This window comes from Crinia signifera, chromosome 1 (genome assembly GCF_055691185.1).
Source record: "Crinia signifera chromosome 1, ASM5569118v1, whole genome shotgun sequence".
NCBI classification, from domain to species: domain Eukaryota; kingdom Metazoa; phylum Chordata; class Amphibia; order Anura; family Myobatrachidae; genus Crinia; species Crinia signifera.
The window spans coordinates 92,774,757-92,916,568 of record NC_139217.1 but is presented as its reverse complement, the minus strand read 5'-3'; the positions used below and the strand labels follow the sequence as shown (position 1 = coordinate 92,916,568).

Genomic DNA, 141,812 nt, shown 5'->3' with positions numbered 1-141,812 from the left:
ACCTTACCCATGTTGACCTAATGACCCTATCAACCTAAAGTCATGTCGACCTTCCTGCATGTCGACCTTAACTCATTGTGACCTAAATGCATGTTGACCTAATGCTTGTCGACCATAATGCTGGTGACCTAATGATCCACACCCTTTTTTTATACACTGCTACATACAGTAATCACGTAACCAGTATATTATCATTTATAGCCCTATGTGAGTAACTCAAGCCCCCTCTTCACCATGCTCCTCTACTCCACATGCTACCATCTCAGCTCACTGTGCCACCATGCACTCTTCCTCACACCTCAGTATCTTTCCTCATCAGTATTTCCTCACTATAGATGGTTTGCCTCCAAAATTCAATAGCTTGGTCATTGATGGTAACAATAGTTTACCCCCCCAACTGGTGACTCCGTAAGCCCCACCTTTTGGTACGCTGCCTGCCATTCCCCACAAATGAAACTTATCAAAGGTCCTCTCGTGCCATTAATTTTAATAATTGCTGGTGCCATTGGTAGTTGATTCACCAGTGGCCATCCCTATATGTTGTCACATGATATGGTGATGTCACAGTGTTATCAAGATACTGTATACATATGGCAAACAGGAACTAGCCATAAAAATAGTGGTGATTGATTGACAGAAGAATGTGATATGATGAATTTAGATCTTGCTCCCCAGCCACACCTTGTCATACCTGCGGTGCTATCCTAAGCAATGTTCACCATCCGTTGTCCCTTCTGGCGTCTCCCTGCCATTGTGGCATTCTGACTCAGCAATCCAGCAGGACACTGCGTGACCCTGTAGGCCAGACCATGCCGGCATTCCCCAACAGTTCTCTCCATGGACAGCGCCATGACACTTCCTGGTCAGCTCCATTGCAAGAACCAGTCAGGAGACAGTTTCCAGTCTGTGAACCATTCTAGCCAATCAGCACAGAGCAGGAGGTATAAAGTCCAACTCCAGGCACTGGTAGTTTTCAGTGCTTTATTTTCCATCAGCGTGTAGAGAGATCCTGCTATCCTCTGCTTCTTGAGAAACAGGGGTTCATTCTGGTTTGCTCGCTGAGCAGTGTTTGTTCGCTGCTCGCTGGGCAAGCGAATGCCTGCCGCACAGCGAATGTACCCGCCACATTGCAAATGTCTGTTGCGCTTTACAATAGTAGAAAGTGATAAAACAAACTGGGTAATGACAGACAGACTTGGAGGTAGGAGGGCCCTGCTGCAAGCTTACAATCTATAGGGATATAGGAGGGAAATACAAGGACAGGTACCAGTAATAGCATAGCACAAGTCCAGAAGGGAAGCTATATAATACATAAGTACCTCAGAGGGTTATGCGTGTAGAACTTAATTATGAGGCTAGTGGAGAGTCTTATTGTGCATGGAAGGGCATTCCATAGGATGGGAGCAGCCTGATGAAAGTCCTGTAATAGTGAATCGGAGCTGGTGATCCGTGCAGAAGAGAGACGCAGATCTTGTGCAGAGTGGAGTGGTCGAGATGGGAGATTTTTTGTGATAAGTAAAGAGATATATGCTGGTGCAGTATGGTTAATAGCTTTATATGCGAGTAGAAGTGTTTTATATTGAATACGGTAAGATACAGGCAACCAACAGAGGGACTGACAGAGTGGATCAGCAGACAATGAGCGTCTTGCTAGGAAGATCATCCTAGCAGCAGCATTTAAAATGGATCGCAGTGGCGAGAGTCTGTTCTTGGGAAGACCAGTTAGAAGACTTGCAATAATCAATGCGGGATATAATGAGTGCATGGATAAGAGATTTGGTAGTGTCTTGTGTGAGATAGGGTGGTATTTTGGATATGTTTTTGGATATGTTTTTAGATGCATGTAACATGATTTGGAGACAGATTGAATGTGGGGAAGAAAGGACAGTTCAGAGTCGAGGATGACCCCTAAGCAACGAGTTTGTGGGGTAGGGTGGATTGTCAAGTTTTCAACAGCGATATAGATGTCAGGATGGTAACTGTTCTTAGTTGGTGGGAATATAAGTAATTCTGTTTTGGAAATATTAAGTTTGAGTTGGCGAGAAGACATCCAAGATGAGATGGCAGATAGACATTCAGAGACTCGGCCCAAAACCACTGGTGACAACTCTGGGGTTGATAGATAGATTTGAGTATCATTCGCATATAAGTGATATTGAAATCCGAAAGAGCTGATTAGTTTGCCAAGAGAGGAAGTATAGATGGAGAAAAGCAGAGGACCTAAGACTGAGCCTTGCGGAACTCCGACTGACAGAGGTAGCGAAGAGGAAGTAGAGTCAGAGAAGCAAGCACTGAAAGAGCGTTCAGATAGGTAAGATGTGAACCAGGAAAGGGCTGTATCATTAAGACCTAGGGAGTGTAGTGTTTGTAAGAGAAGAGTGTGATCCACAGTGTCAAACGCAGCAAAAAGATCTAGAAGAATAAGTAGTGAGTAATGGCCTATAGCATGGGTCTTCAAACTGTGGCCCTCCAGATGTTGTGAAACTACAAATCCCAGCATGCCTTGCCACAGTTTTGCTATAAGGGAGTGTTAAAACTGTGGCAAGGCATGCTGGGATTCACAACATCTGGAGGGCCACAGTTTGAAGACCCATGGCCTCTAGACTTAGCAGTTACCAGATCATTCACCACTTTAGTCAGTGCTGTCTCAGTGGAGTGTTGAGAGCGAAAGCCTGACTGAAGCGGGTCTAATAGGGTGTGATACTTAAGAAAGTCTGTGAGGCGAGAGTAGACAAGTGTCTCCGGTAGCTTGGAGAGGCATGGGAGCTGAGAGATAGGATGATAGTTAGAGAGATAGTTAGGGTCAGAATTGTGTTTTGAATGGGAGTAATCACTGCATGTTTGAGCAGAGAAGGAAAAGTACCAGCAGCAAGAGAGAGATTGCAGATTTTAGTTAAGCAAATGCAAATATGTGCATGCAAAGTGCTAAAACATCAGTCCCCTGTGCAAACTCGCCGGGGACCAAGCAGATCACAATAAGATCCACAGTGCAGTTTCCAACTTCAGCACTTCCTGAATCCCAGGTGATCGTTAAGGACTGCTCCTGTTTCTACCTGGTTCACTGTCATTCCAAACCCAGTGATCATGAGGTTCTGTTCCATTCCCCCGGGCTAACCTGCCCTGCTAGCACCCCCAGCTTGAGGCTATTCAGCTAACCTGTATTGCTGGCATCCTCTGCTTCAAGCTATGCAGCTAATCTGCACTGCTGGCATCCCCAGCTTCATGCTATCCAGCTAATATGCACTGCTAGCATCCCCAGCTTCAAGCTATTCAGCTACAGCAGTGATTTTCAACCTTTTTACCTTGCGGCACACTAAATAAGATTTTGAAATTGCCAAGGCACACCATGAGATCCCCACAGGGCGAAACACATTGGCCCCCACAGGAAAAAACTAATCCTATTGGACCACATATAAAAAACAATCACACTGGTCCCCACAGGTAACAAAAATAAAATACATTGGCCCTTTACATGACAAGAAGAGACCAGTAAATAACAGTTGAACTGGTGGTGGCTGTAAAATGGTTTGGGCATCTCTAGATCTGGGGGCACACTTGAGAACAGCTCAAGGCACACTAGTGTGCCACGGCACAGTGGTTGAAAAACACTGAGCTACAGTAACCTGCATTGCTAGCATCCCCAGCTTCAAGCTATTCAGCTAACCTGCATTGCTTGCATCCCTAGCTTCAAGCAATCCAGCTATCCTGCACTGCAGGTGTCCCGAGCATCCAGCTATCCTGTACTTCTGGTATCCCCATCATCCAGCTATCCTGCACTGCTGGTATCCCTAGCATCAAGCTAATCAGCTAATCTGCATTGGCAGCATCCCCAGCTTCCGGCTATCCAGCTATCCTGCACTGCTAGTATCCCAAGCCTCTAGCTATCCTGCACTTCTGGCATCCCCAGTTTCCATCTTTTCAGCACTTCTGGTATCCCCAGCTTACATCTATCCAGCACTGCTGGTAACCCCAGCATCTAGCACTGCTGGTATCACCAGCATCCATTTATCCAGCACTGCTGGTATTCCCAGCATCCAGCTATCCTGCACTGCTGGTATTCCCAGCATCGAGCTATCCTGCACTGCTGGTATCCCCAGCATCCAGCTATCCAGCATTGCTGGTATCCCCAGCATCCAGCTATCCTGCACTGCTGGTATCCCCAGCATCCAGCTATCCTGCACTGCTGGTATCCCCAGCATCCAGCTATCCTGCACTGCTGGTATCCCCAGCATCCAGCTATCCTGCACTGCTGGTATCCCCAGCTTCCATCTATCCAGCACTGCTGGTTTTCCCAGCATTCAGCTATCCTGCACTGCTGGTATTCCCAGCTTCCATCTATCCAGCACTGCTGGTATTCCTAGCATTCCGGCTATCCTGCACTGCTGGTATCCCCAGCTTCCATCTATCCAGCACTGCTGGTATCCCCAGCATCCAACTATCCTGCACTGCTGGTATCCCCAGCATCCAGATATCCAGCACCGCTGGTATCCCCAGCATCCAGCTATCCTGCCCTGCTGGTATCCCTAGCATCCAGCTATCCAGCACTGCTGGTATCCCCAGCATCCAGCTATCCAGCACTGCTGTTATCCCCAGCATCCAGCTATCCAGCACTGCTGGTATCCCTAGCATCCAGCTATCCAGCACTGCTGGTATCCCCAGTATCCAGCTATCCTGCACTTCTGACGTCCCCAGCATCCAGCCATTCTGCACTTCTGGCATCCCCAGCACTGCTGGTATCCCCAGCTTCCATCTATCCAGCACTGCTGGTATCCCCAGCATCCAGCTATCCTGCACTGCTGGTATCCTCAGCATCCAGCTATCCTGCACTGCTCATATCCCCAGCATCCAGCTATCCTGCACTGCTGGTATCCCTAGCATCCAGCTATCCAGCACTGCTCATATCCCCAGCATCCAGCTATCCTGCACTTCTGGCATCCCCTGCATCCAGCTCTGCTGGTATCCCCAGCATCCAGCTATCCTGCACTTCTGACATCCCCAGCATCCAGCTATCCTGCACTTCTGGCATCCCCAGCATCCTGCACTGCTGGTATCTCCAGCTTCCATCTATCCAGCACTGCTGGTATTCCCAGCATCGAGCTATCCTGCACTGCTGGTATCCCCAGCATCCAGCTATCCAGCACTGCTGGTATTCCCAGCATCCAGCTATCCAGCACTGCTGGTATTCCCAGCATCCAGCTATCCAGCACTGCTGGTATCCCCAGCATCCAGCTATCCTGCACTGCTGGTATCCCCAGCATCCAGCTATCCTGCACTGCTGGTATCCCCAGCATCCAGCTATCCTGCACTGCTGGTATCCCCAGCATCCAGCTATCCTGCACTGCTGGTATCCCCAGCTTCCATCTATCCAGCACTGCTGGTATTCCTAGCATCCAGCTATCCTGCACTGCTGGTATCCCCAGCTTCCATCTATCCAGCACTGCTGCTATCCCCAGCATCCAGCTATCCTGCACTGCTGGTATCCCCAGCATCCAGATATCCAGCACTGCTGGTATCCCCAGCATCCAGCTATCCTGCACTGCTGGTATCCCCAGCATCCAGCTATCCAGCACTGCTGGTATCCCCAGCATCCAGCTATCCAACACTGCTGGTATCCCCAGCATCCAGCTATCCTGCACTGCTGGTATCCCCAGCATCCAGCTATCCTGCACTGCTGGTATCCCCAGCATCCAGCTATCCTGCACTGCTGGTATCCCCAGCTTCCATCTATCCAGCACTGCTGGTATCCCCAGCATCCAGCTATCCTGCACTGCTGGTATCCCCAGCTTCCATCTATCCAGCACTGCTGGTATCCCCAGCATCCAGCTATCCTGCACTGCTGGTATCCCCAGCATCCAGATATCCAGCACTGCTGGTATCCCCAGCATCCAGCTATCCTGCACTGCTGGTATCCCTAGCATCCAGCTATCCAGCACTGCTGGTATCCCCAGCATCCAGCTATCCAGCACTGCTGGTATCCCCAGCATCCAGCTATCCAGCACTGCTGGTATCCCTAGCATTCAGCTATCCAGCACTGCTGGTATCCCCAGTATCCAGCTATCCTGCACTTCTGACGTCCCCAGCATCCAGCCATTCTGCACTTCTGGCATCCCCAGCACTGCTGGTATCCCCAGCTTCCATCTATCCAGCACTGCTGGTATCCCCAGCATCCAGCTATCCTGCACTGCTGGTATCCCCAGCATCCAGCTATGCTGCACTGCTCATATTCCCAGCATCCAGCTATCCTGCACTGCTGGTATCCCTAGCATCCAGCTATCCAGCACTGCTCATATCCCCAGCATCCAGCTATCCTGCACTGCTGGTATCCCCAGCATCCAGCTATCCTGCACTTCTGGCATCCCCAGCATCCAGCTATCCTGCACTTCTGACGTCCCCAGCATCCAGCCATTCTGCACTTCTGGCATCCCCAGCACTGCTGGTATCCCCAGCTTCCATCTATCCAGCACTGCTGGTATCCCCAGCATCCAGCTATCCTGCACTGCTGGTATCCCCAGCATCCAGCTATCCTGCACTGCTCATATTCCCAGCATCCAGCTATCCTGCACTGCTGGTATCCCTAGCATCCAGCTATCCAGCACTGCTCATATCCCCAGCATCCAGCTATCCTGCACTGCTGGTATCCCTAGCATCCAGCTATCCAGCACTGCTCATATCCCCAGCATCCAGCTATCCTGCACTGCTGGTATCCCCAGCATCCAGCTATCCTGCACTTCTGGCATCCCCAGCATCCAGCTATCCTGCACTTCTGGCATCCCCAGCATCCTGCACTGCTGGTATCCCCAGCTTCCATCTATCCAGCACTGCTGGTATTCCCAGCATCGAGCTATCCTGCACTGCTGGTATCCCCAGCATCCAGCTATCCAGCACTGCTGGTATTACCAGCATCCAGCTATCCAGCACTGCTGGTATCCCCAGCATCCAGCTATCCTGCACTGCTGGTATCCCCAGCATCCAGCTATCCAACACTGCTGGTATCCCCAGCATCCAGCTATCCTGCACTGCTGGTATCCCCAGCATCCAGCTATCCTGCACTGCTGGTATCCCCAGCATCCAGCTATCCTGCACTGCTGGTATCCCCAGCTTCCATCTATCCAGCACTGCTGGTATTCCTAGCATCCAGATATCCTGCACTGCTGGTATCCCCAGCATCCAGATATCCAGCACTGCTGGTATCCCCAGCATCCAGCTATCCTGCACTGCTGGTATCCCCAGCATCCAGATATCCAGCACTGCTGGTATCCCCAGCATCCAGCTATCCAGCACTGCTGGTATCCCAGCATCCAGCTATCCAGCACTGCTGGTATCCCTAGCATCCAGCTATCCAGCACTGCTGGTATCCCCAGTATCCAGCTATCCTGCACTTCTGACGTCCCCAGCATCCAGCCATTCTGCACTTCTGGCATCCCCAGCACTGCTGGTATCCCCAGCTTCCATCTATCCAGCACTGCTGGTATCCCCAGCATCCAGCACTGCTGGTATCCCCAGCATCCAGGTTTCCTGCACTGCTCATATCCCCAGCATCCAGCTATCCTGCACTGCTGGTATCCCTAGCATCCAGCTATCCAGCACTGCTCATATCCCTAGCATCCAGCTATCCTGCACTGCTGGTATCCCCAGCTTCCATCTATCCAGCACTGCTGGTATCCCCAGCATCCAGCTATCCTGCACTGCTGGTATCCCCAGCATCCAGCTATCCTGCACTGCTCATATCCCCAGCATCCAGCTATCCTGCACTGCTGGTATCCCCAGCATCCAGCTATCCTGCACTGCTGGTATCCCTAGCATCCAGCTATCCAGCACTGCTCATATCCCCAGCATCCAGCTATCCTGCACTGCTGGTATCCCCAGCATCCAGCTATCCTGCACTTCTGGCATCCCCAGCATCCAGCACTGCTGGTATCCCCAGCTTCCATCTATCCAGCACTACTGGTATCCCCAGCATCCAGCTATCCTGCACTACTGGTATCCCCAGCATACAGCTATCCAGCACTGCTGGTATCCCCAGCATCCAGCTAACCTGCACTGCTGGTATCCCCTGCATCCAGCTAACCTGCACTGCTGAATAATCATTCTATTATCTTCTAGAGTAAATAAGAAGTGGAATCTGATCGGTTACAATAGGCAACAACCCATCTTAAATAGAACTCCAATCTTAGTAACTAAACCCCTATATGTCTAATATTCTCTCTTCTTTCTTTCTTACTATCACCTGAATGGTCTCTCCCTATCAAATTCATTCCCACTCTCTTATGCTGTATAAGCTTGCCCCCTATTGGTTCCCACCCATTCAGTGAAATAGCTAAATTCTTTCAATAATACAGTACATAGAACAAGTTCAATTAGCCCCGAAAAATGTAACGGGTAGGAAAAATGGGGGTAGCTTGAGCTTTTTTGCTCATTTACTTATTTATTACAGCCCGTTTTTGTGCCTGTTAATATTATCTGTTTTCATGCATTAACAGATATAGGGTACATTTACTAAAGCATCTAAAAATAAATCCATAGAAACCAAAAATGCATTTACCTTTGAATCTTCAGAATGTTAGGCAGCAGTGTCAAACATTTGCGGCTTATTCCCTGAAAATATACATTTTTGGAGTTATCCAGAAATAACTATAATCCCCCAATTGTATGTAAAAGTAATCGCAGCCGGTATCTCTGATCCCTCCATTATATGGCGATGTTGCCAGTGGAAACGGAGATAGCCCCCTGCAGCTACAGCTGGTAGAAGGATCCCCCCGGAACCCTGCCCAGCACTTGTGCGGTCAGCGGAACTGTGCATGCACAGTAGCCCCGGCAGCACTCATGGTGTCGGTAATGCGATTTTGGGTGCTAACATTGCGCCTAGATTGCATTGGAAATTAGATTTTAGATAAATGCCCCCTATATGATCAATAGGGATGTGGGCTGCTCATGGTAATGTGTACATTATAAGCCTCATGGGTTGTGATCCATAAATTCCATATTGCCAGTCAGGCAGTTGCACCACAGTGGGTCTTGCTGGTATTATTATTGTTTATTTATATGGCGCTACAAGGGTTCCACAGTGCCTAACAATACTAAATAATAACATTATAGGATGATAAGAAAAAAGCCTCTATTCTACTGTATATGTTTAACATAGAGATGAGACCTCTGGTATTCACCAGTATGCTATCGGTGTGGAGATTGCAACTCCCCCATTTGCAGCATTTCGCTTGTCCTTTTTTCAAAGATACTGTGAAACATCATTGCACCTGGTACCTCATAGGAGGATCTTTTCTACAGAGGAGAGCACAGGAGTATTGGGGTTGCTATTCTCTGTTTTTACCACTGGAGTGCATAATTATGAATAAAAATGCCTTTCACTGTGCAAGGGTATCAGCACTACTTGCCTGTTTGTTGTTTGTCTCTTTCTTCCAGACTCATTACTAATATGAGCGGTAAACAATGAGACACGCCTTCTGGTTACCTTATAAAAGAAGGAGTAAAAACCATTTTTATAGTGATTATTGCTATGTATTTGGAGTGAGTGAACACTATGGACCCCATTATAAATGAGACATAAGGGGTTAGTCAGACCTGATCGCTGGGCTGCTAATTTGCTTGCCAATGGCTTGCGAAAATTACGCCGATCGTCGATTGCTAGCAAATCCATACGCAATCTAATGATTTTTTCAGTGTGTGCAGTCGTCATTGTCATTTGTAGCATCGTAATACTAAGCACAAAATGCAGCTGCTCATAAGACTCGTTATTAAATGTGGCCTGAAGATTCTTGACAAAAAGTGGATTTATATACAAAGAATTTCATGTAATCTGGAAGAGTCCCATTTTCCAGCCACTCAGCTCCTAACTGCCATTTCTAAAACACAGGCTGTATCATGGCAGCTAGGAGCTGATTGGCTGATCCTTTACCACTCTCCACTTTATCACTTGTTAAGGCTTAATTAATTTGGTCCAATGTTCCATTAAAGTAAATTAACTTTTATTTGGACCCCTAATATATTATTAAACAATAGTGTCCTCATTAGATAATTATTCATGTTTTGTGGATTGTTTTTCAAAATATATCAATTCCACTCGTAATAAATGTATTCTACTCTAGAATCCTTTATAAAGAGACTCAAGACCTTCCTGTTTATTCAAGCAGTGAAAAACTTTTCTGTACTTCATTGTTCCTGTACTGTATTACCTTCATTCTATCTATTAAGTTCCTTGAGTCCTATTGGAGAAAGGGCAATATATAAATAAAATTATTATTAGGATTATTGTGGTGGTGATTATTATTATTATTATTCTGTCTCCTCTGATGATTGACAATATAGCTTTTTGGCAGTTTATGGTCATTTGGTTATTTTTAGGTTGCAGGGAGAGAAGGTTAGGCACTTAGAAGAGTAGTAAGGCTGTGGAGCAGAGAAGTTAGGTTTAGGCTGCAGGATACGGTGCAGTATCACTGGCAATATGGTCGCTGAGCGACCATATTGCCAGCGATTTGTTTGTGCTGCAGTTGATCCCAGGAGCTTGCTCCTGGGATCAGCTGTTTCAATCTGAAACTCCCTTTTCAGAATATCCTGTTCATCAGCAACCATCTCTGATCGCTGATGGAAAGGAGACACTGAGCAATATGTTGCTGAGCAATATATTTCACCGTGTGTACACAGCTTTATAGACTGCAGGGAGGGAGAATTTGGGTTGGGGGGTGGGGCAGGGGTAAAGCAAGTACACTTATACCCCTTTTACACGGCCGCAAAAACATGGGTTTTTCCCTCGTGGACCTGGGTCAGCAGCAGTGTAATAGGGGTCAAGTCAAGGGCGTAACTACAAGTGCAGGGGGTGCAGCTGCTATGGGGCCCAGAGCTGAGAGGGGCCCTCTTAGCCTGTCAAAGTATAATACTCTGTATACATTTTTCAGCAGACAAAGCGCGCCGCGGCTCGCCGATGTGATGGGGATCAGAGGCCGCCGGCAAGAGGGTAGGTCCCGGGGGAAGAGGCAGGGGGTTGCTGCGGGCCCTCCCCTCCTGTCAGAGCGGCCGGGCCCAGGACACTTGTCCCCACAGACCCCTCCTGTCGGCGGCCCTGGTGGGCAGTGTAAGGTATGCCAGGTCTTCCGACCCAGCTCCCATTTACAGCAATGGGGATACCCAACCTCCAGACTGCAGCGTCCTGCGGTCAGTATAGAGGTTGGGCAGGGGCGCGCACAGCCTCCACTGTGGACGCTGTACTGTGCAGACAGCTGCAGAGGTAGGGAAGAGGTGAATGGATGCTGGCTTGCGGTGCACAGATGCTGGTAGCAGCCAGCAGCTTACCTTGGTGCTGTGCTTGCCCCCAGTGCGACGATCAGCGTTCCCAGCGCTTGGAGATGATATCATCTCCAAGTGCCATCCCCGATGCAAATCCCGGATCTGACCTGGCTTGGAACCGTGTTCCAAATACCAGATCAGATCTGGGATTTTGGTGTAAAAAGGGTATTACTGAGATTCACTCTATCCTGTCTGCCAGTCATCCATATGTATCCTGTATTATTATTGCTAATATACAGATAGATAGTACATTGATTAATGATAAAGTGCTGTACACTTAGGTCATGCATAACGTTGCAGATCAATGCCTGCCACGGCCCACGGGATACATATGAATTACCAGTGGACAGGATGCCGGTGGTTAGAATACTAAGGCCGGCATCCTTATAGAGGTAGCTGTCTATGGGGCTGAATGTAATATGTATAATGTATGGATGTATCTCTCTGCACAAGCAGGGACAAGGCCCTGAAAGGAGCCCGTTGCTGTGATGCGCTCAGCCGGGTCCCACTGAAATTATTGTAAAGCGCAACGGAATATGCTGCACTATATAAGAAACTGTAAATAAATAAATAAATTATGCACGATATTGATACATCAGGCAGCATCACATCCTCCCATAAACAGAGCAAGAGGGATTGAAGATTCCGGTACTTGTGTAGTTTCAAGGCGCCAGCATGGTGCTACTTCCGGGTTCTACGCTCACCACAAACTATCGAAAATAAAGTAACTTAACTCCATGCCAACATGGATAGTTCATACCCCCACTATGCATGTTGGCATGGAGTTGATCTTAAATAGCGTGGTGAGCGTAGCGAGCCACCGAGCCCGCAGCGTGGGCGAGCGAAGCGAGCCCCGTAAGGGGACTCAGGGGTAGATTTATTAAGCTCGGTGAAGTGATAAACTGTCTGCTTTTTATCACCGGTCAATCAGCTCCCACCTCTCATTTTTCAAACCAAGCCTGTAACTTCACAGGTAGGAGCTGATTGGCCGGTGATAAAATCCAGACAGTTTATCACTTCACCAAGCTTAATAAATCTACCCCTCAGACCCCATGCTGGCGCCGTGAAACTACACAAGTACCAAGATGTGGTCCCTCCAGGGGTACTTAATGTTTGTTGCTAACCCCCGGAAAACGGGTGTTTTCATGGATTTAGCAGCAAATATTAATTGATAATTAGGTCGTATATCTATATATAATCCATCTATCAGCTAGCTATCTCTCTCTATCTATCTCATACTTGCAATCTGCTTGCACACGGCAGTGACAGGACTGCTCACACTAGAGAACTGGTACAGGCACGCACCAGGACCTCACTCACCTCTACACCTCACACTCACTCACGTGTCACTCAAGAGCCACGCGTGTAGTGACAGAGCTGACCTGCCCCCAGCCCCTGCAGACGGGCTGCCCCCAGCCCTCCTCCCTCTCCCCCCGCAGCCGCCGCTAATCCCCCGGGCCCCGCCGCCGCACACGCTGAATGCGCAGGGCTGCTGCTGAGTGGGCGCTTTATAAGCGCAGCCCCGGGGGGAGAAGCGCTACATGCCCGTCTCTGCCTCACAGTCACACAGCAGCAGCAGCAGCATGGACTTCGCAGTGATGGGACCGGCCTCCATGCTCTCCCTCAGGGGCTCAGCCAAGATCAAGGAGAGGAGGGTGAGTTACTGTACGGGCGGCCGGGGTGTGTCTGTGCCCCTTCTCCTGCACATCGCTGCGTGTGCTGCCGGGGCTCACATCTGTGTGTCATGTGCTGGCTGAAATCTGTGTCGTGTGCTGCCGGGGCTCACATCTGTTTCATGTGTGTATTCACAGAGGACTCCAGTCTCCCACAAGGTGATAGAGAAGAGGAGACGTGACAGGATCAATCGCTGCCTCAGTGAACTGGGCAAGACTGTGCCCATGGCCCTAGCCAAACAGGTCTGTGCCACCCAGCAGCCTATACCCTGCTCATGTCTCATCCACATTCTCACCCACACTCTCTGCCACTTTATCCACACTCTGCTGCCTTATGCCCTCTACCACATGCTTATATTTCATCCACACTGTCTACCACCTCACCCGCTCTCTCTGCCTCCTCACCCTTACACTATCTCGCCTCACCTATACTCTCTGCTGCCCCATGCACACTCTTTACCACTTCTGCCACACCCTTCTGTTTCATCCACACTGTCTACCACCTCACCCGCTCTCTCTGCCGCCTCACCCTTACACTATCTCGCCTCACCCATACTCTCTGCTGCCCCATGCACACTCTTTACCACTTCTGCCACACCCTTCTGTTTCATCCACACTGTCTACTACAACCTCACCCGCACTCTCTGCCACCTCACCCACATTCTCCGCTGCTTTATCCACTCTCCGCCACCTCACCCAAACTCCCTGCAACCTCATCTACACTCTTTGCCACTTCTTACTCAATGCCTTATCAATACTTTGTTACTTTATCCACACTGTTTATTTTAATCTTATGTTTTATCCATACTGACTAATTTTATCAGCAATGTCCTTTTTCTTTTTTTCTCAATACTCTCTCTATAATTTAATATCTTATATTACCAATGTTCTTGCAATTTAAGCAGCATTGTTATACAGGTTGAGCATCACATATCCAAAAATACTTCTGGTCCCAAGCATTTTGGATGTGGGAGACTCATAATTATTCACATCATATAGTGCATTTAGAAAGATCCTACTTTAGGCTAATAGATGCAGTGTAACCCACATGGTATTATATTACAGATTGTATTATCATCGCATATATTCTGGAATTTTATGCCTTTTGTGAGTTTGATAAATGGTGAATAATGTTTATTAATATTTCGAAAACAAATGTTTGTCAGTGCCTCATAAGATAAGTATGTATAATAAATGTAAGTTTCATTTTCAGAACTCTGGTAAACTGGAAAAAGCTGAGATTTTGGAAATGACTGTTCAGTACCTGAGAGCATTACATGCAGCAGATTTTCCTAGGGGCCGAGATAAAGGTGAGATACTGCTGGCTGATTGTCTTATTATGGATAAAATGCAATAATTAGTTAACATTGCTCTATCTTCTCATACTTATGATATACTGTAGCAGAAAACAATGGAGGGAAATGTATAACAGTTTGGAGAGAGATAAAGTAGAGGAGGGTTTGGTACCAACCAACTTCTAATCTGTCACAGCCTATATAATGACAACAAGGAGAGGACTAGTTGGTACTTTACCTCTTGTAAATTTTTCTTTTTCCTAGCTTTGATAAATATTCACCTATTTAAAACTGCATAAGGAAATCATTTGATGCAGTTTCCCAAAATACTTTGTTTCAGTAATAGATAATGTGACACACATGGGTATGTAACCTGCTACAGTTCAAGACACCCAGAAATGGGAGTACTTTATTTCACATGATTTATTTTAGATTACAGAGTTAAAAATAGAAAGGATTATTATTATATAAAATTATCATTTTGTTACGAAACCTAAATGACAATTACCACACATCATTCTGCTGAGCCAGGAGGCCATCATTGATTAGACTGCTCATGATACAGCATATCATAGGGGTGAATAGTGACATTATGTGTCATGTGATCCTCACAAATAACTGTACAGGTGAATACGTGTTCTCTTCTGTGTCAGACATTCATTTATGTCATTGCCTCTCTACAGATCTTCTGTCAGAGTTTGCCAATTATTTCCACTATGGCTATCACGAGTGTATGAAAAACCTTGTTCACTACCTGACCACAGTAGAGAGGATGGAGACTAAGGACACCAAGTACGCTCGAATTGTGGCCTTCCTCCAGTCTAAAGCACACCTGACCACGGAGCCTCTCTTTAGCTCACTGCAGGAGGTGGACATGTCATGTCAGCTGCATTCCTCTCCACCTGATTACCCAAGCCCTGGGGACTCTTCTTTTACACAGAACTCGGGTGCTTCCTTCTCATGGCATGGTGCTACCAGGAGTCCCACACTGAATTACCTCACAGGCCCAGCCACCATGTCCCTGCCATGCACACCACCACAGCAGTCTCAACATAGCAGCTTCTTGTCCCAGATGCAGAGTCTGGACAGACATTACCTCAACCTGCTGGGACACTCCCATCCCAATAGTTTCAGCATGAATGGTGCACAGCATCCTGCTGTCCTGTGACACTGACAAGCAGCACATTACAATTCCTGGGCAGTGTATAAAATGTGAATGCCTTTTATTTCCCATACTGCACCTATGTAATTAAGGACCAAGGGGGTTATTCTGGTTCATTCCTACTGGCAAATTCCATCTCAAATGGACAAAACCATGTGCACTGCATTTGGGGAAGATGTAACTTTTGCAGAGAGAATTAGACTTGGGGTTTTACTTCAAAGTGAGATCTATATTGCAGTGTAAAAATAAAGCAGTCAGTATTTTCCCTAAACAAAATAACTCACCCAAATCTAATTCTCTCTGCACATGTTACATCTGCCCCCCCTGCAGTGCACATAGTTTTGTCCATTTAAGAAGGAATTTGCCAGGAGTGAACCAGAATAATCCCCTAAGCTTGTTACCACATGAGAAACAAATAACTCAAAAGAATATTTTTGCAGCAGGTACTTTTATTACCTTTGTATAATATGCCTTAAGAACCAAAAAGGCAGGTTCTTGTATTTTTTCCCGCTAGTTATTTAGCATTCATTGTCCAAATACACTTCCCTGTATAGCTGCCGTCAGTAGAACCAGGTTGCTTATATCGAGCGGACTAGTAAATGTGCCCCATTAGAGTGTCAGCAGTGTGCACACTTCCCATCTTTAGTTACCTCCAAACATCCGGGATGAAAGAATAAAAATTTAATGACACTTATGACAGAAATATGTGCCAGAACCGTCCACCAGTCTGTTCCTGAGGTCGAATCTTTTATCTCCCAGTTCAGCTGCAGAACCCAATGGTTACCATCATTCCCACTATGTAAATACTTCTTTATATTGTAATATGGTCATTAATTTATTGATACAGTATGCTATACTTTTTCTATGTGGACTGTACAAAGTTATATATATATATTTATACTGTAAAATTGTAATAAAAAGGTTTAAGCTTACTGTTCTGTGGTTGTCTTTCTTATGCAATTATTATCCTACATCTGGCAATAACTATGATAAATAATGTTGTTAGACTAATAACAAACTGATCAATTGAAACTGTTACAGTAGTTGTTGAAGCACAATAATCACAGCATAAACCTGATTCTAAGCACAGTGATCAGCAGACATTACTAGAGGGACTGGATATTTTTAAACTTAACCCCTGTTGTTGAAAAAAATAGTCTAATCATTGTCACGAGCTCAGTAGAAGTGATCCATTATATTGTAGACCATTGGAATAGTTATATACAGTATTATAGGAAATGTACAGTATGTGATCTAGATACATGGCATCTACATACTACTGTTATCCCATTCATATAACAGAATGATGGTAGAAAGTGATCTAAACGTCTAAAAGAAAAAAATAAGCAAAGTGAGAGCTTATACTTTGTATTGCTGATAAAGGGATACAAAATATTTTTCCATTATTATTACTACATATGTAATAGTACTCATGTGTGTGTGTGTGTGTGTGTGTGTGTATATATATATATATATATATATATTTTTTTTTTTTTTACAATTCTTTATTGGTTTTTCTCGGTATACAAATTCATACAATCAACCAGACATTTTAAAAAAATTACTATTCATGGTTATTTACTAATATTTATACCACATCATACAAAAACATAAACACAGATCAAACATACGTGCTTGCAGCTCATCGCCCTATCCATATTGTTTCCTCCTGATGTTTTTTTAACCATTCAAGTACACCAGATCCGATTCGTTGCCAATTCCCTTCTTTTGTACCCCCTTATCAACCTTTAGCTAATGACCTTTTACATTATTACACTGACAGTCTGTTACACCTGGAAAGGCTACCCTATATCTCATATCTATTATACCTTCGACCCATAAAAAAAAAATTTTTTTAAGAAAACACCCTGGGAGAGAAAAAAGAAAAAGAAAAACAGGAATGAAGAGTTATCGAGTACATATATAATACCTTAATAAACCAACTCTTCTATTCATACATCATACGTAATTTACATCACCTCATATAATTTACATCTCTTCGTGCTTGGTTGACTTATACTTTAAAAAACATATAATTTTTGTGCCCTATGGTGTTACTTCTTTCAAATTGCCTCACTATATTTATTCAATTACATTTCATATGATTTACATCACTTTATGCTTAAAGAAACTTATAATTTATATATAATTTTGTGCCCTATAGTGTTATTTATATCAAATTTCCTCGATATCTTTATTCAATTACAATTGATCCCCGATATTAAACCCTAAAACTTTCCATAATCCTTAAATGTGCTTACATTCTATATATGCCTACCGTGTTATACTATATTTCGAATATATCCATTTACCCCAAATAGCGTGAAACTTCCCCACTGCCTTCCCTATAATATACGTATATTTCTCGTGTTCGACTGTACTGTTAACCATACTGATCCAAGCTCGGCTGTCGGGTCCTTTTTGAGCCATCCATGATCTGGCTATTGTTACTTTTGCAATTGCACATAAATTACCAGCCAATTTTTCATCATCTGCTGACATTGCATTATCTGGCCATACTCCCAGCACCAAGCCCATAGGGTTAATACTGGACCTTGGGATTCCAAGGTTTATTAGCACATTCCCCACTTCTTGCCAGTACCCTTGCAGTACTTTGCAACCCCACATTAGGTGCCAGAAGTTACAGCCCATGATCTTACATTTGGGGCATCTATTACAATGGTCTTTTGAGAATTTACTAATCCTGTCTGGCGTATAATAGGTTCTATATAAAATGTTTATTTGTATTTGTTGTATCCTAAGTGATTTGGTGACCTTAGCGGGGACTTGCAGGGTCCTTTTCCAGCTGCTCTCATCTATATCAGGTATGTCGTGCTTCCATTTCAACATCAGATTTACCATGTCGTCTACTGGGGGTCCTTCTTTCAAGAATTTATAGCATCGGGATAGACGTTTACCATTTGGTAATTTTTTCATAAATTTCCTCGTAGGGGACTCAGCAATATTAAGGGGTTTAACCTTATTCTCGTGTATCACAGCACTTCTCAGTTGTGAATATCGAAATAACATATTTTGTGGTAGCTCAAATTCCCCTTGTAGCTGAGTAAACGATTTTATTTCCCCACCCTATATATATATATATATATATATATATATATATATATATATATATATATATATATATATAGAGTAAATAATGTCAAATTATTTTTAAGCATTACATCCAAAACGATTTTTGTTTTTGTTTGAAGAGATGAGATACAGATAAGGTATTCTACAATAACTTACATTTTAATGTAACTTAATTTCTAAGGGCACTTTTTGTCTAAGGAAGGGATAAAATTCATTAATCCAGCACCGGGAGGAAGAGGTCAAGGAGAGGTTTGACCTGCAATTTGTATCTATGAGCTGCCCTCTGACCTGAGAGATGGCTGGTGTCATCCTAAACTCTGCTCTCTCAGCTCCACACAGTCAGTCTCTTGTGTTGTCTTCTCCTTTGGAAAAATTCCCGATGATACTTCTTTCTCACCCTGGATGTAACCACCTTACTTATATACTCCTCATACTATTTCCTGCATCAGGGTCCCATTTTCTGGCTTTCCCATCATATATATGTCCACATAAATCTGTTCTAAATAATTTGTTTCCCACTCCACATTCCCACATCAGTCTGCATTCTTTTGAAAAACTACTTCCTGCAAAACCCTCTCTAAATATTATAGATAGATAGAGAGATATTAGACCTTATCAAGATAAAACAATCTGTCTTGTTATCTTATATCTGCCTGTGCCTGGTGCTGGTTTCTTAAATACGTGGGACCCCTACACATTTTGAGCCCGGGACTGGTTATGCTCAGGAGGGGGGACCTCATGCATTTTTTTTTTTACATTTTCACTTTTAACACATTTTTTTGGACATAACCATGCACAGATCTTACTGACCTGTGCAAGGTTCTGTCAATTTGGTAATGTCAAATAGCGCACCCTATTTGCAAGTTGTATACTTTATAATGGGAAAACATCCGGATGCGAATTGAAGTGTGACAAAAAAAAAATCGACAGCTTGCAGCCATGTCCCCTTCTATTCTGGCCATTTCTGTTTTCTGGGACATTGAATCCCGCCTGCAAATTCTCGGTCGAGCAGACCGAGAACGGGACAGGGTCACAACTGTCGGGCCAGCTTGATAGCTGTGACCCAAGTTTGAATACCCCACTTAACCTATCCGCACCTGAAATTACTATCTCTGGGTGTTTGTTTAAGCAGTCTAGAAACTGATCACATTTAAAATGAAGGTGTCGCCATTGCAGGGAATCAGAATCTTGTTAATTATCTTGCACAATGTAGAATCTGATTTGTATCTACCTAGTTTGTTTAATCACTGTTGTTTCCAATTGTAAAGTGCAACGGAATATGCTGCACTACATAAGAAACTATAAATAATAATAATTATTGCTGGTTTACATAGACAGTATCTCCACATTTCCTATATGAAGGTATGATAAACATCCACTTAAGTATTGACACATTTGCTATGCTATACTACCCTAAATTACCCTGAGATCAGATTTAACCATTTTAAATTTGTCAAAATAGGTGTGAAAATTGGCAAGTAAGCATTTATATTCGTCATAATGACCTGTAATGTTTACCTTATATAGGAAATATAATCTTTTATTACACAACCTTTTTTATTTGAATTTGTGTAACAAATGTGAGCGGCGCTGGCATTTAGCGGATATTTTGCACCTCTCACAGAGATGTTGGCACTCACAGGTTTAATTAGCTGCAGAAGCCACCAGAATAGGACCCAACAGCTCCCGAACATTATTGTGAGAGAAAGCATATTGTGTTTGCACCCTATGGAGGTACAAGCAGGATCTGCCTACAGTAATAGGCAGATAAATGCATGTGAATCCACCCAAATCATTTTATGTAATTAACATGTAAATGTATACATCTATTTGAGTCTGCCAAAAATAAAGCCCTAGTTTCAACATTTATGTAACTTTTTTTTATAGCACTGTTTATTTGTTTCATTGGTACATGTGTGACAAAACTATCACTGCTATTCATTTAATTTATGTTTTACTTATTTTATATAGTTCTTTTGTTCGTGTATTTTTTTTCTCCATGGTGATAATATTGTATTATCCCTCCAGCTTCCCCGTTGGCTTTTTTAGCTATGAGTTCAGTCTCTACTGCTTTAAACCTATATGTTCAACTGGTAGCTGACGGTCTTTGGTGCCCTTTCATACATACTTTACATATATTACTCTGTCTGTCTATGTATAATCTGTCTATCTATGTATGCAGTTGTCAGCTCCTTTTGTATCCACTTGTGTTCATTAGGGAAACTATTTTTTTTTTGTTGCACTAAATAGACAAGCACATTCATACACAATTATTGGTACTTGTGAGTTATCCGGGCGTCCGATTTTTAAATCGGGTCGGATCGGGACATCGCATCGCATCGCATGCGACCATCGGATGCGATGCGATGCGATGACCCGATTTTTCCATAGGAATCAATGTTAAAATGGACTGAGTCCATTTTAACATGGAATTCAATGGGAAAAAGGGTCCTTTTCATACCCCTACTATCCAAGTGGGCATGGAGTTGGATATAAACCTGTGGCGAGCGTAGCGAGCCACCGAGCCCGAAGCGTGGCGAGCGTAGCGAGCCCCGCGAGGGGACACGGAATACCGTCCCCTCGCGGGGCTCGCTTCGCTCGCCACGCTTCGGGCTCGGTGGCTCGCTACGCTCGCCACAGGTTTATATCCAACTCCATGCCCACTTGGATAGTAGGGGTATGAAAAGGACCCCTTTTTCCATAGGAATCATTTTAACATTGATTCCTATGGAAAAATCGGGTCATCGCATCCGATGGTCGCATGCGATGCGATGCGATGCGATATCGCATCGCATCGCATCTGATTGTATGCCTTAACTTAAGGCATACAATCAAAAAATCGGACGCCCGGATAACTCACAAGTACCCAATTATTTAATTTAAGAAATATATATATATATATTGGAAGTCATACTGAACTAATACTGTATGTGCATGCATGAATGATGATAGATATGACAGTGACATAAGTCATTTTGAAAATCATAGAACTGAATGCTTCATTACGTTGTATGACTGTATGTTTTCGAAACCCAACGGCTCAATCCAGCTAAGCAAAAGTTATTAAAAAAATCTTTTTTTTTTTTCCTCTGGTTTGTGAAATAAGAACACAAATATATTAAACTGAAAATTTCTGCCTATGGTAAATACCTGCTCCACTCCTCATAAATAACCCTCTCATGCATGGTGGTGAAGGCATTTGCTCTCAAGTTAATCAACATGAAGTGAAGAGAAAAAAGTAGGAGCGACTAAACCTATTACTTATACTGACCAGATCCTGCTATATATATATATATAGATCTATCTATCTATCTATCTATCTATCTATCTATAGATATATATATATATATATATATATATATATAAGTATCTGCAAATTCAGAAAATAAGCAGTATAGATCTACTTTCTTCCAGTGATGGTTGATTTGTATTATAAATGGGTAAAGTAAAATAATAATTTTTTAATATTTGTTTCAGAAAAGTTTTAAGAGTATTATTATTATCGTTTATTTATATGGCGCCACAAGGGTTCCGCAGCGCCCGACAATACATAGATGAGCAAATAACAATACAGGAAAGATTGTGATTTACAGTACAAATGCAAATTAGGACAAGTACATGGTAAATAAAAAAGACAGTTGCAACAGTGGACACTGACGCAATTATAACAGTGGCAGAGATATATTCTAAGTAAAGCACACGTGGAGAGAGGGCTCAAATTACTATAAATAATTGCACATACATCATGGTACAAATGATAGCTTGATAGTTTTAACCCTTGACTGCCAAGTGAATTTGTCAAAATAGATGTGAAAAGGCCAAGTAAACATTTTTTATTCATCATAATGACCTGTAGGGTGAAATTTAATAGGATGAGAGATTCAAAAAGTGTGAGATTTGGTAAAAAATTTCCAGTTTTTTTTAAACGGCCATCATTTACACTGCAAAATCTAACTGGTTTTGCAGTGTAAATGATTGCCACTTTCACAAAAGATGGTGATTTATTACCAAATCTGTTACTTTCTGAATCTCATCCTTTTACATTTCCCCCTTACTTTTTACCTTATATAGGAAATATAATCTGTTTTTTTTCCACAACATTTTTTTATTTGAATTTATATAACAAATGTGAGCAATGCTGGCATTTTTAGCTGATATTTTGTGCATCTCCCACAGAGATGTTGGCACTTAAACACGAAAGGCTTAGCACAAATACAGTCAGGGAAGATGATGATGATGATGATAATTATTGCTATTATTGTTATGTTATTTTTGGAGTGTTATTATTATTATTATTATTATTGATTATATTAATGGTGCTACAAGGGTTCCACAGCGCCTAACAGAATACATAAATGAGCAAAATTAAGAAAACAACGACTTACAGTACAAGGAAATTTAGGGCATGTACAGTACATTGTAAACAAAGACAGTAGCCTCACGACAGGACACTGAAATAATTATAGGATGGCAAAGACTTTGGGTTAGTTGAAAGGAGTTACATTTTTTTTTTCAGTTTTTTATATAGCGCAGCAAATTCCGTTTTGTGTTGCTATTGTCCTTAATATGTTATTACATTTGTCTTCACTTTGAAAAGTTGTGGTTTTATTTAAAATAAATAAATAAATCGAATAAATCTAATAACAAGGTATTATAATTTGCACTACATCTACTCTACATTTCTACACATCCCACAGAGAAATGAAAAATAAAAGTCGATCACACCTAAGATTTGGCTGAATCAAGGAACACAACACCCTGTCCTCTCTAATACTGCATGTAGCTGTATAAAGGACCTTTGTGTGTTGGGTACCTTTGCATTGTGCTGTGGTTATCATTGTGCTGTGGTTATCATTGTGCTGTGATTATTGTTTGGCATCTGCAGACAGGTCTTATAGCTTCAATTCCTAATTGTTGGCCAAAAGTCGAACCTGACACAGTTTAGCTTTCCAAAAAAAAAAAAAAAAAAAGATTAAATTTGTTAGATCAGCTTAGCAAGGGGAGATTGATTCACACCAGATTGTGATTAAACATGTTTTCCCTTCTCCCACAATACATGAATTAATATGTCTGTATTCTTTTTTTGGCCTCTTTTCTTTAAATAAGTTGTGTAGGAGCCGATTTCCAATCAAATCCCTACAAAAAAAAGGGAAACAAAAGAAAAAAGCTGGCAGTGTTTTTTTTCTTCTTTTTCTGGAGCTAATTCGTTGCAATAGCTCTGAATGGGACAATCCCGTGTTTCTTGGGTTTCACCCTTGAGTAGGCAAGAATACATATAATCATCTCCATGAAATCAAAGGTTCTACACTGTTCTGTGGAACAAAGCTACATGATTCCCTTTTTTAACCAGGCTAGGAGTCTTGAGTCTGCATAGGGTTCCCCTCCTTTTCCTTAATACAGAGCTCACTTGTGCTTCCAAGCGTTATTGAATAAACAGATAGCCACGCTGTAGCCACACCACCACAGTCTATTCCAAAGCCACTGGGACCCTCTATAGAATGGGCTACGCAGGTGCCTCTCCGGCAGCTGTTTGCAGTGTAAGGAACATGTACCAATCTCATCCTTGACCAAGAGAAGCTCAACAGGTATACGAGCGTATGCCAATACATGGTTCATGTGTTTCTTCATGACAGCAGAATATGTATTTTAAAAAGTCACACATATTGTTAGCTGCTGAAATACTGAAGCCTTTTTTACACTTGTCAATTTCAGGGAAAAAAATAAATAAAAAAGTTACAATCGGTGAGTTCATTATACATACACTTCAATTGTAAAATTAAACTCTATACATAAAACAATAATTATTAAGCAGTTATGTTAGTTCTTCTATACATTTAAATTACCTGCTTATTCTTCAATGTCATGGAATTTTATGGAATACAGAACTATGTAGGAATGTATATATACTGTATAAGAAAATGTTAATTCAGTTGTGTTAATCCAATAATTTGGGGGCAGTTACAGTATACACATATCTGTTCTGAGCTGGTTCCAGTCAGAAGTGTTAATGGTATATATTGGACAGTGGTTGCGAAGCATAATAACGTTCGGGCACTGGCAGTAGCTATTGCAGTATTTTCTGGGAATTAAGAAATTAAGGCCTATGCCTCTTATTTACTGCAGTTAGTGACTTGCTGAGTTGTATAAAAAAAAAACCAGTGAATATGTTTTATCTCATCTCACAGTATCATATAACAGGGGTTCTAGTTTACTTCAAACTAGCCTGATTTGGCGCTGCCAGCCTGCAGGCACATAGTGTTATGGGCCCCCTGGTGTTCACCAAGGACTAGGATGGACTTTGTGGCAGAGAACTCACAGGTTGTGACCACCCCAGATTAGCACAGGGTGAGATTGGTGAGGGAAGTAAAAATTCCTTTAAACACAGTAGCATTGCAGGCACAGTGTATAGAGATTATGTACATACTGTATGATGTGATAGGGCTTTTGGAATAGGTTAGAGAGACTGCATTTGTGATACTGCAGTACTGCCGGAGCAATGTAGACAGACAATGGGCCTTATTCTGGTTCACGCACCCTAGCGAATGACCCTAAGCCCACTTCGCTAATGGTTAGCCAACCATTCGCACGCCGAATCTGTTCGCAAGGCTTGCAAATGGATGTTTTACATGAACATCCATTCGCATGCCAGCGGAAACCTCCCCCATCTTTCGATGGTTGTCAACCATCGAATGATGGCGAAGGCGCACGCATATGTAAGGGTGGCCCAGACCACTCATACATATGAGCGAAGAAATGCAGGGAATTGGACGGGCAGCTGACATCCGGCCATGTAAACTGTCCGCCCCCCTGCACGTGCGTCACGACGGCATTAGCATATGTACAGTACGCCCAGTGTTTTAATGGAAACTCCCATAAAACGCAGGGTGTACACATATGCTAATGCCCCAGCCCAGCACCCCACACTTCTCATCACCCACCACTCGCAAGGCTGGGAACGCGAACTCGCCGACCACACTTCTCGCCGAGTACGCACACACCCAGTGTATACACATGCGCAGAAATGCTTCTGCGCATATGCAAAACATCGGTCCCCCTGCGAATGAACCAGAATAAGGCCCTATGTGCAGGTGATGCTGCAAGATTGTTGGACCAGTGTGTAGAGATTATGCACAGATGATGTTGCAGGGCTATTGCAATAGGTAAGAGATACTATGTACAGGTGATGCTCCAGGACTTCTGGAACAGTGTACAGACATTATGCACAGGTTCAGCTGCACAAGCATGTAGAGATATTATATACAGGTAGTGCTGCAGCAAAGGCATTGGAATTCTTACAGGAAAATTACAGGAGGTACCAGAAACTGGAAAATCCAGTAGCAAGGTTTTAGGAGGAGACACAGACACTATTGCAGCAAAGACTTGCAGAAACAAGGTGCCGCTGACCACTGAAGGTTAGAAGAAGTCATGGCAAATAGTGAGTATGAGGCGCTCTTTAAATACCCCACTTCAAGAGTGCCTTGCCAGGATTGGCTGGTACCACTCAGCTGACTAAACATTAAGAGATAAGATTGGTTTGCTACAGCAAGTCATGGAAAACCAGTGAAGAGGGTTAGGAGTTCTCCAGTAGAGCTATGTGTTTATCAGTGGCCCTCATAATGTGTATTACGGTGCTGTTTCAGTTGATATATACAGATTTTCTTTTTGGTCTAAAGTAATCCCTGTGTCACATTTTAGTTGCAATAACTATGAATACATGGACGGACATTTCCAATCGAGATGGTCCAATGAAACTTCAGTGCAACTGTCCAGAAGTAAAAACTCTTTTTAGGCGTCTTTCAGCTTGAAAACCACCCAGAGTGTGTACGGGGCAGCGATGAGCGGTGAGCGTTGATGCGCACTTCCGCATCATGGATAGCCCGGCCGCTCATCTGCTGGTATTACCAGCAGATGAGCGAGGGAGTTGACAGCTTTCCATCGCGTCCTACTATGGAAAGTCGTCAACCCAGGGGAAAATCGCTAGAACACTCAGTGTGTATGCACTGAGCATTTTTCAGCCCATCGATTTTTCCCATCATCGTTATCCATACTCGCTGGGCAAAAACACCTGTTACCTCTAGGTTTACACACGTAGCTGTGTTGGGGGTGGGCAGAAGTTGAGAGTAGTAAAGATGGGGGTAGCAAGCTTTTTTGGGGAGAAGAAGGGGGAATAGGAAAAGTAAGCTTAAAATGGTAAAAGTGCATCTACAGCTAGTGGTCTTTCATATAAAGGATACACCTTAAGGATTTTTGTACAACCAACCAATTCACTGCTTGGAAAACAAATTTGGTCATAGAATGGAGGAAATGACAAGCAACCATTTGCTCTCAGACAAAAACAGTCATTCAGATAATAAATTTGATTTAACCAATTTGTCTGTACATCTGTTTTTGCAAACATCGTATAGCGCATACTCCCGATCTGTTGTTCCCTGGATTGGGGGTAGACACTATTGAATAATCCCATTGTTTGTGCTGCAGGCCCAATTGGATTAGTCTAAAGCTGTGTACACACGGTACACTTATCGCTGGCAACATGGTCGCTGAGCGACCATATTGCCAGCGATTGGAGTGTGCACCAGCGATAAATCGCCGGGTGCGTGCTCCCATTTTCAGCCCCTGAATGGTCACTGGTTGGAGGAGCATGCTCTTTTGACCAGCGACTTCCACTGGCTATTCTCCCGGCAGTGTGACATTTTAATCTGCGACCATCTCTGGTCACAGATGAAAACGGGACACTGAGCAATATGATTGCTGAGCAACATATTGCTAGCAATATATTGCCAGCGACATATTACCCTGTGTATACGCACCTTTAGGCTGACACGGGCTAAAGGTCATACAAAGGTTCATGCAGTGTGTACGGGGGATACAATTAATCTTTAAAGCACCACATTGCTCGATCGCCAGATCGCATGGTGTGTATCCAGCTTTACAGTATGCAACCTTAACATTTGCAGGGAAGCACACAAAAATGTTTTCAAAAGCAGTGTATGATGGATCTAGGGTTCGATGCAGAGTCACTACCATGCCGGTTTGCATAGCATAAAGTTCCTTCCTGATTTAGCTATGTGCATGTAGATTTTATTTCTTTCCAAACTTACATCTGTTCTAGATGGTCAAATTAGGGCTCATCTAACATAGGCTAAGTACATTAAGGGCAACTGCTGCCACATGCACACAGAGGCACAGATGCAAACTGTGGGATTTTTACCGGTTGTCAGGGGCAAATTGGTACTTTTATTGATGTGTCAATTGGAAAGTGTATTAGTAAGATGTACATGTGTGTGATACATCTTAATATGTAAGGGTTACAATATAGATGACAGACAATTTCTAGGTCAACATTCACTAGGTCGACCAATAATGGTTGACAGTGACTAGGCCAACACCTATGAATAGTTGACATACCTAAGGCCGACATGAGGTTATCACGGTTTTGTTGTCTATGTCGACATATGTCAACATGGACACAGTATAAGTGTACGTTGTCCCCTTGGGCACACTATTATATTCTCACTCTATGCCCACTTGGATAGTAAAGTATGAAAAACCTCCTTTTTTAAAGAAACAATGTAAAAAACTCATGTCGGCCTCATTCATGTCGACCATGTCCATGTCAACCTTATTCATGTGTTAACCTTCTGTCAGTGTCGACCTAGGGTATGTCAACCATTCTTAGGTGTCGATCTAGCCACTTTTGCCTGCTCTGCACACTATTATAGTCTCACTGTGTGCCCACTTGGATAGGAAAATATGGAAAACCACTTTAAAAAAAAAACACTCATGTCGACCTTTTTCATGCTGACCATGTAAATCAACCTTAAGCTTGTGTCACCCTTTTGTAAATGTTGACCTAGGGTATGTGGTACCAATTATTGGTCGATCTAGTGACTATCGACCTAGACATTGTCAACCCAGGGACCGCACACCATACGCAAGACAGGCGATTGATAAGCCGGCAGTCAGAAGACTGACAGCAGCCTCCCAATATACCAAATTCCAACAGGGGCAGGGTAAATACATACTTACCCTCTCCCCTACCCTCTATACCTGATAATTAACTCTAACCATCCCTCCATGCAGCCTGACCCTAACACTTCCCATTAGTGCCTAATCCTCCCCACGCAGCCAAACCATAACCCATAATCCTCCCTTAGGGGCAGATTTATTAAGCTTGGAGAAGAGATAAACTGGAGATAAAGCGGAGAAAAGGTAAAAGGAGATAAAGCACAGCCAATCAGCTTTGTTTGAAAAAGACAGTTGGGAGTTGATTGGCTGGTGCTTTATCTCCTTTTACCTTTTCTCCGCTTTATCTCCAGTTTATCTCTTCTCCAAGCTTAATAAATCTGCCCCTTAGTGCCTAACCCTAACCCCCATTTTTTAGCGCCTATTTCCAACTATCTCTGCTATCTATTTCTGGATGTCCCAGCAATTTCTTAAACTAAATGTGCCTAAAGCTGTGTACCCAGGGGTCTATTCAGCTGTACATCCGGCCTGCTGCTGGAATTGGCCACCGGCTTCAAAATTGCTTAATCAAAATCACCCAGCCTCCTGTCCGTGTGTACACCCCTTAAGACTGAACTGTATACTGTATCTACTCACCCTCCACATAAATTCACTTATCTATTCACTGGTAATCTCCAGATTGGACTACTTTACCCAGAGCTGGACCCATTCAGTTTACCATACTTGCTGACAGCGATGAAGACATTGATGGACATTTAAAAGTTATGCTTAAGCAGGAGTGTGTAAGACACTTATTGCCCACAATGTATGGAAAGGAACTGGAGGCATATAGAGGAGTGGCCACCGAGGATTGTGGAGATTATGTAAGGGCCCTCCTACAGTGACACTTTATCACTGCGGAGTCCTACAGGAATAAGCTCTGGGACCTAATACTCTATCCCAAATGCAGGAACCCAATCCCTAGCACCCTAACCCATAAACAAACCCTAATATTGTACCCTGTAACCCCTAGCCCCAATACCCAAACCCTATGGGGAAAACTGGCTGGGCCATAGGGTTATTATCTGCCATGTATGTTTTTATGTAACACAAAATTAGGTGCACAAGATGGGATATCAGAGGAGAGAAGTCGCACAAGTATTTGGAGGCCTATACAGCTAACTAGATCTGTCTGTTAATGCGTGTAAAGAATTCTGAAGGTTTATTTTTCTGACACAGTAAATCCACAAAGAAGGCTTCCTACTACATGCCACACACGATTAACTTCATTTATTTTAATCAATGAAAACTTTAAACAAAGAGACAACCTACATGTCAGCTCTTCAGCTGGCAAGAAACTACAAGTCCCAGCATTTTCTTGTTCTACTAAAGCTGAAGAGCCACTTGTTTCCCAATCTTCAACGGCTAAGCTGTCTGAGGAAGACTACGAGGTACAATTACACTTTGTGGAGTGGCGTGGTTGGGGTAGAGATATTTTCTTTCTTACAGGTGTGCTCTAAAAACTCTTTGTAGTTGATGCAGCCATCCATTTTCTGGTCATATTTGGACATGATGTGATAGATGTCATCTTCGTCCAGCACAAAGTTGCAGAGCTTCAAAACAGATCTAAACTCAGGCAATGATAAGTAGCCGCTACTGTTCATGTCCAGCTTCTTGAAAGCTCTTCGGAGAGTCTTCCATTCTCCTTGCAGCTGTACATTAGATGAGATGAATTCAATGTTAAAATTATTATAATTTTTAATATAAATTTCATGAACTCGCTGCAGAACGTGGTGGTGCATAGATGGTTAACATCCCTATAGTACCTCTCCTCACTCTGGTCTCACAAATGGAGCAGATTCCTTCAATAAAGTATGTTGTAAGGATTTTGGTAAAAACAATCTCACACCCAAGAGGTGGCTTTTTTTATCTTATCCCCGGCATCACAATAGATTTATTTTAATCACGGTTAAGAACTGATTCCACTGGTGGCTGGACTACACATTATCCTCATTGGTGTCAGATAGTACACAAATAAAACGTCATCCTGTTGCAATTCCTCACTAGCATCCTCAATTTCTGTTATGTGATCATTTCCATTTTTACTTGCACTCCTCATCCTCACATCTACAGAGGATGCAGAAATGGGTGAAGGAGGTTTCTCTACAGGTACTGTACAATGTCAGAAATGTCAGTCTTAAGGTGCCCATACACTAGTAAGATTTATCTTCAGATCTGGCTGGTTGGATCAAAAACATGGTTATGGATGAGTGACAGCTTTCCAGCATTTCCAAGCAAATGGTCAACTGTCATTTGCTCTCATCCATAACCATGTTTTTGTTCCAACCAGACAGATCTGCAGATACTGTAAATCTGCGTGTGTATGGCCACCTTTAGTGTTCTTTTCCTGGGGCACAGAGTTGTCTGTTTTAAAGGTGACACCTATACCTTTACCTCTTTTTACCTCTACCTCTTTTTTTTTTACTTTCAGGACCATTTAGGTAGATATTGTATTACTATTTTGACTGGCAGAAAGCACATCACTAGTAATGCTCTTCCACTAACTGGACATGATCAATATCAACTCACAACCCTTATGCCTGCTCGCTGTCACAGCTTGCCCTGTCAGTATTCAACTGACCCCCCTGCATACGTCGGGGTTTGCAGGCGCTGAAACAGCAAGACTCGCGGCTAAATGCATCCTCTGTAAATCAGGGTGAACATTGGTGGAGTGGGAGTTATGATGTATGATGTGCAAGGATTGCATATGTAAACACACCTAATAATATCACCTCAGTGTCCTGCCTACTGCCATGGATGGACATTTACCTTTATTAATTATATTTTCTTTTCTTTAACTAAAGTAATGCTTTTTGAAGCCTAAGAGATGTCTTTGTTCAGTTCTGAAAGTGAGGGACTCACCAACCTCTTGGAGCGAGCAGTGGTGTCGTAGGGAATCTCATTGTATGTCAGCAGGTAAGCGGGAAATGTCAGTTTCCCACTATGTCACTCATATACAGTAATAGATGTAGTAGTGGTGGCCATTTTGATAAGGGAATGAAGCATCAACCCCGTGGGAGCCATTTTGGAGACTGGACAGTAATGTTATCCACTTCTAATAGTCCCCCTCCCCCTCCACACACATGCGAGATAAATTACTCCATATTACACAAACTCAGAAATTAGCTTTCTCACCATGCTTCAAGGCAGAGCTGGGCAACACCGGCCCTCCAGATGTTAATGAACTACACATCCCAGGATGCTTTGCATTAGTTTTGCTATGTGGCCATGCTGAAACTGATGCAAGGCATGCTGGGATGTGTAGTTCATCAACATCTGGAGGGCCGGTGTTGCCCAGCCCTGCTTCAAGGTATAGGTTTCTCACCACACAAAATATCTTTGTTCAATTTTGTCCGCCTCTCTACGTAGATACTTTGATTAGATGCAAAGATTTAATAAATATTATTTGCAAAAAGAAAACCCTCACAAATGAAGCTTTTACATTGCAAGCGGTAAGGAAGGTGAGGGTAGATACATAAAAGAAAATCAACATATCAGGCAATTTAGGTCTGGCCTTCTTGACAAGTACATCAGCAAGCCTCACAGGCTGGGTTTGAAAAATATCAGGTAGGAGCTGATTGGCTATTTATCACTCTCCACTTGATCACTTTTTGAAGCTTGGTGCATGTGGCCCTAAATTTTGTAAAGTTTTCTTTCCACCTTTGACTTGAATATCCAGAGGTACACTGAATGCAATATTTGCAAAGTCCTCATCATATCTTCTATGTGGCTTGCCGATATCTAGCAAATGATCTTTTCTGTGGTTAAAATTCCACGCAGGTAGTCTCTGGTTCAGATGTATCTTCAGGCTACTGGTATATCAAATGACACAAGTCATAGTCCAGCTTTTCTTGTGCTGTCTCTTGATATAAATATCCCTTGGCTTGACAAGGTTTCTTGTAATTGTAGCCTTGGCAATGTGCCCAAAAAGCATATGTCATTTATTTTATTTTTGGATAAAGTGTGTGTCTTCTCTCTGTTGGTATGTGGACATAATCAGTACTTCCAAATGTTCTTAGATATTTCACATTTATATTTCTCTTTGAATGTGAATATTTCACGTTCACAGCCTATATGCAATAAAGTGGGACTTCAATTACTCTATTACAGTGATGGCTAACCTTGGCAGCTGTTGTTGAACTACACATCCCAGCACATCCTGCTACATTTGTGCTATTTTCCCATGCTAAATCTGATGCAATGGATGCTAGGATGTGTAGTACAACAACAGCTGGAGTGCCAAGGTTAGCCATCACTGCTCAAGTAGGTCTATGGCTAAGCATACATACTGTGTACATGACTGCAGATGATCTTAGATACACACCCCGAAAATGGCCATGGCAAGCCTGCATTTTTCATCCACTCCCCAAATGGTCACTTTCTGTCAATCATTCTGGTTATACCCTCACTCCGAACGCAAAGAAACGTTAACACATGCTGCGCAGTCTGTCGATAATGGCTCAATTGTAAAAGATCAGCATAGCATACTACTGTACTCCAAATTAAGCCCAAGGATCAATTAATATGCTATTTCATATATTCTAAAGAATTGTTCCTTCTCTTTGTACAGATATCAGATCTTAGCACTGTGAGTCTGCGGTCTGTTTGAGTTTCTAAAAGTCTTTTGTAGTCTGCAATTTTCTTTCAGATTTCTGTTTTATGAAATAATTCTTGTGAAGTTATCTATACATGTCACAAAGTATCTCTCTATCTGCTTACATACTTTACTGTAAATGTACACGCATATTGGGATGTACTATTTCAAGTGCCGCTGCAGCTCTGCTTGTTGGCTTGTGGAAATGGCTAACAACTCTAGTCCCAAATCTGCAGTTTTTGAAGCATGGCTGTTGGTATTTCTTCATCATCTATTTGTATACCAATAGACATTAGCTGCTGTGAGACATAGATCATCCTGTCTATATAATCACTCATTCTTCTGCATTCATGATTTTATTATGCACAATGCACATCTCAAATGTATTCTCCTCTTGAGCCCTGAATCTTGATATGCCTTTTGTAGTGCTGTTCATGCCTCTAGCTGATGTTTTCCCATGAACTATGTTGCTCCACACTTAAGCCTTTGGTACCCATGGCTCTCTCTATGTCATCCAGGCTTGGTCTATCACCAGGGTCCACTGTTTCATTCCGCAATCTTTCCTCCGTAAGTATCACTTCTCTAGCATTTGTATGAAACTTAAAAATGTGTCAGGGGCACTTTTGTATATTCTCAGTGTGCTTCGGACACCTTTTTTTCAGTCTGCATGTATTGTTAGCCTTCTGGATCAGAAATGTACTGTGGATCCTATCTACATGTTTATCTGGGTACTTTCTAACACTTATTTACAGTACCTGGACCCATAGAATGTAAAACATACTGTATTTGAGTTAATGTACATGTGGTCACCTTTGCACATTTACCTGAAGATCAGACCATATAATGCCAAGCAATTACGCAGAATCCAAAGTTTACACAAAGGATTCTGCAGAATTATGTGCTAAAGAACTTGACTTTAGGAACAGCAGTACATGGCTTTACAATCAGAGAAAGATTTGTCCAGTCCAGCATTGTTTTAATGAAAGGGATTTTTAAGGCCACAGGACCTGGATGTCTCAAAGTCATTGGAAAAGGAGTCACAAACTATCCATCCTAAGTACCATAGCAAATCTACAACTAAAAAAATGAATAGGGATTTGGAAATGGCCAAGTCCAATTACACATTTATGGTTATAGTGGCAAAGTCCCACATAAAACTTATTGCAGATATAGTTGTTTTTTTATACATCCAGGAAGCCGGCGTCCCGGCTAGCTAGTAGTGGTCATGTAAAAACCCAAACTGGTAATGTACATATACTCACAACTGAGCTGATAGGAATTGGGGCTGTTCTATGCAAGTGCAGCAAGCTCCTTTGATGCCAGGTGGAAATGACATAGCAGCCCAGACACTCCACAGCTCCCCAGTCTCTAACACACAGGACGAGACAGCATATGTGAGGATGAGACAGCATATGTGATTTGACTAGCCTGGTCCATCGCCATCCTACATAGTGACCCATAAGCTTTCGGTTACATTGTCCTCCAGGTGCACCCGGGGAAGGACTGGGCTTCCAAAACGGCTCTGGCATTTGTGCACACGCGTGCTGAAGTTGCACACACTGGGTATGCACACGCACATGCCTGACATGCGTGGACTGCTGATCCTGGCATGCAGGAGTAGGAGAGAGCATGCATGTGATGCCCCCATCTCTCCTGGACCCGATTGGCGCTCAGAGAGACTCGCCGCGAGTCCAGCAGCTCTCTGTGCACCAATTGGGAGGTGGTGCTTTCACCCTGATTGCTCAAATCGCCACACCCAGCCATAAGCCCCTCTGGCATTTGCCAGAAGTGCCAGAAGGCCAGTCCAGCCCTGGGTGCACGATGTCACACATGTGAGTCTAAAAGGAGTTGCAGCGTCTTGCGGCAAGCTAACAGGCCACTTACATCTGACATCAAACACATCAGCTCAGTTGTAAGTATACCATTTGGGTTTTTCCACAAAAGCTACTAGTTAGCCGGGAGTTGGGACGCCTGGATGCAAAAAAACAACACTATCTGCATAAACAGTATTTTATGTGGGACTTCACCATCATAACCGCAAATCTGTGTTGATTAAGTCCTTTTCTATATCATTGACTGTTCCATCACTGCAGGATCAGTTAAAGGGGACATGGCAGAATTGTAACAAACAGGCAAATTACATATAACACATTTTATTTTATTTTGTTGTATGTATTGTAATACATTTTTTTTTTTTTTGTGGAAAGCGAAGTTCTTCTGAATCTTCATAGGTGGAGAGCACATAAAAATGCAAAACATGTTAATTTCTAGTGATTTATAGAAACATAACGCAGTGGTTACATTCTTTTTCTCTCTCACAGCATAAGGGAGTCTTTTCACTAACTCCCTACCCACTTGCAGCTTTTGGAAAATATTTGAAAATTGTATTATATATATTCATATTTGGAAAAGTACCAGGAGGGTTAGTGTTAAATCACGACCATTTTTGTTTCAAGTCCAAGTACAGGCCCCAGTCCCCAATCCTAATGAGATGCTGTGGCAGAACCTTAATGCTAGGTACAGACTGTGCAGTTATCAGGCTAACAAGCCAGTTGCTCCAATTATTGCACAATGGGTCTAATTCAGACCTGATTGCTGGGCTGCAATTGTTCAGAGCCCAGCGAGCAAGTTAAACACCGCCTGCTGAACACACACCCCCTCAAACACATGCCCCCCCCCCGCCACTGTGCACGGCTGCGAACGCGTACACAGTCATACACACAGGGGGGAAATCAATCCCCATCTAATTATTTTCCGCTTTCACGCAGCTCCGATTTAGTCTGGACTCATTCTGCGCTGCGAAGGCCTCCCTCCCAACGGCCCAGGGGGGTGCCTGCATTTTCAGGGGGACACCCAAATGCCTGCAGGGTGTCAATCACATTTTCACTGGATTGTTCCTCTCTTAGCTGTGTACAGTACCTACTTTTTTGCATCAATAAATTGAGGCAGTGTTATAAGGGGGGAAGGATTGGACTTCATATATAAATCCATATACATGAAAGTTATTTCCAGTTATTATTTCCATGTATGCACAGTTCTGCAAGATACTTACTGTTGACCAGCGGCGTAACTATAGCACCGCAGCCCCCGCCACCGCGCGCGCGGGGGGGGGGGGGGTGTGCTGTGCATGTGGGGGCGCCGGGGGCTGCGGTGCTATAGTTAAACCCCCCCTCAATCCCCCGCAGACTTACCTATCGCGCTGGTCCCGGCGGCTCCGTTCTTCTGCTGAGGACCACCACAAAATGGCCGCCCCCATATAGCACACAGTTCTCTGAAACTGTCTGCTGTATGGGGGTGGCCATTTTCTGGTGGTCCTCAGCAGAAGAACGGAGCCGCCGGGACCAGCGCGATAGGTAAGGCTGTGGGGGATTGAGGGGGGGTTTGCATGGGCGGCGGGGTAGGGGTGCTTGGCGGGGCGGCGACGGGGGGGGGGGGGGGGGCGCCCAAAACGTAGCTACGCCACTGCTGTTGACACATGACTTCTGCATGTTGGTGCATTATAGTTGAGTGAATAATGTTATGTGTGACTTGTTACATGTGAATAGATTTATCACATTATAGAAATTGATGATGCTTTGATGACTGGTAATTATGTAATAATATGTAAAAACACAGATTTATTAGAAGGAATATTTTCTTCTCCACATATTACCCTTAAGAACTAACAGCTGTTACCACCACTGATTATTCTTTGGAAGGTTAGAATACCACAGAATACCAAGACATTTCCTAATTTGCTCAGAATAACATTAGCAGGATCAAACTACAGCAGTGGTCTCCAACCTTTTTTGGGTCGGGAGCTACTCGCGACAAAATAAACCGCCCGAAGAGCTACTAAAGTAAAAAATGTTTAAAAATCTGCATAATATCAAAAAAATGCCCTTTACACATAATGCCACAAACCGTAATGCCCCTGACACATTAGGCCACACACTGCAATGCCCCAGACATAATATGGCACACACTGCAATGTCCAATATGTCACAAACATACCTCCCAACACTGTAGGTAGAGGAGAAGAGACATCCGCGCGTGCCGAAGGCACGCGCCAAAAATTAGAGGGTTCAGCTACTACCGTGGAACTCCTGCGAGGCTACATCCCCCATTTTTTGCGCTATGGGGGCATGGTCAGCTCTCTAAGAGCTGTAGCCACATGGGGTGCGGCCATGGAAAATGGGGGTGTGATACACAAATGCCCTCAATAGTGCAGTGCCAGATACACATGACCCCAATAGTGCAGTCCGTGATACCCATTATAAATATGCCCCGCACCGTGATGCTCCATTATACAAATGCCCCACACTGTGATGCTCATTATACATATGCCACACACCGTGATGCTCATTATACATATGCCACACACCGTGATGCTCATTATACATATACCACACACCGTGATTCTCCATTATACAAATGCCCCACACCGTGATGCTCCATTATGCATATGCCACACACACAATGCCCATTATGCATATGCCCAACAACGTGATACTCTGTTATACAAATGCCACACACCGTGAAGCTCCATTATACATATGCCCCACTGTGATGCCCATTATACATATGCCCCACACCGTGATGCCCAATACACATATGCCCCACACCGTGATGCCCATTATACATATGTCACACACCGTGATGCCCATTATACATATGCCCCACTGTGATGCCCATTATACATATGCCACACACCGTGATGCCCATTATACATATGCCACACACCGTGATGCTCATTAATTAATAATCATCAAGGTATCTGGGGCATATGCCACACACATGATGCCCACACATGATGCCACACACATGATGCCCATTATACAAATGCCCCACAGCATGAAGCTCATTATTAATGAGCATCAAGTGTGTGGCATCATGTGTGTGGCATATGCCCCACACACCTTGATGATTATTAATTAATGAGTATCAATGTGTGGGGCATATGTGTAATGGGCATTATTTGTGTGGCATATGTTTAATGACTCACTAAACATATGCCATACACATGATGCCCATTATTCCTCAAGCAGTAAACAGTTGCGCACACACGGTTTAAAAAATAATAATTACGTAACGGAGTTCAGCAGAGGCTGTGGCGCAGGAGTTAAGCAGAGGCTGGGGCGCAGGAGTTCAGCAGAGGCTGTGGCGTCGATAAGTGCGGCATGTTGGGGACGTCAGGACAGGAGGGCACACTGCCACCAAGCGAGGAAGCGCTACGCGGCAGGAGGTCACTGCCGCCGCCAGGTCCAGAAACGCGGCATTACAGTAACTCACTTTCTGACCTCCTGCCGCCAAGCAAGGACGCGCTGCGCGGCAGGAGGTCACTGAGCCCCGAGCTACTGTAAAACACCCGGCGAGCTACCCGTCGCTCGCGAGCGACGGGTTGGCGAACGCTGAACTACAGCATAGAAAGCATATGACAATTGTGGCCTATAGCCTACACTTCACATTTGTAGCCTTTCAGAGGAGGAGCCCCTGTCCCTCTCTGTGCCAGATGAAACATCTTGCCCATATGATCGCATTTTGAAATACGATCTTGGTCACTAATCACACAGAGATCGCGTTGCAAATGCGACCAATGATAAATGTGTTCAATGGTCCCTCCAATTGGTTCTTTAACATCATGGATCAATACTGAGATCTTTCCAGTAATAAAATCTGCAGTAAAAAAATTTATTTTCAGTAAATTTACCTTCTTGCGCATTCTTGAAGTCAGAGTCTCAAGGCCATCAACATGATTAGATAGATCATCTTCTTCCCGTGAACTTCGCATAACCTCTTCCATGTTGGTTTTAGTCTTCAAAGCTTGCCGGCGGGGAACAAAGGGTGCCAGGAACTCAAAGTAGGATACCCTTAAAATTAAATGAAAACCAACGGTTTATACAACTGAAGGTTTTTGTACTAATTCCACTCTACCCTTTTATTTTGCAATTGTAATCCCTGTTTTCTCACTCTCACCTGACCTTCAGGGCTCCTACCCCTAGTATTACTTTTTCTGGATATTTGGGAACTATAGTTCATGACTGATCCTCCTGTTGCCACATACGGACTCATGTTGCTGACACAGTTATCTTTCAAAGTCCCTGTGTACAGTTGCAGAAAGCATTGTGGCACAGTGACAAGGGTAGGCATTGTCGCAAGCTCTGCTGTACGGACATCTGAGGAAGTAACAGTGCAGCAGTGTGGTTCCAATGTGTGAGTCCCTTCTATATCATGTAAACATGGAGGGGGATCACACTAACAAAAATCTATATATAATGCACAAAGACAGGTTACTAGAACTCAGGTTGGTATTGGATGACGAAGGATAGTCCTAAAAGCAACATTGTTATATCCTCCATTACTGTTCGGATCATAGAAAATGTACCCTTATTGGTATATGACTCCTGACGGGATACCCCATCTGCATTGGCAGTCCTCTGACCAATGTTAGTATAATTGCAGTATTTTTGGCACTTTCTCCTACATTTGGTGGTTAAAACCGGGGGTGGATTGGGATGAAAAACCAGCCCTGGAAATTTCTGGAAGTAGCCCTCATGGAGGCAGGGTATTTGAGAGGGTGGGATCTATTGAAGTGGGGGTATCCCTCCATTTCCAAAATGTGTCCCCCTTACTTCCCAACATAACCAGCCTGCCACCTTCTACCCCCTAACACACTCACACCACAAGTTTGTCACCCTACTTCCTCTAAAAGACGCAGGCGGCCCCAGAGGCATGCCAGCCCACCGGGTTTCTTTCCTGTGAATTCACTAGCAGGGCACCCTATTACACTATCAATGCTTCCAGCTCTTTTACAGGACTGACCCCTATTGAAGCCCATCTCCTGGCAATAGCATTGAAATCTGGACAGCTGCAGCTCACACCACGTCATGCAGGGGGAGCCGGTTATCACATATCAACTTACATGATGTAACATATGTAATGGCCGCAAGTCATACCTCCCAACATTTAAAGATCAGACAGCTGGGCTCTTGTTGGGAGGTATGTGCAGCAGGTCCCCTGGGATCGGCAAATCTGTGTCTACCACAGGCGCGACTGCAGCACTCAGAACTCAACATTCAGCATACTGTAAAGGTGGCCATACACACACAGATTTATCTTCAGATCTGACTGGTTGGAACAAAAAGATGGTTATGGATGAGAGCAAATGACAGTTGACCATTTGCTTGGAAATGCTGGAAAACTGACAAATTGTCACTCATCCATAACCATGTTTTTGTTCCAACCAGCCAGATCTGAAGATACATCTTACTAGTGTATGGGCACCTTAACTCTCCTACTATGCCCACGGCCCCACCCCCAGGCTTCCATTGGCTAGTTTTCACAGGAGACTGAGGGCAGCTTTAAAGGAGAGTGGAGCTCAATGCAGAATCACGGGTTCAAACGTGCATCTCTACTCAACTCCCAGGACATGCAGCTAACTCATATGTTACATACATCCCTGCATGTATGTTCATATGTACTAACTGGATCCCTCCTTGCACAATTGGGTGTGAGCTGCAGCCACCACTGATTATAATACATTCACTTGAAAATATGCATATTCACATTGCAAATGTGGGTGCTCCTTCCAGTTGTTTATAATACAGTCCCTATAATTCAATATACAGATGTAGAACCTGACGGCGGACTGGCTGACAGTGACATTTGAGCATCTCACTCTTTCGCATTTCCCTGTCAGCAAAACAGTGGGGATCAATGGCAGGAGCGGGGAGATGGGCGGAGGGCTCTGACAGAACGGGGCGCTCGTGCAGGTGTGCCGCCTTCTGTCGGAGGATGACGGCTGGTGCGGGGCGGCAACTGTAGATTCTATCACCAGGAGCAGCTCCATCGAGAGCTGCTCCATCTGCACTTATTATCCTGGGTGCCCTGGGTTGGTGGTCCAGGATAAATGGTAATTATTTATGGTCAATGTAATATGGTTATATAAAAGGCAAAACCAGTGCTTGTGGCTTCTAATCATAAAATATGCGGACAAACAGAAGCAAATCCTGTCCCTCACCAAATAACTGACCATATAAACACAATTATTTAAATTTTATATTTTTTATAAAGTTCTCAAAAGGAAACTTTCGGCATAGGGGTGCCACGAAAAAATGATTGATACTCTAGGGTGCCATGATTTAAATGGAGTATTCAAAGGAACACAATATTATCGCTACAGTGTATTGTGCCTCCTCTATAGTATGTAACATATTACTATGTTCAAACATTAGACAAAGTGAGCGGTAGCTGCTGTCACTCACCGCCCATCACCTTTACATTCAAACTTCTTTGCTAACATTTCTCTTTCATAGTCATTCAGCTGTACACAAAGTTCTGTTGATAGATCTTTAAATTCCTCCTTGCTGACAAATCCTGTACGATAAGGGTCAAGATCTTCAAACTCTCGCCGCAGGTCATCCCACAAGTATTCCACCTAAGATATGCAAAATAATACAGGTCGATATATAAGCAGAACTATTTATATTTTATAGTTTAAGCATTATAGAGAACCAAGATGGATGGCTAAAGGAAAATGTAAATGTGATTGAAAATAGGCATAGACTGACAACATGGGAAACAGAATGCCTGATATTTGTGGGCGGGCTTCAACTCCCAAATTTGTGTTAAAATGCTATATACAGATTCCATGAAAAACATGCAACAAGGACTGACAGGAAGCCGCCATTTGGGGGCGAAAATATGCTGTTTTCTAGGGGTGGCGGAAAAATGTAGGTGTGACCAGGTATTTTTGGGGAGGGTCTGTGACATCAGCGCTGACCACTTCCCCCCTGTCTCAGTCACAGATTAGTGGAAACCTCAGACCGACTCACAATTGCACAGATGGCAAGAGCTCTTCTATGATTCGTTATTTGTGAAAGGATCGCGATTAGCAATTCATTTGCATTTTTCTCAAAATTTAGCAAGTTGCATTTTCCTTTTCTGTCTGGATGGCAGCTTCCTCCTTGCAGTCCACTACAATTTCTCATATTAATGATCTCTTCTGAATGTACAAACCTGACACATGGAGTAGATTTTGGCGAGGCTGCACCTCTGATGGTGCTTACCTCCATATTTGGAATCTCAAATCTCTGATGAGAAGCTATGAGTTTCATACCCTATATTCTGCAAATTCCTATCGCAAGTGTTTCTTTCTCCTTTCTTTGAATCTCCAACAGCAACAAAAGCACCAAAACAACTAAATACCCCACAAAGTTTCTCTGGCTCCTTCATTATCTTCAATTTTATCTAAAATTTGGTATCATTTGGAATACATGACCCATGTTCTTCAGAATTCCTCCAAATCCTTTGATTATGTTTGGGGCCTCATTCTCGCTTCACAAAACACTTCCTCTATTTGATTTAGGAGGAGATTCTTCATCCTCTAAATTGGTATCCAACCATTAGGACAGACATGTCCAAACTGTGGCCCTCCAGCTGTTGTGAAACTACACATCCCAGCATGCATTGCCAGAGTTTTAGTATTCCTTAATAGCACATCTGTGGCAAGGAATGCTGGGACTAGTAGTTTCACAACAGCTGGAGGGCCATAGTTTGGACATGCCTGCATTAGGATCTTTCTTCCTACATTCTTCTCTTCTATCTTTGTCTGTCTGGGTATGGATCATTAGGCAGACAGCAGGATGGTCGACAAGCATTAGGTCAACACCATTAGGTCGACATGGGTTTGGTCGACAGGGTCATTGGGTCGACACAAGCATTAGGTTGACATGGGGTCGACAGCCAAAAGGTCGACATGGGGTTTTAAAAAATATTTTGTCCCGAATTTCTACATAGTCGACATGGACACTGTAACGTAGCACTGCGTTACACTCGGCACACAATTTTATTCTCCCACAAGCCCTAGTGGATGGTAGGGCATGATATACCGCCTGTCAGCACATGTCAGCTCAAGAAAAATGTGAAAAACCCCAGGTCGACCTTTTGACTGTCGACCAAACCCATGTCGACCTAATGCTTGTTTTGACCTAATGACCCTGTCGCCCTAACCCATGTTGACCTTAATGCATGTCAACCTAAACGCATGTCGACCTAATGCTTGTCGACCATCATGCTGTAGACCTATTGACCGTATCCCGCCTGACTCTTGTCTTGCTTTTCACCTCATGGTCTGCTGTACCGTCCTCTACTGGAGCTTCCCTGGTCACTGTACTGTAATCTATATTTTGCTTACTATAGACAGTGTTACATTTCTGCTTATTATTTGGTTCATCTTATACCAATACGTAAAAGCAGGAGAATAGACAGAACTTTGTGGGCCACACAGCAACTTTTTGTTGGACACCATTTTGTAGGACACCTATTTCTGTAGTGGTTGTTTATGCTACTGTATAGCATAGGTGTGCGCACATTGAGTATTAGGGGTGCACAGGCACCCCCAAATGCTGTGCCCACCCTTATGAACACCTCCCTGCCGCTAGCAATACCAGCAATACCCTTTTACCAAATACTTTTTTATAACTGTATTCAATTAAAAGTCAATTATGTTTTGCATTATTAATTGTACTAGACCATTGTCATATCACTACATACCTGCGTCATCCATATATGTTTGTGACTTTATTTGCATGTACTGTTACACAGAGTATTTAGAATTGAAATAGGCAGGAGATTATGGTGTGGTGGAGAGACGTTTTATATAGTAGCTAGTGCCAATGATGGTGGAAACACCTGATTGGCGATGTTAGACACACCCAATAGGTGGTGCTAGACACGCCCCTTTGATGGTGCACCCCCTAATAAAATGTGCTACTCACACCTATGCTCTATAGTACAGTAATTCATAGTGCATTTTAAACAACATAGTGATGTTCATATTATACCAAATAGTGTCCCCAGTTCACATTATGGCACACGATGGCTCCAGTACCCTATATGCCACATTGTACTGCCCCATGTCATATTATGCCATATTACAGGACCTCCACTTCATATTATGCCACATTACAGGACCTCCACTTCATATTATGCCACATTACAGTACCTCCAGTTGAGATTATAAAACATTACAGTTCCCAAGTTGAATTTATGCCACATTATAGTACATCCACTTCATATTATATTACATTACAGTAACCCCCAATTGAAATTATACCACATTACAGTGTTCACAGTATGCTGAATTCTAATACGCCCAGTTGAGATTATACCACATTAAAGTACCTCTAATTGAGATTGTAACTTTACAATGCCCAGTGCCAGCTTAACGTCTAAATGGGCCTGGAGCTGAAAATTATCAAGGGCCTATTATGCGCAATAATAGGGGTTGTGGCCAGCACCTAATAATGTGGGGGGGGGGGGGGGGGGGGTGTGTGACCAGTGTTCTGGTTGGTTGGTCTGCTCATGGGTGTGTCTCTATTTGTATAAATACTTTCAACTAATTATATATATTAGTCCATAGGGCCACTTGGGTCCAATTAAGGGCACTCACCAAAAAAAGAAAAAATTATTTTTACATAACCATTTCCAAGGATTCGTTATACAGGTAAGTGTTTTTTTGGGACACAAATTAAAAAAATACTTGAGTCAAAATTCATATTTTACCACGTGGATTGAGCCAAAATACACACTATACCAAACGGATTGAGCCAAAATTCATAATATGCTTCACAAACAGGGACATTGCGCACCAAAGGCGAGCATTCAAAATTTACACCATAATGCCCATTACATGTTAAACCGCACACCATAATTTTGTTTATGTATTATGCCAAACACCATAATACCAATTAAAAATTATGCTACTTAAGTGCTGCTTACCTGCATGCTCATTGCCAGGGGTCCCATACTCATTGCCAGGGGTTTCATGCTCGTTGCCATGTGGGATTACATGCTCAGGGGGAAAACATGCTCGCGATTACTGGGGGACAGCCGGCGCCGGGCAGCCATTGACAGCCGGGCAGAGAGCAGGGGGCTCTCCGGCTGTATTCAGAGCATTGCAGGTCCCGGCTATTTGAAATAATACCCCTTTCACACCAGAAAATGCAGGGACTTACTCAGGAATATGGTCCCAGGATCATGCAGCGACATTCCCGGGCTGGCCTCTTTTACACCAGCCTAGTCCCTGCATTTTCTGGTGTGAAGGGGAGAGAAAAAACCCCCATCCCCCGCAGTCTTACCTACGTTCAGTACGCGCTGGTCCCGGCTCCCTTCTTCTGCTATGAGGACCACCACAAAATGTCCACCCCATACAGCAGACAGTTTCAGAGAACTGTCTGCTAAATGGAGGCGGACATTTTGTGGTGGGCCTCATAGCAGAAGAAGGGAGCCTGGACCAGCGCGTACTGAAGACACTGACAGGTAAAGACTGCGGGGGATTGCGGCGGGGCGGTGGGGTGTAACTATAGCACTGCAGCCCCCGGCGCTCGCACATGCACATAATGTAGCACTTACTGTATAGTGAAGTGTCATTACCTTTGCACGGACATTATCTATCAGTATGTCAGAGTCACAATTCAACTTTTTGGAACGAATCTTAAAGTCCCCATCTCCTTTCTTTGGTGGACTGATCTTTGCATTGGGATAACATGCAGATTTGAGAGAGTAACCAAAGTGCCTGACAAACTCCAAGTAGTCCAAAGTTTTGTCCTGGTTTGTAATGAAAGTGTTCCAAAGTCTGCGGATCTCTCCTCGAGTTACTCCAGGCTGGATATCAAAGCTTCATAATAAAATAAAATATGTAAATAATACCATTTTTGCAGTGACATTTATTATATAAACACAAAATCTAGGAGTGTATTTTCAGGACCCCAAACAGTTCATGTTTCCTTTCAAAATACAAGTGAAACAATTAGCCCCACCTGTGGATCATTTAAAATGACAGTGAGTACTGACTACACCTATGCACCGTAAGCTTGCGAGCGGGGCCCTCCTACCTATAGGTCACCAGTTTCTACCCAGTTTGTTTATTCACTGTTGTTTCCAATTGTAAAGCGCAATGGAATATATATAAGAAACTGTAAATAAATAAGTGACATGGAAAAGTTGATCTGTTTGGGGTCCTGAGGAACAACTTTGAGAATCACTGATATAGTATGTCTAGTATCATACCTCCCAACACAACCCTCTCCAGGAGGGACACATTGCTCTGCTCCTGCACTTTCCTCATAATGGGCGACATGTACTAAGCCTTGAAAAGTGAAAAATTATAAAATGGAGATTGATAAACCACCAGCCAATCAGCTCCTGCCTGACATTTTTCAAACACAGTCTGGGACATGACAGGTAGGAGCTGTTTGGTTGATGGTTTATCACTCTCCATTTTATAATTTTTCAAGGTTTAGTACATCTGGCCCAATGTATGATTGGCATCACCTGTGGTGAAGCACCTTTCTTATCAATTAACCTGTTCAACACAGATGGAGGTAATCTTCCATTAAGAAGAAATTCTAGGGAGCAGAGCATTGTGTCCCTCCTGGAGAGGGTCATAGAAACATAGAATTTGACGGTAGATAAGAACCATTTGGCCCATCTAGTCTGTCCCTTTTTTACCCTTCAATTAATCTCAACCCTTTTTAATCCCTATTTCTTTGTAAGGATATTCATATGCCTATCCCAAGCATGTTTAAATTGTTCTACTGTCTTAGCCTCTACCACCTCTGATGGGAGGCATGTAGTATCTCTATAATGATGTGGCCTCATCATTATCAATACAAAAGATTACAATGGGCGAGGGGATTTGCAAAGATATGCATCCTAAAAACACATTTTACAGTTGAACCCAAGTCAAATTTGTCTCCCTCTGTAAGGGGAATGGTTCCCTTGCACCTTATTGTGCTAGTGTACTTAAATGTGAACACCCCAAGCACAAGGACCACAAATATATTTATATAATATGTTCAACACTTATTATGTGCAATTATGAAAATGGAGAATTTTAATGTGCTGCAAATGAGCTTGCATCCACCTTTAAGAGGTAACTTGACTAACCATTGATTTTGAGGTGAGTTTCTATAGGTTATGCAAACTGACCCTTTTACTAAGGCAAAACCGAAGGAAAACTGACCACGATTATTTAAAACACTAAAGAACATCGATGTCAACTTACAAAAAAATAAGGATCAAATATGGTTTGAGGTAACATGTTTCAAAAAAGGGGCAGACTAGATGGGCCAAGTGGTTCTTATCTGCCATCAAATTCTAACTATTATTTCACATAAACAATTATTCAAACTGCAGATTTTCAAACTGGCCAAAAACCCACCACAAACCCATGACCAACCCCCAGATAGTAGACCACCAACTGACAGGCCTGCTTAAGTTCTAGAACACATTATTTTGGACAAAGCACTTTTTAAGTACTTTGTAACATGTAAGTATACCTCTCGTTAGTGTTTTTTTATTGCAAAACGTAAAAAAAACACGTAATGCTACCTTATATAGGATAGGTATAGATCAAAGTACCTCGTCCAGTTTGTGTGCTTATTGTGAATTGATCCAATTGTCCTTCACAACCGGGTATACATTAAACGTTATATCAGCCTCTTGGTCTCTAAGTGAGTGTATGCCGCACTCCAAAACTTTGTGTACCGTACAGTGGTGTTAATAGGATCTCAAGGCAGCAGGGTTATGGTATAAAGGGTCAACAGTGTCTAGGTCAACACCAGAAGGTCACATGCACAAGGTCGACATAGGCAAACGTTCGTCATGTAAGTGGTCGACACATAAAAAGATCACCATGAGTATTTTGCGTCAATGTGTAGATTTAATCATATGGACTTCAAATTAGTGTACCGCTTTGCACGTCTTTCTTTGGGCAATCGGAAACCGAGTGGATGGTGAAGTTTGAAAAAGTCCAAAAAAAAGAAAGAAATTCCAAAAAACTACTGTATGTCGGCCATTTCATGTATCGACCAGTTGACCTAGGGACTTGATACCAGCAGAAGGCACCTATGATTGTGTGGGAATGCATTCCTCGCCCACTGATAGTGTGTAAGTACACTGACTAAGGGGCACTACAATTACAATGGTCTTTTCTTATAAATGTGCACATATTTACCAATGACAAGAAACACGTTATTTCCCTGTAGAGGCTGACCGCATGCCAGGTAAGATGTAAGTGGGTTTCCATAAAAGAGAAGCATATGACTGTAATGTTACAGTAATAGCGTGTTCTCACTGCCAGTGAGAACTACACGGCTTTTACCTGCAGCTTTTGACTGCAGCAACGGACCCCCGTTCTCACTGCTAGGCAAATTCCCGGGTGAAGAAGTTCTACCCGGTAATTTGCCTTTTAACACGGGTTTGTATGCAGTGAGAACGGGCCAACCCATGTCTGTATACCCGGATCTCAAACAAGGGTAAAAAGAAGGGTTTTATGCAAATTGTTCACACTGCAAAAAAAACCCGTGTGAAATGGTAACTTTCCGGATTGACATGCTAGACCCGGGAATTTGTCTGCAGTGAGAACGGGGTATTAGTGGAAGTTTTGAGAAAATTTTAAGTAGTAAAACAATGGTAATAAATCTATCCCTTAACTGTGCTGAGAGAAGATTCTAATTACTGTACCTGAATGAACAGTAGTCCACCCAGTATCGGACTAAAGCATGAAGGTCCCACCGGGGGGAATGCTGTGATAAGGGTCCATGCTTATTTGTGTGACCAGTCCCTATAGAAGCTTGGCTAACCATTAGAGTGTAAGTACTGATATTCCACGCATGATAAGTTACCAGGATAATAACAGCAATGCCTCATAGTCTTCTGCAATATAATGTAGCCATACTCGCCTACATTAAGTGTCTCCTCTCCGGGAGAAGCAGCTTTTCTGGGAGGCAGGGGCGGGGTTTGCCATTGTTAAGTCCTGCCCCCATACCTGTAAATGTCATGATTCACAGCTCTTCAGGGAGGGTGTGGTACTAAATAATGCGATTATTTTAGCCCTCCCAAAAGTGCGGCAAATGCCGGTATTTGCCCGGCAGAGGGTGCGGGGGCTGCTGCAGGAGCCCCACTAAATGTGGGAGGCTTGCCCACCTTACCGTGGGGCCAGGAGTGGGACCCAATTTTTTGGACCCTCCTGCCCATTTCGGGAGGGTAGTTAAGTATGAATATAGCATATGTATATTGTATAACTGCACAGTCTGGAACCTTATCTATAGAGGAGGAGGTAGGCCCTCTGGCATGTGTTCCTACAGAGGGTTTACCATGTACCCCTGTGGGCCAGTCGGACCCTGAGCCCACCCAGTAAAGCATATATACTGTACCACTGTATAGGTAACTATTAGTAATAGTATACATATATCTCTGCACATACCGCTTTAAGAGGAAATACATCATCTCCTGAGTGAGGCGTCTTGAATTCATTTCATCCAAATCTTCAAATTCCTTCTCCACTACTGAGTAGTTTTTATGAATTAGACTCTTTATAATCTTGAACAGCTTGAAGAAACCAACAGAATATCAACTAGTATAAATGGATGGTGATTACATAAGCAGATTGTATTACATGCATCAGAAGTCATTATTTACTACATACAAATAGTACATCTATTATATGTAGTTTCACTTTCTGCAAAAGAACATGGTTCATCATAGATCTGAGTATTTAAGGAGGATTGTTGTATATTATTAAGGCCTTGTACTAAGAGGGTGCTGTAGCAGATATCAGAGATTGGTCACAAAACTAGATATGAAGTGTGCTATTGCTCACTCTGATTGCAGGAGTGTATTTAGGACATGAGCCTACATTAGGGAATAAATATGTCACATCAATCCATTATCCTTCACTGTTTATTTGAGGACATATTTGTAGAGCAAGGGTGGCCAAACCTGTCCTTAATATCTACCAACAGTTCAAGTTTGTCAGGCAGCCTGTGGATCTATAGTAGGAATGAATGCAGCAGGTTTGAAAATGTAACAGTTAGTAATGACTACAGCTGTGCACCAGCAAGGTGGTCTGGAAAGCGTGGACCGTTGGTAGATCTCGAGGACTGTTTTGGCCAGCCCTGAGGTAGAGCCTCCTTTATAATAGGGTACATCAGGTAGAGCCCCTGTTACACATTACACCAGGTAGAGCCCCTATTATGCCAGATAGAGCCCCCGTTACAGGGGAGCTAAGCATGGATGTTTTAACAGAGGAGGGGGCCTGTGTGCTGACTCCGGTGGCCCCCCTTCTCTTCATAGGGATCTAGGCGCTGGCATTGTGCCAAAGTCTACTGCTCATGCGCAGCTGTCTGTAAACATGGTTCCCCCCATGTTCCAGAGCCTTATTCCACTACTGCGTATGTGTGCCAGTGACATTGGCTGTTATTTTTGCTTTCCCTGGAAACCAGACGAGCACTTTACTGCAATAGGAGAATAATCTTTGCACATGGGTGCAAATCCAACGTGATTCGCACATGTCAAAGTAAGTCGTCTATATGCTGCAGAATATCTGACATCTAAAAGTTATCTGCTATAAATTGAATGTTGAAAAAATAAAAACGGTTCAATTTGCCTACGAAAATCTAGAACGGCAGAGACATTTGATGGTCACATGGGTGCTATATTAACAGTGTGTCACCTGATGCTGTCTGTATATGTCATAAATGTGGGGCTACGGGACAAACATTGTACATCATGCTACAACAAACCTTTTCTGGTGTTCTCCCAGGTCCAAGTTCTCTATCATCCTCAAATGCCGAGCTTCCTATAGACCTTTCATCAAAGAGACTTGGCACTCCTCGTCTGTAAGCAGATAAATGTTTTACTAGAATTATGTTCAGTGCATACTGTGTCAACATTAGTGTAATAATGGATAGATACTATATACAAGGCTGCAGGTCGCACTAACACTTGTCATCCTGTCTGAAATATCAGCACTGCAACAGTTCCTGTACAGTGCTGTCATTGTCCCTCAACAGCCAATAGCACAAGTACTGTACAGCCCTGGAGAAGAAATAACAGTGTAACCTAATGAGTTTTATCTCCGCTTCAGTGAGCAAAACGGACGCATTGAGAAGGCCAAAGGCAGCAAACCTCCCAGGCTTTTGTCCGGAGAAATGGCAGGCACTTTGCATCCCTTCCGAAGAGGACTGTGGATTTTGTGGGTGACCTTGGGTCATACAGAACTAATCAAGCGAAAACAATACCCCAAATTTGCCTGACAGACACCAAGTATCTGTGGACTGTATAAAAAAGAATTAAGGGAATCGACAAACACACATGCGCTGCCAAGGGATCAAATCTTTAAGGTGGCAGGATTAAAATTATTTATTCATTGTTAATTTATTTATGTATGTGCAAATATCCTGCAGGTGGTGAGTGGGTTCTGAAAAGATTCCGTTTTACAGCCAGGGCGAAAATGTTGGTCCATTTAACTCATTCTTTTCCTTAAGGCGATCAAAACATTGGTATTTATGAAGCATGTGTAAATGGGGAAAAAAAGGGAGTTGTAAAAAAAAAATACGCAGGAACCGAGGTCTTAGTCAAGACTGTTGGGCGGAGAGGCCATTATGGTATTAGCTGCTCAGTGTCCAGCAAATTAGCAAGTGAATGCTTAAGTCAATACAGGAATAATCCCTATGTGGTTTAACATATAGAAAAGTATCCACTGAAACCTGGTTCGTTATTGGCCATACAATTTTTCATGAGAAAAGGTTAAAATATCTAATTAATGATTTCTGCTAAATAACCAAGGTCAAGTGACGTTCACCCACAGTCATTTACCATACATACGACTGCTGTTCTCATCAACGTTTCTAATTGTATGGCCCGAATATTTATATAGTAAACAACAGACAATATTATTAATGTCATTCTCTGACAAAGCCAAGAGATACCAATTTATACTCTTTATAACCACACTGTCAAGGGGATTATGTGTACATAAATGTTGATATATTGAAACTATGTGGTCACAGGCTAAACACTTCTAATCATGTAATACCAGTGTGACTGCTAGGGAAGATGGAATGAAGACCCAGGTCCGGATTTCCCACAAAGCAACCTAGGCACCGTCTGGGGCCTCGTGGGTCTCATAGGGCCCATAGACTATTGTCCATCACAAATACTGGCTTCTATGTAAATGTCTTAAAGGGTCTCAGTAACTAAACAAACCAGTATCATAGGGGCAGATGTATTAAGCCTGGAGAAGAGATAAACTGGAGATAAAGTGGAAGGAGATAACGCACCAGCCAATCAGCTGTGTTTGAAATATGACAGTTGGGAGTTGATTGGCTGCTGCGTTATCTCCTTCCACTTTATCTCCACTTTATCTCTTCTCCAGGCTTAATACATCTGCCCCATTATCACTAACACTAAGCACAGTTACTGTGACTCTTGCCACCACACGGACCCGTCCAGCACTCCCAAAGTCGCACTGTCTGCTGTGCACTGGAGTGTCTGCTGCCAGCCCCCGCCAGAGCACAGCAGCAGTGTAATGTGATCGGAGCCTTACTAGTATTATATGTAGGTCATAACAGCAGATGGCATAATATACAGTGACAGTGCTATTAGTTCCTGTTCCTGTTAGGGTCCAAAGTGGTCTTTGTTTTCCTGTTGGTGGCTCAATGTGCTTAATTTATTTCTGTGGTGACCCATGCGTACCAGTGGGGGGCCAACATGTTTTTTTTTCCTAGCCGGGAAACATTGTGATTTATTTTTTTCCTATTGAGATCGATGTGTTTTTTTATTATTATTATTATTATTATTATTATTATTATTATTATTATTATTATTATTATTATTTATAATATAAAGGTAGTCCTGTCCACTCCGCACCTGCCACAAAAAATAAATCCTATAGTATATAAAAATAAAAAAAATAGGGGGAAGGGGTCCCAAACCGGTACCATGCCTAGGGCCCAATAACGTCTAAATCTGGCTCTACCAACACCAAGCTGTGATGGACGACTACTGTTGAATGGGCCATAAGTGCAGCCCTGTCCTAAGAGACTGGTTGCTATGTACAATAAATATGTTTTATGGAATTACATGGAGTTAAAACAAAAAGTATGATTCAGTTAATAAATATTGCACCTACATAAAAGATTATATCATCCAGTGTGACTTTTATGTGTATTTTTCCTGTATTGGTAATATGTGGTAAGGGCTCACGGCTCACACAATGGAGTTATTCTGGTTGATTCCGCCAAACCTCGCCTTGCCAATAGTTGGCTGGGGTGAACCATTCGCAATGGCAACTCGCTCGCAAGGGTGTGCGAATGGATCTTACAGGGCAGGGGGAACCTCCCACATCTTTCGATGGTTGCCGACCATGTGAAAGGTGCTTGCATATAAAAGTGACTTTTCCCTGACATGCAGTCGGGTCTGATGCGCGGTCCAACCATCTGTTCTGGGACCTCCCTCCTGGCGGCGAGGTGGGTGGGAAGCAGGGACGCATGCAATCCATCACAATGGATCACATGCGTCCCTGCCACCGGGAAGGTCTCGGCGCCTCGCAGGCTGTCGGGTGTCCGTACACTGCTGTGAGACATCACAGCAGTGGATGGGCACCTTTAGGGTGCCTTGAGGACAAGGTTTGCCAACCACTGTTTTACCTGAAATAAAAATAAAATAACTTTTTGGGATTTGGGTCTGAAGTAATTGTTTATGAGATATACGTAATATTGTTTTCTTTTCAATATATTGCTTCTGAGGGTACAAGTGTACTAAATTTTCTCCTTCAAAACCTGCGTTGTGCTAGGTAAAGAGGTCAGTCTGTCCACCAAGGAGAGCTGTGTCTATAATCTGGCGTTCAGTGCAACCCTGTGACAGTGATTTTCAAGTTCAGATTTTGATTTTCAGTTTTTAAAACTACCATAATGCAGTGCAGAACACAGTGGGAAGAGTATACAACAGCAAATAAGGTAATTGAAACGGGATGCAGTTCGAATCCCGGCGTTCAAAATCCCGACCACCGAAATCGAGACACTTTCTCCCTCCGTGAGGGAGAATAAATTTGTGTGCCCGCTGCGTGGCGATCGCAGCGAGCCCACAAGGGGGGGCGATCCACGTCGCCCCCTTGTCGTGATTTTGGTGGTCGGGATTCCGGCGTCGGGATTTTGAACGCCGGGATTCCGACCGACGGGATTTCATATCAATCTCATTCAAACACATGGGGTTACTGAAGGGTTAAAATTTGGAATCCATGCAGCATATAAGAATTTGCACGTAAAACTGCCCTCACTATGGTTACGCTACAAGGTCATACTGTAAGCCTGAGCGTGTCTTATCTAAGTTTCTACTACTCCCCCTTTTGTGGTTTCGTATGCAGCGTGCACCTGCATAAACTCCCTTATAATGGAAACCCCCCTCTCTCACCCATTCTCTTGTGTATAATATCTTGTATGTCTCCTGTTTAATCTGCCCAGCAACTGTTAAACAGCCAATAACAAAGTACCATACATTTGTCCACACCCATGTATCATGTCTTTTAACCTACTGTTAAACTCTTAATAAACCAGAATGTTTCTTGACTCGCCACCGTGTGTTTGGTGTGTAGTGTGAAGAATACATTCTCACGGGTACCTAAGGGGCCACCAGGTCGAGGGGCTACACATTTATCCTTACAATTTGAGGGCTTCGTCTGGGATTCAGCCGGCCGTCCCCTCCACGGGATTGCGGCCACCTGCTGAATTTGAGAATCTGAACTCACTCCGTGTTCCGGGAACACGTGACAAGGTAATATTTAAGTCCGGGACTTAATATTACGTAATTGTATGTAAGGAAATTTATGACGCCATAAATGTATCAGGGATACAAGGACCAGGGGTCCACGTCATAAAAAAGGACCTGGGGTCCACGTAAAGGTAATTCAAGTCCGGGACTTGAGATTACGAAACAGGTATCCGGGATACCGCAATTGAACCAGGGGTTCACAGAGAAAGCCTCCTCGATCTGATCGCCTAAATATATGTATGTACATGTTTGTCTGTTAATGTTGCAAACTGTGTATTTGTTTAAACACTCAGTAGACGGATGGTAAGTGCACGTACGCTGAAGTGTTCTGTCTGTCTTATATACAATTGTACGGCATATTTTTGTATTAAGGATACTCAGTGGACGGTTGGTGAGTGTACGGCCACTGAGTGTCATTTGTCGTGTAGAGCGATTCTAAGTAGATTTGCAAAGTGATTTGGCTACTGAATGTCATTTTGTTTAAAGTAATTTTAAGTACAATTGCGACTTGACTTGTGACAGATATTATTGTGACTATATTGACTGACATACTGTTATATTATGGGATTATATTAGAGTAAAGAAACAGAATATTCCCCGCTTTTACCAGGAGAGACATGTAAAGAATATGTTGCCCGTGTCTCCCCCACAAATTACTATTTCATTAACCCTTGGGTAGACAATTTAGCGGGATAGATAGGATAATTAAAAATCGTCCCAAACCAATGATAACACCAATAGGATGCATAACATATTTAAAGAAAGCATGCAAAGGACGCAGCTTTACCCAAGAAGGCATAGATGCTATGTGGGATCAACTTGCTGCACATATGAATGAAGTGTTTAAAGCACGCTCATCTCTCCCCGTAGCTGTAAGTTGTAAGCAGAAAGTGTCAGAAATAGTGACAAATTTCTGGAAAAGATTCAAGAAGTGCGGGACCGAGGAAGCAGGTCTGCCGCTTCTGCATAATGATAATTTACTTGTTTCTACTTTCATTAATAATCTGCTGCCGACTGTTTCAACTTGGACCTCTGACACAGTGAAGGATTTTGAAAAACATTAGTATGAAAAGGAAGCAGCAGGTTGTTTTGAAGTTAAAAGAAACACTGTCACACCATCACATACCCCGTTCACACGCTTCCAAAAATCAAAACAATCCTAGGAGACAGAATAAACCATTCCGTTCTCCTAGAGACAGACTACCTCAGAGGGCTCCTGCGGGACCCCCACCCAACAGGCAGACAAGCTGCTATAATTGTAAAAGGGATAGCCATTGGGCTAGAGACTGTCCGTTCCCTTCAAACAAACCCCGACAGGTCAGTAACCCCATGTAGCCCAGCCAACCCAGACCTAGAGACAACCCCAGATTTCAGATTGACTGGCAGGGACAGACCTTAAAGGGCCATGACATAGGAAAACATGAATTTACTGTAATACCTGACTGCCCAATGAATTTGCTAGGCAGAGATCTTCTCTCTGTGCTAGAAATCACAATTAGTCCATCAGAAGCAGGAAAGGGAATTGATGTTTCATCACCACACTTGCTCATGACCGACAGTTCTGACCCAAACACAGAATTAGACACTGTAAATCCTCAGATATGGTCAACAGGACCTCAGAGCAATAAACCAATTAATTGTTCCCATTGCACCCATTGTACCTGATATAAACTCACTCATCTCAGCCATCCCTGTAGATGCCGCCTACTTCTCAGTAACCGATTTGAAAAATATATTTTTTAGCATATCTGTGGACACCCAGACACAACTGTTATTTGCATTTTCTTTTGAGGCCAGCAGTTAACATGATGCAGGAGTATATTGACTCCCCTGTTGTGTACAGCATCGTGCTCCAAGCCACATTAACCCCCTGGCACCCCCCCTATGGTTCAGTCCTGCTACAGTATGCAGATGATCTGCTTATCTGTAGTTCAACAAAGGAGGCATGCCGAGAGGATGGTATATCACTGTTAAACTGGCTCTGTGAATGTGGGCACAAAGTGTCAAAAAGCAAAAATGCAATGGTGCAAAAAGAATGTTGATTATTTAGGTTTTGTCTTGAAAAAGGGAGAGAGGAAAGTCAGCCCACAACGCATACAGTCTGTACTGGGTCTGGTCCGCCCAAACACTATTATTGCAGACAGTGGATTTCTGACTGTTCCTACTATGATAACATTTTGAGACAAGCCACACTCAATGACAAACCTAAACAGATACAATGGTCACAAGAAATGTTAAATGCATATGGAAGCCTTAAATGTATGTTAATGAAAAGTCCGGCATTGACCCTCCCAAACTATGTACAACCATTTCATTTATATGCAAGGGACAAAATGTAAAACCATGGCGGGTGTGCTGACACAAGAATATGGAGGTAAGCTGCGCCCCGTGGCATTCTTTTCCAAAGTAATGACGGTGTCGGTCCAAGGTATGCCTGCCTGTCTTCGGGCACTGGTGGCCTGTGCAATGGTAGCTGAGATGGCAACCACACTCACCCTAGGCTCACCCACTGTTCTCCATACCACACATAATGTTGTAGCATTACTTAAAGGGCTACACACACAACATGTCAGCCCAGCGTCTTAGTGGAGATGAGGTTCTGTTGCTAGGAAGCCCCTCACTCACCATTAAGTATGCAAACGCATCCTCAGGCCCCGCACCCATTCTAAATGCACTTTTAGGACTAAAGGGCTCCCAGGATGACATTCCTGACGATCATGACTGTTCTGCATCAATAGAGTCAGAGACCTCCCCTAGACTTGACATTTCCCCTGTACCAATACCAGGTTTCTGACCATGTATTTGTGGATGGTTCTTGTAGTAGACCCAATGACTCGACATATCAGGCAGGCTACGCAGTGGTACGCCTCCCAAATGACATTTTAGAAGCGAGACCCATCCCATATCAATCAGCACAAGCTGCAGAACTCATAGCGCTCACAAGAGCTTGCCAAATATAGAAAGATAAACCTGATCACTGAACTACAAAGCTCAGCATCACAAAAAGACTTGGATGACTGGTTATTTCCAATATTGCAGAAAAATCCTATAACAGGATTGATCTGCAAAGAGGGGAGACCATGCATACCACAATCAAGCGCCCCATTGTTCATTGCTCACTACCATGGGGTAGGACATTATAGCAAAATCACCACAGCTATACTTTTGAGCAAAGACTTTTATATCACAGATGCTAAAACATTGGTAGATTAGTACATTAGCAGATGTATTACCTGTCTGCGCAACAACCCTAATAACCCAATGAAAGCAAAGCATCAACACCCGGAGTACCCAACTACTCCTTTCACACATTTGCAAATTGATTTTACACACATACCTAACAAAGGTAAAAAACAGGAGTATGCTTTGGTTATAGTGGATATGTTTTCACGATGGCCAGAGGCATTTCCCACAAAAGCAGAAGATGCAAAAACAGTTGCATGCATACTAACACAAGAAATCATCCCTAGATGGGGATGCCCGCTCCAAATAGATAGCGACAAAGGCACTGCCTTTACAGCAAAAAATCACACAAGCTTTAGTGAGAGCATTTCAAATAGCGAGGAAATTTCACATTCCCTATCATTCTCAAAGTTCAGGGATAGTGGAGAAAAGGATAAACTTAGGAAAGCAACAGGAGGAACATTTAATAAATGGAAACAAACCCTCCCCATAGTCCTAGCAGAAATTAGAATGACCCCCCCAACAGACTCTGGGTTATTCACCCTTTGAAATTTTAATAGGAAGACCTTTCCCCACGCCCTGGGCTAAGAAACCATTAGTAGTTTAGGAGGGAGACCTAGAACAGATTAGAGAAGAGTATGTTAGGTCCCTCATCACCAGACTTAGTGAAATTGAACATAGTGTTATTTGTAAAAATCTTTTTAATCCACAGGAATCAACACATCCTTTCCAGGTCGGAGACAAGGTCGTTGTGAAGGTTCTCCCCAGGAATAAAGGTCCAGGAGATTTCACCTATGGTCCAGAAACAGAGATCGTAGCAGTAACCAGGACGGCTGTCCTTACAGAAGAGAGTCCAGTGTGGATACACGCATCCAGGGTAAAGAGAATCCCAAGTAACGTCCCGGATAGAGAACAGATCGAGGAAGGGGTGCTAACGAGAGTAGACAACTCTGACCCCCAACAAGGCGAGGTACTAATGGGGGCAGACAGCCCTAACCTCCTACATGATGGAGAAGACGACTCACCAGCAGATGAGGTCATTCTAGAATTCTGGACGATGGTGGATAACGTATATTATTCTATTGATTCTTGTTTGCCAGATACCTTTGCACAAAAACTGAAGTGGACATGACTGAAAAGGCAGGCGTATACATTTTCTGGTACAATTTTTTCAGCACCGAGGTAGCCGCCTACCAGATAGACTTTTGCACCATTAACCCCTGTGTCTCCAAACGATGGACATAGGGATGTAATAAAAATGGTCACCCAAATGGTATAGAACAGGCCCTTGTTCAATTAGCAATCTATATATTGATTATTCTTACTATTATCTGTATTGTCGTTTTTTGTATTATACTATGTTGTAGAAAACTTGCTACTAAAGGTATTGAGAATACTCTTATGTATGAATCCATTGCCCCTGCACACGCAAATTCCCCTGAAGGCTACAAGCAATATCTCGCTAAGCACAGAAATAAGGAATTTGGTAAGAAGAATCATATCATCTAAATTCATGATTCTAAGAGGGGATTGAAGGGTTAAAATTTGGAATCCATGCAGCATATAAGAATTTGCACGTAAAACTGCCCTCACTATGGTTACGCTACAAGGTCATACTGTAAGGGCTGTTTCACACAGTACGGTTCCTGCCGCACGGTGAAATCCCGTACGGCCAGGGAGCCGCGCCGCACTCAGCAGTTGTGAATGGACACTATTGTGTCCATTCACACGGGACGGCCACGGCCCGGCCGCACGGCTGCAGCCGGATCCCCCCACTGGAAGGGACGGCTGCCGGGCTGTGGCCATCCCTGCCATTATAAAATTCTGAGTGCGGCGCGGCTCCCTGACCGTACGGGATTTCACCGTGCGGCAGGAACCGTACTGTGTGAAACAGCCCTAAGCCTGAGCGTGTCTTATCTAAGTTTCTACTACTCCCCCTTTTGTGGTTTCGTATGCAGCGTGCACCTGCATAAACTCCCTTATAATGGAAACCCCCCTCTCTCACCCATTCTCTTGTGTATAATATCTTGTATGTCTCCTGTTTAATCTGCCCAGCAACTGTTAAACAGCCAATAACAAAGTACCATACATTTGTCCACACCCATGTATCATGTCTTTTAACCTACTGTTAAACTCTTAATAAACCAGAATGTTTCTTGACTCGCCACCGTGTGTTTGGTGTGTAGTGTGAAGAATACATTCTCACGGGTACCTAAGGGGCCACCAGGTCGAGGGGCTACACATTTATCCTTACAGTTACGAAGGACCATACATTGTTTTGCAGCTCACCAAGGGCAATATGTACTAAGCTTCAAAAGTGATAAAATGGAGAGTGATAAACAACCAATCAGCTCCTGTCTGACATTTTTCAAACACAGCCTGTGAGGTAGGAGCTAATTGGCTGTCTGTTTATCACTCTCCATTTTATCACTTTTGAAGCTTAGTGCATCTGGCCCCAATTGTTCACATAGTGCGTGGGTAAATGACAAAAACAACATATCTATTAGAGAGTAGTTGACTACAAGGCAGCTTTGTGCATTGGAGATGACTCTGGCAGTGAACACGGATGGAAAGAGTATTCTGCTATTGACCTGAGGCAGAGTCTCAGTGGGGATTCCTTGTAGAATGTGACCCTGAGCGACAAACTACACAAGAGCTCAACAGGACACAGGATGAGCCTGAGATGGATACTGAGAATTCCTCACAAAGATCAGAGCTGCTGCAACAGTCAGCCTCCATTTATAGATAAATGATAAAATGAAGCTTTTTGAAAATACTGGTAAAATATTCCTGGGGCATATTTATCAAACAGTTCCTGTATGATTTAAGTATCCCTGCAGTTTACCATAGACCATATGCAGGAGATACTTAACTCATATAGGGCCAGATGCACTAAGCTTCAAAAGTGACAAAATGGAGAGTGATAAACAGCCAGCCAATCAGCTCCTATCTGCCATGTCACAGGCTGTGTTTGGAAAATGTCAAGCATGAGCTGATTGGTTAGTTGTTTATCACTTTGAAGCTTAGTGCATCTGGCCCATAAAAGAGATGTTCTAAGTAACCCAGAATACCACAGTCCCCATTATTGTAACAGGAGCTAAATTCTGGAAGAGAAGCTCACTTTATGGCAAACTTCTTCACTGCAAGGTCTATAAGAGTGATAAGGGGGGAGATTCTCTAAGGTAAAAATGCGGTAAAACCTCCGTTATCAGGGTTTTTACCACATTTCGGGATGCTCCATAGAAGCCAATGGGCTTCTAACGCGAACCCACCGCCGCCCAGCACGGGCCCCGCATCGCCCCCTCACCTGTGTCCCGGCAGCACAGAGCTGTGCTGCCCGGACCTGTGACCTCCTCCCTGCACTGATCCTCTTCCGGGTGCAGGGAGGAGGAGAGCCCGGCGCAGCAGCAGTGCCGGGTGTGGGAGGGAGGGGGGAGCCGCCGGGACCTGCTGGGACCCGGCGACTCTCACCGCAAAGGACAGCTCTTAACGCAAGAGCTGTCCTTTGCCATAATTATTGCATATGTTAGAACATATGCAATAATTATGATTGCGATGGGGGGCGGCGAGTTTTAGAGAATCTCCCCCAAGGAATGGTCATTTTTGCTCTGCCAATGCTAAGTTAATTGAGAAATCCCCAGAAAACAGCATAAAATAATTATCCACTCAATGAATGAAGAAGGTGCTGTACCACCACAGATATTACATGCAAAATGCAGAGAGAGAGGGTAGGGGTCATAGCGTTGACTGCAGGAAGGTCAACATGCATTGCGTTGACCACTGAAGGTCAACATGGGCCTAGGTCGACACCTGAAATAGGTCAACATGGGCTTAGGTTGACAGGTTCATTAGGTCGACACAAGCATTAGGTCAACACGGGGAAGGTCAACAGTCAACAGGTCGACAAGGGATTTTTCACCTTTTTTTGAGCTGATGTGCTGACATGCGATATTTCATGCCCTACCATCCACTAGGGTGTGAAGGGAGAATATAATAGTACCCGAAGCATGACAAGCACAGTGAGAGGCAGCTCGAATGGAGGGAGCACGTCCCAATGGGACTGCGAGTGACTGGAAGGTCGGACTACCATAAGGAAGCCCCTGCCAGTCACAGTGAAGCTAGTGCAATCTCACAGACTGCATCTGGCTTCACAGAGAGCACAGTGGCGGATTTTACCTGGGGGAGGGGGCTGAAGTCCCAGCAGCCCATATGTAAAAACTGCCAATGGCTATTACCCACTTACATATTGGGCCTGATTCAGACCTGAACACACTGCTGTGAATTAGCAGAGGCTAGCGTTCAGTTAAGACACCTCCCCGCTAGAGTGAAATCACGCCTTGCGAGTCAATGTACACGCTGTGCCAATGGATGTGTACGGGTACAATTCCTTTCCCACCCATGCGAAAATGTCCAAAACCCATAATTCCACATGACTTTTACACTGGACACAACTCATCGCAGGCACCCCCTGGACTTACTCAGCGGTGCGATGGAATAAGGCACATCCAGCCTGGAGCTGACATCACACACCCTGCCCTAAACAGCTCAGGCACTCTGAGCATATTCCCGCGTTTAATAGGCACGCCTGCGTTTTTCTTAGCACTCCCGCTAAACGGGCGGTTTCTACCCCCAGACGCCTACTTCCTGTCAGCCTTGCGCACAGCGTGCATAAATACAAAGTTGCAGGACTATGGGCATTATTCTAGTTCACTCTTTCTGACAAAATCCTTCTTAGATGGACAAAAACATGTGCACTGCAGGTGGGGCAGATGTAACAGAGAGAATTAGATTTGGGTGGGGTTTTACTTCAAAGTGAGATCTATATTGCAGTGTAAAAATAAAGCAGCCAGTATTTACCCTGCACAGAAACAAAATAACTCACCCAAATCTAATTCTCTCTGCACATTTTACATCTGCCCCCCTGCACTGCACATGGTTTTGTCCATCCAAGAAGAATTTTGTCAGAAAGAGTGAACTAGAATAAGGCCCTATGTCACAGGATGGCCTTGTGCATGCGCACCATGGGCCATACACATGCACAGTGTATCAATAATCATCTGCTGTATGAATTTGCAGCCGTGCGATCAGGTCTAAATGGGCATGAGTCATAGGGTCGACTGTCAATAGATCCACCACTATTGGTCGACACATGACAAAGTTTAACATAGTCAAAATGTAAACACAAGGAACAGGTTGGCATGGAAAAGTTCAACATGAAAAAGGTCAACATGAGTTTTTCACATTTTTGGTGTCATAAGTCGACATGGACACCATATAAACGTACCGTGCCCCCTTGCATGGCATGGTTTGCTCACCATGCCACGGGCACACTATAATACTCTAACTCTATAACCACTAGATGGTTAATTATGAAAAAAGCACCTTTATTTGGGGGGAAAAAATTTGAATAACTCATGTTGACCATTTCCATGTCAACCTATTGCTTGTTTTGACCTTTTGATCATGTCGACCGAAGGTATGTTGACCTATTTTATGTCGACCAATAGTGGCCAACCTATTGATGGTCAACTTTATTACTGTCGATCTGCTGATCGCATCCAGTCTGAATCAGGCCCATAGAAACGAGTGCCCGAGCATGACGTGTATTGCTGAACAGTGAGGGGCTGATGCAGAGCTGAATGTATGCTAGTGTGCAGAGCATATGCTACAGAACTGAGTACATGCCAGTATGGTGTCATACACATTTCAGGCGCATCTATACTAGCCACTGGAGCTGGACTGCAACAAAGTATTCCATGGTTGCCTACCTGACCCTCTCCTTCAGGGAGAAAATGCTCTGTTCCTGGACTTCCCTGGCAATGTAGGATTGCCATCACCTGTGGTGAAACACCTTTCTTATCAATTACCTAGCTCCGCACAGGTGCTGCCAATCGTACATTACCAGGGAAGTCCAGGAACAGAGCATTTTCTCCCTGAAGGAGAGGGTCAGGTAGGCAATCATGGGGTATTCTCATGTAGGCACAGTTGAGATTGGGCATAACAATGCAAGTCCAGGCTGTGCAGGTGATAGGAAGCATATATACAAGTATGTTATCAGACATGCATTATCTTGTGAACGTAATATACAGTATGTCTGGTACAAGTATGCACTAATGATGTTGAGTATCATATGAAGTGTGCGGATAGGGGAGGTCTTCCTGGAATCTCTGCATACAAGCAGTGCCAGAGTAAGCATTTTCTGCTTTAAATGTATGGAACACTCGCATCCAATGCACTACAGATCCCAGCCTAACTCTCTTCACCTGACAAACTCCTGCAAAATTCTGGCATGTTTTACTTTAAATGTATGTAACATTGATAGCTAATTGTATTTGTTAGATTTATGTATATGTTGAAAGGTGCTAAGCAAGCCAATATTAGCGTACCTCTTGGTTGCCCAATCAGACTAGTTTATGATCTCTGTACAATTAGCATTTCCATCAGGTGGGCAAATTGTCTGGCCTGGCTGTTAATTTGGAATTGTATTTCTGTGGGGTTAGAAGCAGGCAGCTTGCTGTTTAAACAAAGGGTGTTATTAGCAAACCTCCCAACATGACCCTCTGCAGGAGGGACACAATGCTCTGTTATTGGACTTCCCTCTGAAAGAATAACTGCCATCAGCTGTGTTGAAAAACACCTTTCTTATCAATTACCCTGTTCAGCACAGGTGATGGCAATCATACGTTCAGAGGAAAGTCCAGAAACAGAGCATTGTGTCCCTCCTGGAGAGGGTCATGTTGGGAGGTATGTATTAGCTAAGGGTGACATCTGAACAGTTGAACAAACATTGAACAACCACATAAAGATATACTGGAGGAATGGAGGAACACAGAAGGACATAAAAGTCATCACCCTGCACTGAAAATCCACCATTCAACATACTGCAGTGACCCAGCATTACTACAGTGTGCACAGCCTGGACACTGAACTCCATGCTGAACTAAAAGCTGTCACGCTCTGCTTCTGCCTCCCTTATACAATATAATTTGTTTAGGCACTACTCGCTTCTAGTACATCACCTTCACACTGCTTATTCTAGGCCACACCAACTCCATTCTATATTGCTACTCTGAACAACTTTTGGACTGAAATTTGGCTCCTCGTTCCTGTCCCATATTAGTCCTCACTGTCAGATCTCACCCCCTCTCAACTTCCACACCTCTCACATGCACTCACAACCCACACATCCTAATTCCTATCTCACCTGTACCTTCCCTTCCTTTCTCCTGTGCTCTCTAGAATGCTAGATCAATCTGCAACAAACTTCCAACTATCCACGACCTCTTTATCTCCCACCTTTTTAACCTTCTCGCCATCACGGAAACCTGGCTCTCCTCCTCTGATGCCCTCTCCTATGGAGGCCTCTCCTTCACCCACTCGGTCAGACCTGATGGCCGCCAAGGTGGATGAGTGGGCATCCTTTTCTCCCCCAACTGCACCTTCCGTGTCATTCCACCTGAGCCTTCCCTCACGTCACATTCTCCACCTTTGAGGTACACACTATCCACCTCTTCTACCCCATTCACCTCCCTGTGGCTGTGATTTACAGCCCCCCCCCTCCCCCATTGCCCAGACCCACAGTCACCAGATGCAACCTCAGGTCTCTTGACCCTACTATCCTGTCCTCCCTGGAGACTTTCCTCTCTCCTCTTTCCACCATGACCTGCCCCAACCAGGCTGCCTCTTTCTATTACTCTTCTCTTAACTCTGCTCTCGACTCTGTGGCCCCCCTCCATACTGTCCCCCTCCGACGCTCTAAACCCCAACCCTGGCACAACAAACTAACACGATTTTTACAAAAATGTGCACCTCTGGAGGAAATCTCACTATCTGGCAGACTTCCTCCATTTCAAGTTTATTCTCTACTCCTACAGCACTGCTCTCTCCCTTGCTAAACAATCTTTCTTCAAATCACTCATCTCTTCTCAATCCTCCAATCCCTGCTGTCTCTTTGAAACTTTCCACGCTCTCCTTTACCCTCCTCCCATCATCCCTCACTGCCACTGACTTTGCTGTTTTCTTCCTCTCTAAAATAGAGTTAATCCGACATGATATCTCCTCCCATTCCCCTTCCCATCCCCCATCAGCTGCCCACCCACCCCAATCATCCTCCCCCTCCAACTTCCCAACTCTGTCTTCCTTTAGCCCCACTACAGATGAGGAAGTCCACTCCCTCATCTCATCCTCTCCCCCCTCTATATGTCCCTTGGCCCCCTCCCCTCCCACCTCCTCCGTTCCCTTTCCCCCACTGGCTGCTCCCACCTTGCTCACCTCTTTAACCTATCCCTTTCTACTGGTCTCTTCCCCTCACCCTTCAAACATGCTCTGGTGTCACCTATTCTTAAAAAACGCAACCTGGACCCTTTATCACCCACAAGTTAATGTCCTATTTCTCTTCTCCCATTCACCTCTAAACTACTTGAACGGCTGGTTTACAGGCGTCTCACCAGCTACCTCTCTGACAACTCCACTGATTAAAAACCCTCCCATGACTAGGCTGCTGCTGCTGTCCTCTATAGGCATGAGAAGCATGTAATGAGCTTCACCAGTGAGAGCTCAGCACAAACCTCTCAGCCTCTGACCTCTTGTGCAAAGTGTCATGGGACTTAGTCAACTCCCAGTAATGCACTGCACACTTGTGCAGTCAGTGTGCCTTGGCACCTGATGCCCAGCACCATTAATCATTGTCACATTGGCAAATAGGTGAAGCTGCAGAACTACCCCACTCCCATGCACAAAACCTTTAGCTAAGAAAAAAAATTATAATTTTTTTTTAACTACATTCCAACCACAGGGGGCCCCTAGCTAGAGGGGGGCCCAGGGGTACTGACCCCCCCCCCCCCTTAATCCATCCCCGCACACAAGCACATATATGCATTTAGTTCCACTGCAGGAGCAATTATGTCTGACTTGCCAATAACTCTACATTATTCCCTGGAATTTTAACAATCGTGTGCAGTATTTGGAAGGAAAGTCACAGTAGGCTACATAACAATTGCTATATATTGTAAATAGCTGGCTGTACTGTGATACTGTATATGTGAAATAATGTACTGTATACACTATACCACCTGCAAGCTTGTCATGATCACCTGCTCCTATGGCCTCTCTCAGTGGGTTCCTCTCCCACCCTCCCTGGTTCTTGCCTTGTATATCTGAACATCTCCAGCTTCCTGCTCTCTGAACATAACCTTCTTTCTTTTTATCTTTCTCACCACCAACTACACCCCTTTTTCTGCGCATTTACCCACCTACTGCTACTGCCTTCCAGCACCTGTCTCTCCTCTCACCTGTCCTTCTTTACTGGCACTTATCATTTTGACTTACAACATCTTTTTCATTTCTTCAATTCTCAGAAAATCATCTCTTGAGTCCTTTAATGGCTTGCCTATTCTTACTCTCTTCTTAATCATCTTCTATCCACCATATTCTTTCCAACTCTTATTGATGTCACTTCCTCCTTCTCATACTTCTTGATCTCTCTGTCACATTGGACACAGCTGATCACCTTTTTAGATTTTGCAACACTGTTCCCTCCTAGCTCATCTCCTACCCCACCAGTCACTAATTCAGTGTCTCTATCTGTGACATGCTGCCCTATGCTTCCTCCCCATTGGGGTTACTCAAGGCTCTGCTCTCAGCTGTCCGATTTTTTTCTCTGAAAGTGTAATGACTTAGGCCACACACATCAAAAGTACCAGGGACCAGGAAAGCTCACTATAAACCTGCAAATATCCATATACATTCCTTACCTCTACTGCTCTCCCTGTTATGTCCTCTTTCCAAATTAATCTTTGCCACTTCCACCTGGGTAGCCAAACACTTTCTCACACCTCAACATGTCCAAAATTGACCTCTAATCTAATTCCCTATAGTGTTTCCTTCCTCAGACCCCCCCCCCCCAGCACACACACACACACACACACACACACACACACACACACACACACACACACACACATACACAGCTCCTTTTTACTTCTCCTTAAAATGCCAAATTCGCCATCTCTTTTGTTCCCAGTGGCTTGCTGCAGTGTTTCAGGAATAATGCCATCTGCAAAGAGTGTTAAGGTGCCCATACATAGTGTGATCCTCCTTTGCAAGGCATCACATCACAAAGCAAAAAAAGTGTGTGCTGCACTTACTTTTTGGACTAGATTGCATCGCATCCAGCTCAGAACGCATGGTGCTTTAGCACATTGCATGCATTTTGAACTAGATGCAATGCAATCTAATTCAAAACGCATGTTTAGAAGCTTTATTGCACCAAAATTCAGATCACATATGAAGGACACAACCTCAGGATAATTTCAGCAATGTTTTAAAATGTCTTATGATTATCTGCGAAGAAGATTGCCAATTAATTGTAGCTTAACCAGTGGCGTAACTAAGTTTTGGGCGCCCCCCCGCCGCCCATGCAAACCCCCCCCCCCCCCCAATCCCCTGCAGCCTTACCTATCGCGCTGGTCCCGGCGGCTCCGTTCTTCTTCTGCTGAGGACCACCACAAAATGGCCGCCCCATACAGCAGACAGTTTCAGAGAACTGTGTGCTATATGGGGGCGGCCATTTTGTGGGTGTTCCTCAGCAGAAGAAGAACGGAGCCGCCGGGACCAGCGCGATAGGTAAGGCTGCAGGGGATTGGGGGGGGGGGGGTTTGCATGGGCGGCGGGGGGGCGCCCAAAACTTAGTTACGCCACTGGTTAAGCTACAATTAGCCAGGACCAGCGAGAAAGGTAAGGCTGGTAAGCCTATCTCACAATAAGTGTACCATTGCCAGGGCAGTCCAATTGAAGCCAGAGCCGATAACTGGTTTAACCCAGAATTCTAAGCATGCACTACAATCGCCTTCTCTTCACCAACCTCACCATCCTCAAGTATCCATTATTTAAAGGACTGGATACACCCAGGTTAAATGTACTATTTAACACTATTGGTAAATTAAAAGCATACTGAAGAATATCATTGCACAATCACCCATAAATGTTAGAGGTCTACTCATCTGAGATTATGGCAGCAAACCAAAGGCAGAGCTCAGTAAAGACGCTCCGTAAACCAGCATGTTTGCAGCCTGAACCATTCGCAGTTAAGCTCAGCGGTGTAACTATAGCACCGCAGCCCCCGCCACTGCGGGGGGGGGGCGCTGTGCATGTGGGGGCGCCGGGGGATGCGGTGCTATAGTTACACACCCCCCCCCCCCCCCAATCCCCTGCAGGTTTTCCCTTTAATATAGGACATATATTACACAGATTTTGTGTCTGGTTAACTTCAAGTTTTCATTTCGCCTGATTTTAATAAACTGCAGGACCTGTATAATTCATATGTGTCCATAGTTAAATAAGTAATCTGAGAGCCTACCTGTCATATCTTCCCACCCAGATGTAGCCAACTGTAACAGAAATCATCTGCTATGACCAGAGCTGGTGACTAATGAGTAGTGTAAAGAGCCAGATTCACAAGGCTCACAGTCAAAATCAGCTGAGATCACAATAGCAGGTCAATTACTGAGATTACCTAATATTATCCCAAAAATACTAGATACTCCAAGTAGCAATTGGGCAGGGCGTAATAATTCAGACTCTATATATTCACTTAATCAATGATGTTTTAGCATTGAATCTTATAAACTACTCACACACACTGTTGATTGTAGTCACTGAAATCACTGTAATGTTCAGTGTACTGTACGATAGTCACTGGAATTCCTTCTATATTGCATGGTATTGGCTAAAATGCTACTGTATGGTGGTCATTGGGATGTTAAATGTACTGTATAGCAGTCAGTGAGATACTATCTATACTTTATGGATTACGTGGTTGCCCCTGGGATGCCCTCTGTCCTATATGATGGTCACTGGGGTGATCAATGTACTGTATGGTGGTCACATTAATGCTGTGTGTACTAAACTGTGGTCATAAGATACATGTCTTTACTGTGTGGCTTTCTGGATTGCATTGTAGCTAGGTGGAATGTTCTTCTAACACCCCCCCACCACCACCTATATTTGTGTTGGGCACACCTACATATTTGATGCACCTACATGAAATCACTTTCAGAATGATCTTCCATGCCCCTATCAGTTCGCAAACCGCCTTTGTTAATTGGTTTCTTAAAATTACATTGGGATTCTTATAAATACAAGCAAATACTGAAAACACTATCTAAAATTATGTTCGTCACATATTGTATGGACTTGGGGAAAAAACAATGAATAATGCATAGTGACTTGCATCTACTGTACAGCCTCAGCTACTGCTGTGTGTTCCTGTAATTAACTCAACCAGATGTGCTGTATGCATTGCATTGATACATGCATTGCATTGGTGTGACTTATTTGTTGTGTGCACTCTATTATGTATTGATTACGATACCGTACATGGCTTCTTACAGGGTTTATTATTAAGTTACTCAAGGCAGCAAATAGCAGCTGTTGTTTATAGTAAAGGACATGCCAGCAGAAGCACTGTACAAATATTGGGGGACATACTGGTTGACTCGCAAAGCTGCGAATTTCAAAGCTGCCAACTAAATGCCGCCTGCACCAACGCCCAACCCCTGTTTTGCATTACCATCCATTTGCAGCCTTGTGTGTGGGGCAAAATCATTTGATCGCAAACCATCAAATAATTTCTGAAGGGTTCGCAAATCGAAGTCACTCTCTGGTGACTCGGATTCGCAACACCCTGCTATGGGAACAGGGCTAGCAGCTGACACCTGGTGATGTCCGCTGCCTGCCCCTGGCACCCACGTCACGGCACCATTTGCATGGGAACGCCCTTAAAACGCTAGGCATTCCTGTGGGTGCGACCCATGCCCGTGGCTTTGTGTGAACGGGCCGACGACTATGCAAGTCACTGCGTCTGTTTGCCAACAGAGCCTGCAGGTGTGCATAAATGGTTGTGCGCATGTGCAGACACAAAACATCGCTCCCCTGTGTGAACGTGGGGGGGGGGGGGGGGGAGTGAACCAATCAGAATGACCTCCATTGTTCCTTGGATTATATGTATACAGCCAATAACAATTTGAATCCCTACCTAAGTTGCAGCATTGGTTAGATACACTCTATGAGAGTCTGAGGGGCAGATTCTGGTTTAGATGGAGACTTTTCTGTAGCTATGGGCGTTTACCCATTTGCGGCTTCATGCAAATGTCGATACGAAGCCCATTGCTGATGTACAGCCATGCACCTGAGTGCGCAAGGACAGAGACGACATGCAGAGCTGCTGCAATACAGATTTGTGCAGAACTTGCATGAGCCCTGTGGCAAGTGTAGTTTCTCCATCTGAGTATGGCCTCCTAGCTTAGTGTCTGTGTACACAACCAATCTCTCACCGTCACATGTGCAACAATACCATAGCAAGCCCATTAGACGGACCAGAGGCAGAACTCTGGGAGGCAATGGAGTCCTCTGCCGCCAGGCTCCTGCTCTCAAGGGGGCACCTCTCCTCCCCTGCAATTTTCAATCCATTAATTAAAAGCCATTGATATCACTTCAGAGTTCTGAAATAAGTGTTCTCTCTCTATCTCTCTCTCTATAGATATACTGTATATATATATATGAATGTTATATTTCATAACAAACATACAGTATATACTTTATATAAGGTTTTGTGTTTGTATGGCGGGGGGGGGGGGGGGGGGGCAATACACATCTTGCCACTGAGACGGACCATCGTCATGTGTATACTAAGCCAGCTCCCAGTCGCACCTTGGAACACCCATCCCTTTTCCAAGACATATCTGATAGTGTGTAGCTTGAACACAACAGCTCCTTTGTGCGTGAACTCTGCGTCACACATGTACTATAGGAGTTCTTGGGATTTTCACACACACGCAGTAGCAAAAAGCTGCAGAGCTACTGTATGTGAACCTCGGCATTACCTGCTGCCCTCAATCAGGCCATACATGCTCAGAACTTGAGAACATCTTCCCCTTAAGGGGTGGGCATGATAGACAGTTTATGTGAGGCACATATGGTAATAGACAGTAATAAACAGTTTCATCTTGAATAATTTATGAGGTAGTTCTCAGCAGAGCTTTATGGATGCGTCTATGGAGAACACCTGGGTGAGCCAATACATTGTCCAAAATATTTCCAGGAGCATCTAAGGAGACATAAACCCAGGGTGCGAGCGTTGCTCGGACATATTAGGACAATTCTGCCTTTCTCTTCATGCAAAGATCATAAAAATGAGATGCAAACTTAACATTTAAAATGGCATTGTTCTTTGCCTAATCTGGCCACCATCTGAGTGGTGATCTGGTTATTAGGAAAAGGGAGAAGAATGGAAAACATTGGCAGGGATTGAGGCCGGGGATGAATGTGGAAATGTTGGGCGATTGTTACTTTTTTTTCTGTCATTCAGCTGACGGTTGTTTCTGTCTGTTTTTTTTACCACTGATCCAAGGGGACGGGGAAAGTCAGTGAGGGGAGCTCTAAGGAAGACCCTTTTCTACAGCTGCGGCTGAGAGGATTAAAGTGCTTCATCCACAAGGCAACATTACACAAGTAGCCTTTGAACAAAAGTCATGGATACTATTAATGATATGGTAATCCTTAATCGAGCTACCTCCCAGTAGTGATTATACTGACATGGGAAGAATATATAAGTTGGGGATGCATCCCACAAACAACACTGTTCTTTTGTCCATGCCAAGCTTGAGTAGAACTAACTTTAGTAGCATCTATAATGTCACTTTTCTCCTCTATGTATAGAAGGAACAAAAATCTGGACCTAAGACTGGATTTGCTTCCTGCAAGTTCCCACACACATTTTGTGTCATTTACAAAAACAACAACACATCACTGACAACCTAAGGGATTGATTCCTATCTGAGAGGAGGACCACACAAAGGTTACTTATGGGGGCCTGGCAGAAGATGATTTAATTCCTCCACAAAGCGTGCGTCTCAATATATGAAGCACATATCATTTTTCTGAGAGTGCCGCTAAGGCCAATGCAAAAGGAATAACTCCCGGGAAATTAGAATATATGTCAGTTTTTACTTTTTTATTTGGTAAAACGTGGATGCTTTTTCCTATCTTTTTTAAGTAAAACATACAGCTACTAATCAAACACTGGCCACACATCACTCAGACAGAACCCTATGTCAACATTTTACTTCTATTCTCCTTTATATAAAGAGCAAACATACTACATGGAAAAGGGTGTTCGGACATGTGTAAAGACATATTGGGATTTAGAGAGGAACAAAAAAAAAATCACACAAAGTTAATCCTAGTAATATATTTGTCAGAAACAAATACTTTTACATTTTGTGTCTGCTACATTTTCGGTTTATTTTTTATTTATATATCTAGTCAATTTATGATAAAAGAATATTTAATAAGATAAAAAAAATTGCCATAAAATTACCAGATGTCATATATATCCTCACTGGTATATATATATATATATATATATATATATATATATATATATATATATATATATATACCATATATATATCTATATATATATATAGTATATATATATATATCTATATATATATATAGATATATCTATATCTATATATATATATATAGATATATCTCTCTCTCTATATATATATATATATATACAGGGGCGGATTGGCCTACCGGGAAACCGGGCTGTTTCCCGGTGGGCCGGCATATTTTTTGTGTGACAGGCCGCCCTCCCTCCGTTACAGGGCCGGCCGCGGCATCTACGTGTATTTTGTCCTGAGTAAAGATGGCCGCGGCCGGCCTCGAGCTTTGCCATAGTTAAAATGGCCGCGGGAGCGCTGGTGCGCATGCGCGGCGCACGCAGCTGCTCCCGCGGTCCAGACAGAGGCTGCCGCTTGCTTCCTGGTCTGGCCGCCCTCCCTCCCTCCTTCACAGGGCCGGCCGCGGCATCTACATGAACTTTGCCCTGAGTAAAGATGGCCGCGGCCGGCCTCGAGTTTGGCATAGTTAAAATGGCCGCGGGAGCACTGGTGCGCATGCGCAGGCGCACGCAGCTGCTCCCGCGGTCCAGAGGCTTCAACTTCTGGCTCTCTGCCCAGTGCCCACGTGATCCAGCCTTCCCAGCAGCGCGCAGGATTGATTTTGGGGCTGGATCTGATGGGCGTCAGCAGCAGGACTAGAGAGTACTCAGCACAGCAGCACGCAGCAGAGGAGCAGCTCTTAACAGCAGGCAGCACGCACCGAGGGTAAACTAGGGGTACTAAGGGCACTGGCAGAATTTATATATAAATATACGGTGTGTGGTATATGTATAATGGGCATCACGGTGTGCGGCATATGTATAATGGGCATCACGGTGTGTGGCATATGTATAATGAGCATCACGGTGTGGCATATGTTTAATGGGCATCACGGTGTGTGGCATATGTATAATGGGCATCACGGTGTGTGGCATATGTATAATGGGCATCACGGTGTGGCATATGTATAATGGGCATCACGGTGTGTGGCATATGTATAATGAGCATCACGGTGTGTGGCATATGTATAATGGGGCATCACGGTGTGTGGTATATGTATAATGGGCATCACGGTCTGTGGCATATGTATAATGAGCATCACGGTGGGTGGCATATGTATAATGGGGCATCACGGTGTGTGGCATATGTATAATGGCATCACGGTGTGCGGCATATGTATAATGGCATCATGGTGTGTGGCATATGTATAATGGGCATCACGGTGTGTGGCATATGTATAATGGGCATCACGGTGTGCGGCATATGTATAATGGGAATCACGGTGTGTGGCATATGTATAATGGGCATCACGGTGTGGCATATGTATAATGGGCATCACGGTGTGTGGCATATGTATAATGGGCATCACGGTGTGTGGCATATGTATAATGGGCATCACGGTGTGGCATATGTATAATGGGCATCACGGTGTGTGGCATATGTATAATGGGCATCACTGTCTCCCCTCCTTGCATCCTCCACCACTTTGTGACTCCCCTCCCTGCATCCCCTGCCACTCTGCATTCCCCCTCCTACCCTGCATCCTGTGCCACCATGCCCCCCTCACACTCTGCGTCCTGTGTCACCCTGTGTAAGTCCTCACTCCCTTCGTTCTCAGCCACTCTGCATCTCCCCTCCCAGCATTCTACGCCACCCTCCATCCCCCCCTCCCTCCCTGCATCCTCTTCCACCCTGCCGCTCTACTGTGTTGGGAGACCCCCTGTCACACCCCCCCCCCCCCCCCCATCTCTATCTCCCCAGCCCCACATGCTGCAGGATAAACGCTGTACGCATGCGCCTATTCTGCAGCCTGAGGGGCTGGGGACATAGCCAGCAGCCCGTTGAAATAGGCCACACCCCCATATTGATAGGCCACGCCCCCTCAAAAAATCGGGCGCGCCTGCGGCGCGCAACAACACCCCCCCCCCCCCCCCACCCCCCCCGTTAGGGCTGCTTCAAGATATTTCCCGGGCTGGTTTTAATTCCCAATCCGCCCCTGTATATATATAGAGAGATATATATATACACATACAGAATAGATATATATATATCTATATATCTATATATATATATATAGATATATATCTATATATATATATAGATATTCTGGCGGCGGCACTCACAGGACTTATCAAATGACACGATCACACAAAAAGTGTAGTAACGTTTCGGTCTTTTATTTCAGACCTTTATGGAGCTTGACAAAGGTCTGAAATAAAAGACCGAAATGTTGCTACACTTTTTGTGTGATCATGTCATTTGATAAGTCCTGTGAGTGCCGCCACCGGAATATCTATATACACAGTGTGGTAAAACACACCAGGGAAGGCACTGGGGCAGTATTATACTGGCTTTCACGGGAGTGCCGATTCTGACCTGGAGATATATATCTCAATGGAGGGTCGGCACTCCCAACAACTCGTCAGATCCTTGACAAAGTAGATTGGATATAGACCAACGACGTTGGTCTTTCTATCTATCTATCTATATATATATACACTAAACATCGGCACTCACCTTTCCTAGTTTTGGGGTGCCCTATGGCTTGTGACCACATTGTTTAAACAGAAATTGGAGGGGCTCTGCACTCACTAAATTAATAAACAGTGGAGATTTAGTTCATGAATTGATCAATGCATTTAAGCCTGCAGCCTCCTTCATGGGACCCCACTTTTCTGCAGGTCCTAACACTATTGCTCAAAATGGTTACAATAAGCATAGCATATATATATTATTTTTCTATTGTATCAGTAGATATATGTAGGTATTTAAATAAGTGGTTTTTACTTTGATTATGCTCAATACCGAAAGCTTACAACTATTTAATGAAAATAATGCAGTGATTATATATGGCACAATCACAGATTGCTAACAAATGATTTGTGATATTATTGTAATACATAGCTCCCTGGTATTGATAATATAACTGATTATTCGTTAATAATTATTCATTATGGGTTTTTCACAGAGTAGAGACTGCTTTTATAGCTGTAATGGGCCTCACTTGTTGTTGCCACCATAGTTAGAACACTGATATTTGTATTGTTTTTACTTAAATAATAAAATAAGTTTAAAGAGATATTAGGCAAAAAAACTGTTAGACCAGACATCACCAACTTTCATTAAAATTGTCTTTTTAGTTACCAGCTTTCCATAACATTCCAGTCAGAATAAATACTGTAATATATTCATTTTACTCATTTCCCTGCATTCTAATTGTATACCTCCGTCATACTGATCCTGCTGTCAGCAGCCAGCTGAGGCTGAGTCTCAGTATGAGAGATACCCTTTACCAACAATGACCACTTGCGTGCCAAATTCCCAGCTCTGGCTGTCTATATAATTTTCCAGGGATGTCCTGTAAGCCTCTAATTGAAGGTTAAAAGGTGGAATGATCTTTTCTTGCCCCTTGCTTATTGAACAGGGGCACAAACTAGTTACAGTAGTCCAATTAATTATTAAATAAGTAATTCAATGCAACTAATATTCAAAATAAAAAGAGGATTTGAAATTAAGGAAAATAACTGTAATATATAATTATATATATATATATATATATATATAGTTGTCAAAAACACTTTTTCCATTGTAAGGCCTAGGAATTTTAAAAAACTTTACAAAAAAACCCCCACCTGTTACCCAACAAATTACAAGACTTTTTCGTAAATTTATTTGGAAAGTGGGACGTGCTCGAATTGGAATGAGAAAACTTATGCAGGCAATATTTAATGGTGGCATCAACTTCCCGGATGTGGTAACCTACAACCACACTCTTTCAAAGCTCTTTTCAGACATTTACATGATTGGCTACACATTAGCTCCGTCTACACTAATACCCTAGTAGACCAAAGTTTTTTGGGTAATACAAGTCTGATTGGCTTTTTACACCAGCATGACCAGGAAATATCAGAAAGTATAAAAAACAACCCCCTCTTATGGTCAACCAAAAAGATATGGCATATCTTGCGACATACAATGGGATTAAATCAATATCACTCCCTATTTTTACCCCTCCTCAAAAATCCGGCTTCTCTTGACGGCATGGCTGCTCACCCCTTCTCAATTTGGAGCTCAGCAGGAGTCACCTCTATTAGTTCATTAGTTATGAAAGAAGAGAAGCATCTTTTGCGCTTTTCTGAATTATCTGCACAATATCCTATGATTAGCCCATATCCCTTAGCTTTTGTACAAGCTAATTTTTATGTTTGTCATGTACTTTCTCATTTCACAGATAAAGACTGGGCACTATGCTCTCCTACCCGGTTCCAAATTCTAGGGCTATATCTGTACACTACACCTTTATGAGACAAATTCTCAACCACACCAAGATCAAGGGAGGAATAACCACATGGTTACACCATTTTCCCTCCTTGACTACCACAATTGCAAAAATGCCTCCTTTATTCTAGACCAGGCATGTCCAACCTGTGGCCCTCCAGATGTTGTGAAACTACACATCCCAACATGCCTTGCCATAGTTTTGCTATTAGGGAATGCTAAAACTATGGCAAGGCATGCTGGGATGTGCAGTTTCACAACAGCTGGAGGGCCGCAGGTTTGACATGCCTGTTTAGACAGACACTCAAAGCTGGTATGTACACGGAACTCTTTCTCAACATCTATCATAATTCTTATTTATCCCCCATCAGACGTTACCATATGGAAACATCTGATACACACACCTGCCCAAAATGCCACCTTGATAATGCAGATACATATCACTGTTTATGGGCCTGCCCAATTAGTCGTTACTTTTGGCTTCTTGTAAAACGCTATGCAGAAGTCAAACTAATCACATTTGTCCCATTCACTCCAGAATGGGCAATATTGGGCATCTCTGACCCTAATATCCGCATGACAACAGAAAGCAAAAAATTGCTACTAGCTTTGAGTGCAGCAGGTAGAAAAACCATTCTTCAAGGATGGATTGACCCTAACCCACCACAATTTCCTTTATTTCTAACAAAATTCCATTTTCTATTTAGACGCAATCGCTGACAGGGGTAAACGTGTGGAAAAATTCTTTCTATTATGGGATAAAATCAACAACATGGTATCTTACTAGGGCAGCTGCCCAAGATCCTCCTGTCCCCCTGGACTGGTGTCTCCAAAACATTAATATAAAGTCAATGTTATTATTATGCCTGAATGATGATTGGACGCAAAATAATACCAGAATATGTTTTTAAGGTACTTATGTAGTATCTGGACGCCCGATTTTGAAATCGGGTCGATCGCATCGCATCGCATCCGACCAAATCGCATGCGATGCGATGGACCGGATTTTCCATAGGATTCATTGTAAAAATGGTCTTGTTCATTTTCCTACTATCCAAGTGGGCATGGAGTTGGATATAAACCTGTGGCGAGCGAAGCGAGCCACCGAGCCCGAAGCATGGCGAGCGCACGCAGATTATTTAAAATGTATTCCATGTCACCAAAATAAGCCGCGTGCGCTTATTCGGGCTCGGTTCGGGCTCGGTGGCTCGCTTCGCTCGCCACAGGTTTATATCCAACTCCATGCCCACTTGGATAGTAGGGAAATGAACAAGACCATTTTTACAATGAATCCTATGGAAAAAAAATCCGATTTGGTTGCATGCGATGCGATTATCGCATCTGATTGTATGCCTTAAGTTAAGGCATACAATCAAAAAATCGGGCGTCCAGATACTACATAAGTACCGTTTTTAATTGATATGTTTGTAAAACACTTATACAAAATATGTTTTCAAGTGTATCTATTATTATGTAAAGCAATGTCTCAATAAAAAAAGTTTATAAAAAAAAAACCTACCTGGTTTATAGGGGAAATGTAACCTAATTATGGGGAAAGTAACTTTATCCAGACACACAGCAAGGGTGGGGCAGTACTAATTTCCAGGGCTGGAGCTTGTTGAAGAGACCCAGAGGAGGCCCGGGGAAATGTACCTGCTCTCCCTCTTCAGCGGCCTTTCTACAGAACTCAGCTGCGGGGTCCAGTAGGCCAATAATTAAATTTTTTAAGGTTTTTAGTAAAAAAAAAAAAAAGGGGTATGGCCACACCATAATGATTAGGCCATTCCCCTACATTATTGGGGACTAACCAAGCTCTCTACAGACCTAAATCTATAAAGCTAAAAGGTTCTCCCAATGAGAACATAAAAGATTCCAAAAGTATATCTGAATCCATCCTAAATGCTATATGCAGACTACAGTCCTCCTTCTTTATACTGTCACTCCATTACCTTCAGGGATTTTCTTTGCACAAACTTATTTTTGTTAACTTTTATTTATTGTATGTCATTAAAGTATCTCTACATATACAAATATTCAAAAAATATTCAAAACTTCTCCTTCTGGTTGTACCAATATGTGATACCAGCAGTGTAACACCCAATCCAAATCTAAAGGCCCATCTACTAATGCGATATGGCGACTTTTCAGTGATCGCTCTTGTGCTCCTGGGATTGGAGTCGTAGATTTTCATGGCTGCCATTATTATAATTAATTGTATTCCATGACTAGCCACCCCCGGGAGCTTCCGGGTGAATTGGCACGGTATTGCATGCAATACCTCATGCTAATAGATGCGGGCCTTAAATCTTTCTGCATATGATCCCACCCCACCTGCAGTGCCACATGGTTTTGTCCACTGGTTTTGTACACTAGTGTGCTTTTTTGCTTTGCTTGCAAAATCAGAATCAGGCCTAATGTCTTATGGCTATCAATTTTCACATGAGTACAGATCTTCCACATTCTTTACACTGTACTGCTGACCCCACTGCAAGGGACATATTTATTAATTATCTAATTAATTCCTTATTAATAATCTCTTATAACCACTGGCGAATCTAGAAATATGGTAATGGGTGTTGCCAGATTCAACTACTCAAGTAGGTAGGACCCTTGTGTGGTGAAAGGGTGCATGGCCTCATGGAAAGGAGGCATGGCATCACAAAAAGGGGGCATGGTATTACACATTATACCACACACCACTATGCCCATTACACATTTTTAGCAAACTCCGTAATACCCATTACACATAAAGCCACATGCCATAATGCCAATTGCACATAAGGCCACACATTGCCCATTGCACATTGTGCCACACATCATGATGCCCATTACATACTATACATACTATATAACAAACCATAATGCCCATTACACATTGTTCCACACATCGTGATGCTCATTACATACTATATAACAAACCATAATGCCCATTACACATTTGACACAAAAGTGCTGCTTACCTACATGCTCATTGCTAAGGGGTTCATGCCTAATGCTAGGGGGTTCATGCTCATTGCCAAGGGGGAATACATGCTCTTTGTCAAGGGGGAGTTAAAAAATTAGGGCATGACCACATAATAGAACCAATTCACATTACACCACACAGTAATGCCCCTTAGACACACTGCGCCAGATAGAGCCCATTAGACACAGAGCACATTCCACATTGTGCCACACACCATAATGCCCATTACACATTGTGCTACACACCGTGATGTCCATTACACATTGTGTCATACACCATAATGCTTATTACACATTGTGCTACACACCGTGATGCCCATTACACATTGTGCCACACACCATGATGACCATCACACATTATACCAGACGTGATGCCAATCCCACATTATTCCACACACCATGATGCCCATCACACATTTTTAGCAAACTCCGTAATACCCATTACACATAAAGCCACATGCCATAATGCCAATTGCACATAAGGCCACACATTGCCCATTGCACATTGTGCCACACATCATGATGCCCATTACATACTATACATACTATATAACAAACCATAATGCCCATTACACATTGTTCCACACATCGTGATGCTCATTACATACTATATAACAAACCATAATGCCCATTACACATTTGACACAAAAGTGCTGCTTACCTACATGCTCATTGCTAAGGGGTTCATGCCTAATGCTAGGGGGTTCATGCTCATTGCCAAGGGGGAATACATGCTCTTTGTCAAGGGGGAGTTAAAAAATTAGGGCATGACCACATAATAGAACCAATTCACATTACACCACACAGTAATGCCCCTTAGACACACTGCGCCAGATAGAGCCCATTAGACACAGAGCACATTCCACATTGTGCCACACACCATAATGCCCATTACACATTGTGCTACACACCGTGATGTCCATTACACATTGTGTCATACACCATAATGCTTATTACACATTGTGCTACACACCGTGATGCCCATTACACATTGTGCCACACACCATGATGACCATCACACATTATACCAGACGTGATGCCAATCCCACATTATTCCACACACCATGATGCCCATCACACATTATAACACACCATGATGCCCATTACATATTTGATTCCTAAGTGCTGCTTACCTACTGTACATGCTCATTGCTAGGGGGGTCTTGCTTGATGCCAGGGGCTTCATACTCTATGCCAAAGGGGCTTCATGCTCGTTGACAAGGAGGAACACATGCTCATTGCCAAGGGGGAGTTTAATGCTTATTGCCAAGGGGGAGTTAAATGCTCATTGCCAAGGGGGAGCTAAATGCTTGTTGCCAAGAGGGAGTAAAATTGCTTGTTGCCAAGGGGGAGGGAATTGCTTATTGCCAAGGGGGAGTGAGACCAAGAGCAGCTGGTAGCCAGCGGTCTAATGGGTGGTCTGGTGCACCCCCGGACCTCCCTTTAGATTCGTTCACACCGAATGCATTAACAATGACATCCTGGGACAGCAGTTTTGATAGAATGTATCAAAGTAATGTGTAAAGTGAATTTCTTGCAGGTTTAGGGGGGACCTTGCTACTGCGCATGTGTCATTAGATCACAGGGATCCATCTAATGGTAAGCTTTGTGGTTTGTAACCTATAAGCGGCAATGGCTAACATTATTTGAAGATGACGTTAGCTACCAAGCCATGTATAGAATGATAGGCTTGGTAAATGTCACAATATAGCAGCTCCATGAAAACCTATAGTGGCTGCTATTGTAATCGGAAATTTGGGAAATACATCCAGATGGTACAGGTACTTACATTCTGCTGGTAATCCAAGAATGGACATTTTCAGGGGGACTTCCCCACAAAATGACTTAAAAAAATATAGCAGCCCTTAGAACAGTGTTTTTCAACCACTGTGCCGTGGCACACTAGTGTGCCTTGAGCTGTTCTCGAGTTTGCCACCAGATCTATAGATGCCCAAACCAGTTTACAGCCATCACCAGTTCAACTGTCATTTACTGGTCTCTTCTTTTCATGTAAAGGGCCAATGTATTTTATTTTTGTTACCTGTGGGGACCAGTGTGATTGTTTTTTTTTATGGGGGCCAATAGGTTTTTTTTTTTATGTGGGGGACAATGTGTTTTGCCGCAAGGTAAAAAGGTTGAAAATCACTGCCTTAGAAGTTCTGCTATTGTGATTGGCAATGGGAGAACCCATTCTCCTACATATATTATGGGAATGCTTACATTATGCCATTTTTTCCAGCAAAAATACTTTAATAAAAGTTTCCCTTACAAACAATTCACATTACATCTCTTCACTCCCTTTATAACACTTCAATGCATTCACTCTCCTAGAAATGCCTCCTCAATTCCTGAAATATTGGCCACTGGGTTGCTTTGCTGCTGTCACTGTTATATTCTGCCCTTTACCAAACCCATAGAAATGGTCACTGAAGCTGGTGAATGAGCAATGGACCAATGAGCCGATTAGACAGTTCTAGGGTTGTCTGGGTAACTCAGAATACTGTACATGTGATGATAAATTCATCCCTTTTATGTGTTGCAATTTTCTGCCCTATAAAACCCAAATATATATTTTTTAGAGAAACCTAATATATCTTTACCAGGAAACACAAAAGTCTATTCAGGGGATTTAAGGAAAGAACTGGAGAAAAAAAAATGTAAACTTTCTCAAAAATATTCTTGAAACAAAGCTGTTATAGAGTGAGTTTAATAAGCGCAATGTTCCATGAAATGACTAATTTGTGATAGGTCTGCACATAGCTGGTGGAAGAGCTCAATGTTGGTGCTGTTCCAGGAGATTGTCATCCAGATATCTTCAGACAAGTTTCTGAGTAATGTAAAATAAGTGTTTAACCTTACGCCAGTTTATAGAGAATATTAATTAGCTTAAAGTGTATTAACTTTGATATAAATATGGCTGACTTAATACTAGAAACTAATGATTTAGGAAATAAAATACCAATATCTATCTTGCCTCCGGGCATCTGGGACAAACTTATGCCACTGCTTTGTGGTTATGGCCTATTACTACCTACAGTATTATTTAGGACAACTGAGAAATACCATAAAATATTACTTTAAAGAGCGTACAAAAAGGAACATGCACAGTCATGCCTCTCCTTTCACTTTCCCTCACAACCTACATCAGGGTTGCCTAATTTTAAAGTCTCCTCTCCAGGAGACTGTCAGCAGCACTTCAGGGGACGGGCCTGATGTTGATGTCATCAAGCCCAGTCTTCGAGGAGGGGGCAGGGATAAATTACAAAATTTTCATCTCCCCTCCCCGAAAAGCCTCAAAACGCGGGAAATTAACGCTGGTGTCCGGGAGGGTTGGTCACCTTACCGAGGGGCTGGAAGGGGGACCCGATTTTCGGCCATTCCAGGAGGGTAGGCAACCCTGACCTACATTACTTAATGTTACACCATTTGTTTGGCACAGATGGTGTAATGGTTAACATTACAGCCTCACAGCACTGAGGTCTTAGGTTTAATTTCCATCACAATTATAACTTTTAGTGCTGGCCAATCACATCCCTATTGTGACTACTTATCAGAAGGACACCCAAACATTGCATAAATGTAAGCAAGTGACAAGCACTATAGTGTGGGAAAGACCAGCAGATCCTATTGGCAGTAAGAGGCCTATCAAGCTCTTTAAACAGTTGAAACAAATATAAAACTGAACACTCAATGCCCAGATATAACTTCCCTCATTGTGTAGGCAATATGCATGAATATGTATATGCAGTAAGCCTTTTGTATTGGAGATAGTCATTACATTGTAGAATAACATTTTCATACGGATGTAGCATGCGCAGAGAGATGTAGATTTGGGTGGGTTATATTTTTCCTATGCAGGGTAAATACTGACTGCTCTATTTTTAAAATGCAATTTAGCTTTCATCTTGAACACACCGCGCCTAAATCTAATTCTCTCAGCACGTCCGCCCCTCCTCAGTGCAGCGTGGTTTTGCCCAGTTGTGCGTTTTTTTTTGCTATGCTAACAAAACTTAATCAGACCCTGTGCACTGTATTTTATCACTTTGTGATAATACTTGTGCCAAATGGGTGCCGGACGGGGTCCTGACAGTCGGGATGCCGACTGTCAAAACACCGACAGCCGGGTTCCCGACGGCCACCTTCTATTTTCCCTCGTCGGGGTCCACGACCCCTATAGAGGGAGAATACAATAGGTGGCTTGCGTAGCCACCGTGCCCACAGCGTGGCGAGCGCAACGAGCCCGCAAGGGGCTTAGTTGCGCTCACCATGCTGTATGGGTCCGGCCAGTCGGGATCATGACTGCCGGAATCCCGGCTGTCGGATCCCTATACCACACCTGTGCCAAATAGCCTTTTAATGTTTACTGAAATGAATATGTTTAACAAACCATGCTATTGCAAATCTGTTAACACTTATTTCTTAAGGTATGGACATACAACAGAAGTAATACATTTATGTGTATTTTTAAATATAGTATACAGTATATATGTATACCTGCTATTAGGGAAGGTTTGTGCTATGAAAGCAAATAAATACAAAAAAAAAGCTATAGTTTTCATTTGTGTCATTGCAGCAATCATTAAAGTTACAGTATTTTAAATAAAGAATTGCCTAAACTAATGTTTCTGCAGTTGCAAATATATTCTACACACATACTGCTGCAAATCAGTAGAAGACATTAATTACCGAGAATCAAACATTGCCATGAAGTGAGGGTATCTGACATTCCCTTCCTCATCAAGGGGGATTCTGTCAAGTAGCTGCTCAAAGTCTTCATCAGTAATCTCCACACCGAACCTGAAACAGACGTTAGTGCCAGTCAGTTAAAGAGTCTGGCTCACATGCACCAAGAATAACCCAAGCATATGGTTGCCATTAACTCTTTGTCACCACATCACCCTTGCCATCAAGTGCATCCACGTGAATACCAGAGGTTAATCAGGTTTTTCAGCAGTGAAAGAATTTCAAGCTCAGGACCCTCGCACAGAGCTTGGCCAGTAGATGCCAGCGTACTGAGCCATGTCAGATTGTCCTCTGTAAGACCGTATTCATTAGGCTAAAACACTGGTATTGCTTAAACAAGCTAACACTTCAAAAAGGCTTTTCACTCGTCCTGTTTGGCATGAAAGACAATTTACAAAAACATTGCTTTTCATAACAAAAAAAGAAGCGAATTTGGAAAGCAAAATCTAAAAGCTCTAAAGAAGTCTTGCAACGAATATTTCAAGAGTGGCCGTATGTATTCAATGGCAAATAAGTTTTTCCATCCCCGAAGCAGAATTGAAGCATAATCCCTAAAACACAGGCATAAATCAGGATGACTTAAGAAAATAATGATGAACAAGGCTTCATTCATTATCTGCAGGCGCTGATAATGCACAGCTGACTTTTGGGGGAATAAGGGTTGCGGAGGGGCTGGGAATAGCGGTGAGTCTCTTTACCAGTGGCAAGAGTAAGAATGGTATGCCAGAAATAACTATTCAACTCGTTTTGCAGACTGTTCATCACTCTGACAGATTTATGTAAATAAAATAGACCTTTGTAAAAAATACAGAAAGATTCCTGGTCATGGCTTTACACATAAATGTCTTTCTCAGGACAAAATGGCCCAGGTTCTTAAATGCTCTATAAAAGTTATGTATATCATGGTGATAGAAGCTGATTAGCATGTAAAAGGCCTTATGTTCAATTCCTATATTGTACATAAATGGTATATAGCCCCACACAATAAAATATGTTAATATACTTAACGCAATTATACAAGGGAACACCGATCTTAAATGTTAGATGCATTAACTTAACAGTTCTAGAACTTATGATATGGTAGTAAGAAAAAAAAAGTAGAATCCCAAAACCACCAAATAAATTTGCTGGACTTAAAGGAACGGTGTTGTATAATTGTTTATATAATTGTGTTTGTTGAGCGATATAAAAGTTTAAACAAAAGAACATAAAAATTACAGACAATAGTGATCAGAAGAAAATCATGGGGTAAGGGGGGGGGGGGGGGGGGTAACAAGATCTTTAAAAGAACTATAAAGGTGCATACACTTAATTTTTTTGACCAATATCATTCATTTTGGCCCTTCTGAATGATATTGGTCAAAATATCGTCCAGTTGTATGCTAAAACAATGTGTGTTCCCACTGCTCGTTCATCAGGTCAATTTTGGATGTCTTTCACAAAAAAACGATATAGTCTAGCAAGATAGTTCATCATTTTATTCATTGTGTATGCAGCATATTGTTCGTCCAGGACACTGGGGAAGTTCAAGGAAAATTGGTCACTAATGTCTTTCATTGCTTGCATCGTGGAGTGTGTATGCACCTTAACAGTATAATCTCAATCGGACTAGAAAATCTATCATTAGTCTTCCTTGTAATTACCAGATATTGGAACAATGGAATATGACAAACATAAATTTGTCTTAAGGTGTGTGTACACACGGCGCAATTATGGATTACAATTTTTGACTATATAGTCAAAATTGTATAGAAAGTTAGCCAAAATTGTACAAGTGTTAGCCCTGCTTGCAATACCCTTAGAGTGCGGTATCGCATTGATAAACAGACTGTGCAAGCTAGGCAATTTTGACTATGTCTATGTGTACAGTGTATTTGGCACATAGTCAAAATTGCGAGTGAAGATAGTCAAAATTGTATGGCTCTGGGAAGTTCAAGGGAAATCGCATAGTCAAAATTTTGGTACCAATTACTCCCACCTCTCTGTACTCCTTTACCTATTACTGATTCAGTTTATACATGTCAGGTATTTCCAGGCCAGACACACAATTTTTACCACAATAATTACACACACATTTACACATTTTTTTCATTTAATGTGTTTCTTGAATATTTCCAAACACAATGGGGTATATTCAATGCCCTGATGGAAAGCTATCAAAGACGAGAAGTGCAGATAGCTCGCCGTTAGTGTATTCAACCACATTGCCTGGGGCGAGGTGGAAACAGCGAGCGTGGCCATTAAAACGGTGGGGCTTGCCACAAAATGCAGCGAACTCTGCATTTGCAGCAAACCTCACGTTTAAGGGGATCCTTGCCGTCCTCTCACAGCGAGGATTTGTGCTGTACATTGAATACGTCGAGGCGGTGGCGAGAGGGTATTGATGGCGAGGATGGCTTGTTTTCAGCGAGGAAAAGCCATCCTCGCCGTACAAACCCAAAGGTATTGAATACCGCCCAATGAATAGCATCAGTAGTATGTACAGTATGTTCATAATACAACATTTACACCAGAACAAAAAAGTATGTAGGGCACTGGCAATTGTTCTCCCTGCTGGCCGTCAGGTACTGGTGTAATAGATACTATAGTACAAGTGACTGGACAATGAGTGGTTCAGTTGGGAAACACCATCTCCCACAGCTATTTATGCCTATTGTCTATACATAGTCAAGGTACCCCTGTATACTAGCGTATAGGGCAGCTGAACTAGGAAACTAGTCAGACATGTTCTTAACAAACAACGGGCTCTACTTTGAATAAACAAAGCATCGGTATAAAACATTCATTTTTATGTCAGTTCTCCACACTCACAACAATGGCTGTTATGCATGAGTTCTGAATGGGAGACAGTGAGTGGGTAATACATTGATACAATGACAGGATTAGGGGACAATAGTGGGAATCAAGGAGACAGAGGTTGTGAGACAGTGCTAAGGAAGGCAGAGGAGCAGCAAGGACAGACGATCTGGGGGGTGGGATACTCGAGTCAGGATAAGTATCACTGCTCCATTGGCCTACTATTAAATGCCGGACCAGACCGGCTCCATGCAGTCTCCCCGTCTGTGTGGTGTCCCTTCCGCTGGGGATGTCTGTGACACCTGTCACCATAGAGATGGGGAAGAAGAGATTACAGCATCCCTGTATTTTCCAGAGATGTAAAAAACCAGAACAGTCCAGACCATATGAGGTGGCTGTAATCGCTATCTACCCAGTGACCGCTATCTCAAGCAACACCCACATGGGGACGCGCACTACAAGATCAATAATGGCAGTTTGTTCAATAAAGGCTATCCGGTCCAGATTTCCAATTTTTACTTAAACCCATTAAGGACACTTAAACTGTGTACACACAGTGCGATGTGCTGGGCAGTTTTGACTAGACAGACAAAATATCCTAGCAGGGTTAGCACTTTACTAATATATGTAGGCTTAGTAGGTAGTTAGGTATGAATGCAGCAGAGGAAGGGGCTCCATACCAGTAGCTCATTGGGCTACATGGGATATTAGTTGGGCTCTGCTTAGAAATAAGTAAAGTATGCTCTGGTAAATATAACTAGCGTAGCCACTGGAGAGGTTTACTGATGATGATAATGGCAACAACAGATATCTGCCTATGGTGGAAGTATTGATGTTGTCTTTCTGAATGGTGACTGGTAACTGTAGTGAGAATAAGGAGCAGACAGGAACTGTTTGCAGGTAGACTGAGTAGCAGGTATTGTAGATGATTAAGTAGAAACAGGTACACTGTAATGGAGGATGCAATATTCTAATCTGGACACTGGAGGGAGTCAGGCTGCAGCAGAGTGGAAAGCCGCAGATGCTTGAGAATAGCAGAAGTACAGGAAGAGCTAAGAATGCTGCTTCTCTAAGGACAACATTGCACTGAATGATTTCTGGGTCCAACCTCTGCCCCTATATAGGCAGAGCGCGCAAATGATTGGCTGCAGTGGGATGATGTCAGAGATGGCTCACGGGGATTGGCTTGAGAGAAATATGTAAGTGGATCCAAGATGGTAGTGCCCATGCCTGGGACTGGCGTCCACGTGAAGAGGCCTGAGGTCTATACTGGAGTGGCGAGCCAGCACCAGATGCCGCACAGACCAGGCCGCAGATGCAATCCAGTCAAACCTGCTGAGATGACATCGCAGGGAGCACTGGTCGTGTGCATCCGGCACAGTTCAGGGATCTGAGCGCTGCAGGAAGATTGAAGGTGTTTCTCAAAACTTGAGTCGTGACAGAAAAGCTTTCACTTACATACATTATTTAGCATAAAAGCAGGAAAAACAATGTCAATTAATTTTTAACACAAAATGTGCCAATCCTGGAGGAGACGGCGGAGGACAGTGTCACCGCCAGTGATTTTGAGCACTATTGATGGTGAAACAGTATACTTGGAATAGAGAAGATATGCACTTAAGTATACACAAATGAAATGATATATTTTATTTATAATATAGATACCTGCTCTCTATAGCTGCCCGGAATTCCTGTTGACTGATTATGTTTCTCTTGAATTTATCAATTTTCCTATAAGAAAATAGAATAGATGATGATATTATTATATATTTGTCATTGGGAAATAGAATATTAGTTTTTGACCCCTATAGTTTCATAATACCACAACAATGTCAATCAGGGTTGCCTACTTCTCAAGTCTCCGCTCCTGAAGAAGCATGGAGAGGAGACTGTCAGCAGCACTTTGGGGGCGGGCCTGAAGTAAATGTCATCAAGCTGCGCCTCCAGGACCGCAATTCGCAGGTCTTCGGGAGGGGGCAGGGCTAAATTACACGATTTGCATATTTAGCCCCCCCCCCTCCAAAAAGTCGGGAATCCCTTTCATTTACCGCTGCGGCCAGGGAGAGTTGGGGGGTACTGCCGGTATTTGGGAGGGTTGCCCACCTTTCCAATGGGCTGGGAGGGGACCCCGATTTTCGGTTGCCTCCCGGCCATTCCGGGAGGGTAGGCAATCCTGATGTAAATATATGTATGATAAACATGAGTAATATATGTATAAATATTCTTTTCTATTATTAGGAATAACATACAGTATAAAAGTCACTGTGGATTTCCCATGTTTACCCATTTCCTAAAAGGTACACAACACAAACTGAAATGAAAAGCCAGAGATTTATCAAGGTCTACATTGCGTTTATTGCATTGCAGCACCCTCAGTGTCACCTATACCGTGCTGTCACCTGATCACCTTAATCTTGCCTCCGGGCAACTGAGACAAATTGACGCCACTGCTTCACAGCATTGCATTGTGTTTGGACGCAGCAATAGGACTGGGTTAGAGTTGTAAGGATTATATGCCTACTCTGTCTGTCAGATCATCAGGTACAGATGTCAGTGAGGGTTAAGGAGCAATGATGCCATTTTACAATAAAGAAGCCACTTATCTATATTAAATGATACCAATTAATTGGGCTTCTTTTAATCCCTTTGGGTTAATTGCATCCACATCGTATGCACAAGTGTATATTCGCCCTTATGCCGAGTTGTACACATGTGTGTGGCGGCAATGCTCCAATTCATACACAATTCCGTTGTGTTCTGCATGCATATTTACACAAACACACAACTCAGCTTAGTCTGCAGTTCCACTTACACACCATTGTTGAATGGAAGGTCCTATAACCATGCACTTATGTAATGCCAGTAGCATCTTAGAGCTATCCCTTCGTATGTTACCCTGATAACAGCTAACAAGATGGAAACAGTTATATGTAAGTTATATCTATGTTATAAAGCCACATAAAAGGTGTCATTAATATACATACTCAAAAGTTGCCAGCAGCGCTAGAAAGTCTGCCTGGAAGAGGTTTGTAATTCTGGCCTCCACTGCAGTCAGGGTAGACAGTGGGCTGTTGGCACCTTCACGGTGAAATCTGAAATCATCAATACGATGGTCATGGTAGAACAGGGCCACAGAAAGAAATGCAGATAAATACAATGAATTCAGAATGTGCAGAACGAGAGAGAAACAAATACAGCCAGAACACATTATGGTACATGCAATAAAAAAACATATAGTTTTGCTCTTGTGCACGGTCTCCTCTGTGTGTTGTGCTTGCTTCATTTATGTTGTATCTAATTAACAGATCTTAACAACTTATGTATAAAGTTTTCTCTGTAGTAGTTAGTTTACTGCACACATTGCCAATGATGAAATTACATGTTTTATTCTAATTTTGAACTATAATTGTCAGTATGTCTGCTCCATTCAGTGGTTGCCCAGTGCACTGTACCTGCACTTGTGTGCCACAATATAATAAAGAAAGATCAGACATACAGTAGCATTTATAACTATGTGATTGCTAGTGTTCACTCTGAATCATTCCTGCACACCAGGGCCGTCTTTTCATATGGGCTTAATGGGCACTTGCCCAGGGGCCCCATGCGTATAAGGGCCATATGCTGATAGCTGAGGTTTCCCTTTTTCCAGGTATACCAGAATTTTTAAAATCGGCCCTGGGGAAATGGAGATATCCAACTTCAAAGCAGCAGTCCAGATCCAACCTGTTAATTGCACTTCCCAGTCAGTTTTCTCAGGTTCTGTCTGACTTTTTTCTGAGCGTATATTCCAAAAGCTGGGACTCTCCCCTTTCTGCCAACACTAGTGGCTTGTCTCTATCATGCCCAGAACCAGAGATATCAGCCTTCCAGCAACCGGTCCCTGCTCCAGCTCCAAACGTCTGGTGTAGTTTTATATTTTTGTCAATGGATTGCTCTGGCTCCTGATCTCTGATCCCCAAGTCTCCAGCACCTCCTGAAAGGTCGGACTCTAGGTTTTTATAATATTGAAGGCTAAGAAATCTATCTCCAGATAATGGCGATATCTGCAGTCAAACAAGCTGCACTTCAACCGGAAAATGATGAATATTAAGCCCACTCCATTATCCAACCCTCCCCTGCGTATAACACCCCCCCTACCTCCCTGGAAGTCATTTACAAGGGACCCTTCATTCAGCTCAGTGCCCCCTTCCACACGTTAGTGTTCACCCTCCCACCACCTGTGCAGTAAAGGAGTAATTAGCAGAAGTTACTGCTCCAGGTCCTACATGTTGAGTGGAAGATAGAGCACCCCCTGCCACCCGTGGGACATCAAAGCTGCTGCTGATAGCACCCCCCACCCCTAGGAGGGGAGAATGGGTAAGGGCCCCAGTGCATTGCTTTGCCCAGGGGCCTACACTGCTGGTAAGATGGCCCTGCTGCACACCAATTTGCACTACTGTGCACTAATTTCGGCATCCGGACTGATCATGATATACAGTCATGTGGTCGACCACTAATGGTCCACAGTCAAAAGGTCGTCAGGGTCAAACGGTAGACAGTCAAAAGGTAGACAGGGTTTAAAGGTCAACACACAATAGGTCGACAGGGTCTAAAGGTCGACGTGGTCAAACGGTCGACATGGAAAAGGTAGACATGCATTTTTTACAAAATTTTCAGCCAACATGTGCCGACAGGTGGTATTTCATACCCTACCATCCACTAGGGCGTGGAGAGAGAATAAAATAGTGTGCCGAGCGTATCAAGGCACCGTGCCTGAAGCATGGCGAGCGCAGAGAGCCATGCGAGGGGACGTGGTGTACACTTAGACAGTGTCCATGTCAACATATGTCAACATAGACACCCTAAAAACATTAAAAACTCATGTTGACCTTTTTCCATGTCGACCTTTTGTCTGTTGACCTTTTGGTCATGTTGACCTTTTTTGACCCTGTCTACCTTGTGACTGTCGACCATTAGTGGTCGACCATATGATTGTCTATCATGAGTCAGTCTATGTTTTATACCATAACCCTAATTTCAGCTATAACTCCTGCCTGAGACTGCTGATATTCTGTGTACTGGATGTGATCAGTTTACCTGACCTTGCTTTTGCTTGACCCTCACTGCTTGCCATTGCAGATTACTGGACTCATAAACCAAATTTAATTTAGGCATCTGCCTAATCCTTAAATGATTGCTTATTGGTATATCAGACCTGAAATGGATATGGCCATATTATTGCTTTAGTCCATTCACAGTATGCTGCTACAGTGCTCTCACATGTACCAAATCCAACACTGTTTAGACCACCCTCGGTGACCATACAAGCTCCAAAAAATGGTGGACATACTAAAGGGAGGTAATTATACCCCATCCTCGGGAGTTACCACACTACCTCGTTGATCTGCTTCTTGTGAAGGAATAGAACCTCTCTAATTGCCGAGGACTATACAAACTATACTGGCATAACTCCGTTGAGGTATTTTATACCAGATTCCACCTGAAGGGGCTTGCATAGGAATGGACACATTGACTCCATTTGGGTGAAGGAACTTTATAGGTGAATATTAACTTGAAAATGAGCAACACCTATTTTTATCAATTGTTGATATATGTCTCCATATATTTTATTTATGTGTTATATATTAATAGAAATAAATATGTTTTTCTTATCTAAATATCACAGATCCTAATAAATAGAGCAGATAAACCCCTACGTAATTACCTTATTCTCCTGTGATATTGCAAATGTCAGTGCATAGTGCACGCAGTGCTCCTCAACTAAACCGCTGATATGTAGGCCATTGGCTGTGTTGCACAGCCGACACAATATGTCTGTGAATTAGGTAACAGACATATCACTGGTACATACTGGCTGATGGACCAGACATATATCTGCCAATCAACTGAATGGCCGATAGATCAGCCAATGTGTACTCAGCATAATTTTTTTTTTACATTTTATCTATTATAACCACCTGTATAATTAGTTTCGTACTCCCAGCTGCCATATATCCTAAAGCACCTTCCACTGTCTGGGCTTCTACCTTGAATACAATCACTTGCAACTTTAGCTTGTTAATGTGATAGTATGTGATTACTGAATACTGCTTTATTCCTACTGATCTAAAATATATTATTGACTGAATATTTAATTGGCAGTCAATTGGCAATGTGTTTCCTTATAGAGGGCACACTATTTTTCTATTCGATTTTGCTTATAGAAGCAAAATTGAATAGAAACCGAATGAGCATCGAATGGTTTTTCTACATTCGATGCAGATTCGATCTCAATAGGTGCTCAAGTGTAGTGTCAATCAAAAAATAGTCTTGGCAGCCAAGACTATATAGTGCAAATGTAATGTATATAGCTCAAATCTAATGTGTTCACTGCAGCATTCGATTCAATGTCCATCTCCTGCCTAAAGCCAGTGTTGGTCTAATAGCAAATCGAATACACATCAAATGCACATCGAATGGAATATCGAATAGAAAATGGTGGAAATCAAACAGGATTAGAAAAAACTTCAGAGCAGGTCGAATAGTCCACCTCTAATAGAAATCGAATCAAAAACGGAATCGAACTGTGTGTACGCACCATTATAGAGGGCACACGTGGTGAGATAGGCACGATTTTGGGCATCGAATGGTTTTTCTAAATGAGCACTCCCGTTTATTCAATCGAATAGAAAAATAGCCTTGTCAGGCAAGACTATATAATACAGATCTGTACTATATCGTCAAATCAAATGCATTTTGCGAACCATTCGATTTGATCCCGTTTGATCCCAATCAAATGGCAAGCAAAAATCACACCGTGTGTACCAACTATTAGTTTTAAACATTTGTTGTCGCAGCTGCCAGCATGTGTTGTCTATTAGATCATTTATCTTCCTGACTGCATTATATGTGTTTATTATTTACATTAAACTGTTACAATTTTGTGCAATTTTTTTAAAATAAATGTGTCACAAAACAAATCTCCAATTATAATCCCCACTTTTGCTTGCGTTCATTATCTGGTTTATTGCCCATTCCTGTTTTAAGAAATTTGCTACTTGGTATGTCATGGTACAGCGCGGACATTGCCAGAGTACGGTAATGCAGAATTTACTGCCACCTGGTGGATAAATATGTAATTGCAAGCAACAAGAGCTTTGCTCACATGACAGACAAACAGACAGACAGATAGATAGATAGATAGATAGATAGATAGATAGATAGATAGATAGATAGATAGATAGATAGATAGATAGATAGATAGATAGATAGATAGAAAATCTATTAAAATGTTTTACAGGTAAAATATCTATTTTTTTTATCTGCTCTTGAACTCCCTTGCACCGATAACAATTTGTACCTAAATGCTTTATAAATCACCACATAATTAATAGTTACTGTCTCCAGGGCTATTAAGCCCTTTACATATACAGATTCTTGGTATATCAAGAATAATATAGTTTAAAGCTCTTCAAAATGACGGAATAACATAAATAGAATATTAGTGCCAGGCCAGCAGGTGTGCACGCCCAAACAGAACAACATTTGAACTGCTCCATCGTGCGCCAGCTTGCACAGCAATTGTATTTTTTTTCTGGCTCTTATGTGATGTTAATACAGACAAATATGACTATAATCCATTTGTTTGGAAAGTTAAAGATATTTGCTAGACTGGCTTGTGATTGGTGATGTCAGGTGTTAAGACTGTACCTAATGAAAGTGGGTTATGCAAGTATACAGCTGTACAATAAAGTTCTGTATTTAAGCCTGAGTAATTTATTTATTATTTATTTATTTCCAGTTATTTGTATAGCGCATACATATTCCGCAGCGCTTTACAGAGAATATTTGAACATTCACATCAGTCCCTGCCCCAGTGGAGCTTACAATCTATATTCCCTACCCAGTGGCGCCGGAACGGGGGGGGGCGAGGGGGCAGCTTGCCCCCCCCAAAATTAATGAGGCGCTAAAGCAGCTGGGCGGGCGGGCGGCTGATTAAGCTTGATCCAGCCTCCCGCCCGTCCGCCTATGTAAGCCCCAGGAGAGAAGGGGTTAATGGCAGAGCGGGGACGGAGAGAGGGAGGCTGAGAGGCAGAGCGGGGACGTCAGCGTGACCCCCGCTGACCTCCCCGAGTAGCACCGCCGGGCGCGAAGAGATAGCTGGCAGCTGCTTCAGCTATCTCTTTCTGTTACACAGCGTGGAATACAGTGGCCGCGGGACCCGGGTCATCAGGTGCAGCCAGCGGCGGCCGGAGGCTGGAGCACATACTGTAGGTTAAACTTTTTTTTAAATAAATCTCTTCTCATTCTTGTGACGTGCTGCAGCTCAGTCTTATGTCATGTGATGGCTGCTGACATTAAATAATGCATTTATTTTCAATCGTCTGCCTAAAATATTATGAATAATCTAAAATAAAAAAAAAAGATTATTCATAAGTTATTGTAGGCAGAACATTGAAAATAAATTCATTATTTAATATGCCAGCAGCCATCACATGTCATAAGACTGAGCTGCAGCACGTCACATTAAAGGAATTTGCCCCAACAGCACTTAAAGTGCTCCTAAAGTTAAGAGTATCCCCTTATAAAAAAAAACATGTATATGCCGCTGCCCGGTGTATAATGCCCACGTGTATATGCCGCTGCCCTGTGTATAATGCCCATGCGTAAATGCCGCTGCCTTGTGTATAATGCCCACGCATATATGCCGCTGCCTTGTGTATAATGCCCACACATATATGCCGCTGCCCTGTGTATAATGCCCATGCATATATGCCGCTGCCCTGTGTATAATGCCCACGTGTATATGCCGCTGCCAGTGTGTATAGTGCCCGGGGGTAACATATAGCAATTTAGGGGGCGCCAAAATGAGATTATATCTTGCCCCCCCCAACCTAAAAACGTTCCAGCGCCCCTGTCCCTACCACGCATGTACACGCACATACATTCATTCTAGGGTTAATTTACCTACCAGTATATTTTTGGATTGTGGGAGGAAACTGGAGTACCCAGAGTAAACCCACGCAAGCACGGGGAGATTATACCAACTCCGCACAGTTAGAGCCATGGAGGGAATCTAACCCATGACCTCAGAGCTGTGAGGCAGTAATACTAATTATTACACCATCCGTACTGCCCAATAATCTAATGCTCAGCCCCAAACCAATAATAAATGCATACTTGCCTACTGTTGAAAACTAGTTTCAGGGAGATTATAGATTGTAATAGAAGTTTGCAAAGCGCCCCATTGAGGGGGTGTGTCATGCTCCACCCAAAGGGCGTGTCTAGTACCATATATGGACAGATTGTGAAAAGAGATAGTGAACGTGGCACCTAGAAGCGTGGGTGTGTAATTTAAAATGACATATCCAAATGTAGATGAGCCCCAAAGTATTTAGTAAGAGATACTATGCTTGGTAAAGTGCTGGGAAATGGTGCTGATGATTAATGTAAATGTATCTGTCTCTCATTCCTTTTTTTCCCAAAAAATGTAACAGTGAAATGTGGGCTAGGTGAAATGAGGGAGATTGCTAGACTAATGAGGGAGAGAGGGAGATTGCTGCTATTTCAGAGAGTCTCCTGCAGAATGCAGGAGGGTAGGCAACTATGAATAAATGTAAGCCAGGTACTGTAACACTAAAGTGATGGTCAGTTCTTAATCAATGAAAACATTCAGCCAATGTTATAAATGACCTGAAGCTGTTTGTATTACATTGGAAGTGCCTAGCAATACTCCTGCTCATAGCTACGTGCTGTTATATAATCACAATGAAGTGATGGTCAGTCAGGATGGATCAGGCCACACTCACCTATGGTTCGGGTCGGAGAGGATCTTGTGTGTGATCCCTTTTTCACTACGATCTTGGAAATTCCTCAGCAGGTCCATGTAACTGATACCCGACAGCGAGTTCTCTAGACCACATCTTGCCAGGAAGAGGTTAAAGTGCTCATCCTTAAGTTTTAGGTCAAACTTCTCCAACACGGACAGGAAATCATCCTTCTCAACCTTAACACAAGTCAGAGAGTGCAAGATTCTATTACATATATTATTATTATATATTGTCACCGGGCTCAGCATTACTTTTATATGACATTGACATTGTCCACTGTTCCCTGAGAGAGCATTTAATACAATGATCAATGTGTGTATTTCATATGCAAAATACATACACCGATAGCGTACATGGCACAGCATAGTAGCAAAGGCCTAGCTTAGACTAGACATGATAAAAGGCTATGGAACGTATCAGCGTACTACTGTAGAAATGCATTTTGATGATGATGGCTGAAGCTTTAATCTATTTTTGTTTTATAAAGAATTAATAAATGAACCCAACACCTGGGATGGCACCTAAGCTGTGCTCTCCTCCCAATACCCGCAGCTCTGTCTATGCCCATGGCGGGATGCTTGTTCTATGTGCTCTGACCCCAAGGCTGCCCTGTTGCTACCCAGTAACACCCATTCAGTCATAAATGAGTAGCGACAGAAATCCAGCCAACTCAGAATGTAATAACTGATCTGTTGTGTCTGCAGGCAGCGATACATGGATGGTCTGTCACAGTCTAGTGCTGGTATTGGATTGGACTGCAGCTTTTCTGTTAATCCGCCCTTACTGTACATAGGCTGTATGAGAATGCCTCTTAATCTGGCCATACATCTACAGATTTTTTGTTATATCTGGTTGGTTGGAACAAAAACTTGGTAATATCTGAATGACAGTTTTGAAGCAAATGGCTAACTGTCATTTGCTCTCATCCATTACCAGGTTTCTGTTCCAGCCAGCCAGATCTGACAATAAATCTGTAGACGTATGGCCAGCATGCACTGTTTGAAATCATTCAAACTGGGGTAATCATTCAAATCACTCTGGGGTAGATTTATTACGCCTGGGGAAATGATAAAGTGGCCAGTGACAAAGTGTCAATCAATTGGCCCCCAACTGCCATTTTCCAAACCATGTCTGTACCTTGACAGTTAGGACCTGATTGGCTAATGCGTTATCACTGGCCGCTTTATCACTTTGCCAGGCTTTATAAATCAGCCTCTCTGTTTCTACATCAGGACCTCTTTCTAGGCCATTGTTTTAGAAACATACAGAGGAAACCATGGCTTCCATCAGTACCAGGCCTGGGCTAAGAGAAGAGCCCCGAGCATGCTGACATCTCACCTGTGACAGAATGATCTGCTGCGACCATACGCTCATGTGCCTCACTGTGGAGTAAATCCCTCTCAGCGAGGGACCAGGCAAGCAGGGCAGCCTTGCACTGTACTGGGACCGCTCCCCTGCAGACTACCTCCAACGGCTGTACTTTTGTGAAATTTCGTAGAAGTACAGCTGGGTGTGAATCAGGGCCTTTATTTAATTTCATTCTAAAGCCTCCACCCACTGCATATGTTATATAGGTGAGGAAAGCTTTCTAATTACCTGGTATGTCCTTTCTACAATATACAGTGGTATCATTACTTATTATCTAGTTCAGTGGTTCTCAAACTGTGGGTCCTGACCCCAAAGTGGGTCTCGACCTTATCAGCATGGGGTCACGACTCCATGTTGCTGACCATCAGGCTGATGACTTTTCTAATATCAGTCAGCGATTCAAGAAGTCTGAACAATCTGTTATTTCAGACTCCTCCCATCATTTTGTGCCTCCACGATGCTGCCATGTATGTGCTGTCTGCTGACTACACATGTGATATGATGACCTTCTGCAGTAACTTGCTGGGGTCCTGTCATTATTTTTATTGTCTGATGGGGTCCCAGAGCAAAATAGTTTAAGGACCCCTGATCTAGTTAATTTACAGATATATTAGGCAGCTTGTGTAATTACACAATGCAAACTAGCACACCTAGAGGAAATAAAATATGCTGACCTTGCCGATTCTCTGTGGGTCATGCTTCTCAAATTCTTCTTTCATGCTCCGAAAACCCACTCTAAACTTGTCTTTCATCCATTTCTCAATGCTGAGCGAGGCCTTCCGCTCCAGTTCAGCCTGAGACATTTCTCTGGGTTGTCCTAAGTAGAGAGTCGGGTTAGGAAACACTGGAGCAATGTTGTACTGCTTTCAGATTGCAACCTTGCTTTCAACCCATTTCTGTAAACGTTTCATTAAATTTCACATTGCATGTTGTAATCAGTATATTACTGTTTATTTGCCGTTTTTGTACCTTTCACATTCAACCCGTTTTACCCATAAAAAAACGGCTTCTTTGCAATAAAACTCTATTGTGCAATTCCTGCTTGTGGGCAGTGACAACATGCAGGGAGACAACCAATGACCCTTGTGCAGATTATCATGTGTAGTTCAAACCGGTTCTGGGCTGTTCAGACTGCAGGAAAAACGGCTCAGAACCATGTAGGATCCTGCTTTTAAATCGTTTTCAAATGCCGGTATTCTGTAACCGGTAAATTGACTGGGGACCTTTCACATTGCAGCTGGTACCGTTTCAAGATGCTAAAAAAACGGCATTATATAGGCTTACAAGTGCAATGTGAAAGGGGTATTACCTATCTGACACTGCACAATAAGCAGAGTGTTGATGGTACAACACAGGGGCGGATCCAAGAGAAAATGACAGGGAGGGCACCATCATACAGTAGTTAAGGTTTTGGGAGGGGGGGGGGGGTGTTAGTGGTGCCAGTGTACATGCTAAGAGAGTGGTGAGATGAGATAGAGGAGAGCAGAGAGTGTGCAGAAAATAGGCCCTGGTGTTTAACACAGGCCCACCTTGGCAACAAAATTGAAGGATGTAGTTGTGCGCGCGTCGAAGGCCTTCTCTGGAAAAGGGGTTTGGACACTCAAAAGGGGGCGTGTCCTTGAGCGTAGTGTATGACACCATATACCACTTCTACACCTTATGCAAAAAAATATTAGACCCCATTATACTTGCCCCTTACACATGATGCCAAATGGATTGAGCCAAAATTCACATAATGCCACATGGATTGAGCCAAAATTCACATAATGCCACATGGATTGAGCCAAAATTCATACTGTATAATGCCACAATGATTGAGCCAAAATTAACATAATGCTACACAGATTGAGCCAAAATTCAGAATATGCTTCATAAACAGGGACATTGTGCGCCAAAGGCATGCATTCAAAATTTACATCATAATGCCCATTATATGTTAAGCCAGACACTATAATGTCCATTACGTATTATGACAAACACCATAATGCCTATTAAAAACATGCTACGTAAGTGCTGATTACCTACATGCTCATTGCCAGGGGTTCCATACTTATTGCCATGTGGGATTACATGCTCATTACCAAGGGGGAATACATGCTTGCGGGGGGCTGCCTGGCTGTATTCAGAGCACTGCAGGTCCCGGCTATTTGAAATAATACCACATTCACACCAGGAAATGCAGGGATTTACCTGGGAATATGGTCCCAGGATCATGCAGGGACATTCCCGGGCTGATCCCTGAGAAAACCCCCCCCCCCCCCCCCACCACCTTTAACTGGCTATATCGTTTAACCGGCTATATCTTCAGAACCAACTGACCCATTTACAGTATCATATTGAAGAACTTTTGAGTGGGCTCCGAATGATTTTGGTCCCGTGAAACTGGGCCGTTTGGTTCCAAAGAAATCTGCCCTCAAAGAACATGAACAAAATCGGTATCATATTGAAGGCCTGGTGTCACGACCACCATGTCTGCCACTCACGCCTCCCATGCCATTGCTGCCCCTGGGGTTCCTAACAGGGTAGTTCAGACTCTGGCACTCACCTCCGCTATCAGTCCCCTTGTTCCTGGGTTGCGTGATGTCGCGCTATCATCTCATGGTGACAGTGGTAGCGTGCGCGCCGGTAACATGCGGGGCCTGGACGGCGTATGGCCTGAGTTGCCATAGTGTTCTGTGTCCTGTCTGGGCCTGGCTGGACACGCTGGCTGGTGCATGCTGCACACTTCCTGCTTCAGAAACCTGTCCCCCCCCCCCCTGGCGGCGGCCATCTTGTTGGTTTCTCCAATCAGGCTGCACTGCCAATTTCCATACAACCAATCACAGTGCAGCTCTCCCTTCATATACTGACTTGCTGGGCCAAACCAGCAGTCAGTACAATTATGTCCTTATGCTAGGCATCTGACTCTCCTTGCTGCTGGTAGCGCTGCTACTTCTAGTTCCAGAGACTCTATCCGGTATCCGGCTACACCCGCTGTCTTCAACCATCACATCGCAGACCCCTGCTGCCGCCTTCACGGACCGGACAAGGTTAGCCTGACGGTTATTACTCTGCGATCCCTCCTGGTTACAGCTATTAGGGTTGTCAGCACACCCTTCCCGGATTCTTCCAATCATCCATTCTTCCAATGATCCAACCATCCAATCATCCAACCCTCCAATCATCCAATCATCCAATTCGGCAATCCAATCATCCAATTCTTCAAGTTTTCATTTATTTCTTCAAACCTCCAAGTCAAGTCATCTCTTCATCCCAATCACCTGCAAGCTCTACAATAAGTATTGCATATCATTGACTTTGTTTACTCATTATCTACAGTATTATCCTTGTGCCATTCCTCATCTTCTGTACCATCGTATCTTTATTAAAACTGTTTTTTCTTTTATCCAGTTGCCGTCCTCCCTTCTGTCGCCTATGCAAAAACCATATATCAAAGCACCTAGCCTTCGTTTCACTCCAGTCGGTGCTACCGGAAACGTGACACCTGGCGATTTAGGTTCGAATGAGATCAACCACGGGTTCGGGCTCGTTGGAAAGCCCCAGTCCTCAGCTACAAAATGAGCTATGTCAGAAATGACAGGGGGGCTGAATAGAGTTAGACCCCAAACTGGTTGACTAAATTAAAGGCCCATAGACACTGGGCGACTTTGAGCGGAAAGCCGCTCAAAACAGCATGTTTGAGCAGCTTTCAGCTCAAAGCTGTCCAGTGTGTATGCCGCGGCGATGCGCGGTAAACCCTGCTGATGAAAGGCTTTAAGAATGGCTTTGCATAGCGCTACGCTATGTAAAGCTGTCCTGTCCCCGCTGAAGGCGCCGAGCAGGGGGAAAGCCGCTCAGTGTGTATGCACCCCCCCAGCGATGATAGTGATCATCGCTGTCCATACATGCTGGGCATAGTCGACCAGTGTGTATGGACCTTAAGAGTTACATTATCTCTCTATACTTTGTGCCTCATGGCGAGCTGTGATAGCAAGCAGTGCCTATTACTCTTTGTCACAACTCGTGGGTCAGTATTCCATTGACCCCCCCCTGCACTTGCCGTTTCCACCTCGCTGGAAACGGCAAGTTCAGCTGTCAGAACAGCGAGTCTCGCCGATATATGCAGCGGGCTGGCAGGCGAGAGTCAAAATGACAGATAATTGGCAAAAACGGTGAGAAGTGACGGAAAACGGGCGTGAATTCAACAATCCATCGCAACAACTACAGCATTGAATAGGCAACGGATGATATTTCCACCAAAGGAAATCGTGGTTGGACATTACATAGAAACACAGAATTTGGCGGCAGATAAGAACCATTTGGCCCATCTAGTCTGCCCCTTTTTTTACCCTTCCGGTAATCTCAACCCTTTTTAATCCTAATTTCTTTGTAAGGATATTCATATGCCTATCCCAAGCATGTTTACACATTGTTCTACTGTCTTAGCCTCTACCACCTCTGATGGTAGTATATACATTTTCTTACCTTTTGTGCTTGTAGCACTTGCTGATTTATTATGGATTTCATTTCCAAGTCTTTTCAACAGTGAATCTTTCTTAATCACACCTGTTCCATCCACATCGTACCTGATGTTTGGGTATTGGAGAATAGGACAAATTAGAACTCATATGTAATACATAGTAGTAGCCAATAACATTGGATAAGTGTACAGGTTGAGTATCCCTTATTCAAATATCCGTTATCCAAATTATTCCAAAAAACCAGTCTCCAAAATGTACATTTATATTTTATTTTTTGCTAAAAACCTACTGGCTACATCTGTAACTGGCACTACTGTGGAAATAACATGTAACTGGCACTAAATATGTGCAAGGACATGATATGTAACTGGCACTACTGGGGAAATGATATGTAACTGGCACTAAATATGTGCAAGGACATGATTGCTTGGCATTCACATTCCGTACCTGAGATAGTACACAAACTTTGTTTAATTTTTTAAACCCTTGTTTCATGTACAAATAAAATATATTTGTGTGTATTTCATGTGTTTGATATGGTAATAAATGCAAGATACCTCTTTCAAATATACAAATACTCCAAACTACAGGATAATCCGTTATCCAAAACCTGGATCAGTTCAGTATCAGTGGATGGAAACGGCCAGCATTATATGGGTGTCCTCATGAAAATGCTGGGCGTTCGACTGGGAATGCAAGCATGGCGTGGCTGAAGTCACGCTTACACTGACTTTTATTTCCAGGGCACACCCAGACACAGCTAAAGATACAAAAAAAGAAAGAAAGAGCAGCGCTGGCTATGTGGGTGTATGTAATGATAATTGGACTGATTGTACAAGTTAAAAAACAGTAGGTTTAATATGACCAATAAAAATGATGTAAACAGGTATACATTAAGACTGGTTTGGGGGATTTAAAATGCAGTGTGTGGACTGTCCATTCCTATTATGCCTGGAGTTAGGACCATAAAGTGCAAATGCAAAGATTTTGGGGTTACCGTCCACCTGTAGATCGGATGCTGGGGTGTGTGGTTTGTATCTCCCTGGGACTCAAGGCCCGAGTTGGAATTAGGGCCGAGTCACCTTCCAGAGTGAGGGAGTCACCCAGAGCTGGATTGTCCAATGGACATGGATGGAGTCCTTCCAGGTGGTGGGCAAATCGCCAAAGTGCAGCAAATGATGGTCCACAAGGGAAAAAGGGGTCCAAGGCTGGTCTGGAGTAGTCCAATAAAACTGGCTGTAGGCAGACACCTGACGCGTTTCGCCGTCTCAGCGGCTTTATCAAAAATCCTTTGATAAAGCCGATGAGACGGCGAAACGCGTCAGGTGTCTGCCTACAGCCAGTTTTATTGGACTACTCCAGACCAGCCTTGGACCCCTTTTTCCCTTGTGGACCATCATTTGCTGCACTTTGGCGATTTGCCCACCACCTGGAAGGACTCCATCCATGTCCATTGGACAATCCAGCTCTGGGTGACTCCCTCACTCTGGAAGGTGACTCGGCCCTAATTCCAACTCGGGCCTTGAGTCCCAGGGAGATACAAACCACACACCCCAGCATCCGATCTACAGGTGGACGGTAACCCCAAAATCTTTGCACTTGCATTTGCACTTTATGGTCCTAACTCCAGGCATAATAGGAATGGACAGTCCACACACTGCATTTTAAATCCCCCAAACCAGTCTTAATGTATACCTGTTTACATCATTTTTATTGGTCATATTAAACCTACTGTTTTTTAACTTGTACAATCAGTCCAATTATCATTACATACACCCACATAGCCAGCGCTGCTCATTCTTTCTTTTTTTGTATTGCACAGTTCGGGTCCAACTAACCCGACACCTACAGCAGCTGCTAGTGAAGCAGCCCAGGTCACAGCGCCACCTTCCCCTCTCCTTCCTTGTGGAGGAGCACTTTTCCACAGCTAAAGATACCCCTTTCACACAGAAAAGCAAGTTACCAGGTCAAACATTTGTACCCGTTAATTTGCCATTCAACGCAATTCCTTATCTTGTGCGAAAAAGTCAACCCAGTTTAACCCTTTTGCACAGAAAAAAATACCTGTGTTAATCAGCAAATTACTGGGTAAAAATGCTTGACCCAGTAATTAGTTTTCTGTGTGAAAGGGGTGTCAGGCTGGGACATGTAAAATAATCCGGCACTCAAATGCTGAGGTAAAGCCAGGTACAATCAGGGCCGCCAAGAGAAATCCTGGGCCCTGGTACAACAACTTCCCAGGGCCCCCCTGGAGGGGGTGTGACCACAGCATTTTTGGGGCACGCTCTGCTGCTCCTGCTTCGCGCCCGGAGGCACCGGGCACCCCCGCACCACTGCTGTCTGTCCAGCTTCTGGCCACCCTACAATGTAAGTAAATGAGCAGAACAGCCGGTATGGGGGGACAGTCATGTTTTTAGGGATGCCAATCCTGGGAATCCCAGGATGGAGCATTTTTCAATCCCAGCCCCCTGAACATCACTCTCCAAACACACTACACAATTGCTGATATCATTACACGCCAACCCTGCACAAACTACCATCGCTACCCTGCACCCTCTTCCCCACACACATCGCCGCTACTCCTTGCACACACTACAATATTGCCACCTCCCTTCTCGTACATACTCCCCGCTTCTGGCCACCCTACAATGTAAGTAAATGTGCAGGGCAGCCGGTGTGGGGGGACAGGCGTGTTTTTAGGGATGTCAATCCTGTGAATCCCAGGATGGAGCATTTTTCAATCCCAGCCCCCGGAATTGAAAAAAATGCCCCAAGATTGGCATCTCTACCTGTACCCCCGGCCCCCACTACATCAATGCAACCCTGAACTTCACTCTCCACATACACTACACAATTGCTGATACCTTTACACGCCAACCCTGCACACACTACCATCGCTACCCTGCACCCTCTTCCCCACACACATCGCCACTACTCCTTGCACACACTACACTATTGCCACCACCCTGCACCTCCCTTCCCGTACATACTACACTACCAATACCCTGCACCCACCTCCCTGCACATACTACACTACCACCACTACCCTGCACCCTCAGAATACATTGCCACTACCCTGCACCCGTCCCCGCACATTACATTGCCACTGCTCTGCACCCTACTCCCCGCACACACTACACTACCTTCACTACCCTCCTCCCCCTCCATGCACACACACTACACTACCTCCACTACCCTACACCTCCTTACCATGCCCTACAACCCCCACACACATAAACTGCTGTTATCCTGCACCCCTTTTCCTGCACACTATACCGCTGCTACCCTGCATCCCCCTTCCTGCAAACTAGACTGCTGTTGCCCTGCACCCCCTTAACTGCACACTACACCATTATTACCCTGCACCCCCCTTACTGTTCACTACATTGCTGCTACCTAGCACCCCCCTTCCTGCAAACTAGACTGCTGCTGCCACTCGTGCACCCGCCACCGATGGCAAAAAAAAAGTGTCTGTGTATGTGTGTCCGGACCTGGGCCCCCCTGACAGGCCTGGGCCAGGGTAAATTGTACCCACTCCCCCCCCCCCCCTTCTCGGCAGCCCTGGGTAGAATATAACAGTCCTGTGTTACATGATCCACAGTGGGCTTGCAATGGATTCCTAGTAACAGATAGTAAAATACTTTTAAGGCCCATACACACTCGCCATTTTGAGCTGAAAGACACCCAGTTTGAGCGGCTTTCAGTTCAAAGCCACCCAGTGTGTATGACCTGGTGATGAGCGCTGAGCACTGCAGCGCCGTCCCGCATCATTGCCAGGAAAGCTGCTCATTTGCTGGTATTACCAGCAAATGAGCGGCTTTGAGGACGGCTTTGCATTGTGCTGCACTATGTAAAGCCCCCGCTGACCACGCGGGGCAGGGGGAAAGCCGCTGAGTGTGTATGCACTGAGGTGCTCCCCCCCCCCCAGCGATGGCATTGGTCATCGCTGTCCATACACGCTGGGCATAATCACCCAGTGTGTATGGACCTTTACTTACAACCCTCATTTTAAAAAGTTGCTGATTTAATAAAGACAGTAAATATATTCCCATATTCCTTTAATAGATTCATTATTATAGCAGAGTCTACTATAATAGGAGGTAAGTACAAACCTTTTAAAAAGTTTACTATACTCTTCATCTTCCATGTTCAATCCTAGTTGAACAAGCATGGCTCTGAATTCGGGGGGTAGGATCCTTGCAGAACCATCTGGCTTCATCTGTGATATCAGTGCAGAGAGGTCCTCTAATCTAGTATTTATGAAGACACATTGTACTTTTGATAAAATCAATGAAAACGTATTACATATAAAAAACATAAGGGGCAGAATGTAAATCAGAATCAGGTGCGGCTGCGGTTGCATCTTATCTGTGTCTTTAGGGTCACGTCACTGCTGATCATCTTTAAACTGAGATGTAAACTCAGAGCGTACTCAGGGCTGCCAAGAGAAATCCTGGGCCCCGGTACATCAACTTCCAGGGGCCCCCATGGGGGTGACCACAGCATGTTAAGGGACGTGTTTAGCACATGAGAAGAACCGACTCACAGGAGCATAGCAGCATAAATATACACACAAAAAGACATTCACTTACCCATATAAATGTTTATCTCTCCATCCCCGCCAGGCGCCCGGGTCCATCCTACCGGAAGTGCTTTGCACCGTACTTCCGGTAGGAAGTCAGGGCACACTCACGTGCGTTCCACTGATCCCCCACCGTTTTCCACCGGACGGCAGTATCCAGCTACATCATAAAGGCAGATCCATGGCACCCATTCACTCGGTCTAAATTCGCTTCTTCTGTTACAGCTGGGTGCCGTGGATCCGCCTGTCATGAGCTGGGTACTGCCAGCCAGTGGAACGCAGAGGAGGAGCAGTGGAATGCACCTGAGTGTGCCCTGACTTCCTACTGTGCGCGATACGGGAAGTAGGGTGCCGAACACTTTTGGTAGGATGGACCCGGGCGCCCAGCGGGGACTACAGTGGGGGTAATTATATGGGAAAGTGAATGTCTTTTTGAGTTTATATTTATGCTGTATCCTCCTGAGGACGGGGGAGACCCTGCAAGTGCTAGGTGCTAATGCAGTCATTTCTGCATAATTGCTTGTGTGCCTTCTTCATTGGATTATCAATATATATATATATATATATATATATATATATATATATATATTTATATATATGGAGAACAATTAAGTATTAAGACAAGCAGGGCAGAAAAAAAAGGAACTTACAGGGCAGGACTTGGAGTCAGACAGAATCATTAGTTTCTCCAGCTCCAGCCTCCACTTCACCTTCCCCTGTCACATGCCGCGCGTTGTGCACCTGAAATTTCCGACCTTCCCCTCTCAAGTCAAGTGCTGTGCTCTGCAGACACACAGAGTTTCCCTGCAGATGCTCCGTAGTGGTGGAAGCCGGCCTCTGTCACTGTCTGCAGACTGCAGCACTGCACACAGTGAGTGAGAGCGACACAGGCTGCCACTGCTGATCTGCTCTCACCGGCGCCCAGCCAGCCGCCACCCCCGCGCCGCCGCTACACCGGATGATACATCCATCGAGGGCATCAAACTATTCTCGCCCTATCGATGCCCAAAACATCAAGCACTAGGTCCCAACCGTCGATGTTTTGGGAGGCCATCCCTATCCGGAATGTATTGCATTCCAAACCTTGGTCCAGTACATATGGGAATGTGGCCAAATGTAGATTTTCGTAGTTTTGACGCATTTCACCGTTTATACATCTTGTGCTCCACAACGGTTACAAGAGCAGTAACCATCGGAAAACACGCACAGTGGGAGATATTGTGCCGTTTACATATTTCACAGCTGAATGAAGCTGCTCTTACCTTTGTTTAGTCTTCAGCTGTGTATGGACTTGGGATGCGGTCAACATTTTGTCTTCTGTTCTCCTGGTGACTGGATCCAGCCAGGTGGGGCGTCCTTCCGGCACAGGATCTCGTATTGCTGCATACAGCTCCTCAAACTTTATTATGGTCTTTTCATCAAGTTTCAGCCTAGACAGTGAGGATATATGTACATATGAAAATACAGTGGTCAATCCCATAGTGATCGTATATATAGCTTCTACCATGCAGTGATTGGTCAGCAAGTGGTGAGAGAACTGGAGAGCATGCCATTGTAGTCTGTTATTCTCAGTTCCTGCCATGAGTTCAGATCCTATACTATTTCTCCAGGTCACACGTAATATAATAGACAATGAATAGTGACCAAGGAACAGGAAAGAGGAGGTAAAAGAAATAAAATGTTTGTATAAACATATCGCAGGAACACTAGCAAATCATCACAATTATGACAATTAGTTAATCTATTTAAAGTAAATATATTTTCCTACCGTATTATGTAAAATTCTGTTTTATACATAGCTATAATTTCATGCTTACTTTACTAGCACGCAAATCATGCATAGCATAAACAATGCACCTTATTCTGAGTTGCAATCCCCAATCTTGATGCAAACTGCTCGTACATCGTGGTCTGCGGCCCAAATTCTGATTTGTAAGGTATCACACAGCTGCAGTGGTGGCAACGTGGTCGATAACCACCACCGGTGCAGCCAATAGTACCCCACTCCCTGACACAAGGCCGTAGCCTTTGGGAAAGAGGCAAGGCCCTGCAGTCATTCTGCTGATGTCAATACAGGGGAGTGATGTGTTGGGAGCCCTCCCCTCTGATTACATCAATATACAGGGGACTTCTGCGTTGACAGCAGCTGGTTGCTACACAGGGCCCCTTGGCACCTTAGGCAAAGCATCATCCTACTGCCACCCTCCAACCCCACATTGACTCCAATACTCATTTTACAGCCCCTGGCTGTTCCTGCAAACTGATGGCTGTTGTGTGAGGAGTGGTGTGGTCACTTAGATGTGCCTGACTCAGAATATCATGGATGTTAGCAAGTGACTTCTACTTGCAAAAAGCATCTGGAATTGAAACTGCATTACCTGCCACACACAATACAGTGGGGCGGATGTATTAAGCCAGGTGAAGAGATAAAGTGAAAGGAGATAATGTACCAGCCAATCAACTCATAACTATAATTATCAAACGCAGCTGATTGGCTGGTGCATTATTACCTGCTACTTTATCTCCACTTTATCTCTTCACCAGGCTTGTGTTAACAATAATAAACTGTGTTTGATAATGCAGAATTAGCCTACTGCATATTTACACAACTTCACAAACACACTATGGGCTTTTTTCAGCATCGATTGCTATTTAGGAAATGTGCACTCCAGTCCATTATGGAATGTTCGCATTGAGCAAGGACATACACATAGCAGTGACAGTTTGATTGACAGGAAGCCGGCGTTTAGGGGTGAAAACATGGCATTTTCTGGGTGTGTTTGTGAAAGCACAGACGTGCCCATGGCACTTTTTGGGTCTGTCTTTGACATCGGCGATGACCACTATATGCGATGGACTTTTTTGCAACAGGAGTTTATTCTTTTCTTTCTGTGCACCAACTTTCTGATTGGAGGTAACTGTTTATTCTCCAATTAGCAATCCATGCAGAATTAGGCCCTATGAAACAACTTGCATTGTAACAAATAAACAGTATTAAAATGCAAAGGTGAGATAAACAACAGATATACAGTATAATGTATAATAGAGATAAAACAAGATTTCCAGATGACGTACCTTAAAAGGAGTTGCTGAAACTGTCTAGAGCTTATAGGCCTTCCAAGGAATTTTGTTAACATTATGAGTAGCACATCCCTATAAGACACAAATGTCAGCTGTAGTGAGTATTATTCAGCATAAACATTAACAGCTTCTCTAATGTCTGACAGATAAACTCACTATTGTTCACTTTCATATGTTATCGGCCTACAAGATGAGTATTTTAAGCCTATTAATTCAATAGGAGCTATGTAGTGACATCACTGAACTATGAGGCATGGAGTCGGACCAGTGATGTCACCAGTTCCTTGTGAATTGATAGGCTTTATTCTTCTACATGCCAGTCCAACCCACCAGTGCATGTAACTGTAGTTAGAAATTTCTTCATTTTTCGGCGACTGGCCATGAGATGCCACCTGCGGCTAGGGTTACCACCTCATCCCTTTAATTCCAGACACATATTAATTACACGGGTTCTGTGGCTGGGTGACTTCAAGACTCCATTTCACCTGGTTTTAAACTGCCACAGATCCTGTGTAATTAATATGTGTCCGGAATTAAAGGGATGAGGTGGTAATCCTAATCCTATGTTTTACAGGTAACTCCACTATTGAGCCCTTCTGTGTAGGCCACACACAGTAACCTATCACTGTTACCATAACAACACAACATAGGTGTTCCGCCAATGCGCATTTCACTTTAATGGCTTCAGGGTCGCACATGACCAGTAGCGGATCTTTTAAAATGTGTCTGAATAATGAGTGCACCTGCTGGGTTACCTAGGAAAATGTGCACTGTTGGGGGTACTTGAGGACCAGGGTTGGGAACCACTGACATAGATCGTTCGCCCACGAGGTGAAGTAAAATCTTTAGCAATCTCATTTGCTAACAATATTGCATAGAGGTGATTCAGCATAGCCAATCAGCCTTCGCCAGCTATCTATCATATGGCTTACAGGTAACTCCACTATTGAGCCCTTCTGTCTAGGCCACACACAGTAACCTATCACTGTTACCATAACAACACAACATAGGTGTTCCGCCAATGCGCATTTCACTTTAATGGCTTTATCAGGGTCGCACATGACCAGTAGCAGTGCCCGAACTGACCTTCTGAGAGCACAGAGGCTGAAGCAGCACTGACAGACCCCTACCCATACTTTAGTATGGTACTTGGCAAGGCCTGATCCACTTCACAGCATAAAGGCATGATTTATTGGTATAAAAAAACCCACCCCAATCTGCAAAGCTCCACCCATTTTGGTAATAATTTTGCCCCTTTCAGGGTTGTAAATTGAGACAGGTAGGAGATATGCTATTCTGCCCTTGCTTATACATACACATAGACCCTTATACAGATCTGTTCGCAGTACAAATTTGTTCTCAAAATGGGCAAAACCATGTGCACTGCAGGTGGGGCAGATGTAACATGTATAGAGAGAGTTAGATTTGAGTCAGTTATTTTGTTTCTGTGCACTGTAAATACTGGCTGCATTTTTTTAACACTGCAAATTTTAGATTTCAGTTTCAACACACCCCACCCAAATTTAACTCTCTCTGCACATGTTCCATCTGCCCCACCTGCAGTGCACATAGGGGGTTATTCAGGTTGATTCGCAAGGCTGCGAATTCGCAGCCTTGCGAGTACACCAAACCCCGCCGCCCCAGCAAAGTGCGGCTTCGCCCGCACAGCAGCGAATGTATGTTTTGCATAAACATCCATTCGCTTTGCTGGGGTGTCCGCCCATATCATTCGATGGTCGGTGACCATCGAATGATGTTTAGCGTGCACGCTTATATAAGTGACTTTTGAGTTACTTAGTTAAGCGTGCACGCTGGCGTGATATGGGCGGGCAGCTGACATCCGGTGATGTCAGCTACCCGGCCCACACACCCGCGTCACTGCCTCATTACCATGAGAACGCCCAGCGATCTCATGGAAACGCCCATGGAACGCTGGGCATTCCCATATGGTAATGGGGCAGCCCGGTGCTCCCCGCCCATCTCCGCCCCCCCTCGCTGCCATGGGTGCGTGCACCATGCGCCTGCACATGCGCAGAAACACGCCTGCGCATGCGCAGACGCATAACATCGGTACTGCGTGCGAATGCGCGCAGTACCGATGAAATCTGAATAAGGCCCATAGTTTTGCCCATTTTGAGAACAAATTTGTACTGTGATCAGATCTGAATAAGGGCCATAGGCCTCCAAAAAAATTAATTAGACTATTTGTAATTCTTGAAGACCTTTGGCTACCTGAATCTTGTAATGTGTCTTATGAAATTGTCAAGAGACATTTGTTATATATATAAGTATGCATATGTGAACCATGGCTCAGTAAGTATTTAGTAGTAGGATAACCGAGTCTGGAGGATAACCTGGGTAACAGGGGTGTGGCTAGGGAAAGGGGTGTGGTCATCAGCACCAAAGGTAGAAGGAAGCCTTGCTGAAATTCTTACTCCTTATTCATGATACAGATGTATTCATAACCCCATCAATAGCACCCTAGTCTCACAAACTGACATTCATTGACATACAGTATCCACCTTCTGTTATCTCCAAGCAACAGCCACTAGGTCAGTGATGTCAGTGACATGCCCACATCTGCTTATCCACCTCCTGTTACTTCTCAGGAACAGCCACTATGTCAGTGACATGCCCACATCTGCCTATCCACCTCCTGTTACTTCTCAGGAACACCTACTGTGTCAGTGACATGCCCACATCTGCCTATCCACCTCCTCTTATCTCCAAGGAACAGCCACTATGTCAGTGATGTCAGTGACATGCCAACATCTGCCTATCCACCTCCTGTTATCTCCCAGGAACAGTCACTATGTCAGTGATGTCAGTGACATGCCTACATCTGCCTTTCCATCTCCTCTTATCTCCCACGAACAGCCACTATGTCAGTGATGTTAGTGATATGCCCACATCTGCCTATCCACCTCCTGCTACTTCTCTTGAACAGCCACTGTCAGTGATGTCAGTGACATGCCCACATCTGCCTATCCACCTCCTGCTACTTCTCAGGAACAGCAATTATGTCAGTGACATGCCCACATCTGCCTATCCACCTCCTGTTACTTCTCAGGAACACCTACTATGTCAGTGACATGCCCACATCTGCCTTTCCATCTCCTCTTATCTCCCATGAACAGCCACGATGTTAGTGATATGCCCACATCTGCCTATCCACCTCCTGCTACTTCTCAGGAACAGCAATTATGTCAGTGACATGCCCACATCTGCCTATCCACCTCCTGTTATCTCACAGGAACAGCCACTATGTCAGTGATGTCCGTGACATGCCCACATCTGCCTATCCACCTCCTGTTATCTCCCAGGAACAGCCACTATGTCAGTGACATGCCCACATCTGCCTATCCACCTCCTGTTATCTCCCAGGTACAGCCACTATGTCAGTGACATGCCCACATCTGCCTATCCACCTCTTGTTATATCCCAGGAACAGCCACTATGTCAGTGACAAGCCCACATCTGCCTATCCACCTCCTGATACTTCTCAGGAACATCAACTATGTCAGTGATGTCAGTGACATGCCCACATCTGCCTATCCACCTCCTGTTTTCCTCCCAGGAAAACAGCAAAAGTCCCCCAATCTGGATTGGAAGCCAAAGCAGAGAGTCCAACAGACAGGTCACACTTAACACGTTTCGGCAGAAATCCTTCTTCAGAAGCGTGGTATATATACCCTAACATATCCTATAGCACACATGATGGTAATCCATAATACAGGGGACCCCTAGTCTTTTTCTGTCCCATATTTTTGGAACTAGGATCAGTCCAAGATCCAAGAGCCCGATGCTGGTTTCTTAAATACAGGTGGCTTCATCAACAGGTGTGTAGGGGCCCCAGTGCATTGCTTTGCATTGTTTTACACTGCTTTTAAGACGGCCCTGAGATGTGTGTGCAGTCGCCTCAAAAAAGTGTGATCTGTCTATTTTTACAGATGTATGCAACTCAAAATCTGGCCCTGTGTGTGTATTAGAAAGGGGTTGTGGAAGTGTATTTGATTCACCAACCTGTTCACTTGACCTTTGCCTTCTGGATCATTGTTTTTAAACAGCTGCCTGAGGCTGAAATATCCCCCAGATCTTAGCTTTTCCTGTAACACATGCTCCAGCTGCAATACATAATAAAGTAATTTTAGCAACACAAGTATCATCCTCACCAAAATGAAAGCTTCTTAAGATTTACAAGCCTGACACAATGGAGAAAAGCCAACAATGTTCATTTAGGGCCCTATATAATAAAAAAATATTTGTGGCTATTTCCCCCAAAACACCAGTTTTTCTGGGGCTAGTTTCAAATATTATTTTTGCCTGGAATGTAAATGGTGGGACATTGGCAGATATCTCTAATACCCAGGGCCAGCGTACAGTTTTTCGGCACTTGAGGCAAAACTTCAGCTTACCGCTGCCACCAAAACCCATTTACCAATACTGACTTTCCAGAACCTCATGGGGAAAGTGGTGTCTTAGAAGTTCAACAACTGCCGTTTGCATTAAGTTTAACAAGGATGCCTCTCTCAGAGTCATTGTCAGTTTTGTGATAGTCAGAAACACATTCCAGATTCTGGAGCCCATAGGCTTCTGCCTAATGGTTGGGCTAGCCTTGCTGATATCTGCAACAAATGCTCCATTGCTGCCTGCAGAGCATTCACCATAGGTTTCTATGGGGATGCGATGCTACCAGATTTATGAATATCGGGAATGCAAAGACTTCCCAATAGTAGTCTATGAACTATGGATCCCTTCCCCGGAAGTGGCCATTGTGTAGTGCAGTCCTTGCTGACCACCCATGCGCACCAGCCCTGGCATCCATCACACTCCATCGCAGGGACACATCGATACCTTCGCATTTAATAGGATCGATCTCATTGTATGCTATGTCATTGCTATTGAAAATATATAAAATTAAGGGAAAGCAGATTATCCCTATACGTGTTTTATTATGGGTCACAGTGTGTGTTTTTTCCTGTAAATACAAGAGTTAAATACCGTAGCAGCGCTGATAGAATTGAAACAAACATTACAACACCGCTGCTTGTGTTATATTGTTGAGTATCCCTTGTAAAAGCAGCAGCACATTGGAATTGTAAACACATCTGCGCTCAGTCAACATTACCAGCAGATGCGTGACTGTGTGGACGGCTTTCCATAGCATGTTGGCTTGCTATGGAAAGCCGTCCACCCCGCGAAAATCGCTCCGTGTTTATGAACTGAGCGATTTTCATCATTGCTGTGCATACACGCTGGGCAAAAATGCCCATTGCGTATGAAATGTTGCAATGCCACTCTAAAGGTTAGTGTAAGTATGCCTGGCAGGTTTAGGGTTATGCTGCGGGAGGAGAGTTAGGGTTAGGGCTGGTGTCTGTATTCTGACTGCCAGAATATTGACTGCCGCTATCCTGTATTTATTTATTACACTCTGCAGCATTAATAGGTGTCCCATCTCACAGTCAAGTGGAAGTGGTGGGTGCCAGGGACATGCAGTCAGGGGATGCAGTGCTTACCCTGTAATTTTGTTTAAAATAATACAAAGACTATACTTACAGATGGAGCTGGCTCCATCGTTGCAGGGGCTGGCAAAACTATCACCAGCCCCCGCCAGCCACCATGCCGTGCGCACATGAGATGCTGGCGTGCGCCGTGGCGACGGAGCTCCCTGCTGCAGTCCGCCACCTCCCCCGCCACCTCCCCCGCCAACAGTGCTGGTTCCCACTGCCACCCTGACCCCACCCCCCCCCCCCCCTAACCCTGCCCATCTCCCTGAAACGTAGACAGGCAGGGACTTGCTGCTCAGCCGACAAGAGACAGGGATGCGCATGCACGTGCGTTCCAGTTTAATGGAGCCCCTGTCCGCCGGTGCTCACCAGAGGGGACGGTCCATCTGTATGACACATATTCTGTGTCATAAGTATTTTCTTTATATTATTTTAGTAATTTGTACCATTTAAATTAGTTTGGGAGGCACCGATAAGAGTACCTCCCAAACAAGTATAAGGGGATGAAGCGCCGAGGGTCAGGGGTAAGTCATGGGCTAAAAAAGCTCATTAAAAAGTATGGTAGAAGATGCACTTCAATGAGTGCTTCATTGACAGGGGCTGCTGTGATTAGACAACAGATCCAGCTGCTGTCCAATTACACCAGCCCCAGTTAATTAAGTTTCTTGAAGTGGTGCTTTTATCTGACTCGAGTCTCCCCTCTCCCCTGTTCCCCCAGATCCAGCAGCTGCTCCTGTCACGCTGTAGAAGTGACCTCCATGCTGGCCGCGTCTGGTGAGTATTTAAGTATTTTCTATTGGGGGGGGGGGAGGGAGGTTGGGGTGGCACTGCCACCACGGTAGATGCACAGGTTGAGCGGTACCAGGCAGGAGTCATCTTGCTCTATATTGGAGGTGCTAGCAGTGCTCCTCGGACAGAATTGGTAAGTTCCATTGGAAGAACTGCAGTCACACTTGGATCCCACAGTGAACTACACAGCTGCTACTAAATATGCAGGTGCCCCTTTAGGGCTTGGAGCCCGAAGGCAGGAGACTCAGTTGTCTCTGTCAGTTACACCCCTGCCTCCTCTCCACATGACATACTGAGAACTGTCTGTGTATGACTGGTAAACATACTTTGGTGCCTCTGGAGAGATTTTGAAAAGGAGGCAATGATTAGTAGGAGGACAGCTGTAAAAAATCAGATGCAGGGATAAATGTACCAAGCTTCAACAAGTGATAAAGTGGAAAATGATAAACCACCCGCTAAGGCTGGGTTTGACAGTTGGGGGCTTGTTGTTTATCACTCTCAAAGTTACCACTTTTTAGAGCTTGGTGCATCTGGCCCACAAGCTTAAAAAGGCACTTACTGTATCTTGTTATTGTAGGGTTGGGGGGGGATGTGGATTGTATTTTAGCTCTGACATAAATATTTAACAATGAGGGGTACATTTACAAAAGCTTCTAAAAATAAAAAAGGTGTTTTTGCACAACGCAACCAGTCAGAGTCTATAATTTTCTAGGATGCCATAAAGAAATGAAAGACAGAATCGAATTGGTTGCTATAGGCAAAGCCGGCCCTAGCCTAAATGATGCCCTAGGCGAACTAGCACTGCCAATAGTTCTGCCTCTGACCCTGCTCCCCTTTCCCAGCACCATCAACCCTCATCCCTCATCACAGCAGTCATCATATTGGTGCTCCTACCCTCAATATTTTAAATAGAAACAGCGCACACATTCGGTGCGCAGCCCAAACAGGGATGTGTTCTTGCTGGGAAGGGGCATGGCCACGACCTCTGCCTCTGCTTGGATACAGATGTTTCCTCATACATCTTGCCTCATTAGGCCATGCAGCTCCTGACCAGTTCTGCTAACGTTGGGTGCCTTTTTTGCTGAAAATTTGTCTTATTTGCATTGTTATGTGACCAGGACAAACAAGGAGCTTCCAATGATTAAAGTGATATGCGGCATTCCTATATTCTGTGTGCGGCTGTTGCTGTACCTGCATACGGAATGCTATGTTACAGTGATTTCCACGAATACACTATTTCATATGCAGATACAGCCTCACTCACACACAGAATATAGGCATGCTGCGTATCATTTTAATCAGCAGAAGCTGCTGGTGCCCCATGGCATTCCAAATGCCCTAGGCAATTGCCTAGTTTGCCTATGCCTAAGGCCGGCTCTGGCTATAGGCAACATCACCTCTTTTCATTTTTAGAAGCTTTAGTAAATTTACCATTGAGGATTTAGGGTACAGGTGTAGCTAGTAGTGGGTCTGCAGGGACCCAGGGAATACATAAGATACAGAGGAGGTGCAATATCACATTATACTCATTTGTATGATATGTTTTAGATATTTTGCATTGCAGTATATTGAGCTGTGATACATGAAATGATGTATGAAATAAGAGGTGTGGGTTATTTATCCCAAAACATAAGAATACCCAATCAATAGTACCCATGTAATTATTTGCATATTTAAATTCTATGGATCTAATCTACATATGATTACCTCATCGATTATAATCCGTAATTGGGTTCCAGGTCTTGACACCAGACTGGACCTGCTACTAGCAGAGCTTTCTCTGCTTTGGGCACGACTCGCGATATCTGCCCTCTGACCTGTATGTGGATATAAACAAGACCTTCATCACATGTCTTCCTTTGGTGGCGGAAATGGTAAAAAAGTAAATATTACGCAGTTTGATCAGTTATGCTTGAAATACAGTTTGTACAGTTATCATAAATTTAAAAAGACAAAAAGAGTCTAGAAGAGACAAGTCCTACAGTTGTTGGATATGCAGGTGGGGGTGGGCACCCTGCGCTTACTAACCAAAATAAGGAGTTACCCTACACAGTTTGTTTAGTACACAAAAAGTGAATGTTTAATTTAAACCGATAGCATGCAAAACTTGTACATCATATTCAAGTGATATTAAGGTAACTAAGCTTTAAAAAGGATTCATTTAAAACAAATTGTATAAGTGGTTTTAAAAATATGTATATCTAAACATCTAATACCGGTATACAGAACACAATGGGACTGGTGCAGGTGATCCAAGGTGCAGGGGTGTCTGCCGGCAAACTTACCCTTCCGTGCCGTGTGTGTGCAGCGGCAATAGAGGGGTATCCACAAACATCAATGTTTGATGATGTTTGTGGTGATTATTGTGGATACCCCTCTATTGCCGCTGCACACACACGGCACGGAAGGGTAAGTCTGCCGGCAGACACCCCCTGCACCTTGGATAACCAGGTACCAACCCTGTTTTGACTTTACTTGACTTTCTAAAAAGGAATCATACTCAGCAATTGCTGCAACAAGAACCATACCAGTACTGGACTCATATTTATGTTTGTTTGTTTGGTATCCCCCAGTCCCATTGTGTTTTGTATATACCAGTATTAGATGTTTAGATATACATATTTTAAATCCCTTTATACAATTTGTTTTAAATGAATCCTTTTTAAAGCTTAGTTACCCTAATATCACTTGAATATGATGTACAAGTTTTGCATGCTATCGGTTTAAATTAAACATTCACTTTTTGTGTACCAAACCACTGTGTAGGGTAACTCCTTATTTTGGTTAGTAAGCGCAGGGTGCCCACCCCCACCTGTCTATCTTCACACAAATTTGGGTAGTAAGTAGTGTACCCGTGCACCCAGCTGCTACAACCAAATAACAGGTCTATGGCGCAGGTTTCCCACCATCCACTCAAAACCCAGTTGTTGGATATGGCCAGGCATGAAGGCAAATGAGGGAGGCAGGTTCAAGGTAAACAGAATGGAAACCAAACAGGGATTCAGACAAGGCACAGACAGAATAACGGACACGCAGGTAATGTGGCAAACGGACAGTGTATCCACAGGATAAGTACGGAGTGCAGGCACCTAAAATATGGACAAGCAGTTCACAACAGAGCACAAGCTATAACCTGCAGGACCCAGCAAGACTGCCTGCCTTTTAGAAGACACCAGGACCAACCAGGAGTACCAGCGAGGACAGGCCAGCCTCAAAGAGAAACTGTGCAGCTGCAGCACTGAATGTCAAAAATCCCTATTGTCAGACAGAAACAGTCACTTACTGTGGCCACCTGGCATTCCCATTGCCTAGCAACCAACAGGGACCATTGACAGGAAGTGACTTGACATTCTGATCACCTAGTAAAGACTGGAACCTGTGGAAAGGAGCACCAGCAGCACCAGCACCAGCAGTTTACTCATCTTTTCCTCTTCACACAATTTTTCTGTCTCTCGATTTTTAGGAGTTTTGGAGTTTTTGGTAGCTGCAGCTATACAAATGTCATTCTAAGGATTTGTTTACAATAAAAAGAACATTTTATGTACCTCTATACAGTACAGTGATCATTCTAGCGACCGATATACAATATAGTGAATCTACATGTACAAACTTGCCTACTTTTGAAAACTAGTTTCAGGGAGATTATAGTTGGTAGTAGAATTTTGCAAGGTGACCCATTGAGGTGACGTGTCATGCTCCACCCAATTGGCGTGTCTAGTTCCATATATGGAGAGATACCTCTGAGAGGAATTTTCAAAAATGACTTGTATCCAAATGTAGATGAGCCCCAAAGCAGTAAGTAAGAGAAACTATACTTGGTAAAGAGCTGGGAAATGGCGCTGATGATTCATTGTAAATGTATTTATCTCTCATTCCTTTTTCCCCAAAATGTAACAGTGTAATGTGGGCTAGGTGAAATGAGGGAGATTGCTAGACTAATGAGGAGAGAGGGAGATTGCTGCTATTTCAGGGAGTCTCCTGCAGAATGCAGGAGGGTAGGCAACTATGCATAAGTATAATTGAAAGATTGCAGAGGATAACTAGTTTATCCAGAACGACATAAACTTACGGGCATGAGCATGTGACATGAATTCATAGACACTGGCATCTGGTGGTTGTGCTTTGAAGGGGAGGAGTGCTGTGTGAGGGGAGTAATGATTTGATTGGCTGATGGAATATCAGGGGAGTGATCCTACATACAATATATGCCTGGCTCTAGAAAGTTCTCTCTCTTTTCAGTCAGATTCGTTGGAGGAGATAGGTGCAGTCTCCCTGACTCCTATTTATCAGCTTTATCTGTACCTTATCCTTCTTTTCTCTCCCCATCTTTCCATTCTGTCTAGCTTCTTATTCTCTCTATTTTTCTCTCATAGGGCGGGATTCTCTAAAATCCGCAGCCCTCTTCGCCGGCCACCGCATTTCTAATGACCGCATATTCTCTAAAATATGCGGTCATTAACGCAAGGGACAGCTCTTGCGGTAAGAGCTGTCCCTTGCGATGCGGCGCCGTTGCTGGACTTCCGGGTCTATGACTGACGCGCCGGCCGCAGGGCATGCTGGGATAAGAAGCCCATAGGCTTCTGCAGGGAACCGCCAGCTTTTGCTGGCGATTCCCTCCGCAGCGGTGACACTGCAGAGGGAGGTTAGAGAATACAGAAATCCGGTAAAAACCACGATAACGGGGTTTTTACCGCATTTCTGTGATAGAGAATCCCGCCCATAGTGATAGTCAGTCAGATGAGTTGGATGATATTGCTGAGTCATATTACTTTTCCTATGTCTATCTTCCTTGTTTCATTCCAGCACTTCTAATGTTGGCATTGTAAAAATGTCTATATCTTAAAAATATTGGCAGGTGAAATTTTGACATTGTGCAGAGAGCGAAGAGTTAGGGTTAGGCTGCAGGATAAGGAGGGTAGGGTTAGGCTGCTGGAGGGTAACGTTAGGTTTGGGCACTAGGTAGGAGGTTAGGTGATAGCATTATTCCCCGCTAGGTCTGGGCAGAAGTCACCATCACCTGACATACCCAGAAGACATCACCAGAGCTTTCAGAGATCGGCTACCAGGTGCACCAGGACACACATTCTAGTCATGCCAACATTTCATCAGTGTCGTCATGAATAATGTACACATGGTATGTGTCTACGTTGTGAGTGACATGACAAATGTTGACAAAAAATACCAAATCCACTGTGGTGTATGTCCTATTTATTAAGTGTCTAAAATCTAGAAATAGATGACATTGAACCAGTGGTTCACAAACTGCGCACCCTGGAGTGCATTGGGAACCTTGCATGGGTGCCTTGGGTTGGAGTTTCAAGACCAAATCAAATTAGTTATGGTCAATGTAAGAGGCAAATCCAAACATATAATACAACCAGAAGCGAATCCTGTCCCTCACCACATAACTGAGTCTAGTGATGATATATAAGCACAACTTACTTCATTGAATCTGTTCTGAATTTCTCTATAGAAGACTTTTGACCATGTGTACCGTGAAAAAAAGAAAATCAACATTTTCTAGTGCGCCGTCGCTCAAAAAAGTTTGTGAACCACTGTATTGGACTGCGATCCCAGAGAGGCTCCACTGGATTTCTTCCAGGCTATGTAAGATATTTATCCTACCTTTTAAAGAGGACAACTAAAGGCGTTTTCCATTGCCACCAATTGCATTCTAGGGTTTATCTAGTACATTTTTTCAAATGGTAGCTAGGAGCTGACTGGCTGCTTTGGGGAAGATTTCTACTCACTAGAAAGATTAATAAATTGCCCACATTTCTATATAGCCTGAACTACTGTCAGAGCCCCCATGATGCTCTTTTATATAGCCACAGCCCCCGCATTACCCTATGCATGCCTCAGAGCTCCCACTATAGATCTGCTGGGTACAAGTGGGATTCCATGTTCCGCTTTAAAATAACTCTTTAATGTACAATATGCTAACAAACTCTGTTATTTAAAAGGCCAATTTGAATTGGCGCATGTACAGTAATTGGAGATGTAAAAATGCAATTAGGTGTAAGTTACCGAGATAACCATTAGAAACTTGACATCTTGTATCAGGGCAAGTAAATCATAATAAACCAACTAAACAAAATGAGCAATTGATCCTGAAACGAACACCTTAAAATATCTGTTTAGCAGCTTAGTATTAGTGACTAGATTGTGCAACACATGTCAGTCCATTGAGAATCCCGGCAGCAGCATTGTGTTCCACCATTATTCAACTGTAACATACTGTACTACAGTATTTCATGGGAAGAGAAATACAGTATCAGTACATCTCCTACAACCTACCACTAGGTGGTGATAATGACAATAATACATTCAACCTCTAATGAATGTGTGAAGGTTAGTCCTCTTATTTCTGGATTATAATTACCGGTACCATTATTTTAAGCAAGCCTGTAACCCTGCACAGTTAGGAGGTAATGGTTTGGCAAAACTGATGTTATCTCACAGAAACTGTGCGGAGTGAACACATTCCTGCTTCCTTTCTTTACTGAACAAAGGTAACTAGCTCACTACTAGTAAGCCTGCTCAAAGCAAAAGCTTCGAAAGTTAGTCTGCTGTGTAACACCTTCTGTGTTTGTCCATGTGTGAGTAAGATGTAGTTTCACCCTCTGCCAGCAGATGGCAATGTTTCGGAGACTCATGGACACTAGACCTATATACTGTATATACTGTATATAGCAGGGTTGCCGACTTTTGTAATCTCCTCTCCGGGAGAAGCCCGGAGAGGAGACATTTAGCATGACTTCGGGGGGGGCAGGGCTTGAGCGTGAAGTCCTTAAGCCCATCCGGGAGGGGGACCCGATTTTCGCAACCCTCCCGGCTATTCCGGGAGGGTAGGCAACACTGGCATATAGATGATAAGAGTCAGCATACTACACAGTGGTGCAGCATGGGGCAAATATGTCCCCTTTGTTTATTATGGGGGGGATGCGCATGTGCCTAGGCGCTAATGCTTATGTGCAGACCCCCAAAGCGAGCGCCTTCTGTGAAATTTTCATTCGCCGGGGTGCCTGACTGACAGGCTGGGGCATTCCGGGGTGGACACCCAGCATTTCATAGGTGTGCCCAGAGAAATGGTGGGCGCACCCACAGAAACGCTGGCAGGCCCCAGGGAACACATGAGGGCATCCCCCCCTCTTAAACTGTTGACTTGAATGGCTGATCATTTTGTGGCGGCTGGGTGATATATTGCTGTGGGAGAAGGATTATATTGCGGTGGCTGGCTGATTGTATTGCGGCCACTGGCTGATAATGTTATCTGCATCCTAATCGTCTATTTATGGACAAGTGATGATAACCCTTTCTATGACTGAGAAAGACATTCCGCATACTTAAAAGAAGGAAACAGCAGATTAAACTTCCAGTTTATCTGCTTTCATTCTTTTATTTAGATATTTAGAATTCTGTATTTGAGCGGTCAGTCAAAAATACAGAAAGAAAACCAGTAATGGCTGCCGTGGTACATTCAGAATAAGGTGTGATCTGGTCCCATGCGGCCCGGGAACAGAAAGTAGGTGGGGAGGGGGGATAGAAATGAATGAAGTCTTGTGATAGTTGTCTATGGGGGAAATTTACTAAGTGGTGTATTCTACTTCACATGTGTTGTTGCTATGGGCAACCAATCAGATCCTGTCTACTATCTTCTAGAGGGTGCTAAATAAAGAAGTAGATTCTGATTGGTTGCCCATAGCAACATGACATGTGAAGTAGAATACACATCTTAGTAAATTTCCCCCTAAGTCCCTGCAGCCTGCTTTGCAGTCACCAGCTCCACATTTAACATTGTGACAATCATAATGTTGACACCACAATATTGACACTTAAGATATCGACACTGTAAAATTGTTGCGATTTTCAAAATGTCAACATGTGAAATGTCAACATTCTGCAGGGAGTGAAAGATTAGGGTCAGGCTGCAGGATAAGGAGGGCTCGGGTTTGGCTGCTGGAGGGCTGGGTTAGGTTAAGGTCAGGAACTAGGTAGGAGGTTAGGTGTTAGCAATCTTCGCCACCAGAATCGGGCGGAAGTCACCATCACCTGACTTACAAAGAAGACTGGAGTTATCAGAGATCCGCTACCAGGTGCACCAGGACACACATTGTAATTCTGACGACATTTCATCATTGTTTGTGGATGAATGATTGAGTTGTGGCATCCAGCTGATATATTGCTGTGAGTGGATGATTCTATTGTAGTCACTGGCTGATTGTATTGTGGCCACTGGCTGATAATATTATCTGCATGATTGAATTGTGGTGACTGGCTGACTACATCGTAGTGGCTGGATAATTATATGTGGTGGCTGACTGATTATATTGTGGCAAATAGCTGAGTAGTTGGTCCCCACAACATATAATCAGTCAGCCACCACAGTATGGTCATCCGGCCACTTCAGTATAGCCAGCCACCATAATATAACCATGCTGCCACCACAAAACACAAACACAGCTGGCCACCACAATCTAAACACCACAATGTAACCATATTGTGGTGACCAGCTGATTATATTGTGGTGGTAGGATAGTTAGATTGAGGTGGATGGCTAGACCATTGTCTACAGAGCTGCTGCTGGAGAAAAGGGGGTCCACATGGAGCCTGAACACATACCCTCCTCCTTTCTTAAACCGACCCTGGTATGCACCTATGTGTGGGACTCTTTCATAGTTGGATGCAATGTCATAAGCAGTTGAGCAATTATTTGGCAATGCACATGGGTCAACACCAACTGTGCATGCGCAGTGATTGATTGGTGATAGCGCATTCACACAGTGTTTATGAACAAAGTGAATGACAGGAAGGTAATAGGGGGGTGGTTATACAAATGCAGGTGTGTCGGGACCATTTGCAGACCATTTTATGGTCTGTCGGGATTCCGACAGTCATTACTCCGTCGTCTGAATCCCGACTGCTCCCTCGTGGGGGTCCACGACCCCCATAGAGGGAGAATAAAATAGGTGGTGAGCCCAGCTCTCCACCGTGCCCCCAGGGGGCTTCATTGCGCTCCCCCCGCTGTGCAGTCGGGATTCCGACGTCTGAGTAATGACTGTCGGAATCCCGACTGTCGGTAAATTACACCACACCCATTTTATGGGCAGGTCAAAATCTGTCTGTGTGAATTTGCTTGAAACTAGAGAGCCAGTCAGGAAGCTGCTCTGTCGTTGACTCCATTGATTCACTCAGGAGGCTAAAGGTCAAGTCATGTGCATCCGATGCTTCCACTTTGGTACACAGTATGGACCTTATTCTGATTGACTCGCAAGGCTGCTAATTTCGCAGCCCTGCGAGTCCATTAGACGCCGCTCGCAGCTCTGTAGGTGCTTAGAAGCCTTACACCGGCCCTGAACCTATATATTAGATGTCATCACTAAAATAACCACAGGTCAGTGCTAGACTTTTCATAAAATGCTTCTGTACCAGGCCTGTCAAGTCACATGTATTTCAGCCAAGCAAATACAATCTCATGACCAAAGTGTTCACCCAGCGCTATCAATTCCAAAAATACTCAGTCTGTCGTAGACTCTTCTTTATGAACAGAGGATAATGTCTTGTGCTTGAATATTGTACATTTGAAACTTAATACACAGGCTGCATGACCCCTGACCTGGTGAAATGCCATGCTTTTTCCAGCGCATGCTCTTGCAGGCCAATGACAGAACGGCACAGTTACAGATTACAAGCAATAAAATGACAGTCCTTGCTGGATACAGTGCCCTATTAAGTATCACTATGTACAATATGTCAGCACAGAATGTTATCCACTACCATTGATAAGGAGGCTGCTGGTGTTGCTGCATTTATTTTGATATTGATTATTTTTATACTGAAAATATTAAGGGTAGTAGTATTGATTCTGCAGGGGATAAATAGAAGATGTCCAGCACATTTTAGGACAGGATGCATAAAACAACACATTCTGCATGGGATGCATCTCGCCACTCATCGCATGCATATCAGCGTTTATTAATGTTATATGAATGAAGATGTTAGCAAAGGACAGCGCTAGTGGTAAGAGCTGAAAAACTGAGCTGTTATCATGGATTATTCATTTGCTTGCCTGAGGCACATAAAGTGTAATCCCTGATAAGTGCTGGCATCGGGGACGAATTGGATAGCGTTGACCAATCTATTATCTGCGGTCAATTACCACGCATAATGAATTAAATGAGAGAAAACATACTAGTAATTCATGTTCAGGTGCAAACCATTTGTAACACAGCTGCTTCCCCAAACCTGTATATGAATAATTACTCAGGTCTAAATATATATAATGAGCAATATTGTACATAAATTAGAGTGTTAGGCTTCATAGTATTTAATATCAAAAGTAGCACATAATAGATTAATAGAAGTCTGTATAGAAACACTGTCACCAGAATAATATACACACCTTATTCTGTAAGCAAGGGTATTTTATTTGCACAAAGTGGTGCATAAGTGAACCATTATACAGATGGCGTTGTGCACTTACCAAATATGGGCAGCCTGGTCTTGTTTTGGTCAGGTACGATGGTGGTTTGAACACCCTGGGGGATATGATGCTGTGGTGTAAGTGGTAGGCTTCTGTCGCTATAGGAGGAGGATGCTGTATGAAGATTCCTTCTGGGGGGTTCTTCTTCCTCTGCCCCATGCTGTGACCCACCTGCCCTGGAAAACCCTCTAAGGGACAAGGTATCTGGGTCTCCGAGTCGGGATAAAGGGTGCTCAATAACAGGCGGACGTGGCACTGATGATCCAGGTGGATTATGAACACGACTGGACATCCTCTGTGGGTCAAACAGATCACATTAAACTGCGATGCGAGTAACTATGCTGTGGGTGGCATCTGCAATCCATAGTGAATAAGCCCCTGTGCCTGTTTTATGGTACACATTTACAGACTGTTATAGAGTTGAATATACACTAGTTTGCAGGGTGTACCCAGTGGTATAGCAATAGGGGTGTATGGGGAGCTACTGTCCCCTTCAGGTGGCACACTGGGAGCAAGGGACAAATTATTTGCAAAACATGTGTATTTAACAATGTTTGAATGCACCTTAGAGATGGCTATTGACCCCCAATGGCTTTCGAGACATCAATGGTCTATGGCTTTTTGAATGGCTTTGATATATAAAAAAAAAAACACAACAAATTGTGTTGGGACACCGATAATGCACCATCAATAGTGGTGTCATGATTTTAAAATATGTTATGTCTGCACATGCGCAAAACACAGCAATCGATGGCACAACCATCATTTACTTTCTGCCAATGTTTTAAACCCATCAACAGTAGAGATATTGAAGAAGGTCACAATACAATTATATGGTGGCAAGTAATTTGCAGACTGTTCCTTGCACAGAGCTTTCCCCCTTGCACTCAATAAGAGAATGCAGAGAGAAGATAGAATGATTAAAGGCTGACAAACATATTATCAGTATTATTCTGTGAAAAATGAGGGCACTATGTTGCATTCTTCTGTCATAATAAAGGGCACTATGTGTCATTCTTCTGTGATAAATGGGGACACTATGTAGCTTTCTTCTGTGATAAATGAGGGCACTATGGCCTTTATTCAGATCTGATCGCGGTACAAATTTGTTTGGAAAATGGGCAAAACCATGTGTACTGCAGGTGGGGCAGATGTAACATGTGCAGAGAGAGTTAGATTTGTGAGAGTTATTTTGTTTCTGTGCAGGGTAAATATGTGGCTGCATTAATTTTACACTGCAATTTAGATTTCCGTTTCAACACACCCCACCCAAATGTAACTCTCTCTGCACGTTACATCTGCCCAACCTGCAGTGCACATGGTTTTGCCCATTTTCCAAACAAATTTGTGGCTTTCTTCTGTGATAAATGAGGGCACTATGTAGCAATAATTTTTGATAAATGAGAACACTATGTTGCTTTATACTATACTAAATTAGAGCAGTTCTGTGGCTTTTTTGTGATAAATGTGGGCACTTATGTGGCATTCTGCGATAAATGAAGACACTCTGTGACATTTTTTTGTGATCAAAAAAGTGTATCATGTGGTATTTTTTGTAATAAATCAGGGCACTTAGGTGGCATTCTGGGATAAATCAGGGCACTGCGGCATTATTCTGTGATAAATGAGGGTACTTGCGTGGCTTTATTCTGTAATAAAATAAAGCAGCTCTGTGGCATTTTTCTTAAATAAATGAGGGCACTTATGTCTTTATTCTGTAAGAAATTAGGGCATTTCTGGGGCCTTATTCATTAATAAATTAGGGCACTGTGTGGCATTTGTTTGTTATAAAAGCAGGTATTATGTGGTATATTGTGTGATAAATCAGGGCACTTTTATGGTATTGTATGATAAATGAGGGCGCTATGTGGCATTATTCTGTGATGAATGGAAGCACTATGTAGCATTATTAAAACAGTGCCAGACACAACCTATTGCTGGTGCTACACAACCCCATTGGCAGTGCCACATTACAGTCTGCACCCTCTGCACACCCGGATGGCATGTGCTTTGCATGCCTATGGTCGTTTTGCTATAAAAATGAAGGTGCAGTAAAACTGGTCAAAAGGTCAACATGAGTTTTTTTCATGTTTTTTGTTATGTTGACATAGTCGACATGGACACCGTGTGTGTGCCGAGTCCCCTCGCTGCGCTTGCCATGCTCTGGGCGCGGGCATGAAATATCAACTGTCAGCACATGTCGGCCAGAAAACCCTTTCAAAATGCAAGTCAACCTTTCGACTGTCAACCCTGCCATTGTCGACCTAATGCTTGTGTCGACCTTTGCCAAGCACTGTGGACCTTATCCAAGTGTCGACCTAAGTCCTGTCGGCCTTGAGTGGTCAACCCCATGCATGTCGACCTATATAGGGTCAACCTAGTGACCGTATCCCTTACAAAAACATCCGAGATCGGCCCCTATTTCCTATGCCCCGTTTAGTTTAATGCACGAAATCCAGAGACATTACACCAACCCTGTAGTATTTCATGATGAAACAGCTGAATAAATAAATATATTTTCAAGTATTAAATAAACCCTTCTAATCTGTACATAGCTACATTTTCTGTCACTACTATCCTCCGTCAGCTTCATACCATCAACATTTTTTATTTTACAACAATCTGGCTTTTCTGCCTATAAACCTTCCCCGTTTCCATCATTGTCCTATTGTTTCACCTCTTTAAATAATAGGAGACAAACTGTAAATGCACCACATGAAAACACTGTAACAAAGTTACGGTGATTACAAGTAAGCGTGAGAAAACATTACCACAGTTTTTACCAAACTTATTTAAATTAAAAGCATCCATATTAAAAGTCTATTAATCACCCACAGCATGACTCTGATTCTGCACTCTGGATATATGGAGGACTGTGCATTGTAATTCAGTACACTCAGCTACATCCACAGCTACTGAATGGTATTCTAGCCGTAATCCTGCTTTTACTTTGTTCAGCAAGAAAAAAAAAAATAAAACTTTATGCTGAATTCTGCAAAGTATTAAGCGAACAAATCGTGTACAATACTTACTATGAGCCTGAATATGCAGGTCCCCTCTTTAATTCCTTATTATCCGGGCTTGCCTGCTTTGTAGTCCTCACAGTGTTTGGTGTAGTGTTGTTCTCTTTTATTGAACAGAGACAGGTTGCCAGAGGCAACAGAGACAGTTCTAAAATCTCCTGCCAATGCATTGTGATGGGAGGCTGCAGCCAGCTCTGGGAGGCCGAGCTGTCAATCACTGCAGTGACCAGCCCATACATTCAGGCAGTCCCTGTATATCTGTGAGGTGACAACAAACACGCCTTTGCTGCTCAGTTCCCAGGTGCTATTGATCTCTAGTAATGTTACTGAAATTAAGCACATACTCTATTTGTTTTGGGTTATGTTGGGGGATTGTAGTTATTTATCATGTTCTCAATATTATTGCGTTGACAGTGTAATTGCCTCCTGTAATAAATTTCTAGTTGTCTAAATTAGTGTCTGTGATGTCAGAATGTCAGTGGTCAAAATCATACTTGCCTACTTTCGAAAACTAGTTTCAGGGAGATTATAGTTGGTAGTAGAATTTTGCACAGCGCCCCATTGAGGGGGGGGGGTGTCATGCTCCACCCAAAGGGGCGTGTCTGGTTCATTATATGGAGAGATTGTGAAAAGAGATTGTGAACGTGGCACCTAGAAGCGTGGGTGTGTACGGCTACATCTGAGAGGAATCTTGTAAAATGACTTATATCCAAATGTAGATGAGCCCCAAAGCAGTTAGTAACAGCTACTATACTTGGTAAAATGCTGGGAAATTGTGCAGATGATTTAATGTAAATGTATCTATCTCTCAGTCCTTTTTTGCCTAAAAATGTAACAGTGTAATGTGGGCTAGGTGACATGAGGGAGATAGCTAGACTATCGAGGGAGAGAGGGAGATTGCTGTTATTTCAGGGAGTCTCCTGAAGAATGCAGGAGGGGAGGTAACTGGTCAAAATTTTGAAAACATTATGTTGATAGGCCTCAAATGTCGACAGTGAGATCAGCACTGCGCTAAGCTTCAGCCACTGCCCAGCTCCTGCTGCCTGGCCCCACCACCTTGCTAACGTCACGCCGCATACAGCCAGTTTGCCGGGGGCAGGGCCGGGCAGCGGCTGATGAAGTGTTCAGTGGCGCTGGCTGGATCCGGGAGTCACAGTGGTGTTCATTTTTTTTAGGGAACCCCTCCGCCAAAAAAACTCACCCAGTGTGAGTGCTCCCTAAAAAAAACACCATTGAAGGGGTTAAGGTAGACAAGAAAAATGTCATTATTCACAAGTTTTGCCATGGATAAAAGGCCGACATGTTCAGGTCGACATTTAACAGTTAACATGTCGGCACAGCATATGCTTGGATAAGAAGAGCTGCTACAAAGTAATGGGGGGTCCCACTGACCCCCTCCATCAGATGTGAGCCCGGGTAATTAGTACCCCCTCTCTCGGCACCACTGCCCACAAACTCGTGGTTTCCCAACCTCCACCATTACACTGCAGGTTTTATGTATATCTATGCTTGAACACAGGTGAATCAGGAGTTATGTATTAAGCATTGGAGAGAGGTAAAGTCGACAGAGACAAAGTATCAGCCAATCATCTCCTAACTTCCATTTTCAAACACATTCTGTAATGGTGGTAGATAGAAGATGGTTGCTTTTATCTCTGTTGACTTTATCTCTCTCACAGGCTTAGAACACAGAACCCTTCAATAATACCTCAGTCAATTTATTTACCCATCCAGACTCAAAGATATCCTCAAACTAACAAAAGATAAAGCAGGTGAGGATCAGTTTCATGTAAGAGCATTATCTAAAGCAATATGTACAGTATACGATTGACCCTTTATATTTAAAGTTGCTGGCATATTTTATTTCTAGTGATGGACGAAAGCAATAAAATGTAACATGTTTATAAGTAGTTGAGTGCTGTTGTATGTTTGCTTTCTGATACTGCTCCATTAGGTGCACATAATACAAATTTATCTTTAGTGGAATGTAATTTATATGTGTTCAGTCAATGTTTATACTATGCGACCGCAACTAAATCATGACAGAGAATAAGTGCACATTGCACAGAAGCCTGTTGACTTTCCTGTGTACATTTATTCAGCTTTTGTACTTCCCAGTCACCGGAGCTCATTGCGCACCTGTGTTTTTGTCTTTAGCTATTGCTATGTAAATTTGCTTATGTCTATGTCTCAAGAAATAAATGGAAGACTGACAGACTTACTAATCACAATTAATAAATAAACACCAGAAAGTTTCATATTTAATCTGAAATTGCTAAGATAGCTATAGGTAGCCTAAAGGCCCATACACACTAGGCGACTTTGAGCTGAAAGTCACTCAAAACACCCGGTTTGAGCAGCTTTCTGCTCACAGCCGCCCCGTGTGTGTATGCCCTGGCGATGAGCGGTGAGCGCTGCTGCTGCGCGCTCCCGCATCATCGCAGGGAAAGCCGCACATCTGCTGGTAATACCAGCAGATGAGCGGCTTTGAGGATGGCTTTGCATAGCTCTGTGCTATGCAAAGCCATCCGCCTCCCGATGTCGGTGCCGGGCAGGGTGAAAGCCATTCAGTGTGTATGCTCTGAGCAGCTTTCCCCCAGTGTTGAAACCGATCAATGCTGTCCATACACGCTGAGCAAAATCGCAGTGTGTATGGACCTTTACACAGGTAATGTGGCTGATTAAAACCGGGTCAAATGCAGGCTTGAATTAAGCCAGCCATGGAATCTGTTTAATTCATGCATGACTCAGTTTAAAGGTATGGTATTGTAAGCCTAGCTAAGTGGTGCCATGGGGAAGGGAAGTTACTGCGGGGTCCGGGCAGAGGTGGCTGGAAGCTTGTAGTGCTATATGCCGGGCGGCAAGAAGCGCTGCTGATTTTGAATAGATTGACACTGATTGGCTGAATTCTTTCTGCCAATCAGCAGTTGAAAAGTCTTTTCAAAATCGGCAGCGCTTCCCTCTCCACAAATAGTACAAGCTCCCAGCCGCTGCTGCCCGGACCCCGCTGCACATAGATATGTGTGTGTGTGTGTGGGGGCTAATGTTCTGCCCAGGTCCCCCGCCAATGTTAAGACGGCCCTGTATCTATTGACCTTCCCAGAAATTATTTTGATTTATTTCTCTAATCTATCTATTATTTGCTCAATCCATCCCAACACCTAATTCAACGCCTCAAACTCCTGGTACGCTAATTTCAATACTCAGACTTGTTGTAGACATTGTATATAAAACTTGAAACTTTTATGTTGACATGGTGAAGCCTAAGGTTAAAAAAATATGGATATTAAGCTTTAAGAGATAACATTGTGAATTTCTGCAGATAGAAGTTGGTCAAGATAATGGGGGTTATTCAGACCTGATCGCTACTGTGCAAATTTGCAGAGACCTGTGATCAGATAGTCACTGCACAGACAGATTGAAAACCTGCACAGTGCAGGTCTGCAAATGACTTGCGAAAAAATCGTGATCGCCGGCCAGCTGCTAATCCATAATTATTTTACAGTCTCTGCAAGTTTTCCAGTCTATGATCCTTCCACAAATCTACATCACACCTGCATTTTTCCAGACACTCCCAGAAAATGTCAGTTTCCACCCCAAAATTATTTTTAAATTCCGGAATAAACTCATACAGTAGTGTATTACAACAAACTATTGCATACAGTGCTCACAGTGGAAGAATGGAAGTGTTAACAAAATTGTGTGTGGGTGGTGGCAGTGGCGTAAGTTCGTCCCAGTTGCCCGGAGGCAAGATAAATATTGGTGCCCCCCCAACACACACATACACACCACCTTATATAAATATATGTATGTATGCATGTATGTATGTTATGGATATTATTTCTAGAATAAAGAGAGTGTGGCATCTATGGTCCTGCTAGAAGGAGAAGACAGCCACAGAAGTGATATAAAAGGTTTTCAATTAACTGATTAAAACTCACAGTGGAGGAGAGGTGCCCCCTTGGGAGCAGGAGCCCGGCGGCAGATGACTCCATTGCCTCCCAGAGTTCTGCCTCTGGGTGGTGGTGTGTGTGTGTGTGTGTGTGTGTGTGGGGGGGGGGGTTAACTCTTCATATCCCTGCACATGGCATGCAAATAAATGGACCTCCAACTCGCATATAAAAGTAAAAAAAAAAAAAAGAGAGAGACAAATTGGGAAGAGGTGTCCACCCCTAAGCTGCAACACTTAACTCCCGCATGGAACCTGAATGAACATCTAAATCCTGATATATCAGACTGAGTTACATAAAATAATTAGAATTACAGAGATAGCCAGATAAAGGACACCCAACCAGTTACCCTACATAGGGGGGTATGGGCTATGTTACCTGTTTTGAGGCAGCTGTAAGCACTAAGGGGAAAAGGGGATGTCCACTAATTGAGATGTTCTCAACTAAAGCTGGGTACACATATGTACAATTTCATTTTTCTTGCGACCGTTCGATCGACCGAATTCACGTTCGGCCGTCCGAAACATAAGACCGATCTGCGCGTACACATATGTACAATTTTACTTGCGACGTCCGATGTACTCCCGTCCAATCAATCGCAAGAAAAAGATTGTACCACCGTACACACTCTCCCGTTCTGGCTATTCGCACGATAAAAATGTACACAACATTATCATAATGGGCTGGATTAAAAGAGCATACCAAAACGAGGCGTGATCACGGAACAAAGAATCGTTCGTGTAGTACAGTGAATAGAGCCGTGACTATTCAGATCCATTGCTAGCTGTACAGGATATACGTACGTACGTTCGTCTATCGGTGCATTTGGGCCTTTTTAATTATGAGCTTGAGGAGAAGGAAGGCTCGTGCGTGCATTTTGGCTGCTATGGCCATTAGATTGCAGGCTATTAAAAAAAGAAAAAGGACCAAGAATCGGAGCTGCTGGACCAGAGACTGGCTTCTGAGGAGAGACACCTTCTCCCACATGCCATTGCTACAGGAGATACGGGAGAACAATCCTGATGAATCCTGATGAAAGTACGGGGGAGAAGACTTCCTGTTGTTTACATGCTGCGCTGATGGAGGGATGACGCAGCTAGTCAACACCCACATGGGCGTGCTGCTTTTGGGAGGAATGATCGCAGGAACGGGCTGCATATCGATCGAACGTGCGTACACATGTCACTTTTCTTTCGATATGGAGCCGTCCTGTCGGAAGAATATTAAGCAGCAAAGAACCTGCGACCGACCGACCGTGGACGGCCAAGAGCGTTTTTGGCCGTTTATCGATCGCAACGAAGGGATCGGGACAGCGTACACATATATACAATCGAACGGCCGTTCGTCCGCAGATCGGAAGAACGGCCCGACGATTGTACATATGTGTACCCAGCTTAAGATCCCAGTAATACCGAGCAGAGGTGTAGCATGTATTAATGGTGCTGGGTGCACGTGCATGCTACAGCACCCCTCCACCCTAAGTGAGCATGTGGGGTTAAATTAAAGGGGAACAAAAATAAAAACTAGGGGAAGTATTAAATTGGTTCATGGAGGGCTAGATATTGCATTCATTACATTAATTACACAGCTTTGTGTGTACAAAATAAAAACAGTAACTTCTCCTGCCTTGGCCCCTTGGTCTTCTGCAGCACTGAGCTCTTCATAACTGTGGTGGTGTCTCCTCCTGTTCTCCATTTAGAGAGTGTGTGTGCTTGGGGGGGGGGGGGGGATTTAATAGGATGAGAGATTCAGACAGTGAGAGATTTGGTAAGACATTTTTAAAGCAGCAATCATTAACACTACAAAACCAGTTTAATTGTAAATTAATGTAATGCTGCTTTCAGACCGCATAACTGGCTTTGACCCTGTATTTGGAAACGTTTCCAAAAACGGGTCTGCCAGATAAAACCCCTTTCACACCGCAGCACTTAAACGGTATATTACCGTTTAAGTGCCGATTTTTTGACACTGGCAGACCCGTTTTTGGAAACTTTCCAAATAAAGGGTCAAAGCCAGTGCAGCCTTCAGCCCTCCCCTCCGTGCAGCTCCCCCCCCCCCCCTCGCGTGTCGACCGAGAGCATGTCGACGCCCCCCCGCGCATGTCGACGCCCCCCGCGCGTGTCGACGCCCCCCCACCCCACCCCGCGTGTCGGCGCCCCCCCCCGTGTCGACTTACCCCGTGCCGGTACCTCCGTTGTGGACTGCAGCTCAGTATGCTCGGAAAGCACTTATGAAAAAAGTGTCTTCCAGAAAATGGCTGCCCCATAGGAAACCCTGTTTAAAAAAACTGTCTTCCGTATGGGGGGCAGCCATTTTCTGAAAGACACTTTTTTCATAAGTGCTTTCCGAGCATACTGAGCTGCAGTGCCGGGAACCACAACGGAGATACCGGCACGGGGTAAGTCGACGCGGGGGGGGGCGCCGACACGCGCGGGGGGGTCGACACGCGGGGGGGCCGTCGACACGCGCGGGGGGGGCGTCGACACGCGCGCGGGGGGTGTCGACACGCGCGGGGGGTCTCCAGTGCTGTGAATACTTAATGAGCGCTCATTAAGTATTCACTGTGCTGAATTTAGGACCCAGCTCATTGGCTGGGTCCTAAATACCGTTTCTGAGCCGATTTTTGCGCTAAAATACCGGTTCAGAAACGGGTAGGACCCTGCATTTTAACCGGTTAGAAAAAACGGCATTTTCTAACCGGTTAAGTGGGACTGGACCTTTCAGACCGCACACATTACCGTTTTAAAACGGTAAAAAAACGGCAATTTACCGTTTTAAAAGTGCGGTCTGAAAGGGGCATAAATGATTTGCTGCTTTAAAAAAACTCTCACTTTCTGAATCTCTCCCTGGATATCATGCTGTCATGCATGCTGCACCTGGAAACCAGGTAGTGCTAGGCAGATAGCTAAGAAAATGACCTAAAATTGCAACATGTGTATGCCCCTTAACAGTGACGTGCGGTGAGGTTTGTGGTTGGTGAGGCACTGGCTTGGCGGAGCCAGTGCCGCCAGGCTCTGTGGGGAGCATTATGTTCAGGATGTTTCTGCACTGGCAGGCAGGTGCAGTAGCTGCCCCCTGCATAAGCAGCAGAGACCTGCCAGAGCAGCTGCTGCCTGTCAGCGCAGAAACAACCTGGACCCAGCGCTCGCCACAGACCCATCACCACTGGCTCCACCAAGCCACCATGGGGTCTGCTCACATACCTTTTCACTTTAAAAAAACAAAAAAAAACATGCAGCCAAATGTACTAACTAGCCTCTTAGGGGACAGACTTGTGTGTTTGTGTTGTGACAGAGGTGTGTATGTGTGTAAAGTGACAGGTATGTACGGTTTCTGTGTGTTTTCTGTAAAATAAGTATATTTTTAAATGAAGTATACAGTATTGGCCCAATGTACTGGCCTCTGAGTTCACTGGCTGTGTGGGGTGCTGGCTGAACTGAGTTTTTTTTAAAAGGGCAATCATTTACAATGCATGGTTTTGCCTTGTAAATGTCTGCCTCTTTAAAAGAACCTCTGAGTTCAGCCAGCACCCCACAAAGCCACTGAACTCAGAGGCCAGTACATTGGGCCAATATACTTAATTTAAAAAACACACAGAAACAGTACACACCTGTCACATTACACAAACACACACATGTCACTTTACACAAATACAGATACACACCTCTGTCACAGCAACACAAACACACATGTCTGTCTGTCCCTTAACACAAATAAACACCTACTGTATGCCACTTTATAAAAAACACAGCCCCCACCCGCCAAATTACCGTTTAGCCAGGCACCGCGGATACCCAGGCAGCAGTGACTGCAGCGTCCCGGGACAGGCATGCAGACCTAGAACAATAGCGCCGGGTGGGAGGGAGAAGAGACCCCGGACAGTAAGGGGAGCAGACTGTGCCGGTTCCTGGTGGCCAGATAAGCGGGAGCTGACGGCTGAGCGGCTCGGCACAGCTCCGCCCCCCACCCCCCGGCAACAGGGCCGGACTGGGACCAAAAATAGGACCTGGCATTTTGAGCACTCAGGCCCACCTGATTGTGCTTCATGACGCCATATGCAAATTAAGGTGCTGTCCGCTCAGCACAGTGATGCTCAGGAAGCCGTGCTCACTGCTGCTGAGCAGGAGCGTAACTAGAAAATTGTGGGCCCCATAGCTTCTAGAGACCCAGCCCAGTCTCTGTATTCTGTGACTTCCCTGTCACTCTGTCTCTCTTTGCTGGGAATCCTCTGGATCTCTCCCCTCTGTCATCTCTCTCTCTCTCCCAGCAGCAGTTTATCTCTCTCTCCCAGCAGCAGTCTCTCTCTCTCTCCCAGCAGCAGTCTCTCTCCCTCCCAGCAGCAGTCTCTCTCTCTCTCCCTCCCAGCAGCAGTCTCTCTCTCTCCCTCCCAGCAGCAGTTTATCTCTCTCTCCCAGCAGCAGTCTCTCTCTCCCTCCCAGCAGCAGTCTCTCTCTCCCTCCCAGCAGCAGTCTCTCTCTCTCCCAGCAGCAGTCTCTCTCTCTCCCTCCAAGCAGCAGTATCTCTCTCCCTCCCAGCAGCAGTCTCTCTCTCTCCCTCCCAGCAGCAGTCTCTCTCTCTCTCTCTCTCCCAGCAGCAGTCTCTCTCTCTCCCTCCCAGCAACAGTCTTTCTCTCTCTCTCTCTCTCTCTCCCTCCCAGCAGCAGTCTCTCTCTCCCAGCAGCAGACTCTCTCTCCCTCCCAGCAACAGTCTTTCTCTCTCTCTCTCTCTCTCTCTCCATCCAAGCAGCAGCAGTATCTCTCTCCCTCCCAGCAGCAGTCTCTCTCTCTCCCTCCCAGCAGCAGTCTCTCTCTCTCTCCCTCCCAGCAGCAGTCTCTCTCTCCCCCTCCCAGCAGCAGTCTCTCTCTCCCAGCAGCAGTCTCTCTCTCTCCCTCCCAGCAACAGTCTTTCTCTCTCTCTCTCTCCCTCCCAGCAGCAGTCTCTCTCTCCCTCCCAGCAGCAGTCTCTCTCACTCTCTCCCAGCAGCAGTCTCTCTCTCTCCCAGCAGCAGTCTCTCTCTCTCCCTCTCTCAGCAGCAGTCTAACTCTCTGTGTCCAGACTCCCCTATCACTCTCTGACTGTCTCTCCGTTCCTGCACTCCCCCAGCTCTCTGTTAGCATCTCTTTCCTATCCCCTCCAACTATCTCTGACTGTCTCTATAGTGTGGCAGGCTGCACTGTCTTTCCTGTGTGTCTCCATGCTCCTATATCTCTCTCACCTCCATTCCCTTTGCCAGCACACGCACGCAGATGACACTTCCTGAATCATACTATGCTCCTGCATGCTGCTGCCTCCGTCCAGCCTCTGTTAAGCCACTGGTTCCTAGTGCCGGCAGATGGCTTACCTTGTGATAGTAGTAATAAGTCGATGCAGTGCAGCGATTAGCACATCAAGGAAATCGGCAATTCAAGTCAGCAGACGAGCTGTGCAGGGGGTCCACCTTAAAAACTAAACTGTGCTACAGTATAAGCGGCACCTCACCTATAGAAGTGCCATCGTTCAGGGACGCGCTTTCTGCCTTTATGAAAGCTTCCCCTGTCACTGAGACACCACTGTGTCCAATCACTTCTGCCTCAGTGACAGGGGTGTGCTTTCATATAGGCAGAAAAGCACGTCCCTGTCACCGAGGCACTGCTATAGGTGCCGCCTATACACATTTTTTAAATGAGCTTTTACAGCTCAGTTCTCAGCCCTGCCCACTGCCCGCCCCTGTGTCTGTAACTTTAATATAGACAGCGGGAGGCATCGCTCTTGATGCCTCCTTAGCTAATAAAAAAAAAAAAAAAAGAGTAAAAATGATTCTAATAATACAAAGCATATACTTATGACACATAATATGTGTCATAAGTATTTTCTTTGTATTGTATTATTATATTAAACATAAATGACAGGGGAGGCTCCGCCTCCCCTGCCTCCCCTGACTGCACGTCCCTGCCCCTTAAGTATTAAGATGCATAGATATACAATACTCTTCTCTCGCCACTAGATGACCAAGGCTGGTTGTAGTATGACATTTTTTGTTTTACTTTCTCTCCCTTTTTATTGTCACAAACCGCAGATCTTACCATCGGAAACATCGCTCATTACCATCTCGATGGTCGGTACTGCGTGAGAGGCCTGTCATCCGCATGGCTTCTGATGTGTGGCGCGATGTCCCCTGTGTCCCCGCGGTCAGTTGCCATAGTTCCCTGTCAAGTGCACGCCGTTCCCGGGCAGCATGGGTGCCGCCATGACACTCTCAAGTCAGCTGATTCCCCAGACCAATCCCCGCTGTCCATCCACGTCACCTCTGACGCACACACCTGTACATGGATCAAGGTGTGTGCTCCTTTCCCAGCATTGATTGGTGCTACAGCTGGCAGCCAATCACAGACAAGCAAGGGGGATAAAGCCGGCCTGCGGCCTTCCTTCCTTGTCTTGAACAATTGCTTACCTGCTCTCAGTATTCTCCTGTGACAGAGAAGTTCCCAAGACTCCGAGATCTCCAGGCTCCCCTGTGATTCTCTCCAGCGTTACCTGCACCCGCTATACCTTCCTGGGTTATCCATCTCCAGAAGACTCCTGCCTTTCCACCTCTGCAGTCGAGTACAGGTGCCTCGCCATTACCACCATTGGCTTCCAAGCCTTTCAGCGACATTC

General features: G+C 44.0%; 2 protein-coding genes across 5 annotated transcripts; one reads left to right on the top strand and one right to left on the bottom strand.

Annotated features, from left to right (window-relative positions):
* Positions 1-12,603: 12,603 nt before the first annotated feature.
* Positions 12,604-16,349, top strand: HELT (helt bHLH transcription factor). The gene is made up of 4 exons (XM_083156723.1): positions 12,604-12,953; positions 13,110-13,214; positions 14,185-14,281; positions 14,950-16,349. Exons 1-4 carry the CDS (start codon positions 12,840-12,842, stop codon positions 15,432-15,434), a joined length of 801 nt encoding a protein of 266 aa, XP_083012849.1. The 5' UTR covers positions 12,604-12,839; the 3' UTR covers positions 15,435-16,349.
* Positions 16,350-22,117: 5,768 nt separating this feature from the next.
* On the bottom strand, positions 22,118-140,802 carry LOC146058169 (EF-hand calcium-binding domain-containing protein 6-like). 4 transcript variants are annotated; one of them, XM_083170264.1, is made up of 19 exons: positions 140,392-140,461; positions 128,204-128,498; positions 119,428-119,537; positions 115,448-115,548; positions 111,419-111,496; positions 109,606-109,773; positions 107,874-108,011; positions 103,766-103,866; positions 99,976-100,118; positions 97,913-98,109; positions 91,109-91,216; positions 89,790-89,855; positions 85,272-85,382; positions 50,688-50,781; positions 49,370-49,494; positions 45,535-45,778; positions 41,364-41,536; positions 38,810-38,969; positions 22,118-24,219 (listed from the first exon to the last, which is right to left on the bottom strand). In XM_083170264.1, exons 1-19 carry the CDS (start codon positions 140,395-140,397, stop codon positions 24,100-24,102), a joined length of 2,538 nt encoding a protein of 845 aa, XP_083026390.1. In that variant the 5' UTR covers positions 140,398-140,461; the 3' UTR covers positions 22,118-24,099. The 4 variants fall into 4 exon arrangements, with proteins under 4 accessions (XP_083026390.1, XP_083026382.1, XP_083026367.1 ...); XM_083170256.1 differs by lacking the exons at positions 22,118-24,219; positions 140,392-140,461 and adding exons at positions 29,747-30,178; positions 140,518-140,802; XM_083170241.1 differs by lacking the exon at positions 22,118-24,219 and adding an exon at positions 29,747-30,178 and having other exon boundaries at positions 140,392-140,455.
* Positions 140,803-141,812: the final 1,010 nt, after the last annotated feature.

Excerpts from the sequence above, each read along its gene's own strand:
- LOC146058169 (XM_083170241.1), bottom strand. Across the intron at positions 98,110-99,975 it reads ACCCACAGAGAATCGGCAAG|GTTGAGAAGGATGATTTCCT; the intron begins GTCAGCATATTT and ends ACTTGTGTTAAG. Across the intron at positions 38,970-41,363 it reads GAATGTAAAGGTGATGGGCG|GGTATCCTACTTTGAGTTCC; the intron begins GTGAGTGACAGC and ends TTTAATTTTAAG.
- HELT (XM_083156723.1), top strand. The coding sequence starts at position 12,840 with ATGCCCGTCTCTGCCTCACAGTCACACAGCAGCAGCAGCAGCATGGAC. Across the intron at positions 12,954-13,109 it reads CCAAGATCAAGGAGAGGAGG|AGGACTCCAGTCTCCCACAA; the intron begins GTGAGTTACTGT and ends GTGTATTCACAG. Across the intron at positions 13,215-14,184 it reads CCATGGCCCTAGCCAAACAG|AACTCTGGTAAACTGGAAAA; the intron begins GTCTGTGCCACC and ends TTTCATTTTCAG.